This window comes from Mirounga leonina, unplaced genomic scaffold, assembly GCF_011800145.1.
Source record: "Mirounga leonina isolate KUSES-001 unplaced genomic scaffold, KU_Mleo_1.0 Mir_82, whole genome shotgun sequence".
NCBI lineage: Eukaryota > Metazoa > Chordata > Mammalia > Carnivora > Phocidae > Mirounga > Mirounga leonina.
Genome location: NW_023270825.1, coordinates 26,305,111 through 26,447,852, shown reverse-complemented (window position 1 = coordinate 26,447,852; position 142,742 = coordinate 26,305,111). Strand labels below are relative to the sequence as shown.

Here is a 142,742-nt window from a genome sequence, read left to right as displayed (position 1 = left end):
AGGAAAAAAAGACCCCAAAACAACAAAAACATAAGGCCTGCTTTCCAGGTAGTCACTGAAGGACTTCTCTGAGCACTTGTGGGAAGGTCGAGGAAAACGGCAACCAAAAGACCCATCCCCACCCCTCGACCTCACGACACTGTGTCCAGAGACTGCAGAGTTTAGGGAAGCAGCCAGTCGCTCAGCATCCCAGAACCGGCAGTGGGCCAAAGGCCTGGAGTCTTTGCTTGGTGCTCACCCCGAGGCAGAGAATCCCGGGGTGGGGGGAGAGGGGGCTTCTGTTTCTGTCAGGAATGACGCCGTCTCTGTTGTGGGTCGAAAGGCCAGGGGAGACAGTACAGACTAAACATCTCATAATTGGAACAGCGTGGATGTGGGTGAGGATCCCTATGAGGGCTTATATCTGTTCCATTTTAATGTCATCTCTGGGAGTGTTAGCCACTGGTCAAGCTGTCATTCTGTACTTCAGAGGGAGGGGGGCCGGCTGGTGAATCAGCAGGACTCAAGCTAACGATGGGGGAGGGGAGGGGTGGGACTGCATCTTCTGTAGGTTCTTTGTGCACTCAGCCCTACTCAGTGCCAGTCCCTGGGCTCAGCGCTGGGAACACCAAGATGGTGGCCTTTGAGGAGCCTCTGGTCCAGCAGGAAAGGCTTAATGTTGTCTTAAACAATACCAAATCTGGGCAAACAAAACCCTACAAGGCTTCTGCCACAGACTTACGATCACAGGCAGGTGAGCAGCTCTAAATCTCAGATGGCCTATCCTCTTGAGGACTTTCAGGCATGTGAAAGAGAATGTTCCAGAGAATTCCCAGGAGGTCTACAGAGGAGCAAGAAAGGCTTTGCATAGAGAAGGTAATGCTTATGCTGCGTCTTACAGGATGAATGGAAGTTTATCAGGAATCAAAGGGCCAAAGGATCATTGCAGTCAAGGGGAGTAGCTTGGAGAGGTATGGATTAGCTGAGGGACACTGAGGAATCTGGTGGGGCTCGACTGTGAGCAGGGGAGGAGGACTGTGTCTGGAGCTGAGCAAGATGTAGAAGGAAAGGCTGAAGTCAGATTGTGAAGTGCTTTGAAGGCAGTGTTGAGGGTTCATAGTTTATTCCAAGGGCTCCAGGGAGACATTGCAAGTTCTTGAGCAGGAGAGTGAAATGGCCAGATGTGTATTTTGTAGAAGCAACTCAGGGCAGGTGGAGGGTTCAGCCTGGAGTCAAGAAGACCGGATCTGTCATTATGACGGAACTGAGAGTGGTCTGAATCAGGTAGTGGCTGTGGGAGGCGATGGGAGGGGCCAATGCTATCCAGATATAAGCTCGTTTTCAGGCCTTCTTTAGAGCTGGCTATGGCCTGATGACTAAGTTCTGGCCAACTTTTGCCCCTTATGGCTTCTTAGGGCACTGGGGATAAGTGGAAGCGTTGGGTTTGACCCCTGGAAAGTCTTTTCAAAGAGAGAGGCATTTCTATCTGCCAAGTTTTTGCCTCGAACTTAAATATGATGTTAGCAGTTTGTGCAGTCATTTTGGAGTAGGAAGATGAGTTGGAAGGACACTGAGTCCCTAAAAATGTTCAGGATCACCATACAAGCCCTGGTGTGCTTATATTCAGAATGATTTTATGTGAAAGGTAAATAAACTTCTATTTCATTCACGTCACAGTTATTTCGGAGTTTTCTGTTAACATATGGACTGTTCCCATTTTGCCTCATAAAGGTGGAAAAATGAGTTCCACAGTTCTATGTGGGTTTTATAGAAAAAAGACTGCATTCTCCCATGGCTTATCCTGGGGAATATCACTGCTTCCTGGGGAGAATCGGGGCTCTCCCATTCCCCCACAGTTCAAAGCAGGAATGGGGAGGCCACTGTTAAGGATACAGATGTTGGGGCCCAGCTGAGCTGGACCCGCCTCTGCAGCCACATCCCTCCCTCCCCAGCACTCATCTTCTCCCAGAGAGCACAGGAAGGAAACTGTGTTGGGGGCAAGGGGTGCAGAGGGGAGCCAGATTAGTTCCTCTTATGGTTGGATTCCCAGGGGTGGAGGAGACAGAATGTCTAGCAGAGTCTTCAGCAGACAGACAGTGGACCTCCGGCTGGCCCTCCAGGCCCCAGGCTCTTCTCTGAGTCAAAGAACACTTGGCTGCTTCTCCAAAGATCCTTCTCTGCCTCCAGCTCCCCTCATCTCGGAGAAGAATAGGGGCCTTGAGTGTATAGCCCTGGAGGCCCTAAGGGGCAGCACTGGCTCCTGCCTAGGGTAAAATGGAAGGAGTGGGAGCAGGGGGGCAGTTGGGCTGCAAGGGACATCTGCAGCTGCACTCTCCGACTTTCAAGCTCTAGCTTTAGGTCAGGAAAGCTCTGGGGAGTCGATTTCTCCCCAAGTACTAATCGAATGCTCTAGATGACCTCAAATACTTTGAATCACTTCCCAATCTTTCTGCCAGGAACCTGCGGGAGTTCCCAGGAACGCACACTTACTGAGCACTTAGTATATGGCAGGTCTCACGTGCACAAGTCTGACCTCATCCCATCCTCCCAACAGCCCTGAGAGCTGGCATCGGCCCCAGATTAAGTAACTTGTCTCAGGTCACCCAGCCAATGAGTGGCTGAGCTGGCCCATGAACACTAGTCACGTGACTCCAAAGACCAGCTTTCTGTGCTGGACGTTGCTGGGGAGTCCTGGGGGGGGATGTGTGTGTGGGGGCTGCCTCTGCCTGAAGTCACAGAGGGCAGTTTCCAGGTCGTTCCAAACCTAGATCGGGTTGTGAAGGAGGGGCACGGTCCTGGGTGTCCTGATCTTCCCAGCTCCCTTGCATCCCACCCCATCTCACCACCCGCTCTTTCCCTCCCGCCATGTCTTCACTCAGTTTTTCAGTGACACTAGATTTGTAATTCGACCAATAATAACATTAATAATCCTTTATAGAGATTTGATGATTCCAAATTCCAGCATACTTAGTGCGCTGAAAGCACCCCTGTGAAGGCAGTCCAGTGAGGAGATGGAAGTGAGTTGTCTGGGGCCACACAGCTGGCAAGGGACGCAGACCAAACTCAGTTTCTCGGCCCTGACCTCTCACCTGAGGCCCTTCAGCACTTCTTGAATGACACATATACTGTCCCAGGCCCTGTGCTGGGTACTGTGGCCTAAGACACATTCTTGGCCACTGAGACACTCAAAACCAGCAGTACTAGGAAGAAAAGCTAAGGCATCACCCCTAAGACCCAGAGCTGATATAAATAGCAGTGGGGGGGGTTCCCTCAGAAGAGTCCATCAGAGGGACCACTCCCCAGCTCTCTCCAGGAACCACAAATCTTCCATAACATCACGCTACGTCCCTGATGCTTGCCATATCCAAATGTCACCCATGCTACTATTTATTGAGTTGTGTATATTGATTCATTTTAACTTTAAAAAACTAGTTTCAAAGGAAACATTAGAAAGGTAACTGTAAAAATCAACTAACTTATAGGTGGATGTTGCTGGTGACGACTCTGAGCCTGAGGCCTGCTCTCTTTTTGTTAAAAGGAAACAGAGCCTTCAGCTCAGGTCAGGATCCTGGAGTCCCAGGATCGAATCCCGCATCGGGCTCCCTGCTCGGCAGGGAGTCTGCTTCTCCCTCTGACCCTCCCCCTCTCATGCTCTCTGTCTCCCATTCTCTCTCTCAGATAAATAAATAAAATCTTTAAAAAAAAAAAAAAAAAGGAAACAGAGCAAGTGTTTATGAGGTATTAGAGACACACTGGCCCCTAGCTGGGGCTTTCTTCTAGACTTATTAGAAGGATGAAAAAGAGGATTGGAAGGGGGACAATTTTCTTCTCCATCATTTTTTTTTTTTAAGATTTTATTTATTTATTTGAGAGAGAGAGAGAGAGAGAGCAAGAGAGGGAACACAAGCAGGGGGAGAGGGAGAGGGAGAAGCAGGCTTCTTGCCGAGCAGGGAGCCTGATGCGGGGCTCCATCCCAGGACCCTGGGATCATGACCTGAGCCGAAGGCAGACGCTTAACCGACTAACCCATCCAGACGCCCCTTTCTCCATCATTTCAATGTTATTAAAGACTAGCCAAAATTATCCCAAACATGTCCCAAATCATCTCATATGTCCATACCTTAAGAACCAGTGGCATAGGAAAACAAACATTCTAGTGCCTGTGGTCAGGGCAGGTCTGATGTCTGCAGAATGGACCTCACAGGGGCAATATGGAAGGGTCATGTCATCTTCTCTTGCAAAAAGAACAAAAGGATAGCTGGGCTTCTCAGCTTAGGTATATCCTTTTACAACTTGCAAAGAGAATTTTTTTTTTTTTTTTTAAGTATTTGAAGCTCACAGCCTTGGGAGGCCCACAAGAAAGCTCAGTAGAGGTCACGGGGCCTACCCAAGCTCATGCAACAGGTTACTCCACAAAATACTGAGCAAATCCTTAATGGCCCTCTCTAGAGAACCCCTATCCTCACGGAGGTGAATATAGCATCCATTTTGGGCAGAAAACCCGTTCCCCATTGAAGAAAACCCAGACAGAGGGTTGGAGGTTGGTCCCAGCAGAAGAGCTTCTGAAGGAGCCATCTTGGAAGTCTGATCTCGACCCTTGAAACTGGGTTCACCTTCCCCTAGGGGTGTCTCTCTTCCTGACTCCCACTGCTCTCACCCTGTCGGTTCCAGTGGGTACTCAGATAAAGGAAGGACAAAGGGGATACACACACTGAGGGAATAGGAATGGGTCACTGTGAGAACCTGAGATGTCTGTGTCCCAGTGTCAAAGTCCTGGTGGGCTCGGTTCCCAGCCTGTGCCTGCCTCCCCGTGGATGGCTCATCTGCCAGCCCACCACCTGGGAACCCCCTAACTTTGTCCCCCTTCATGATCCAGGTCCAAAGAACCCCACTCCCAGGCTGCTTGGCTAGGCCTTTCCAGTTCAGGGCTGGTTCTTGCACCAAGGGACATTCTTTATAACTGATCTCAGCAATGCCTCCCCTTCCAATGAGACCCACCTCTCATATTCAGGGTGTGGCCTAGCAGGATATACACACTTTGTTTTCATTAAACAACATAAATCCATTGTAGAAAATATGAATTAGCATAAAGAATAAAATGAAACCCACCCAATCTCATCAGTCAGAGAAAACACCTATTAATATTTTGTTGGATACCCCTCTAAGTTTTTTCTATGCACGCATATCTTTTTTTCTTATAAAAATGGCATCTTATTGTTTTGTAGCATGCTTTTCTCCATTTTTATCATATTTTGGTGATGCCTTTTCATATCAGTAGTGAAAATTCTATGGAAAGAGCAGCACTGGCATTGCCTGGGAGCCTGCTAGAAATGTAGGATTTTAGGTCCGATATTAGACCTGTTGAACAAAAATCTTCATTTTAACAAGATCCCCAGGTAATGAGAGTGCTATTTGGTGTTTTTTGTTTTTTTTAAAAGATTTTATTTATTTATTTGACAGAGAAAGACAAAGCAAGAGAGGGAACACAAGCAGGGGAAGTGGGAGAGGGAGAAGCAGGCTTCCCGCGGAGCAGGGAGCCCGATGCGGGGCTCGATCCCAGGACCCCGGGATCACGACCTGAGCCGAAGGCAGACGCTTAACGACTGAGCCACCCAGGCACAATTTTTTTTAAAGATTGATTTATTTATTTTAGAGAGAGAGAGGACACATGAGTGGGGGGAGGGGCAGAAGGAGAGAGAGAACCTCAAGCAGACCCACTGCTGAGTGTGGAGCCTGATGCAAGGCTGGATCCCAGGACCCTGAGCCGAAACCAAGAGTCGCCCGCTTAACCAACTGAGCCACCCAGGTGCCCCTGGTGTCATTTTTAATGATCGTACTCCCAAGGGATACTTGCAACTGTGTGGCTAAGTTTTTCTTTTCAAATCTACCTATAACTGGGCATTTAGGTTATATCTAATGTTTCCTCTCTTATTAACATTATAATAAGCATCTTTATACCTATTTGTTGCTCGTGTCCTTTAACTTCCTAGGAGTAGAATTTCTGGGTCAAGGACTTTTGACGCTTATTGTGAAGTAGTCCTACAGAAAGACTGTTCCAGCTTACACTCCACCCTGCAATGTCCAAGAGCGATGAGATCCCTACACCCTGGCAACCTCATCATTCTTTGACATGTTTGTTATCATTCTTTGACATCTTTGCCATCATTGCTGTAAAAGGAGCATTTCAGGGTTGGCTCCGGATAGGTTTCCCTGTTACTAGGCTGTCAAGTTGAACATTTTTCCATATGAGTATTGGAAATACTCCATTTGCACCTCTGCTGGCTGTGTGTCTGCTGGGCTCTTTTACACCCTGGCTGAGAAAGCTCAGGGAGAGGTCGCAGGGCCTACGCAAGATCATCCGGCAGGTTACCCCCACTGAGACAGGGAGAGAGGTTGCCACTGAGGACTGCAGAGAGGGTGGCCTGACCCCAGTCCTGGTGTAGAGCCCCGCGCAGACTAGATGCTCATGTTGTTGCCTGCCTGAGAATACGGTCAGCCTGGGCCCAATTCACACCTAGCCTGGCTCTCTTGTGGGCCCCAGCCTCGTGTCGTGTCCAGACCCCAGAGCAAGTGCCAGTCACGTCCCTGCCTCCTGGCCTGTGGAGGCCTGGGTGCTGGCTGCCACCCAGGATGGTGGAGTCAGGTTCCAGCTGGGCACTCCATGGTTCCCCCGGCAGGCCGGCCGGCCGGCCAGATGTGCTGGGGAGCGCCGGTGGAGAGGACAATTCAGGGAAGTGACCCTGCCCGGTAGCCGAGCTCCTGCCCCAGCAAGCATTGTGAGCCGCCCACTGGCCACGGTTGCTGAAGCTGCTGACAGTGGCCGCAGGAAGCCGAGCTTACTCAGCCCCGGCTGCAGGGCTGCACGTGGCTGTGTTTGCTACCTCCCTCCACCCAGCCTTCCTCCCAGGCATAGCCTGCCCTGCCAGCAGCTGGGGGAAGCAGTGCGTGGGGAGGAAACAGGCGGGACCGCCCCCCACATCCCCTGCAAGGCTGCACCTGTGCTCCGCTGGCCCTGCCACCTGTCGCCTGACCTGGGGCCTGCCGGGAGCCTCGGCCACAGAGTGAGGCGTGGGGCTGGAACCCGGGGTGCATCCTGGCCTGGGGCAGGCAAGCTAGGACTGGGACCCTGCGTTGACACCTACTGAAAGCACCCCTCGGGGTGCCTGGGTGGCTCAGTCGTTAAGCGTCTGCCTTCGGCTCAGGTCATGATCCCAGGGTCCTGGGATGGAGCCCAGCATCGGGCTCCCCGCTCAGCGGGAAGCCTGCTTCTCCCTCTCCCACTCCCCCTGCTTGTGTTCCCTCTCTCGCTGTGTCTCTCTCTGCCAAATAAATAAATAAAATCTTTGAAAAAAAAAAAAAGCAAGCACCCCTCACTCCCCACCGCCACTGGGCTGTATGAACTATTATCTTCCTCTGGCAGAAAAGGAAATCAAAGCTCAGAAAATAAGAGTAATAAGAGCCTAACCTAGCGTTGGCTTATTAGGTGCCAGGAACTCTGCTGCACGCGTTGCCAATGTTTTAACTTATTCGTGTCTCACAAGAATAGCAGGTATTACACTAGGCCCGTTTTCCCTGATGAAACCCAAACTCAGAGAGGTGAAGGCACCTGCTCTAGATCACACAGCATGTAAGAGGCCACCCTTAACTCTCCCCCGACACAGCCGACAACCGGTCCCCACAGGAGCATCCAAGCCGGTTCCTCATGTGGCATTGCTCAGCAGGAGTCCCCCACCCCTAGGCCTCTGTCTCACCAACCCCTTCTGTGTCTCCACGCACCCCACCCCTCCAGGTGTCCTTGGAGACTGGCTCTCAGATGCTGTGTCCTCTGGCTGTCTCCATCCTGCCCTGACTCTGGGTTTCTCTGGCTCTTCTGGCAGGCAAAGGGGACAAAGAGGGAATTCGCATGGAATGTGGCAAACAAACTGTGGCACCCAGTTGCCACGGGCAGCAGAAGAGTGTCTCCCAGCTGGGAGATGAATGGGTAGAGAATAAAGCAGAGGGGAAGGGAGAGAGGAGCCAGTTCAGGGGCCGGGGGACCAGTGGAGCTGGTATCTGGAGGATGAGGGTGGATCAGGGAGAGGGCAGCACCCCTGGGCCCCCATGCACCTTTTGCCTTCAGCAGTGGCGGCAGCAACCCCAGGCCTCACTGGGACTGCGGTTGCCGTTGCAAGCTGTGGGCTGCCAAGGATGGGAGGGCAGGAAGAAGAAGGGAGTTGGTTTCAGAGTGAGGGTCTCTTCGTAAGCCTGTTGACAAGCTTTCAAGTCTGCGAGATGGGATGCTGGGTTCTCAACAGATTCACTGCTATCCTGAGTGGGGCTCAAAGCCAGGCCTCTGGGCCTTTGGCAATCAGGGTGCAATCCAACCACCAGCTGTCATGGCAACCTGTATCTCTAGAACTGCATAGAGAGGCCTAGAGTCTGCAGCCCAGGGGACCAGAGGCTCATTAGTACGTGGCAATGGGCAAGCTCATGGGTGTGCCAGGGGGAACCCTATAGGGTTGGGCCCAGAAAGGGGTCTGACTCTGGCCCAGCTACTTCCTTCTAGTCCTGGCCTCTTCCCGGCAGTGTCTCCAGGGTCTGGCCTAACTAAGTTGGGCTTCAGCCAAGCTGGCTGGCCTCCAGGTGGATTTGGGACAGACAGCTGGGATGTGGTGTTTCCCGCTCTGAAGAGACAGAGGCTGGAGATGGGGCCGTGGTGGGGCTGGAGTCTGAAGTGCTGGGCCCCTCAGCGACGGATCTCAGCAGGACGGTGGGGTCATGGGTGGGTGGAGGCTGGATGGACTGTCCTTAGTGAGGTTTCCCAGCAAGGGCATATGTCAAAGGATTAGGACCAGGTGGTCCCCATGCCTCCACCCTTTCCTTATCTGGATGCCTCTGGGACCTGAGCAGGTCCCTCTGGAAGTCCAGCCAGCTGGCTCTGAAACTCCCTTCTCTGTCCTCACCCCACGGCTCTCACTTTTTCAGAATAGTTTCCCTCCTCCCTGGGGTCAGGTCAGCCTGCCCCAGGGTAACATCTGACACTGTTCACTTGTCTCCTTTTGAACATCCTGGTAGACCTGGTCACAGCTGCTTGCACTCCTGATTCTGGTGTAGACACTGTGCTCAGTTCCTCAAGACAACCTTTGTTTGGGTCTACAGGGCATATGTGAATAATAACACCGTCCTCCCCACAGTCCCTAGCTGCCAGGTTCAGCTTTGGTCCTTTTTTCTGTCCTTCCTTGTCTAGACAATTCCTATCCATCCTTTGAGGCCTAGGTCGGATGTGAAGCTCCTGTTCTCCCCACGCCCCTCCCCCCCACGCCCCATCTTTTCAGGCAGAATCACTCATTTCCTGCTCTGTGCTTTATTAGCACAGAGCACTGAGTGAACGAAGCTCCCCAAAGAGAAAAAAAGCTGCTGGTCTTGACAGTCTCCTGCTCAAACATTTTCCATGGCTCCCCACTGTGAAAAAGCCTTTTGCCCTTTTGGGCTTCATCAATCCCCTACCCTGTGCCAGAGAGCCCTCCACTCCAGTCAAGTGGTCCCTTAGCCTTCCTCAAACTTGGTCTGAACCTTCCCCTCTAGACTCCCCTGCTCAGGCCATCCCCTCTTCCTAGAATACACACCATCACACTCACCTACTGAATCCTACCCACTCTTGCATTTTGTGGCCCTGGGAGGCTGGTGGCTCTCGAAAGGGCACAAGAGGAACTGCCCTTGGGGGACCCAGGGTTCTTCCTCCACCCCCTCTCTGATCTCTAGAGCCAATGACTTTTGATCAACCTGCATCATATACTCCATAATTTGAACCAAGCTGCAGCTGACAACCTCCCATTCATGTCCCATGTAAGCGCAAATGAGTGTGTCCCTGTGTGTGAATGAACACATGTATGTTCATGGGAAGATACAAGCAAACACGCACACAGGGAGCGCACAGGGTGTGTTCGGAAATGCGGAGGAATGAATGTCCTCTCCATGTGTGAAAGCAGGTGTGTCAGGCCTGTGTGAGCACGGGCGTGCGCGTGAGCCTGTATGCCACAGCATACGCGCACGTGTAAACCTACCTGGGTGCTTGTGTATGCTGAAGGTGTGTGCTTGCGTATGCAGGCAAATCCGTATGTGTGCATGGCTGTATGTGTCCTGCAACACCTGCTTCTGCCCAGCCCAGGGGCCCCGGGGAGGGCCAAGGCCAGTCAGTCTGCCTTCCACAAACCTCCCAGCCTCCGGGGGCATGAGGAGGCGCTGTACACGGCATCGTAACTTATGACAGAGATAAACGCAGCATTCTTGTGAGGCTGCTGGGCTGTGGTGATGAGCAGCTGTTGAGTGCCAGGGATCTGACCCTTTGGGGACCTGGCCCCTGGGCTCCAGCCCTCAGGATCCCCTGTCCCCCACTGAGCTGGTAATCAAGACGAGGAGGGCTCAGGAGGGGTCCAGCAAGAGATAATGGCTCTGTGCTGGGCCTCAGGCAACAAGACCCCACCCCAGGCCTGTGAGGCGCTGCCTATGCTGGGCCATGGCAGTGGGGACAGTGACAGGGCCAGAGTACCCAGAGAATGCCAGGTCTCTGGTCCTCCTTCCTCTGGGGACTGAACTTTGAAAAAATAAAGCACCCGGTTAATGCTGAGGGAGAGTACATTATGTGATTTCACTTTAGATGGAACAAGGATATATCGGTTTAAAGTGCAGCAAGGAAGCTTAGGCGAGACGTAACGAAGGAGTACCCTTCCTTGACAAAGGCCACAAAATCTATGCCTTCAAAGATCCCACAGGGCTGGTGGAGGGGGTCAGAGACAGGAGACTGGCCTGGGTGACCTTTAGAAGTGTGCCCTCCCACTGTCCTGGTTCTGTCGTCTGCAGCTCTGAGGGGGCCCACAGGGGCATCTGGGGCAAGAACTAGTCAGACGCACTTCCATGCACAGCTCCCAAGATCCGTCCCTCCTTCGGAACCTTCTTATCCCTCATTTCCTGCTTCTCTCCTCTCACCTCCAAGCGGCTGCCCCAGCCTTGGCCCCAAAGTGGCTTCCTCACTCCCTCCCTGCTGCTCCAGAATTCTCCCAGCAGACCACCCCCAAAGGCCCAGCCCAATCCTGCCTAGTCCCCCGGAGAGCAGCCCTGGGCCTCCCACCCAAGAGGAGAGGTGCTTAGAGGCTCAAACTGGGAGGGGCCCTGGGGTGGAGGCAGGGAGACAGCAGGCCCGGTGGGCAAGATCCCTCACCTGGGTGGTCCTCAGGGAGCTAAGGCCAACTGGATGTGAGTGTGTACCCTGGCTTGGGTCAGAGGAGCCCTTGGTGCTGGAGATCCCCCTTCTCGAGGGGTTTTGGGCTCCCCACCTTGCCTTTCCTGGTGGCTTCCTCTGGCTCCCCAGGGAGTGGCCATGGGAGAGGCTATGCAGAGGTGCTTGGGGAGGATGGGGAGGGAGGGTGAGTGGCCCCACACACCCTGGGCTCCTTTCCTCCTCCTCCTCCTCCTGGAGCTCCTATGCCTTCCCTGGGAGGTCTGACCCAGGCGAGCCCAGGGACGAGGGGAGGAGGTCATTAATCACCGTTATTTATTATTTCTTATGTAACCGGTGTTATGAAACATGGGACCTTGTACCAGGCACAACCGGGAATATGTGCAAGATGGCCCCTATAGTAAGAGCTTCCTGTGGGATGACCAGGTAGGCTCAGGAACCACAGGGCCACCTGTAGACCAGCCTGGAAGGAGGGGAGCAGGCTGGACCAGGCTCTGGCTGGAGGTAGGTCAGTCCTGCTGTGCTGCCTGCTATCTCAGGGAGCCCTAGGTAGGAAGGGAGCTGCGTTTGGGGCCCCCTGAACAACAATAGGCCTAGATCAGCTCTGGCTCTGGGGTGGCCTGGGTCACAGCTGGAGTTGTCAACATATTGACCCAGGAGGAGATAACATCCAAAGGGTTTGCAGTCCCAGTCAGACAAGGAGGGGAATGTCGCCGGAAAAGATCTCTGGCCCCTAGAGGGATCAAACTAAATGGGGCTTTAATAGGTCTCTTCCAGCTCAGATTTCATGGGTAATTGGAAGCAGGTCCTGAGCTGAGCAGAGTGGGCTGGCTCTAGAGGCCTGCGGGGCTGGGGACTCAGGAGAGGCAGGGGGATGCTGCCTCCATGCCGGGCCACACATCCCACTGTGGCCTCACTGGGGCTTCTGAATTCCCTTTACACTGCTTTGGAAGCGCTGCTCTTTTAACTCCTTCAGTGTAAGAAAATGGATAAGCAGGAAGGGAGAACCTGAGTCCCGGCTCAGAAGGGAAAAGAGAAGCATGTACTGGGCTAGATATGTACTAGGCCTTCATTCATTCATTCATCCACTCCACAAATCTACATTAACATTTAAAACTGGCAACAACCCTTTAAGATAGAGCCCTTACTTTTTTTTTTTTTTTCATTGCAAAAGAGGCACACACTTGCTGAAACAAGATTTAAGCAATATCAAGGTATATTAAGTAAAAGTGAAAATTCTCCTCTGCCACACCACTACTCGGTCCTTCCCTCACTACTCCCATACTCCAGGGATACCTTCTGTCTACAGTTTATTGGATCCAGGCCATCTTCAGTGCATTCTGTACTACATCCTGCCATTTTGATTCAACAATGCATCACTAATATCCTTCCAAGGCAGTAAGTAGTGTATGGCTATTCCTCACTCCCATTTTAAAGATGAGGAAAACTGAGGTTCAGAAAGGTTTAGTAGCTGTCCCAGACAGCACAGCCTGGCTTTGTTCTCACTCTGCCAGAGCTCCCAGGTTTTCCCTGCAGAGGGTGGATATGATAGAGCAGAGAGGCTGGAAACCCCCTGAGGGAGGGCTGGGATGGGAGAGAGGGACTAGCATTGAGAAGGAAGCAGTGGGCTAGGAGTGGGTACTAGGTCTGCTTGGATGCAGTGGCACCCCTCCTTCAGTGTCTCCCAGCATCCCGCAGTGTCCTCTGTGGCTCGGGAGCCCTAGAGGCCTGGGCTGAGCAGGGCTGGTTAGCTGGTAGTGGAGGAGTTTTCAAACCAAACCTGTCAAGAGCGAAGGAAGGATTGCATTTCCACCCCTAATGTACCTGGGACACACATATCCTCCCCTGGCCTCAAGGGGCATTTCCTAACACCATTGGTGGGTGCTGGCCACTGCTCCCGCCTGCTAATGCTGACTAGGTGGGCCTGTTTTCCCTCCAGGACCACCATCCTATATTCCTCTGTGGCCACCAGCTACCTGGCCTCCAGCATGTCCATCAGTGAGGGGAGGGAGGCACCCCTTACCCCAGCCCAGACCCTGAGCAGCCAGGACCATCTCCTACTCTGAGGGCTTAGGGCACCCCCTCAGAAGGTGACTGAGGGGACAGGCAGGTGGGAGGCCAGCCCAGCCTGTGCCTCAGCCTGAAATATAAACAAGACCAGCTCTGAAAAGGTCGTGACCCAGAAAGCCTCCCCACCAGACCCCTAGCCTTCCTCCTCCCTGCCTGGGACCTCCAAAGGAGGGAATCCGGGAAGACGAAAGAACACAGAGGATGGGTAAGGAAGAAAACATCCAGTGTTCCTTCTGGGCAGACATAGGTGCTCAGACCCAGGCACATGCATGCACCCTCATGTGCGTGCACACACACAAATGCCAAAAGCAGGAACTTGGCCAAAGTGGGGCACAGCTGCCCATCAGAGATGGCTTAGGGGATGCTGCCCTTAGAGGCAGGGGAATGGATCAGATGGCCTTGGGAGAGCTCTCCATTCCCAAGACTGTCTGCAAAGATGTTCTCACAAGGACCACCCAGACCTTGGAGGGGATCACAGAGATTCTCCCACAAGGCAGTCAGGCCAATTGGGGAAAACTGATCCACTTGCTGACCCACTCGTGTTGCCAATATCCTTGCCAAACCTGCTCTGTGCCAGGCCCCAGCTAAGCCTGGGGGAGCAGATGGCACCTGCGAGGCCCCACCGTACCAGGCGTCACCGAGAAAACGGGAGAGACGGTCCCTGACTGGCAAGAGAGCGGCTGATCAGTCACTGAGGGGCTGCAGACTGGTTCTCAGCAGAGCTCAGGTGGCAGCCAGGATGAAGACCCTCTGCACCCGTGCCAGCTGGTGCCCCGCTTTAAAGGAGTCCCGGGAAGGCCGAAGGCTCGCCTCTGCCCACCACCCCCACCACCCCCACAGTTCTGGCCCCGGCCGGCCGCGGAAAGGAAATGATTAAGGAGTGTCAATGCACCAGCTAACTGGATCAGCGCGAGCAGCTGCAGTACTCGCTGTTCCCGCCCAGGCTCCTCCACGGCCCGGGGCCCGGCTGGCAGGCCCGACCCCGCCCGACTGGGAGGCCCGTCTCAGCGGCCTGATCCCCCCGGTGGCCGGCGGCAGCGGCGTTAACAACTGTCTGCCCATCAGGCTCCTTCCTGGGGCTTGGCGGAGGGGCTGACCCCTTGCAGCTCTCCTCGGAGGAGCGTGAGCAGGAAACTGGATCCCAGCAACAACCCGGTGGCCGCCGTCCAGGGTAACGCCTGGCTCCTCGTGCTGCCTGCTGGCCTCCTGAGTGTTTGCCCGGCTCCTCCAGCCGCGCAGCCGCCGAGGGCCTGTGAGGACGGCCCGGGGACTGAGCATCCCCTGAGCACGGAGGCCACTGTTCCCTCCCCGCCGCCAGTGCTGCCCACGGGCCGAGCTGGGGAGGCAGTGCTCCTTGCCAGCCAGAGCAAATTAGGTGCCCGGACGTTGAGGTCTGCTTGGCATTTCCTGTGTTGGCTTTGGCCGATGAGGCCAGGCCAGTGGGCCGCCCTCTTGACCCCAGCCCAGTCCAACAAGCACGTCCCAGACTCTGCAGCCCACAGACTTCTGTTCTGTGCCCCACAGGGAATCCTGTTCCGGAAAAAAAGATCGCCCCTCCTGGCCTGGGTTCCCACTGAGCTGCCTTCCCTTGCCTTGTAGGGTGCTCTGACACAAGAGGCCTGGCCAGCCCCCAACCTGGCTCATCTCAGTGCATGTTCCTCTGGCTTGGGCATGGAGCCCACAGAATTTGTAGATCTCTGAGCCCCCCAGTGCTTCCTGGGTGTGGTGAGGCCACTCTGCATGCAGGCCCCCAAGGCCGAGGTTCCACAGGGGGCTCTGGTCTCCCCTGATCTCCTCTTGCCATCTGTCTGTGGAAAAATTTCCCCAGCCCAAGGCCTGTCCTTTGCCTGGACCCCAGGGAGCCTTGAGCAAGGAGGTTGCTCTGGACATTGGCACCCTGGTTCCAGCTTGGGAACCCACGGGAGCTCCCCTCCTCAGCACCGGAAGTGCGGGCTTCACCTGCAGGCTTCAGCATTGCTAGCCCCTATTCCTCAGTCCATGTTTTCTTTGGCTTGCCTCTCTGGACACCACATTGTCCCAAACAAGACAACTTCGTGATACTTATTTTCCCAAAGAGCAGAGTCTGTAACACAATCAGGCTCTTTGTGTGCAGTGCAGTCCCAGCCACCCCCTCCCCTTGGGGCATGAAGCACTCCTCATTCCCAGTGGCCAGGGGTCTCTGGCCTAGGATTTGGCAAGGCCCCGCAGAGAGAGCAGAGCCAAACCCCACCCCACAGACCATCCGTCACTGAGCTACAGCTCTTTCCTCTCTCCTCCCCGGCCTTGGGGTGCCAGCACAGCCCCTCTGCGAAGCAGGAAATCACATAGCCTAGAGCTAGAAGACGCTGGAGTACAAATCCCCAGCTCTACTACACGCAGCTGTGTGCCTTGAACAAGGTACCAAATGGCTATGGGACCCAGCGGCCCTGTCAGTAAAATGGTGACAACGGAGGAGCCTACAGAATAGGGTTTGTGAGAGGAACCTAGCCTTACTAGAACCTACCCGAGCCTTTGGGCCTAACCTATAGTAAACCCTCCATAAATGGCTACCATTTATATAGCTATCTATCTGCATGGGGCTGGCTGAGCAGTCACTAGAGTCTGCAGAGTTATCCTGGGCCACGCCTAGGCCACACACAGGATAGAGACTCTGCACCCCTACCCCACTAATTGCTTCTTTGCTCCCAGGCTGGTTCTGTACTGCCATCTCCCTGAGGAGGCTGCAGGCCTGGGATGGCTCTCTTCTGGGCCACTTTGCTCCACGGCCATGAAGAACTTGCCACCTCAACTGGACAGGCCAACCTGCCAGGGCAGAGCAGTGTCAGAAGGCATCTGAAGATGGTTGGGTACCTTGAAGCCCTGTTTGTGGAAGTCTTCACCTTTCTCCAAGAACAGAGAAGGCAGAGCACAGGCATCTGGCTCCTCAGTGTCAAGTACATGAGTGCTCAGAAATTTGCCAAATGTGTGGTGAAGGAAGGAAAAGGCTCTGGATTTCTTGCATTGTTTGTGGGAAGAGCAATAGGCATCATTTTCCTGGCAAGTTTGGGGTGATAGTTATCAAGACTGAGGAGTGTTTATTACCTCGGTGAGCAATTCCACTTCTGGTACTCTCCCTTGGGGACTAATCTGAAATGCCAGAAGGCAGACAGGGCTGCAAGGAGGGCCCATAAAAATGTCTGCAGAGATGTTCTTCTCGGTTTTGTTTATAAGAACAAACAAACAATGAAACAAACAAAGAAGATACTTCAGTAGCCAATGGCAGGAGACTAGCTAAGTCTATTACGCTATATCTATGCACATCAGGAATTAGCGTAAGCACTAAAGATTATGTTTAGGGAAAATTTTTAATGACATAGCAATATCTGAGTAAAAAAAATTAGGATATCTAACTGCTGACAAAGTATAATCTTAATTATGTGAAAATACGTTATGAGTACATAAACAAAATGTGATATATATATATGATTTATACATATATATAAAATGGTATATTAATCTGCCTTAAAAAGGAATGAAATCTGATTCTGACACATGCTACAACACGGACGAATCCTGAAGACATTTTACTAGGTGAAATATATCAGACAGAAAAGTACAAAGATTGTATGGTTCCACTTACCTGAGGTTCCTAGAAAAGAGTCAAAGTCATAGAGACTGGAGGTAGAAGGGTACTTGCTGGCCAGCACCCGGGGAGAATGGATAGTTATTTTTTAATGGGCACAAGGTTTCAGTTTGAGAAGATAAAAAGTTCTGGAGATGGTAATGGTTGCACAAGAATGTGAATGTACTTAACGCCACTGAACTGTACACTTAAAAATGATTAACATGGTAAATTTTATGTTATGTACATTTTATCACAATAAAAAAAAAGAGGTCATAGGGAAATACATCAAATGTTCTTAATGGGTATTTTTGAGTGAAGGGATTATGTGTGACCTTTATTCTTTTTAGTTTCTAACATTTGCCCCTAGTAAATGAGATATTTTGTTTTGTTTGTTGTTTGTTTTAAGGAAGCTTGCTTCAGCATCTCCCAGATGTGCGGGGGTGGGGTGGGGGAGAGGTTCGGTGCAGCTGCAGCTGGAAATGAAGGGGGAAGCACAGCCTGCTGGGGAGGGCTGGTTCAGAGAAGGCTTGGGGTTCCCCCAAGCTCTTGTCCCCCTCCTGGCTGGCCCCCCTCTCTCTCTGCCTTCCCCTGACACTCCAGCCATGCCTAGGGGCCTCTCCACAGGCACAGCAGTCACTAGCCTGAAGGGGCTGTCCCAGCTCTAGTGGGAATGCGGGCTCGGGGCTTTCTCAGACGGTCAGTACCCATGCCGCCTTCCCGCTGCCGCTCCGCCCCAGCCCAGCTGCAAAAACAACAGCCCATACCCCAAGCCCTGTTATTGCAGCCCTGAGTGGAGCCTCAGCATGCAGCGGAAGGAGTGGGGATGGGGCCTGCCAGTTCTAAACAGACCTAGGGGCAGGGGTACTCCCAGGAGGTTGGAGGGTCCCCTCCTGCTCTCTGGGGAAACCTGGCTCCCAGGTGTGTGGGGAAGGGGCTTGGGGAGGCCTGGGGACTGGGAGACTGACAGCCAACTCTGACAGTGGCCTCCCTGGCTCCCTGGAGACTGCAGGGTGGGGGGAGGTATAGGGGAGGAAGTCAAGCCACTTGGGAACCCGCTGAACCAAGCTGAGCCAAGCCGTGGGCAGGAGGCGGCACCACCGTGGCTCCCAGGCAGGCCAGGGCCAAGGCTTTCCCACGGGGTGCAACTGGCCACCGGGCTCTACAGAGCCATCCACCCCAGGCTAGGGCCTGTAAACCCTGGGAGTTTTCCATGCAGTCTTCCCTTCAGGGCACAGGGGCTGGCAGGCAGATCCAGCACCCAGCAGGGCTCTTCCCTGTCTAGCCCCCAGCACCCGCAGGTGCGTGCTGGGCATCCCAGCAAGGCTGGGGTACAGCTCTCAGAGGCCTGCTACTCAGTGCTCTCAGCACCCACTCCAGTCTCATCCACTGGCTCCTTACTCATGTGACAGAGTAGGGACACAGAGCTTCTATCCCTAAGAACCCAAAGGCCTCAAAGACTGTTGGAAGCCTGGCCCCTGTTTGACCCCTAAAGGCCACTCCTGCCACTTTAACAGAAAGGGTGTAGATAGTGTGGCATTAGGAGGCACTGGGAGGTCTCTGGAGACAGACAAACCCGGGCTAGAACCTAGGCTCTGCCCCACTAGCGATATGACTGGGCATGTCCCTTAACCCCTGCAAGCCTTGGCTTCCTCCACTGTAGAGTCTCAGAAGGTTTAGATGAAGTATATATAGTCTCTGGCACATGTGGATGCTTAATAAGGGGAAGACACTGTAATTCTTAATACACAAGCCCCAAGAAATGAGATTAGCTGAGACTGGAAAGAACTTTCTGATCTCAATGGTCAACTTAGTTCTTCCGACCCATGGCATTCTGCACAATGTAGACAGCACACTTAAGAAGTCCCCCCACCTTTTCTTTTTCCACTCTGGTTAGGAACTAGTTAATCAAACTACCCTCTGAAGCTAGACAACGACTGTCTGTTTTTAAAGATGTTGCTGGCCACAGACATCAAACCAGGGATAGAAACTACTTCAGGGAAGGAGGGGAGCCAGACGGGAGAGGGTAAGCCTCTGGCCTCTGAAAGCTACCAGCAGCCTCTGTCTGCAGGTTAGTCAGTGAGTGTCACTATGTACCAAGGGTGGCAGGAAGCTACTCGGGTGGAGGGCCCGGGCTTCCTGACTGGGATATAGCCTCATGCAAGGTCTGTTGCTGTTCTAAAATGCTCTTAGGTAGTTGCAATAACTCATTCATTCTTGAAAGAGAGGAGTTCTAGAAATAAAAGCTGGTGTTATTTTTATCTGGATTATTTGGTCTTTAATATACAACCAGACCGAAATACAAAATCAAAACCACAATGAGATACCACCTCACACTGGTGAGAATGGCTAAAATTAACAATGCAGGAAACAACAGACGTTGGTGAGAATGCAGAGAAAGGGGAACCCTCTTATTGTTGGTGGGAATGCAAACTTCCCAAACTGGTGCAGCCACTCTGGAAAACAGCATGGAGGATCCTCAAAAAGCTAAAAACAAAATGACTCTATGACCCAGCAATTGCATTACTAGGTATTTATCCAAAGGATACAAAAATGCTGATTTGAAGGGGCACCTGCACCCAAATGTTATAGCAACAATGTCCACAATAGCCAAACTATGGAAAAAGCCCAGATGTCCATTGACTGATGAATGGATAAAGATGTAGTGTGTGTACACACACACACACACACACACACAATGGAATATTACTCAGCCATCGAAAAGAATGAAATCTTTCCATTTGCAACATGGATGGAACTAGAGAGTATTATGCTAAGTGAAATAAGTCAGTCAAAGAAAGGTAAATACCATATGCTTTCTCACTCATATGTGGAATTTAAGAAACAAAACATAAACACAGGGGAAGGAAAGGAAAAATAAAATAAGATGTAAACAGAGAGGGAGGCAAACCATAAGAGACTCTTAACTCTAGGAAACAAACTGAGGGTTGCTGGAGGGGAGGTGGGGAGATGGGGTAATTGGGTGATGGGCATTAAGGAGGGCACTTGACGTAATGAGCACTGAGTGTTATATGCAACTGATGAATCACTAAATTCTACCCCTGAAACTAATAATACACTTAATATTAACTAAATTAAAATTAAATAAAAAAATTTTTTTTAAATATAACCAGACCTTTATTAAGTATATTAGAATATACTTTTGTGGAGATTTTTTTTTTTAATTCTCCAGATTAGGTAATGGGTATCCAGACCTACTACTTTAAAGATCACTAGTTGTAGGGACACCTGGGTGGCTCAGTCGGTTAAGTGTCTGCCTTCAGCTCAGGTTATGATCCCAGGGTCCTGGGATCAAGCCCTGCATCGGGCTCCCTGATCAGTGGGGAGCCTGCTTTCTCCCTCTGCCTGCTATTCCCCCTACTTGTGCTCTCTCTCTCTCTCTCTGACAAATAAATAAAATCTTTAAAAAAAATAAAGATCAGTAATAGTACAATGTCTCTAAATCTCTGAGGTCACTACCATTTATCAAATGTCACTGTTACTATCATTTCCACTGACAGACAAGATCACCCAGCTTGGGAGGGGCAGACCTATGATCTGAAATGAGATTCATCTGACTTCCAAGCCCAAACTTTAAACAGTATAACATAGCATGAGAGGATAACTGGCTGGTGGCCTTAGTCTCTACATTTTTCTTTTTTCAGAATCACAGACTATTTGTTTTGTCTACCTATGTACTTGGTACTATTCTCACTTACAACGAACCTATCAATTGTGGTATAACTGATCTCTTGATCAGAACCAGCTCACTGCTTAGGGCTCTTTAGAGACCAAAAGAGTTAAGGAATATGAAAATCTTTAACTAAAAGGCAAAATCCTCTAAGTTTAAAGGATGATGCTGTTTTATTATTGAGTTTCCCCTAGTACAGGGGCTCTTTTCCAATATGCAATATGGTGCTTGGTATGAAAAGATGCTCAACAAATATTTGTTATATACTGTATATGTTGATCTATGAAGACCAACTGTTACCAGGCAGTCCTAATAACAATAGGGTGTTTGTTTGTTTGTTTTCCTAATCACATGCCCTGGTACCATTACCTGTGTCTGCCATTAGAATTTCCCTCCAAATTCCTAGCAACTGACAAGGTCATGTGGCAGGGAATTCAAAACACAGCCAGGTATCACTAAAATATAAATCTATATTTAGACCAAGATCAGCTTCTGGTCTAGCAGAATCAATCAAATAATGGCTGAGAAGAGGGTTGGTCTCCCCGAAGAACAAAAGAAAAGCTTAGTCAAGCCTCTAGTAACTCAAAAAGCTAAGCCGAAGGGGGGATTTGTTGAGAAGTCCAAGGATGGCTCTACCTTCAAGCCTGGCTAGTTTTATAAGCCTACATCAGTTCATTTCAAGTCATCCCCTCATTTGCCCTTTCTCTCTCACTCCAAGACCTGCCTCTGTTCACTTCTACTTCTTTTGGAGCAGTTGCCTGACTTTCTCCTAAAGATAAGCTTCCTCCATGAAACTGGAAAGCCAGCCACCAAGACTCCCAAGCCGACCTCCTTATAGCAGATGATCTAAAGGCAAGCAACCTGCTTTCTTCTGGGGTCTGTATAGCAAATCACAGGGAAGGACTGAATGATTTTATACAAACAGTGTGGAATTGGGGTGACTGCCCAGACCTGGATGGTGTGTCATCCCTGTGGTTAGGAGGCTCTGAGATTGACAGTTCCACCTGAATGACATAAGGAGGGACAGTTCCCAGAGGAAAGGGGGTGCAGGGCAGACAAAAACAACAGGTGTCCATGACAATAGCACTTGTTCTCAGGTTGCGTAGAGACATGACTTATCCACCAAAACAATCAGAGAAGGATAAAAACAGTAGGGTATTCACATGCCACAGGGTTGAGTCAAAGCCTTTCAGGAAAAGGAAGTGATCTGATGGCATAAAAGAGATTCTTGGGAACAGAAGGAGAAAGACGCAAATATTTTGGTCAGCCTCCCTCCTTACAGTTGAGAATTATCATTGTAACCACCCTATCTCCAAATTAAGTTCAGAAACTGTGATCTGGTAACTTTGCAGGCAATTAGCCAGAATGTCTGAAATTGGGACACTGGGAAAATCTGGAAGATCTGGTCAACATAATCCTATTCCTGGTTGAGAGAACGGGCCTGATGGAAGGACTTATTTTTCTTACAAATAACTTTTTTCTGATTATAAATGGGATGTGTTTATTGTTAAAATTTTGGGAAATACAGAACACAAATGAACATATAAATCACTCTTGTATTTGTTAGGATTGAGTGTACTGCAAACGATGGAAACCTCAAGGTAAGAGTGGCTCAAATAAGACTGAAGCTTATTTTGCTTGCAGCTACATGAAGTTGAAAAGTCCAGGCTGGTATGATAGTTTTGCTCCACAGAAGCCTTAGGGTGCCCAGGCTCCTTCTAGCTCACTACTCTGCCATCCCTGCAGTGTGGCCTGAATCCTCATCATCCAGGCTGCAGAGCAGAAAGGCAGCCAGAAAGAGAAAGGGATAAAGAGGCCAAAGGACACATGCCAGTTACCTTCCAGGGAAGTTTCTCTGAAGCAGCAACACAACATTTCCACACCATCCCAACAGTAAGACCGTAGTCACGTGGCCACACCTACCTGCTGGGGAGACTAAGAAATGCAGTCTTTATTTTGCGTGCCTATTTGCCAAGCCAAAACTCTATCACTCTAGAAGAACGGCTTATGAGGCAATTAGGGGTCTCTGATAAACCCGTAATCATACCATCCAGAGAGAGCCACTGTTAACATCTTGGTATGCCATGTATACACACAGATATCCACACACACACCCATATATATATACCCACATATATATGATGTGTATACGTGTGTATAGACTTATATATGTGTGTGTGGGTGTGTATGTGTGTGAATATATATTTATATATAATACATGAGTATGTATAAATATATATTTTTTAAAGATCTATTTATTTATTTGACACAGAGAGAGAGAGACACACAGCAAGAGAGGGAACACAAGCAGGGGGAGTGGGAGAGGGAGAAGCAGGCTTCCCGCGGAGCAGGGAGCCCGACACGGGGCTCGATCCCAGGACCCTGGGATCATGACCTGAGCCGAAGGCGGACGCTTAATGACTGAGCCACCCAGGCGCCCCAATGTATAAATATTTTTAAGTGAAATTGAGATCGTACCAAATATACTATTTTTGCATCTTGCTTTTTTGAAAAATTGCACTTTAAACAGTCTCCTTTATTATCTATTTTAGCACTGAGTCATTTAACAATTAGAGTAATGTAATGTAATCCATTATAATTTTCTTTTAAAGATTTTATTTGTAAGCAATCTCTACACCCAACATAGGGCTCAAACTCACAACCCCGAGATCATGAGTCGCACGCTCCACCAACTGAGCCAGCCAGGCGTTCCTATAATTTTCTTTTAAATAGATGCTTTTATTATATAAATCTTGGTTTATGAAGTTTTTGTTCAACTATTTATTTCAAAATAATTGTAGATTCACAGGAGGTTGAAAGGAATGTATACCCAAGTCCCACGTGCCCTTCCCCCTGCCTCCTCTAATGGTAACAACTTATACAACTATGGTACTGTATCAAAACCAAAATATTGACATTGATATAATCCATAGTTTTAGATTTCATCAGTTACACATGCACTCGTGTGTGTAGCTCTATGAAATGTTATCATGTGTAGCCTTGCATAACCATCCCCACAACATCCAGAGACTCAACTGCACTATCCTTTGTGTCACTCCTTCATAACTACACCCATCTCATGCCCCCCACCCATCCCTAACCCCTGGCAATTACTAATCCATTCTTTATCTCTCTTTATATGTTACTCCATGAATGATACATTATTGGAATTATGCAGAAAATATAGTTTGAGATTGGCTTTTCTCATTCAGCGTAAGTTCCTTGAGGTTTATTTAAGTTGTTGCAGATATCAACAGTTTGGTCCTTTTTATTGCTGAGACATATCCCATGCTACAGATGTGCCACAGTTTGTTTAAATATCAACCAACTGAAGGATATTTGGGAAGTTTCCAGTTTTTGGCTATTATGAATAAAGCCGCTATGAACATTCATGTGGTTTGGACACAAGTGCTCATTTCTCTAGGATGAATGACCAGGAGTGCAATTGCTGGATTGTATTATAAATCCATTTTCAGTTTTTAAAGGAACTGCCAAACTGTTTTCCAGAGTGACTGCGTGCAACCTACTTTTTAAACTTAACAATATGTTGTCAACAATTCTTATCATTATTTCCTATGTCATTAAATATTCTTCTAAAACATGGATGGCAGTACATAATTTCCAAACCAATTTCCTAATTTTGAATACTTAGGAATATTTCTGATTTTTATATTATAAATAATAAAGTGAAAAATGTGATTTTGGATAAATCTTTGTGCCTATTTCTGATTATTTCCTTAGGATAAATTTCTATATTTAGACATACTGGCTTAAAGAGTATGAATGAACATTTTAAAGTCTCTTGCTACGTTTTTTTCAAATTGTCCTACTGAAAGGTGTTTCAATTTAAAATCCCACAGCAATATATGAGAATTGGGCAAAGTTTGTAAAACTACTAATATTGCAACACACATTGCAAATGATCAGTATCTTTAATATATAAATAGACCTTACATATCAACCAGAAGAAGATTAAATACCCAATATCAGGATGCTTTGGACTGCAAGTGATAGAAAACTCAAAATTCAAAATTTTATCAATAGAGAAATGTATCACTTTATATAATAAGAAGTCTAAAAGTAGGGCAACTTCTGGATTTGTTGATTTCACACAGCTTTAATAAAAGGCACCACAGTACCCAGACTAACAGTGCAGGCACTGAAGCTACACTGTTAGATTAACATCTCAACTCTTCCACTTACTAGGTGTGTATCATTAAGCAAATTACTTGACCTATTTATGCCTCAGGTTCCTATTTTGAAAACGGTTATATCAGTAGTATCTATTTCATAGGATTGCTGTAAGAATGAGGAGCGTTTATATATGTAAAATACCCATTAAGTGTCGATATCATCAAGAGCCTAGATTCTTTCTGTTTTTCTGTTCTGCCATCCTTGGCATGTTAACTTTATCCTCAGTCTTGAGACCTCATGGTCACAAGATAGCTGCAGTAATTCCAGGCATCATATCTCAGACAATCAGAGATAGAAGAAACAAAGTAGTCTTCTCTATTACTTAAGAACAAAGAAACTTTTCCAAACAGATCTCCCTCATATCCTGCTGGCTAGAAAATGGGTTATCCAACACCAATCTGTTAAAAAAATTTTTTTTAAAGGAGAATGGAATTGCCATAATTGGCTTAGACCAGTGAGGATTTACCCATAAGCTAAAACCCACTTTCCCTGTGGGTAGAAACCAAACAAAATCAATTCTTTTAACAGGGAAGAAGAAAGAAATGGATATTGGGTGGACAACCAGAATATCTGTCATGTATCATATTAGAAAAAAATGGGCAATGCACGTGCACCAGCAATTCATAAGAGAAGAAATGCAAAGGCAAATAAACATGAAAAAAATGTTCACCTTGATTAATGAACAAAGAAATGCGAATTAAGGGCGCCTGGGTGGCTCAGTTGGTTAAGCGACTGCCTTCGGCTCAGGTCATGATCCTGGAGTCCCGGGATCGAGTCCCGCATCGGGCTCCCTGCTCAGCAGGGAGTCTGCTTCTCCCTCTGACCTTCCTCCTTCTCATGCTCTCTGTCTCTCATTCTCTCTCTCGCAAATAAATAAATAAAATCTTAAAAAAAAGAAATGCGAATTAAAAGGAGTTTTTGTATTTTCTCTATCAATTTGGCAATGATGAAAAAGAATGATAATCATCTATAACAGCAATAAATATACAAGGTGCCTAGGAATAAATCTTACACAAGATGTGTAAGACCTATAGGGAGAAAATTATAAAATTTTACCAAACAACCTTAAAGAAGACCTAAATAAATGGAGATACATACCATGGCCATCGATAGGAAGACTCAGTATCCTAAAGATGTCAATTCTCCTCAAATTAATTTAGAGATTTAAAGTAATTCCAAGGAAAATCTGTAGGGTTTTTTTGTTTTTGTTTTGTTTTGTTTGTTTGTTTTGTTTTTAGGAATAGACAAATTATTTCTAAAATATATATGAAAGAGCAAAGGCCCCAAACTAGTTAAGACCCTCTTAAAGAAAGAAATATGGCAAGGGAATTTTTCTTACCAGATAACAAGACTTTTTATAAAATAAGACAAGAGTAAAACAGATAATGTGATATTGGGTAAGGGATAGGCAAATTTAGTGATGGAACAAAATAGTCCCCAAACAGACTCACACATTATAGACACGTGACATATTACAGTGGTAGAATTAAAAATCAATGGAGGGTGCCTCAGTCAGTTAAGCATCTGCCTTCAGCTCAGGTCATGATCCCAGGATCCTGGGTTGGAGTCCCACATGGGGCTTCCTGCTCAGCGGGGAGTCTGCTCCTCCCTCTCCCTCTGCCCCTCCCCCAGCTTGTGCTCTCTCTCACTCACTCTCTCTCTCAAATAAATAAAATCTTTAAAAAAAGAAAAAAGAAAATCAACAGAAAGAGAATGGAAAAAGAAAAGAAAATTGGATTCTCACCTTTCATCCTACACAGAAAGTAACTCAAAATTACTTGTAAATTTAAATTTTTTAATTATTTAGAAGAAAAAGATAGATTATCTTTAAGCCTTTATATTAGGGAAGGATCTTTTAAATAAAACATGAAAAGCATTAACTATACAAAGACAAGATGTCTTTGACATCTCAAAGTGAATAAAATGACAAGCCATGAACTGAGAGAAGATATTTATAGAACAAATAACTGAAAAAGATTAGTGTTCAGAATATATAAAGAATTCCTACAAGTGTATTTTAAAAAGGATTTTTACGAAAGTAGGCAAGAGGGGCACCTGGGTGGCTCGGTTGGTTAAGCGACTGCCTTCGCTCTGGTCATGATCCTGGAGTCCCGGGATCGAGTCCCGCATCGGGCTCCCTGCTCAGCAGGGGGTCTGCTTCTCCCTCTGACCCTCTTCCCTCTCGTGCTCTCTGTTTCTCATTCTCTCTCTCTCAAATAAATAAAATCTTAAAAAAAAAAAAAAAGAAAGTAGGCAAGAGACACACACAGGTATTTCACAAATGAGAAAAACACATGGCCAATAAACATACAAAAAAATTAACAGCCTCATCAGGAAACAAATTAAGATCATGATACATCCTTTATATCTATCTGATTCCCCCAAATAAAATAACTGATAATACCAAGTGTTGGTAATGAGGTAAATCAGTTGGAACTCTTTAAGTCCTACTGGAGAGAGCATTAATTAATTTAACCACTTTGGAAGACAAGCACTATTTGTAAAGCTGACTATTCATATAGACTATGCCCTAGCTGTTCCACTTGTACGTATGCCAAAATACACATAAGAATATTTATAGTTTATATTCTCCCACCCCCCCCCAAAAGATTGGAAACAACCCAAATATCTGTTGAAGAAAAATGAATACATAAATTGTGTTATGGTCACATGATGAAATATTATGCAGCAGTGCTAATGAGAGAACCACAGATACATGTAAGAACATAGATGAATTTTAGGAATGTCATATCAAGTGAATAAAGCAAATTGTAGAAAATTACATTATAATGTCATTTGTAAAAAAAAACCCCTCAAAACCAAGCAGAACTAAGCAATATGTTGTTTAGGGATTATAAATATATAATACATTTTTTTTATAAAACAAAGCAAAATCAATCAAAATTTAGTGGTTATCCTTGGGTATTCGAGAAGACAAGGAAATGGAATAGACAAACACACCCATCAATGAGATGGTTTTGGCAGTATTTCAGGGGTTTTTTTGGTATATGTCACATATTTTTTTTTAATTGTGGTAAAATACACAGAACATAAAATTTGCCATTTTAACCCTTAAGTGTGCAGTTCCGTGGCATTAATGTATGTCCATCATCCACCATCCATCTCTAGAACTCTTTTCATCTTGTAAAACTGAAACTCTGTACCCATTAAACAACTTATGCCTCCCTCCAGCCCCTGAAAACCACCATTCTACTTCCTATGTCTATGTATTTAAGAATCTTTGTTTTTAAGTTGAGAGATGGGTTCATGTATGTTCATTTTGTTGTCATGTTTCATAACTTGTATATATATATTATATATACACACAACATGTATTATTTTGTATATATAAAATAGTACATACCTTATTTTGTAATGGCTTGATGCCTGGAAAAATAAAGAACAATATCCAAAATTGGCCAGAACATGGTGTCAGCAAGCATGTAAATTAGTACAATTTTTAGGACAATTTAAACTTAACAGAAACAAAATTGACAAATATATTACAGCTTTTGGGAGGTATGGTGTTTTCAATTTTGGTTTCCAATTATTCATTGCTAGTATATAGAAATAAGATTGATTTTTGTGTGTTGAGCTTGTATCCTTGCTATATTCACTTACTAGTTCTAGGAGGTTTTTTGTCATTGTTATTGATTCTTCAGATTTTCTGGGTGGACAATGTCTTCTGTGAATAGGGAGTTTTCTCTCTTTCTAGTCTGTTTGTAAAATTTCTTTTTCTTTTCTTACTGTACTGTCTAGGACTTTTGAGTATAGTGTTAAATAGTAGTGGTGAGAGTGGACATCCTTGTCTTGTTCCTGATCTTAGAAAGAAGGCAGTCTTGGGTGCCTGGGTGGCTCAGTTGGTTAAGCGACTGCCTTCGGCTCAGGTCATGATCCTGGAGTCCCGGGATCGAGTCCCGCATCGGGCTCCCTGCTCGGCAGGGAGTCTGCTTCTCCCTCTGACCCTCCTCCCTCTCATGCTCTCTGTCTCTCATTCTCTCTGTCTCAAATAAATAAATAAAATCTTTAAAAAAAAAAAAAAAAGAAAAGAAAGAAGGCAGTCTTTCACCATAAAGTATTATGTTAAGTGCAGGCTCTTGGAGATGCTTTTTACTAAGTTAAAGAAGTTCCCTTCTATTCCTAGTTCTCTGAGTTTTGTTTTGTTTTGTTTTTTTAATTCAGTGGCTGTTGAATTTTGTCCAATCCTTCTTGCATCGATATGATCAAGTGGTTTCACTTTTTATATTGTTAATATGGCTTGTTAAATTGATTAATTTTTAAATATTAAAAGAGCTTTTCATTCTGGGTTTGAATTCTATTTGGTAATGATGTCTTAATCTTTTTTATATATTGCTGGATTTGATTTGCTAATTTGTTACAGGTTTTGCATCTGTATTCGTGAGGGATACTGGTCTGTAGCTTTCTTTTCTTGTACTAGCTTTGTCTGATTTTGGTACTGATGTATCTTTTTGGAGGGCAATTGGTCAATAGTAACAAATGTCTTTAAAATGTGTGTGTCCAAAGATTCTAAGAACTTAAAGAAATAGGGATTCTCATTACACACAGACTGCATTCAGATAGAGATTTAAATACGAATGCATCCCCTTACCAACTGCTTAAATTTTGTGGCTGTTTTCTAACCTGTAAAATGAGGATAAGAGGACCTACCTCATAAATTGCAATAGATGAGATCATTCACACACAGCGCTCAACACCTAGTGAACTTTAAGTCAATAGTAGCTCTTGGTATTGTTATGCTTCCCAGCCTCTGTAGTCTGTCCAAATAGAAGGACATCATCTTCGCTCCCACGTAAGCTCCCCCTTTGAATCTCCTTACTGGGGAGTATTCGGTCTCCTCATCCGATTCCTGTCTTACATTAGGTGTGTGAGGCGTTGGGAATGCAAAGGCAAAAAAGGTTTGGTCCCCGCCCTCAGGGAGCTGAATCTATCAGAAACACAAAGGCGCAAACGAACCAGTTCCATGCAGTAAAAGAGCATTATGACGCGTCTGCCCAAAGTGCAGCGGGTCCTGGACCCGCAATCTGAGCGTCTCGGTCAGGAGAGCGGGTGTTCGCTTGGGGACCAGGACCAGGGCGGCAACTTGTGCAGCGCAGCCCCGGGTCTTGGGGGGTAGGGGGATGCCGAGACTGGTTGTTTCTACAGCAACGAGACAAGCCACCCTCATGGGGCCTCACTCCTCACCTCTATTCAGCGTCTGAAGAACCACTAAAGGCCACTTCCGGTCCTCCCGCCTCCGAGACTCGTGGTCGCTCTGCTGTAACTCAGTAACTCGAGCTCCTAGCCTCTGATTGGCTCAGGCAGATGGAGGAGGCGGGATGTGGCACCGAGGGGGCGTGGCCTGTGGACCCTCAAACTGGAGTTTTCCTCTCGGAGCGGAAGTCGACTTCACCCGCCCCGGAAGTGCAAGGATTGAGGTCGTACAGGTGGGGATTCCGCCGGCGAGGCGGCTTTTTTCGAGATGCCAGGAGCCGCGGCTAAGGGCTCGGAGTTGTACGAGAGCATCGAGAGTTTCGTGGAGGCCCTGAAGCGGGACGGCGGGCGGCGCAGCTCCGAGGACATGGCTCGGGAGACCCTGGGGCTGCTGCGCCGGATCATCACGGACCACCGCTGGAGCAACGCAGGTAAGGCAGGTCTGGTTCTGTCGCGTCCCTAGCCACTGTCCGACCCCGATCCTCAGGCGGAGAGTCGCCCAGCCTCATCGCGCTCGTGCCCTCTCTCTCTCCCTCGACTGCAGAGAAACTGATGGAACTGATCCGCCGAGAGGGCCAGAGGATGACGGCTGCGCAGCCCTCAGAGACCACAGTGGGCAACATGGTGCGGAGAGTGCTCAGGATCATCCGGGAGGAGTATGGCAGGTCAGGATGTGGGCCTTTTTGCACAAGCCCCTCTCCCTGCTTGAAGTCTTTAGTGGAGCTGAGCAGCTCCTCTTACTTAAATTACTACACCTCCGCCCCCTCCCTGTTTGCGTCTTGTTGCCTCCCTAGACTCCACGGGCGCAGCGATGAGAGCGATCAGCAGGAGTCCTTGCACAAACTCTTGACATCCGAAGGCCTGAGCGAGGATTTCAGCTTCCCTTATGCCCAACTCCAGTCCAACATCATTGAGGCAATTAATGAGCTTCTTGTGGAACTGGGTAAGAGTCCTGATCCCTGATGGACAGGCAGATGAGGGAAAAGAAGACCCTGGAAGTTGTTCATCAGTAGAGATAGGAGATAACCAGTCTCGTGGTTCTCTGAGCTTTGTGCTCCATCCTGATTAAGAGAAAGGGTTGGAACGGGTGGCAGGACTAAGATAGCCCTCTCTACATGTCCTTACAGACCAGCCCTTGATAGATTGCAGATCCACTGCTGCAGAGACTGTTAGGACAGCTTTATTTTCATGTTAAAGATGAACTCCCCAAAACCACAGATGGTAGACTCTTCTCCCCTAAATTTCCTCTTGAATTTTATACACACAGATGCACCACCTCCTTTCCCCTTGTCTTTGTGACCCAGGAGACCTGCATGTATTCATTACAATCAGAGTTCCCCAAGGGAGGAAGAAGCTGGGTCTGTGTGTCTGTAGCTGCTGCTTCCAAATTCCTCCCGTTTTTCTTCTGTGGCCTCCTTTTCAGGTGGGGGTGTTGCGGCCACCTTTTAGAGTTCTTTTAGGGGGAAACTCTGTTTACTCCACTCTCAGCACCTTACGGTTTCTCAAATTGGACCATTTTTTTGCCTGAATTCATTGTCTTCAAAATGAATTCTAAGGAGCTGGTATCGTGTGGGGCAGAGTTGGGGGTAAGTGGATGAGTAGGGGTTCTGCTGGGAAAGAAGGTAGGCTGAGAACTTGGGAAGTAGAAGATCCCAGAGGAGCGTGGCTTTTAAGAAAAGGTGACCTTCACTTTAAGTCCCTTCACCGTGTGTTACCACTAGGTCTGCTAGGTGGGCTGTCTGTGTGAAGGGCACCTGTCTCTTTCCATGTTCTGTCACGATTGTCTCGTGTTGCGGCATATGGCAGTTTCACATTTTCCTTGCCAAACCGGCTGTTCTTGCAGAAGGGACTACAGAGAACATTGCGGCCCAGGCTCTGGAGCACATCCACTCCAATGAGGTGATCATGACCATTGGCTTCTCCCGGACAGTAGAAGCCTTCCTCAAAGAGGCTGCCCAAAAGAGGAAATTCCATGTCATTGTGGCAGAGTGTGCTCCTTTCTGTCAGGTAGGGGGACTGCTGGAGCTGCTAAGAAAAATGAAAAATGAGGAGGGAATAAAGAAGAGATAGATGGGCTCCATGCCAACTTTGACTTGATAAGTAAGACATTGAGAACACAAAACCGTGAAGGGAATTTTCGAGTTGTTCATCCTGTCAACATTCTTTTTTTTTTTTTTTAAGATTTTATTTATTTATTTATTTGACACAGAGAGAGAGAGAGCACATACAAGCAGAGGGAGGGGCAGAGGGAGAAGCAGACTCCCTGCTGAGCAGAGAGCCCGACGTAGGGCTCGATCCCGGGACCCTGGGATCATGACCTGAGCCAAAGGCAGACACTTAACGACTGAGCCCTCATCCTGTCAACATTCTTAAACATTGGTTTAGGAAAGTTAGAGGAAATGCTGAGTCCAAGAAAAGAAATCTATTGGTTCTTTTAGGAATCAAAATAGGGTAAATTACTCAATCCCTACGTAAATAATAGGTCTCTAGAAATAGGTCTCTAGAAAGGAAATATGTAAGGATGCAGGAGGTCATAAAAGAATGAGCCAGGAGCTGTGCTGTCAGCGCTCCCTAATTACACAAGCAAGCAGTATTTCCAGTTTTCTGGCTGCGCTAGTGCTCCTGTGGAAAATTCAGCATTTATTGGCTTCTCCTGGGCTTCTCTGCAGTGTACCAGAGAATACCTACCATGAGTAGAAAAAGGAATTACCTGTTGGCAGGTGTGTGTCGGCTGTGCCCAGTATCACAGAATTCTCCAGATCCAGTTCCACTGGAGATGCCTTCCACCCTGTCTCACCCTCTCTCCTAACATCAGGCCTTTTTCTCCTATTGTAGGGTCATGAAATGGCAGTCAATTTATCCAAAGCAGGTATTGAGACAACTGTCATGACTGATGCTGCCATTTTTGCTGTTATGTCAAGAGTCAACAAGGTGGGTGTATTTGGAGTTATACTGAATTCATGAAGATTATACTTCTAAAATACTCATTTTTTTTTTCTCCCTCCTATAATATACATGAGAAGAGAAGAAAAGTTCTAGCGCCTTTTAAAACTACATGCTGGGCCTTTTTAATATATTAACCTGATTTCTTTTCCCTTTATATCATTGTTCCTCACTTAGAGTAGCTTCTTTTTGTTTTTGTTTTAAAGATTTTATTTTTAAGCAGTCTCTACACCCAACATGGGGCTCGGACTCACAACTCTTGAGATCAAGAGTCCATGCTGTACTGACTGGGCCAGCCAGGCGCCCCAGGGTAGCTGCTTTTTGGTGAAAGCATTGAAGAGAATGAAATAAGGCTAAGTGTGGCAGCTGCTAGGGCTTGGGTAGAGGGTCCCTGCCTTCTGCTCAGAGAGCTTGACAGTGATGGATGGTGAATAGAAAGGCTCTTAGCTTTCTCAGGAGGTGTGGCAAATAGCTTCCAGAAAAGGCAGGGCTAAGAGCAGGAGATAGTGAAGCTTCCTGTCACATACAATATTCATTCTTTCTTTGGGAAGCCACTCTTGAGCTAGAACTCTTGGTCTTCACCATAGAATCCCTTTTCCCTGACTAGCGTGTGACGCTCACAATGTCGAGACTGAGGCCTGAGCATTTAGCCTGTGGTGCCCAATGGCCCATTTAAGGCTCCATCCCTAGGATGACTCACATTTTGCTTCCTGTTCCAAAGGTGATCATTGGCACAAAGACCATCCTGGCCAACGGTGCCCTGCGAGCTGTGACAGGAACTCACACTCTAGCACTGGCAGCAAAACACCACTCCACGCCGCTCATCGTGTGTGCTCCCATGTTCAAGCTTTCCCCACAGGTATGTCTGTCTGTAGCCAGCAGAGAGAAGGAAGCCGAGGAGTAGGCTTGAACTCTGGGGCTTCTCTTTATCTGCGTTTACTAAATGGATTAGACCCCATAGAGGCCAGAAAAAGCCACAGAAGTCTTGAACCAGGAAAAAAAAAAAATTGATAGTTATAACTTGTCAGTTTTGAGAAATCAAAATTGTAAGGTCAGGATAGTACATAGCTGGGGAAGGCCCTTTGTTGACATTGCCACCATTGCCCATCACGCTGATCATTTCTGAAAATGCCGAACAAGTTGAAACCCAGAACACAGAATCGGTTTTATTTATTTATTTTTTTTAATTTTTTAAAAATTTTTTAAGATTTTATTTATTTATTTGAGACAGAGAGAATGAGAGACAGAGAGCATGAGAGGGAGGAGGATCAGAGGGAGAAGCAGACTCCCTGCCGAGCAGGGAGCCCGATGCGGGACTCGATCCCGGGACTCCAGGATCATGACCTGAGCTGAAGGCAGTCGCTTAACCAACTGAGCCACCCAGGCGCCCCGGTTTTATTTTTCATCGTTGGAGGGACTGTCCCCTATAGCCTAATACAAGCAGTATTACAAAGTGAAGAGCCACTTCGTTAGCAATAGAAGCTGTTTGCTTTGAAATACCAACCTATTTGCAGTTCCCTTTTTTAAATTGAGGTGAAAGTCACATAACATACAATTAACCATTTTAAATGTACAGTTCAGGGGCACTTATTACATTCACAGCATTGTGCAACTACCACTCTCTGGTTTCAAACCTTCATCATCCTAGAAAAAACCCCGTACCCATTATGTAATCACTCCCTATTGCCCCCTCTGCCCACCTCCTAGGAATCGCTAATCTGCTTTCTGTCTCTGTGGCTTTGCCTGTTTGGGATATTTCATATAAAAGGAATCATAATATGTGCCTTTTGTTTCTGACTTCTTTCACTTAGCATGTTGTCAAGGTTCCTAGCTGTAGCACAGCACTTGGTTTCTTTCTGTGGCTGAATAATACGCTGTTGCAGGGACCTACCACAATTTATTTATCCATTCACCTGTTGGTGGGCAGTTGGACTGTTCAGCCCTTTGGCTTTTGTGAATGCTGCTGCTGTAAGCACTGGTGTACCAGTTTCTGCGTGGACATACCTTTTTTATTTCCCTTGGGTGTATACTTAAAACTGGAATTTGCTGGGTCTCTTTCACTCTTTTTTTTTTTTTAATTTTTTTCTTGTCTAGTTCCCCAATGAAGAAGATTCATTTCACAAGTTTGTGGCTCCTGAAGAAGTCCTGCCTTTCACAGAAGGTACAGAAGGGTGTGTTGTGTGTGTGTGTGTGGGCGTGTGCGCGTGCATGTGCACGTGTACGTGTTTTGGTCTCTTTGCTTTTGTTTTAGTAGTCAGTGGGGATTGAATGCTGCCCGGTTGTGGTTTTTATCGTAATTCTCGTGGGGACTTCTCTTTAGCATCTTAGAGTGTGGGGGCACCTCATCTAGTCCATGTTCATTTTGTTCTGAGACTAATATATTTCACTGAGTACTGGGCTATGGTGGGTTGGACCATTCAGCATTGATGGGGTCTGGCTTTGCACATTGCTTGACACACACGCAGCAGCCCAATGGGAAAATGTACTCATTCTCATTTGCTGTAGGGAGTCATTTTGGTGACATGGCTGCCAAAGGAAGCATGCTCTAAAATGTTCCTAATATAAAACTTGCCTGTAACCTGGATACCTTCATGTGTTGGGGTCCTTTTCTCTGACTTCTGAAGGCAGCAGCTGTGCTCAGTGAGCCTGCCACCTCATCAACATAAGATGGCCTTAAACGCCCTCTGGGAGGCACCATACTTGGGGTGTTAATTCTTAGAAGTTGAATAACTTCATCCATTTATTCACACATGCATTTTTTCAAGGATTCTTTGTATCTTTTGAGTACCCACTATGTATACAGCACTATTCTAGGTACTAAGGATGTAACAATGAACAACACAGGCCCTGCTCCCACGGAGCTTATGTTCTGTTGCAGAGGACAGACACGAATATGTCAGGTCATGGGATGTTTTGGGAAGAAAACAAATAAGGATGATGGGATGGAAAGTGGTAGGAGACTATGTTAGTGGGGGAAGGGTCTAAATGAGAGGACATTTCAGCTGAGTGCAGAATGAATAGAGCCCCACCATGTAAAGATCAAGGAGAGTCTCCCCCCAGACGTTGGTGCAAAAGGCCTGAGTTAGGTCCAGGCTTAGCCAGTTGGAACAAGATGGCCATATGGCTGGAGAGTAATGAGCACGAGGGAGAGTGGGATAAATTATAATTAGTGTAGCACAGTGGGGAGGGGCCAGATCTTGAGGGCGACTCTCCCAAGATGGAATTATTCCTAGGGCTATGGAAAGGCATTGGAGAGTTTGAAGCAGGAGTGCCGTGACGTGAAGTCATCTCTTCTGGTTTGTACTTTGCTGCAGCTTCCCTTTCTTGGGGTAGCAAGTATGCCTGCGTTATTGAGCCTAGAATTTGTGTGCGCTTAGTTATTAGAGCAGCACCTCGGTTTTATCTTTAGCACGTGTGATTGCCTTTCAGGGGACATTCTGGAGAAGGTCAGCGTTCACTGCCCTGTGTTTGACTACGTCCCCCCAGAGCTCATTACCCTCTTTATCTCCAACATTGGTGGGAATGCACCTTCCTACATCTACCGCCTGATGAGTGAACTCTACCATCCTGATGATCATGTCCTATGACCACCACCTGTCCTAAGCAGAAGCTGCTTAGCCAAATACAGAATGCAGAGGGACTTCAGTGTGACTGCTGAAAACATCGTCCTTGTAATGGGGAGTGACCCGGAGTCAATCTAAAAAAACTTAATACTGTTTCCTGCTCTTTTAGTCATCCCATGACAAGGATGCACATTCAGGACTGTCTCTTGCCTTTCTGATCTTAACAGAAGCAGCAGGGCTTGACCTATAAATTTTGGAAGTCTTTTGGGGCACCTGGCTGGTTCAGTTGGTAGAGCATGTGACTCTCGATCTCAGGGTCGTGAGTTTGAGCCCCACATCGGGCACAGAGTTTACTTAAAATTTTTTTTGGTGGGGGTACCTCTTAACCGCTTAGTGACCTGGGGAGTCTGGAACTTAAGTTTCAGGAACTTAAACTTTCTGGTTCAGTGGGGTGTTAAACTTAACACTGAAGACCTTGCTGGGATACAGGTTTTTGCTCAGAAATGGCTACCACACCTTTTCCTGGGCTGTGCCAATAAAAGCTTCTTAAAGATTCCTGAGTTGGTTTATTTATTGTTCTGCTGTGATTGAACTGCCTGAAACAGTGGTGGCAGGGCCCTTTTTGTGCTTTCATGGAGTGCTGTAATTAGAGGGAGCCAGCTAAAACAAATGCAAATGAAAGTATTTACAGTTTCCTTCCTAATTCACTGGCAGTGGTCCCAAACAACTTGTTAGTAATCTAAGACAGTGGTTCCAAAACCTCTCTGATCATCAGAATCATCTGGGAACTTAAAAAAATGAACCATCTTGGGTTCTATCCCAGACGTACTTCATCTGATCTTTGGGATGGCACCTGGAATCTGCTTAAAGCAAGTAAGACATACTGTGGAACATTATGTATACACTGCAGTAGAGGTTTCAAAAGGGTGGCTTAAGGGCAGTGTTTGGATTAAAGACGTTTTTGGCTGGTTCACGCTGTATTTAATTTGAATTAGTTACCAATATTTAAAAATGAAAAAAAAATGTGGAGCTTGCACATTAAACAAATTCAGATTTGCTTCTCTTGAAAACAGAAGCTTTGGCAATTCTGGGCCCAGTTTCCCAAATGGCAGCAGCTGACTGTAGCTGGGCAGCTTCTGACTCCATTAAATGGAAAAACCTTTTCTGCAGTCCCTCCCATTTAACTCATTTAGGTTACCTGCTTAACCCCCCTCCCATTTAACTCATTTACATTACCTGCTTAACCCCTGTAGGCACTTGCTTTGTGAGCCTCGTGTTAAAAAGAATGGGACAGATAGAACAAGCTAGGAAAAAGTCAAGCTGCAGAGCACTATGCATAATATGACCTCTACTTCATTAAAACAAAACATTATGTTCCTGCAGTAGGATAAAAGTCTGGAAGAAGGGGCACCCAGGTGGCTCAGCTGGTTGAGCGTCCAACTCTTGGTTTAGGCTCAGGTCGTGATCTGGTCCTGGGATTGAGCCCAGCATCAGCTTCCTGCTTAGCTCTCTCCCTCTGCCCTTCCCCACTGCTCATTCTCCCTCTCTCTCTAATAAATACAATCTTTAAAAAAAGAAAAAGAAAGTCTCCCCAGGTAATCCAGACGATCTGTCATTTTTGGGAACCACTGGTCCAGAGGTCCAAGGCAGACTTGGTGTGCTGAGAACCCCTGGGATGCTGGTCAGAGGCCAGCTTCCTGTCTCCTGCGGCATTGTCTATGGGGTGGAGGGACGGAGCACCAGGAGTCTGCATGTTTGACAAGCACGCCAAGGGATTTTAACAGGTGATTTGATAACCACACTTTGGTAAACAATGGCCAGAGGTAGGCTATGAGGGAAAGGCCTCTACTCTTAGACATTAACTTGAGGTGTATCTTTGCCTTAGGGTCCTTGTCTTCCCTGAAAGAGGGAGAAAACAAGATTGAAGAGGTCAGTCGGAAAGATGGACCTAAAAGCTCTATGACTCAGAAGAGCCTGACTCACTCAGGCCTCAGTCTGTCAATTATTTCTTAAAGCATCTAAGACCCCGTGCTTTCTCAGTGAAGTGGCTTCTAGCTACCAATTATGAGCAATTGTCTCTGAAGGCACCAATTCTTCCAGCAATTCCCTTGGGTACAACTGTGTGGTCTGGAGTAAAAGCAGCAGTGAGTCAAGGAACTTAAATCTGTTTCTGGCTCCAAAAATGCTTTATGATACTTGTCCTTTGTGCATCTTAGTCTCTGCGTCTAAAATTAGCACCCACATTCTTCCCAGGCATAAGTGAGATGGACAAAGGTTACAAGGGTAGAGGCTCTGTCTCGTTCTGGTCAACTCTTGAAGTTCCTGGGACAGAAGAACTGCACCAATGTGTATTCTTTAGGCTCCTTAGGACCTCAATTAAGCAAATCCCACAAAGCTATTTACAGGCCTCAGTTTTGTATTTCCCTCTCTCCCTTTTCCTGTTTGAGGAAGAGTAAATACTGGAACCGGAGAGCCTGATCTGAACAGGGAGAGACAGCGGCTCCATGTTAACTTCCTATACCTATTGGCCTTTGTGCCTGTCTCCCGCCCCTGCTTTCGCAGGCGAGACCCGGAAACGAAGGACAAAAACTTGTAGCTTTAGCTTGAAGAGAATTAATAGAAAGAGGATTCCGTGGATGTGAAAGGCTTCCTGGATATGCTAAATAAACCAAGTTAGAGAATTACTCAATACAGTGTGTAAAGACACTTTTCCCACGGTTTATATCTTCCAATTTGGGCGGAGGGCAGGAAAGGCACAATTCTTGGAACTCAAATAAGGAACAGAAATTCCTAATTTAGCCTCAGAAGAGAAGTCTCTGAAAAATACTCCACCAAGGAAAACTTCAGCGTAAAGTGATACCTCCAAGAAATACATGCCGGTACCCGTTAAGATCATACATTTCACAGATGTGCTTCGAAAATCATTTCTCAAAGCAATCCGTCGTCCCAGTCTTGGGCGTAATGAAGGCTGCCAGGCCCGCGGTTCCATCATCGAGCTACGTGACTCTGTAACCCCACATATGTAGAACTCAGTACATCCGAGCTGGCCATAAAGATAGTACCAGACGGTGATGTAATTATTGTAAAGGCCCCATACTATCCACCTGTCCTCGCAAAACTCCTTCTGCAGACATGCACCTCGCTGACACAAAGGAGCTCTTCTGAAATGTGGTTTGGAAGGGTTTTATATCTGGCCTACTTCGCTTTGAATTATTCTTTCATTCACCAAACAGCTGTTCCAGGTTATTGTGCAATGGCTAAGCAATTATTATTAATAAAGAGCTTATAGTCTAAGCTTTCAGTCTGTTGCACGATGGAGGGCCGCCTTTGAGCCTAAACCACACAACTCTGACTGCCTGATGTTTATATTAAATACTGAGCTGAAGAGAAGAAGCCTTTCGGGAGTGTTTTTTCAGGCATGTTACATTTAGAATTAAGACCTGCCTCGAGAAGAAGGAAGCTACTCGAAAACGTGACAAGATTCCTAAAATTCATAATGTGTATGTAAAATTCTGCCGTTTACCGTAAGAGCACGACGAAGGGGCGCCTGGGTGGCTCAGTCGTTAAGCGTCTGCCTTCGGCTCAGGTCATGATCCCAGGGTCCTGGAATCGAGCCCCGCATCGGGCTCCCTGCTCTGCAGGAAGCCTGCTTCTCCCTCTCCCACTCCCCCTGCTTGTGTTCCCTCTCTCGCTGTGTCTGTCAAATAAATAAATAAAATCTTTAAAAAGAGGCACGACCAAGTACCTTGAATAAATGATACACTAACAGTAGTAGTGAACTCCGACTCTGAACCACCTTTTTTTCCCTTTTGTGGGGGCGGGGGCGGGGGCGTGGATAGGCCACCACCACTGCATACTCCTTGCTTTTGCAGTAAATAAGATTAAGTTGTTTAGTCGGGCAAGTTGTAAGGGGAAAGTCAGGCCAAACCTAGCTCCTTCATACGGCTGCTGCAGTCCCACTAGCTTGCGGGCGCCACCGACACTCAGATCCCCCAGCCCGGGATCCGGTTACCTGCACTTTATCAGATGTTTCTGAGCACAGAGTGCTCTATGACAAACGCGGATGGGGTGAAAATGATCCAAGGGTCTGAAAAATCCTAAGCCAGGGGAAAGCCTCTTTTTTTCTTTATATCTCCACAAATCCTGATACATTTAGAAGGGACTCATACACTTAATTACTGAATGATGAATAAGTGGAGAAAGAGAAGGAAGGGTTTAATTGGTACCGATTATCTAGATTTTCGGTTTCCCAGACTTCCTCCTTCTGAGTCCACCTTGTTGCTATCTTCTTGTCGCTAAGCAGCTTCAGCTGAGAAAGGGTGAAAGGGCATGACAGATAATGGCAAACCCAGCGGTCAGTTCGCTAGCCTGCTTGTGTGAAGGTTTTCCTGGAATGGGGTGGCACTTCAGGTAGAAAACAGGTAGGAGGAGTCTGGCTCTTTGTTCCAGAAACGGCTCGTCCCGCTTCCTTCGGACATGCCGCCGGATACGCAACTGCGGGCGCCCACTCGAGGCTCCAGCCGAGTACGGCTGTCAGTGCGTTCTAGGAACTTAGAGGCTGCGTCTGTTCTGCTCACCGGGCATGGCTTCCTCGGCCCCCTACACATCGCTAGAACTTGGTCTTGGGCCCCCTCCTGCTCCGCCCGTTTTGGCTGCTTTGTTTTTTTCTGTACTGTTAGGTTCAGATCCCATCTGTTCATTTGTGTCTGACCTTTTCTTTGCCTTGCTCTGATGTGTGATTGCTAGAACCTGTCCATTCTCAACTGCTCATGGAGTTACAGATCCCCAGCTAGGCTCTGGATCTTTCCCTAGCCTTCTCCTCAGTCTCTCCCCTCCCTTCTATACTCTAAGCTTTGCCTTAAGCTTTTTTTTAAAGATTTTATTTATTTATTTATTTACTTTTAAAGATTTCATTTATTTGACAGAGAGATAGAGAGCACAAGTAGGCAGAGAGGCAGGCAGAGGGAGAGGGAGAAGCAGGCTTCCCGCCAAGCAGGGAGCCCGATGCGGGATTCGATTCCAGGACCCTGGGATCACGACCCGAGCCGAAGGCAGCCGCTTAACCAACTGAGCCACCCAGGCGCCCCTGCCTTAAGCTTTTCTGATACTAGTTCCTATTACCATCTATAGCCTTACTTTCTGACAGAACTGTTATTTCCCCTTATCCCAGTAAAAGCTACATAGCTGGAACTGAGTGACCCCTAAACCTAGAGGAAGTTATCGCATTCAATCATCAGTTTCCTTGTCCTCTCCCTGACTAAAGTTAAGCTTCTTGCAGGCATGCACCCTTATTGCTCAATAAAATTGTGATGAATATTCCCAAAAAAGGAACCCTGGAGGGTGCCTTCATTGCACATTGCATCTGTCAAGTTTTACTCTGAAATTAATGAAGTCTCCACCAGCCAGACTCTAATAAGTTGAACTGAGTTGACAAACTGGTAAGTCCCTCGCAAATTAGAAATATATGGGCAGCATGGGTTAACAATGGGAAGCCACGTGAAGGAGAGTGCCACGTGAAGCCACATGGACCTGGGTCTGAATTCTGACTCTCTTAACGGAAGGGGAAACTACTCTGAGGCTCAGCGGTCTCACTGTAAAAGAGACACTAGCTTGCTAACAGAACTGTTGTAAGGACTAGAAATAACGTACACAAAGCGTTGGGTGTATTTATTCTTGTTATTGAAGCCAGAAAACTTATTTACCATTCTCAGCTTTACTACTTACACTTAGTACCTATGTGATCTTAGACAAATCACTTAATATATTTCAGCCTTTGTAAAATGGGGAGCATAACATCATCTTATCTCACGGGTTGCCAAGAAATTCAAATAACATATGCAAAAATTATTTTATAAACCTTAAGGCACCATAAAGGTGTTAATGATTACTATCATGTGTTAGAAAACTAAATATATCTTTGCTCTATGGCAGGTAAGGGTGGCTCAGTCGTTAAGCGTCTGCCTTCGGCTCAGGTCATGATCCCAGGGTCCTGGGATCAAGCCCCACATCGGGCTTCCTGCTCCGCAGGAAGCCTGCTTCTCCCTCTCCCACTCCCCCTGCTTGTGTCCCTTCTCTCGCTGTGTCTCTCTCTGTCAAAAAAAAAAAAAAAAAAAATTAAAAACAAAACAACAAAACAAAATCCTAATAGGCAACAAAAGCAATGTCAGATATTTTTGGTTAATAGGTTGGTTTTATGCTGATGTATGCAACTGAGTTTATAAATTATTAAAATAGGATAATTATCTCTTCCATTACTTGAGTCAGGCTAGCCAGGAAGATTGGTTACATAATTTATGGAGAACTTTTTCTAATCCTCTGCTATTAAAAAAAGAAACAAAAAAACACGGTGATTTGGGATTATAGCAAAACTCTTTGAAACTGTACCCCATCATCCTACTATAAGAGGTATCATAACACTTTTTTTAATCCCACAAATTGGTCTAACCTAAAAAAATTTTTAAACTCCCAGGACAGCTGGCCTCCGTATAGCTCTGGTGAGTGAAGACAGAGGTCCAGAGGCCACAGCACCCCACTGGGCCTGGAGGCAGAGTCCCTGAGAGCCTTGCAAATCCCCTGAAAACACCCTCCTTTTCGAAGGTCATGTCTCTCAGTCTATGAAACCGTTTATATGTATTTAGAAGAATAAAGGCCATTTTTAGACAGTGGTGCCTATTCTTCAGGATTCCAATTACGTAATTCTACAAGGATCCCCTTGAAAACCAGTGAAGGCTTTTCCTGAACCTTCTCTGAGACACACACTAATGAATGCAATACTTCATTGCTCCTGTAAGATTCACTGCAGGGCTACTGGCAAACAAACTTTTCTTCCATGAGCACAAATTTGTTTCCTGTATTAAAAATGAGAAAAATCGTTCCATTGATACAAAGGCCAATTTGAGCCGGCTGCAAAATACAACAGTGGAAATTCTCACTGCAACGTCTTTCTCATTGTACAGTATCCCAATTGCAGTAAACACTGCCAGCTGGTTTTTTGCTTTTCTTTTTGTACTTCTATAAAACTTTAGTCTATTGAGTCTTACTAACCAGAAATCAAACCTTCTAAAAAGGTAGAGGAAATACAGCTTAAGGATGGCATAACAAGCAAAGATCAGTTCTGGTCCCAAATGAAATTATGAGGTCATTAGATAGGCATAGTAATAAAACCAAGATAGGATTTGGAAGGGACCAAAAGAACCATTGTCTCCTGAAAAAATGTAGAGAACATATCTGGTTAGGTTGAAAGAATAAATGCTGCATTTTGATATGAAAATTGCTTTCACATAGATTTTTAAAGTACCCCCCCAAAATTGTATTTTAAAAAACAAGTTCATAGGGGCGCCTGGGTGGCTCACTCGTTAAGCGTCTGCCTTCGGCTCAGGTCATGATCCCGGGGTCCTGGGATCGGCCCTGCATCGGGCTCCCTGCTCGGTGGGGAACCTGCTTCTCCCTCTCCCCCTCCCCCTGGCTTGTGTTCCCTCTCTCACTATATCTCTCTCTGTCAAATAAATAAATAAAATCTTTAAAAAAAAAAAAAAACCAAGTTTGTAGTACTTTCACCATTTTACCAATTGGGATATGAACAGTATCAGATTCTGAATGAGATTTTAAAAAGAGGCAATAAGACAACCAGGACAGGACTTCAAATTTTCTCTATTCTATCCTTGTCCTTGTTTCTCTTTACTAATAGTTTTTATCCCTAAAATAATCTAACTATAGGCCTGATGGAAGACTGCAGGGGACGTTTTTATTGGGTGTAGAGAAACTAAGTCTGAGATTTAGAATGTACAGCAGCAGGAGCAGGAAGTGAAGGAGACTGGGGGGAAGGAGGGGACCAATGCAGCGCGGCTTTGGGCTGTGCAGGAAGGCAGATAGCATCCTGGGGAGTTCAGTGTCAGGCAAATCACATCAATGCCAACTATAAGGCTGGAAAAAAATTGCAAAACCAAACCAAACCACTTCCACCCCCCCCCAAAAAAACTCCACAAATGAACCAATTAATCATTAAATTTTATCTCTAAATAAGTTATAAAAAGTAGATATTATAGGGCAACCTCCTGTGTCCAGGGCTGCAGATGAATGAACTAGCTTTAGCTTGAAGGGATCATCTGCTCAAGACTGACCGGTCACGTTGCCTGGGGGCACAGGCCAACTCAAGACTCTGCTGGTACCTGCGGCTCATGATCTCTGCAGAGGCATATAGGTAGCATCCCTTTGGTTCCTTACAGATCAGTAAATCTGTTCTCATGGTGGCTCACAAGGAGGCACGGATGCCTCCAGGCTTTGCCTTGTGTCACATCTTTCTGCTTTTCCAAAGAGATGCCAGGCCTGGGCCATTTTGCGAAGTTTAGCCAGATTGGGTTTAATCTGTGGGAAGAAAGAGAATAACTCCCGTATGCAGCATGAAAAGCCAAGGAGCATATAAAAATTTCCTAATTATGGCTATTCCAATCTGTTCAGATTTCTAATTTCTGGCTTCAGAAAAGGTGAGAGATTTCCTTAGGATAAGTGGGGACTGTAAACTGTAAGTCTACATTTCCATTTCTTCAGGAATGAGGACAAAACTTTTTTTCACTATCATGTGAAACAGTAAGTCTTTAATGGAGTAAAGTCTACTGGATGCATCAGAAAACAAAAGTACCAGAAAACTCCATGCAAGGAAAGACTTTCTAGCCCTTACAAGGAGAGGCAAGCAAAAGAAAAGATTTTGGAAAGCAGCAAGAGGGACATTCCTATGATGCTCTCATGTTCTGTTTCATTTAAGATTATAACAAGAACAGAAAATGTTCTTTAATTTAAACCACTCTGGGCCTTTATTGCATTATCCACATCATTGTTCCTGAGCTGCTGAGTAATCAAGGCCAAACCATAATGTGAAAATCTAAGCTTGGTTTCCTGCCTGATGATCCCCAAATCATAACTCTAGAGATCCTTGGAGATGGCTACCATTCCCAGCAAGGGCACCACTTCCAGCAAGTAAAAGTACCGCCAAGCACACGGCTGCTGAGACTGTATTTGCGAGCAGTGGATTTGCTGTGTTTCTACCCACTGTCTGGAGCCCCACAGAGAACTTCTACATCTTATTGAACCGACAGCCAGGAGGCAACAGATGTTCAGGGTATGTCAGTCTGTCCATGTGTTAAGCTTATAAAATACAAAGGCATCCTGCGTGTAATCTGACAGTGCAGCCTAAGCTCCGTGCTGAATTTGAGAGAGAAGATGAAATGGTGAGGTTTTATATAAATAAACTTTCAATGCATACTCTTCAAAACTCTCGTACTTTGGAGAGGATTAGGGTAGACTGCATTTGGCAAACAGGAGCTGGACCGGAAAGAGGAGATAAGCCTTGCCTCCTCCTCTCCTGTCGGCCGTCACTGTACCTGTCCTTCCTGCCCCAAGTGCTCCGTGTCGGCCAGTGGCAGCATCGAGGGCCTCCCATGAGCACACTGGAATGGTAGCTGGCACCGGGACAGGCCCTCAATAAGGCGGCGGCTCTCCTCTGGGCTCAGCCCATCATTAAACTTAATGGCCCCTAAAAGAAAGACAGAAACAAGAAGGTTATGGTGTGTATAGTGGGAAACCAATCCTGACCCTGGGCCAGAGCCAAATATCTGGGAAAAGTAAAAGGTTTCTTAGGCTTCTTCATGTGACTTTAACACTGCTTGAAATTGGCACTTACTGACCATGGATGAAACTAAGGCTTCAGGACCGACCTGTCTCTCAGCTTTTCCTTATGGAGTCATTGTCTTTCTAATCCCTCGAGGAGGCATTCCTTAACTTGTTAGGAGTTTGCTTTCAGAGTTTTTCTCAAGAGGCAGGGGCAATCTTTTCCTACTTTTTACAGGCTGTGAAATCAAGGTCATCTTTTAGCCAATCTATCACCAAGATCTCTGATTGTGCCCTACAATGTCCATTTTATTTGCTTTTTTCTATTTCCATAATAATCTTCCTGATCTAAACTCTCATGTGGTCAGAACCTGCCTTTATGCATGCATTAATTCTCTCGGTCAACAAATATTTGTAAGTATAGACTTCCTAGCAGGAGCTATGCCAGGCAGTGAATGAGACAAATGGTCTCTGCCCTCACGGGCTTATGATCTAATAGGTCTAATAGGTGAGAGACAAACATTAAACAAGTAATTATACGATAATTATAAATTTTTGTTGTAGGCTTCTGATTTTTCTTACCAGCCTAATTTCTTGGTATCCTTGGTATTCTTTGCTGCTCCTCATATAAGTAATTTGTTTCTGCCTTTGAGTCTGTGCACAGGCTTTTTTACCTCTTGTGGTAAACTTTCCCTTCTATCCTGTGAATCCATGTCCCTCAGCTCATTCAAAGCTTGACTCAAAATGCATCTCCTCCATGAGTGACTCCTCCACTCATATATGTCAGTCAGAATTATGGTCAAACGTACGTGTTGGTATTTTGCTTTGTAAAAGCAATTTTTAGTGTTCACTTTTGGTGTGTCCAACTTCTTGATCCAAATTGTACCCTCCAAGAAGTGAGTAGTAAATGTGCCTTCTACTTCTTTCATAACTGTTACACCCCTGCCAGTGCTTAGCATTTGGAAACACTTACTAGCTGGTGGGTTGAGTCTTACCATGGCAGGCCTGGGATGCCAACACCTTCTGGACAGTCAGTGGCAAAGTCCCTTGGATGGCTCCTGTGGTCTGAAGTAGCTAATGCATAAACACATTCTTCATTAATGGGACAAGGAAATGGGACCACAGAGCCTTTTGAGTGTGGCGCCTCTGTGTGAAACCCCCAAATAAAAGAAAGGCTTACCTCCACTTGTTCTCGAATAAATTCCTACAAAGCAGAAAGCAAAACAGGCTTTACTCTACTGTTATAATTGTCCTTTTATATCCTTTTATAGTTTAAAAATACACCTCCTAAAGAAGAAAGTTCCAGCGATATAGCACTTAGGTGCAAATAACTTATTTGTTGAGAGGCACTCTGAGTATGAAAATACCAAGACAATTTAATAGAACTCCTACTGAATAGGAGAATATATTTAGCTACTGAAACCTCCTCCAGAGATCACTCATAACTCATGAGGTTATGTAACTGCTGAGAGTAGCCTTGATGATTCAACTGAGTCTAAATATCAGGGAGGCTTCTCGCTAAGAGGCTGTTTGTATTTATGATCTTAGCCAGTATGAGTATAATATTATACACAAACAGAATAAATACATAACGATCATCAACACGACTGGGCACTGAGTCTGACACTCACTTAGATATATCATAAACATAAACAGTCACTTCAGTTCCCACAGGTTTTTTTTTTTTTTTTTTTTTTTGACAATTCCCTTCAGGTCAAAAAGCTTATTTTCTGAGGCATTTTGTTCAGAAGTTTCTCCTCACTAGCATCTCTGTCCCTCGGGTAGCCTTTTCAATAGTTATCCCTGCAGATGTTAATATTTACAAAAGGACTTCAAAGAAATTTAAAGCAGACGCTATTTTTCATGCTACCAATCTGTTTAACCTCTGGAGATGAAAAACTGTTTTGAGATAAGGCACATTTAATACTTTCTTCATAAGAAAACACAAGATTTTTTTACTCCTAGAACTGGTGATGTATAAATCACCTTCCTAAGAGTACAACATGATAGATCTTCTTTTTAAACCAGACTCAGAAAATTCTCCCCCTTTCCTCACATACATTCTAGTTCACCATGCTCGTAAATGAGCACAGTTACTAAGAGCTAGGGGATAGATACCATGTATTTTTCAAAAGCCATGTACTTTTCCAAACAAATCTACACAGAAAGATGTCTCATAATACCTGACCTACTAACAGAGCTCAATGTGGACAGTGATCAAACCTAACCTCTTTGCCATTTTCTCTTGTGCTTGTTCATCTGGGACATGTGAAATACCGTTTTTTAAGCCTGGCGAGGGGGAGATAGATCATATTCTCTGTTCATTTCACATTTTAATGGTTCAATTAATGCTAGATAATTTAAATAATATTAAAAAGGCGTGTTCATCAGGCTAGAGGACAGAACTTTATAGAAAATATTCATGAGCTTTCAACTGTTAAGATCCAAGTAGCTACCTCCTTTTTTAAGACACCAAAACTTCCAGCTTCTTCCAGAATCAACAAAATCTTTCCTGATCAGTGTGACTTAACATAGTCAAGATTTTCTGAAGCCATAAGTTTTATTTCAATTTGAAGTAAACTCCTTACCAGTAGTCTTTGAAGTCACTTTGAGAAAAGTTTTTATTATAATTTTCTGGTTAAATACTTAGGGATTGAATTACAATAAAAGATTCTAACAGATCCTATCTTTTGGATTTAAGACAGTTTGGAGGAAGAGCCTTGGAGAACAAGGCTGTGTTGGGAAAAAGAGCACTGCAGAAAGCAAAGCAAAGATTGTCTGATCAAAGGGCAATTTTGGAAGGGCTAAACTCTTGGTAATCCAAAAGCTGGCACTATTAACTGCCTCTTCCTCTCGAATGTCTTCTCACCCTTAGCCTACAGACATGCTTAAGTCTCTCCCATCTGAAAACAATCAAAAATCTTTCCTCAACCCTGTGTCCTGCCCCACTCTTCAGACTACCCCTAACCTTTAGCTATCACCCTCTCTCTCTTCTTCTGAATGCAGCCAAAGATCTTGAAAGAGCAACACCTAGCTCCATCTCCTCTCCCTCCACTCCCTCCTGGACCCATAGCAATCTGTCTTCTGCACCCCCACTCCCCGGAACAGATTCCACCATGGCACCACTGTTCTCATGATTGCCAAATCCAACTTTTCAAGCTTTATGGCTATTGTAGACCATTTCCTTCTTGCTTAAAACTTCCACTGGCTTTAGCGATATTACTTTTTCCTGATTTTCTTCCTTTCTCTCTGACCAAATATTTTCAATCATCCTTTCCAGTCTCTTCTTTTCAGCAGTAACTTTCCAGACCTATGCCAAAACATATGCACCCTGAATGCTGGTGTTCCATCAACTCCACCCTTTGCTCTCCTCTTTTTATTCTTCATATTCTCCCTAGATACTCTCACTTCCTCTAGACCCTTCTCCAGCTTCTGATATCATCAAAATATATACACTGTTAACTCCCAGATAGGTACATACAGCCCAGGCTTCTTTCCCAAGCACTAGATCTGTAAGTCTGCCTAACCATTAGCAAATCCCCATTTGAAGGCACATTCACTGCGTCTAAACCCAGGCTCATAATCTAACTCCCCAGCAGGTGTACTCCTCCTCCTCTACTTCCTTCTTCTGGCAATGGCACCACCATCCTTCCAGTCATCCAAGCTAGAACCTTCAGAATCCTATCTTATCTTTTCTCCTTTATCCCCTTTATACTTTCTATTGCTCAGGTCCTCTTGATTCTACCTTCCATCTTATGTTTCAGATATCCCTCCTCTCCATTCCCAATGCTATTTTTTTTTTAAAGATTTTATTTATTTATTTGAGAGAGAGAGAATGAGAGACAGAGAGCATGAGAGGGAGGAGGGTCAGAGGGAGAAGCAGACTCCCTGCTGAGCAGGGAGCCCGATGCGGGACTCGATCCCGGGACTCCAGGATCATGACCTGAGCCGAAGGCAGTCGCTTAACCAACTGAGCCACCCAGGCGCCCCTCCATTCCCAATGCTATTGACTTAGGCCCTCATCCTCTCCTATTTGAACCAGTGCAATAGCCTCTCACCTACTCTCCCTGCCTCAAACCTTTCCCGTATCAATCTATCACATAATTTATCCAAATTGATCTTCTAATTTTTTTATTTTTAGATATGACTAAAGCAATTCCGATTTCTGGAAAAATGGTAGACTGAGTTCATGTGGATTTGCCTGTGCTCCAAACAGAAAGAGTTAGAAATAAATAAGGAGTAGAAACCACAGCGAATTAAACAGGACACTATGAAAAAAGAACAGAGAGATCTGAGAAAGAACCTAATCATAATTCTGGAAGTAAAAAAATACAGTCACTGAAATAAACTCAGTGGATCAGTTAAACATCTGATTAAACAGCAGGTGAAGAGAGAATTTAGTTCACTAGAAGATAAATGAGGGCATTTCCCAGAATGTATCACAAAGAGGTAAGACAATGGGAAATATGACAGAGAAGTTAAAAAGGTAAGGTCCAGTAGACATCTGACAGGATTTCAGGAGATGAGAGAGAATGGCGGAAGAAGTAGTGCTTGAAGTGATAATAATTGTATGTTTTCCAAATGGAAGAAGCATGATGAATTCTCAAGAAGGAAATGGAAACAAGATAAATCATGGGGAAATTGCAGAACACCAAAGGCAAAGAGAAAATCTTAAAATCCACCAGAGAGAAAATCAGATTACCTACAAGATAATGATAACTAGGTTGACAATGGACTCCAATGGCATATAGAATGTCAAAGTAATGGAATGTTCTCAAAATGCTGAGGGATGACTGACAATGTGGAATTCTGTTTTTAGCTAGACAATCATGCAAGTGTGAAGGCAAAAATAAAGACATTTTCAAAGACAGTTTATCATTTATGGACTCTTTTTTTTTTTTTTAAAGATTTTATTTATTTATTTGACAGAGAGAGACACAGTAAGAGAGGGAACACAAGCAGGGGGAGTGGGAGAGGGAGAAGCAGGCTTCCCACTGAGCAGGGAGCCCGATGCAGGGCTCGATCCCAGGACCCTGGGATCATGACCTGAGCCGAAGGCAGATGCCCAATGACTGAACCACCCAGGTGCCCCATTTATGGACTCTTAAAAGAACTTTTAAAAGATTTTGGTAAAAAGAAAGCCGAACACGGAATGAATAGTGGGATTCAAGGACCAACAGTGAACAAAGACTCTGGTGAATATTTTGGTTAATCTAAATAAACATTGGCTAGCCAAATGCAGAAGAATGAAGCTGGACCATTTTCTTACACCATACACAAAAATAGATTCAAAATGGATGAAAGACTTAAATGTGAGACAGGAATCCATCAAAATCCTAGAGGACAACACAAGCAGCAACCTCCGTGACCTCAGTCGCAGCAACTTCTTGCTAGACACGTCTCCAAAGGCAAGGGAAGCAAGGGCAAAAATGAACTATGGGACTTCATCAAGATAAAAGCTTTTGCACAGCAAAGGAAACAGCTGACAAAACCAAAAGACAACTGACAGAATGGGAGAAGATATTTGCAAATGACATATCAGATAAGGGGCTAGTATCCAAAATCTATAAAGAACTTATCAAACTCAACACCCAAAGAACAAATAATCCAATCAGGCTATGGGCAGAAGACACGAACAGACATTTCTCCAAAGAAGACATACAAATGGCCAACAGACACATGAAAAAATGCTCAAAATCATCTGGCATCAGGGAAATACAAATCAAAACCTCAATGAGATACCACCTCACCCCAGTCAGAATAGCTAGAATTAACAACTCAGGAGACAACAGATGTTGGCAAGGATGCGGAGAAAGGGGAACCCTCCTACATTGCTGGTGGGAATGCAAGCTGGTGCAGCCACTCTGGAAAACAGTATGGAGATTCCTCAAAAAGTTAAAAATACAGCTACCTTACGATCCAGCCATTGCATTTACCCCAAAGATACAAACGTAGTGATCCAAAGAGGCATCTGCACCCCAATGTTTATAGCAGCAATGTCCACAATAGCCAAAGTAGGGAAAGAGCCCAGATGTCCATTGACAGATGAATGAATAAAGAAGATGTGATATATATATATATATATATATATATACACACACACACACACACACACACAATGGAATATTACTCAGCCATCAAAAAAAGAAAGAAATCTTGCCACTGGCAATGATGTGGATGGACCTAAAGGGCAGTATTATGCTAAGTGAAATAAGTCAATCAGAGAAAGACAGTTATATGATTTCACTCATATGTGAAATTTAAGAAACAAAACGGAGAAGCATAGGGGAAGGGAGGGAAAAATAAAACAAGATGAAATCAGAGAGGGAGACAAACCATAAGAGACTCTTAACCGTAGGGAACAAACTGAGGGTTGCTGGAGGGGAGGAAGGTGGAGGGATGGGGTAACTAGGTGATAAACATTAAGGAGGGCACGTGATGTAATGAACACTGGGTGTTATATAAGACTGATGCATCAGGCGCCTGGGTGGCTCAGTTGGTTAAGCGACTGCCTTCGGCTCAGGTCATGATCCTGGAGTCCCGGGATCGAGTCCCACATCGGGCTCCCTGCTCAGCGGGGGGTCTGCTTCTCCCTCTGACCCTCTTCCCTCTTGTGCTGTCTCTCATTCTCTCTCTCAAATAAATAAATAAAATCTTTAAAAAAAAAAAGACTGATGAATCACTGAACTCTACCTCTGAAACTAATAATACACTATATGTTAATTGAATTTAAATTTAAAAAATAAAATAAACATTGACTATAAAATTAATGACTGCTAAGGAGATTAAAAACAAGGTGGAGTTAAAATACTGAGCAACAGCATGGAAGATGGGAGGGGAGTGCTGGAAGATAAAGGGTTGTAAGGTTTTTGTACAGTTCAGGGAGAAGAGAGAAACAAATTACCTGAAAGTTTGTTAAGGCTGAAATTCAAGGCTAATCTAAATGAATACAATGGAATATGTAACTTCTAAACTAGCAGAGGGAAAAAAAAGGAGAAATAAAGAACACTCTAATAGAAAACCATAAAGGAGGAAAGAAAAGGCAACAAAGACAAAATAAATTGTCTGTTGTAAAAAATAAAGTGTAGGGCGCCTGGGTGGCTCAGTCCATTAAGCATCTGACTCTTGATCTCAGCTCAAGTCTTGGATCTCAGGGTCATGAGTTCAAGCCCCACAGAGGGCTCCACACTGGGCATGGAGCTTATGTTAAAAAAAAATAAAAGTGAAACACATAAAGTAAGAAGTATGGTTCTCTTCAACACCTCCAATGCTACATCCCAGCAGCAGCTTTCCAGACCTTTACCAAAACATATATGTAGAGGATGAAATGCAAACTACTTAGCAGAATATGCTGAATCCCTTTATGACTTGGGCTTTTTTTTTTTTTTTAAGATTTTATTTATTTTTTTGACAGAGAGAGACATAGCGAGAGCAGGAACACAAGCAGGGGGAATGGGAGAGGGGGAAGCAGGCTTCCCGCAGAGCAGGGAGCCCGATGTGGGACTCGATCCCAGGACCCTGGGATCATGACCTGAGCCGAAGGCAGACGCTTAATGACTGAGCCACCCAGGCGTCCTATGACTTGGTCTTGATGACCTATCTAGCCTCATCTAGTCCACCACCACATATATATCTTCATTCAAGCCATATATACAGGTAGTTCTCTAAACACAGGATCTGCTCCGTGTTTCTGATATCGGTTGTTCTGTCTAGAATGTCCTTCTCCACTGTTCTGTACTTGGCAGGCTCCTACTGTTCTACAAGATTTTTCCTAAGGAAAAAAAATAGCTTTTCTGTGATAGTTTCCTTGGCCTCCATCCCCCTGGGCATGGTAATCATTCTGTATTTCCATAGCACTTTTGAACATACCTCTACTTGGCCAAATTTCATTATATTTATAATTACTTAAATGTCCTTCCTCTTCCCCTTGAGTTAATTCATCACTGAATCTCTAGCACCTGGCACACAGCAGGGATCTCATAGATGCTTGTTGGATAAAAGATGAATATAGAGAATTTCTAAAGAAAACAGGAGGTTACCTTCACTCAGCAATTTCCTCAACATCTGAAGCTCTGTCTTACCTCCACGATACTCTTGGTCACAGGAGATCTTCCTCTTCGAAGTTCATTGGCTTCTCTTTCTACAAAACAGAGTGGTACTTTTCCTACAAGGACCAGAGAATCACTGGTGTCTGGAAATATAATTTCAAGGCCCAGATCTTCCAGATTTTTGTGGTAACACCTAGAGAGATAACCTCAATTACAAAAGTATTACTTCATTTGCATTTCAGTACTAGTTCCAAACACTGAATAGTTTCTCAAAAGCAGCCACAAGTTTTACACTTGATCTTAGCCAAAAGGCCGAGAAGCGAGCCACAAGTTTTAAAAATTGTACTGTTCTTCTCATACTTATGGTCATTTGTTTAGGATTTTATTATCAAATTTCCTTTTTTGAGTTATAGTAACTTTTTTTTTTTCTCTTTTCCATTGAGAGAATCAATTTGTTTCTAAGTCCTGTTCCTAAGTTTTTATTCTTCACTGAGGAATTGCTAACTTCTCATTGCTGGCACTTCAAGGAGTTTGGCACAAATAAAAGGGCTGAGAATGTTTTGAATCAGCATTGAAGCAGGGAGGTAATTAACAGCCCTAGGAACTGAGAAGTCCTGAATAACGGCATGTAAATAAATGGATCTGCCTCTATTATGCCCCAGGGAAAAAGATTTATTGGCAGTAGCATATTCCCAAACCTGACATAAATTCAGAGACAATTCTTTCTTATTTCCAATAATCTGTGCTGCTCAAAAGTGGGAAAATGCCCTATCTTGTGACTCACCATATGATTTACCCCTTCCTTGCGGCCCAGTGTTTTACTTTCTTCCCAGTATGATTATGGTAATGAAAACTAAGAATCTAGAATGCACCAAGGCAAAGCACAATGGAAGCAATTACTGCAGTAATGTTGCTTTCAGAAACAGCACAGCATAAACATGGACTTTTCCAAGAAATTCTAAGCCAACTGCTGGAAAAAATTATCAAGGAAACTCTATCCTATACTCAACAGCTGTGATATAGTGGAAAGAAGAGCATTTGGAGTCAGAAGATCTGCATCTAGAAGCCTGCTCCACCACTCAAGAGCTGTTATAACCTTGACCAAGTTACGTAACCTCCCTTTGGTCTCAGGTGCCTCATCTGAAAAAAGGAACAATAATTATACCTCACAGAATTACTGTGAGAGCTTATAAGCATCACATCCTCATGGTGGTACTAACCGTAAGAGTCTCCTGTGTTCCTCTGTCACTCTTATCTCTAGTGGAGGACTTACAATGGAAGACAGTAATTTTTTCCGACCAGAGCCCTGTGGCTGTTGCTTCTCATAGGAATCTTTTGGAAAAAAAGATGAATGGGTTAGAGTAGGAAGTGAAGTCTTCCAGAATCAGATTAAAATAAGGCACGGTAAGGTACAGCCATGTTAATTATTATTATGCTTAATGATATCTGCAATGTTCAGTCATAGGCTTTGAATTTCCATTATTAAAGTCAAACTAGTAAATATCCAGTCCATTTATTCATTTCACCAGTATTTTCCAAAATAAGAAATGTAAGACTTAAGTCTTACATTGAAATGAACAATGCAGTGTTCCTGTAGTCAATAAATGTGGTTTTAATAATAGGGGGTGGGGGAATAATGTTGATTACTGAGGAAATAACATTGGTTTACTATAAAATCCTATGGCTCAAGAAGATTTCCCCACTCCTTCAAAAGGGTTTCCCAGTCTCTGAAGACAATTGGTCAGTACTGTTCTCAAATGGTCCTGAGCCTATAGCAAGTTTTCCTAATGCTAATTTTACTGTATCTTTCCTAGCAATGAGGTCTTCATCTCATAAGGAAAAGTGAACGGAGTAATATCATTGCCATTCTAGTCCATGAACTATCTCCCTAGGTCCTCCCCTAACTTTTTGACATTAGTTTTCCATTACTTGACCACAGGAGTAAAGGTCTTCCTGGGATTTTACCATTTGGAGAACATCCTACCTCATGATGAGAAAAGAGGGTAGCAGAGATTAAAAAGCACATACTAACTTTGGAAAAATATGTAACAAGTTAGTGATATTGGTTGTCTCTGGGGAGAGAAACTAGGTGGGATGAGGAACAAGGGTAAAAAGGAGACTTTATTATATTATTACCTTTTATACCTGTCAGACTTGAACCTATTTGATTATACCACCTATTCAAAACAAATTTTATAATAAAAATAATATATTGGGTCTTCTGAGCTGGTGGTAGTCTCTGCCTGATGAACTGTGAAGAAGAGATATATACCAAGATCATATGGGCATACAGAGGAGCATATCTTTATGCTGGATGTCATGATACAGTAGCCTAATTCTTAGGTACTCAACCCTCAGGGTCAATGATAAATGTATGGCAAATATATCTTTGACCATGTAATGCCACCAAGTTTGAATCAGTAAAGTGAATCACTACATTCTTTCAGTTATAAGAGAAGCCAAACCAGAAGACTTCAGCTTAATTTTTTAAACATACAACAGTCACAGTTAGAAAAACTCCTTCAGTATACAAATTCAAGTTCTGCAGGGGAGTCTCAAATCTTTTCTATTTCTAAACAGATCCTTACCAGTAATCAGCTGCTCTAAACGGACACGCTCATGGGCAGCATGCTGATCCACTAAGACTAGCAGATTTCCACCTAGAAGATGAGCAAGGATTACTGGAGTTTCAAATTCTCAGATCTAGATTAAAATAATCATGTCGTGTGGAGGGGTAAAAAAAAAGGTTAATTCAAACTATTTAACACCATAAGCATAAGGGAACCATACATACTTAGTAGTAACAACTGTATCTTTCATTTTGTAAAAAATTGAAATTATGGGGAAAACTACAACAAATTTATCCCTGATGAAAAACTCTTCAGTTCATGGTATTTCATTTCTAAAACAAGGTTAAAGCCCTATATTCCTAATGTTTAAATACTGATCCTGCTTTATTAATTCAAACTGATACAATGAAGGACCTTAAACACATTATCATAATCAGCTGACTTTGATTTGCAAGCTACTCTGGAGCCTACGAAGAATGTAATTCTAGTACACTTTTTTTTTTCCCCCAGAGAGTACACTTTTAATAAATGACAGATGTGATTTGCTTTAAGAAGCATTATAATCAGACATATAAATTCAGTTTGTTGGTTTAAATTATATAATAATTATATATTTTAAATTTAAGTGTAATTAGAATTTTTTTAAAAAACAGGCTTCTTCTGGACAATTTAAACTTTTCTCACAAACCATTTACATATTAAAAAGGTGGCCGCCAGATCTAGTACACTTTATTTTTTAAAGATTTTATTTATTTATTTGACACAGAGAGAGCATAAGTGGGGGAGTAGCCGGCAGAGGGAGAGGGAGAAGCAGGCTTCCCGCTAAACAAGAAGCCCGACGCGGGGCTCGATCCCAGGACCCCGGGATCATGACCTGAGCCGAAGGCAGACGCTTAACCGACTGAGCCACCCAGGCATCCCTCTAGTACACTTTATTTTTTTATTTTTTTAAAGATTTTATTTATTTATTTGACACAGAGAGAGATAGCGAGAGCAGGAACACAAGCAGGGGGAGTGGGAGAGGGAGAAGCAGGCTTCCTGCCGAGCAGGGAGCCCGATGTGGGACTCGATCCCAGGACCCTGGGATCATGACCTGAGCCAAAGGCAGACGCTTAACGACTGAGCCACCCAGGCACCCTCTAGTACACTTTAGAGCAGAGGTCAGCAAATTTTTTCTGTGAAGGGCCAGGTAGTAAATATTTTAGGCTTTTTAGGACACATGGCTTCTGTCACAACTACTCAACTGTTCCTTTTGAACCAAAGCAGTCATAGACAATATGTTAACACTGTAGCTTGTGTTCCAATAAAACTTTTATTTGTGGATACTGAAACATTAATTTCATATCATTTTAACGTGTCAAGAAATATTATTCTTTTGCTTTTTTCAACCACTTAAAAATATAAAAACCATTCTTATCTCCCTGGGTGCACAAAAGCAGGCGATGACTGGATTTGGCCCTCAGCCATAGTTGGCCTTGCATTAGACTCAGGCTTCTCAAACTTTGGTCCAAACCTGTGGATCTTATTAAAATGCAGATTCTGATTCAGCAGATTAGAGATGAGACAAAGGATTCTACAATTTTTTTTTTTTAAGATTTTATTTATTTATTTGAGAGAGAGAGAGCGAGCATGAGCTTGGGGGGAGAGGGAGAAGCAGACGCCCCGCTGAGGAGGGAGCCAGATATGGGCTCCATCCCAGGAGCGTGAGATCACAACCTGAGCCAAAGGCAGACACTTAACCAACTGAGCCACCCAGGCGCCCTGAGATTCTACAATTGTAACAAACTCCCAAGTGATGCTATTTACAGACCATGCTTTTGAGTAGCAAGGCTTTTGACTTTCAAGTGCAAGAGAGAAGGCAGAATGTCCTGACCCTAAAAGCCAAGCCTACAGGAAAATCCCTTTCTCATTGACAGGAGGACTGACTCTCAATTATGTTAATACATCTTTTTATCTTGTAATTTTATTACTTTGGGCCAAAGGGTTGAGGTCTATTGCTATTGGCTATATTGAAATAAAAGTTCTCCTCTTGAATTTGATCAAAATAGATAATTCCTGTTTTTCCTATTTCTACTAAAGAATCTAATGTTTCTATGACACCATCAAATTCATGGCATGAGAGCTTAAGACTTAAGGGGAAAAGGGAAATAATTTTTCTGACAGCATGTTCAACCACGGGAATAGGCCCTAAAATGTTGAATTTTAAATTCCTTTGAGGATAGGAGGAGTTGCAGCTGGTTGTGATAAATAAGGAACATCCTGCATTGGCAAAACAATGGAATAAATAAATAATTGTGAGGGAGTAACCTCAAACTTAAAACTGGAGGCACCTAGTGAATTACCAAGAGTCAGGGACCCTAGGAAATCAATTTTGTACCTGATGGTGGCAGACTGATTTATAGTCTACATAGGGTTCACAACATTTTCCATTCCTTGAATAAAGCAGAATATATGAAGGTAATTTAATCTGACATGTCAGAAGCTGTATTTTTGATATTCTAACACAACAGAATAGCAGTTTCATAAGGGCAAGGAATTTTATCTGTTATACTCCCAGCATGTATAATAGTACCATTTATTGAATGTACAGAATATTTACAGAATAAATGAATGAACCCTTATTCTTTCAGGTATCATAACTGAACAACTCTATTTTATCACAGGTGGAAATATGCAATATAAAATGCCAATTTATGATTATATGGCATTAATTTCACTATAATTTAAAACAATATATTTGTTGATTACAAAAATATGTGCAAATATTAAAATAAGTCAATTGTAGGAATAAATTGCTTTTAGTATTCATGAGTGACAGTAAAAACACATTTTGATTTAAAAAAATGTATTTATCTAAGAGTACTCTTTGGTGGTATCTAACTAAAGTCGACCATTGAACAACATGGATTTGAACTGTATGGGTCCACCTATGTGCAGATTTTTTTCAATAAATATAGTACTGTAAATGTATTTTCTCTTCTTTATGATTTTGTTAGTAACAATTTCTATAGCTTACTTTATTGTAAGAATACAGCATATAATATATATAACATACAAAATAGGTGTTTATGTCATTGGTAAGGCTTTGGTCAACAATAGGCTATTAGTAGTTAGGTTTTGGGGGAGTCGGAAGTTATACATGGATTTTGATTGCGTGGGGGTTTGGGGCACCTCTGCATTGTTCCAATGGTCAACTATAATCCAATGATAATACAGAAGCTCAAGAGAAATTTAAATAGGTCCCTTTTGCTTCTCTGAACATCTCAGATTTTGTGGCTACACTCATCTCAGGTGCCATTAGTAGAGATTTTGGTATTAAACAACAAAGAGGGGCACCTGGGTGGCTCAGTCAGTTAAACGTCCGACTCATGATTTTAGCTCAGGGCTGTGGGATCGAGCCCTGCACTGGCTCCATGCTCAGTGTGTGCAGAGTCTGCTTGAGATTCTGCTTGGGATTCCCTCTGCCCCTCCCCCTGCTCATTCTCTTTCTCTCTCAGATAAATAAATAAATAAATAAATAAATAAATAAATAAATAAATAAATAAAATCTTTAAACAACAAAGAAATCAAAACCTTGGAAAAAATCTATTTATTTTCCCAAAACAGTAAAACTAACTAGAATTTGACTTTCACTTATATTTATAACAATTCTGACAGAACTTTTAATTTGCCTTTGATCTATGATGACATTTATGAAATAAATCTACAATGTAAGCAATGTAAAGGGATTACTTTGAAATACACAGAGAATAAACTGCTTCCAAACTTCCAAAGCACTCCCCTGCAGGTCTACCTGTCTGGACCCAAACCCTCCACTGGTGCTCAGGCCTCTCAGCCACCCGCAATACCAAGCATTCCTTGTAAATGTGTCCAAGAGTCTTCTAGGTAAAAACAAACAAAAAAAACCAAGCCTTTCACCCCCACCCTCCTTCAGTCCCTCTCTTCCATGTCACAGATTTCTGAGCCTCTCCTGGGGATCTCTGTCACCTGGTCCTGCAAAGTCATCCATTCAGTTCTGGAGGTCAGAAAACGAGGAGTCATCTCTGATGTCCCTGGCATACCCAATGCATCACCAAACCCTGCTGACTTTATCTCCTACATACCTTTCCGATGCACTCATTTCTCTCCAGTCCACCCTGGTCTTTGTCAACTATCATTTTTAGATATTGCAATATCCTCCTACAGTCTCTCTGCAGTTACTGGGACTCTACCCCATCCCCAACCCATTCTCCATACTGCAACCAGAGCAATATTTTCAAAGTACAAATGTGATGTGACATGTGCCACTGCAAAAACAAACGATAAAAAAAGAAAACAAAAACTTTCCATTGTTTCCAATTGGTGTTGAGACCAAATACAAAGCTTGTAACTGGCACTTAAGATCTGGCTGCGACCTACTTCTCTGGCCTCATCTCCATGCTCTCACTCCAGCTGCCCTTGTCCTGCTTCCTCTCACGAGAGGAGAGGAAATCACATGTATGTCATTTATCACTCCTCAGCCTAGAATACTCTTCCCTCCCTTCTTTACCTAGTTAGCTCACACTCATACTTCAGATCCCACTTTACCAAGGAAACTTTCCCAGGCTTCCCTGACTAAATCAAATCTCTCAGTACAGTTTCTTACAGCATCTTGTTTCTCAGGGCGCCTGGGTGGCTCAGTCGGTTAAGCGTCTGCCTTCGGCTCAGGTCATGATCCTGGGGTCCTGGGATCAAGTCCCGCATTGGGCTCCCTGCTCAGCGGGGAGTCTGCTTCTCCCTCTGACCCTCCCCCACATCGTGCTCTCTCTCTCTTGCTCTCTTAAAAAAAAAAAAAAAAACAAGCATCTTGTTTCTCTCTTCTGTAACGTTAGCTAGAATTAAAATTTTAATTTTTAGGGCGCCTGGGTGGCTCAGATGGTTAAGCGTCTGCCTTCGGCTCAGGTCATGATCTCAGGGTCCTGGGATCGAGTCCCGCATGGGGTTCCCTGCTCAGTGCAGAGCCTGCTTCTCCCTCTCTCTCTGCCACTCCCTCTGCTTGTGCTCTTCTGTCTATCTCTCTGTCAAATAAATAAATAAAATCTTTAAAAAAAAAATTTTTAATGTTTATGTACTTATCTGTTTCTCTTACATGTGCATTTTCCCCCACCATTGTAGTTCTAGGGCCTAGTACAGTCCCTTTCATGCAATAGGCACTCAATCAATATTTGTTCAATGAGTTAATGTTATTGTTTACAAACTATTATTGTTTTATTAAGGCAGGTCACCAAGATATTGTATGTAACTCTTGATAAACCTAGCAGAGTTCATTATATAAACTTTCTATTATTATAAAGGGAATACATGAAAACATCATAAAAAAGTCAAACAGTATAAAACATTTTAGAGAGTAAAAGATGAAATTTCCCCTTTCCCACTCTCATTGTCACTACTATTAATAGCTTAAAATGTATCTTATATATGTGTGTCTCTATATATGTATACAAAGCTAACGTACTTTAAAACTGTTCTTTCATAATATTAATTTAGATTGGTTTTCCCAATTGGTTTTAATCTGTCCAAATCATTGCAACTGTATTGTATATAAAAAATACCTTAAAAGGAGGCTATCAGAAGACCAGGTGCTTATTAATCAAGGCTAAACTCCAGTCTTTTTTTTTTAAGATTTTATTTATTTATTTGAAAGAGAGAGTGAGCAAGAGAGAGCACAGGAGCAGGTGCAGAGGGAGAGAGAGAAGCAGACCCCCCTGCTGAGCAGGAAGCCCAATGCGGGGCTTGATCCCAGGACCCCAGGATCACGACCCGTGTGGAAGGCAGCTGCTCAACCAACTGAGCCACCCACGCACCCCCTAAACTCCAATCTTACCTGCCTCACCATTCTCTTCAGTCTTGGTGCTCATTAAACAGGCAATAAACTTGTTATCCACTTGTTGGAGAACCTGCCATACATTAAAAGAAGTGGTACAACACTAAAAAAAAAAAACTAATGAAGTCTTATCTGCATATAAAGAGATAAAAGTGTACTTAAATAAGAGTCATTTGCATTATAACATTCATATCTAAGACTATGGTAAAGTGCTGATGAACCTGAGGGAGTCATTAGGAAGAATTTAAAAATGGGCAAGTAGAATGATCAGAACACATAAAGGAAGGAGACTACAGGCTAAAGATTCTAAAAGGGACATGCTAACAAACCTTAGAGTAGACCTGAAATGTTCCCAATAGAATGACTCTTATTAATAGGTAATATGACCAGAGAATTATTAATATGACCAAAGACTGCTAACAAATGGGGCTGAAATAAATTTTGAAAATCTATGCAAAGGCAAGGAAAACCATTTTGGAGGAGCTAGTCCCTTAAAGCAGTAAGTTAAAAGCCACCAGGGGCTTGAAGCCTTGGTGGTTCCTCTCTGTCCAGGTACAGACAAGGTTCTCCCCGTACTTCCCTGCCCCACTCCCCTAATTCTGGATCAAGAGCTTACTTTGCTCTGGCACCAGGTCAGTGCCAGTTTAGGAGTTTACCTATATCTGTCTAACTTCCTAATTTGTTTCCATACTGAAAATAAAGAGATGAAGACAGCCTGAGTGGTATAGGGAGAGGGCAAACTACCAAAGCAGATGAGACAAGGGGTCCCTTCTGTTAACAGAGGTCCTCAATCTGGAGTCTCCTAAGCCATGTCATTTATAGCCTCACACCATAGAAGGTCGTTTACAAAGGGGCACTGTCTTAAGGACAGTTTGGATTAAATGTGTAAGGACACTTAAGGACAATGTCTCTACAGCATTTACTTGATTTATTAATTATTGTCAAAATATAAAGTCAATATATATAATCCTTGAAACTGTGAGCCTCAATCCATAATTCATCCCTCCAAACCTGCTCACACTACTAAAGACATTTTTTCTTTGTAATTAAAATTAGTACTTTGCTTTTTCTTCCGATAATAAAAGTTCCAGTAAGATTTTAAAGAACACATGTGCCTTGACCAGGGTGGTCTAGATCATCAAATAAATCCAGTTTCACAAGAGTTAGTCCAGCTTAGGTCTTACATATATTTTTATGAGATTTCAAAGTCAATTTTTTTACCTGCATCGAATGAATCATTTCTTTGGTGAAACGATAAGGATACAAGACATTGTGAATTTTAACCACCAGGCTTTTGGCCTGGCCACTGCTTACATCAACAGCAACCTAGAAAGACCCAGCATAAACATCATTTAAATTTTAATTCTTTATATCTGCAGAACTGTTTTACTAAAGGTCTCAAAGTGCTTTAAAACATTCATTTTCATAGAACCTATTAGAGGTGGGTTGAATTCAGGGAACTTACAGAAATTCCAAAAGCTCTGTGAATTATTAGTCTTAAATAATAATTTTTGGTTATAAATGAAATTACTAACCAAAACAATATTGTTCCAGAATAACAATTTGTTTATGAGCCACGATCAAGTCCTTAAATACATCTTATCTGAAAAGTCAGTAAATAAATGCTTATTTATTCTATATCTTCATTGCAACACATGAAGTACATTCTGTGATAACCCACTGAGAGAACATAAATTCACATCCGACAACGAACTGTCCTGCCAGTAGAAAACTCACTACTTTATATAATGATTTAACGTGTTGTTGGTTTTTTTTAATTATCACCCCCCTAAATACTTTGCCAAAGCTGCAAGTCAGGTTTTCTAAGAGTGGCAAACACATTCACTATTCACACACTGATTACACATTACACGTTTAATCCAAAATGTGTGAGCTCCCAAAATGCTATGAATTCTGATTCCTCTTCTCTACATTAAATAGTATGTCCAATAAATCATTTGGAAACATGCCCACTATCCGTTTGTAATTAAAAATTAGTACAGTCACTCATGCCCATAACTAACTTAAATGAAATTCAAATTTTAAAATAATAAGCAAAGAAAAATTGCTGCAGACCCACCTCTGGATAACGGGCAAATACTGGATTTTCCCATTCTGAGAACAAAGACTGAAGTGATTCTCTACCAACAGTATCATCCACAGTATCTAAGGCAAAAGGGGACACGTATAGTTGGCATCAAGAGCTCAGAAAACAAAAGTAAATGGCATCTCATATATGGTGTGTGCAACTTCAAGACCAAAGATCAGACATACTGTTCCAATAGTCTACAAATGTTCAGTGTTTGCTGGATCTCTAAATTGTTTTGATCTGTTACTTTTTAAACTAGAGTTGATGACTGTATCTTCTGGCATTATAGTTTTTCTCCAAAGTATTTTCAAGATATATTTCAGAATACAAGTCGAGAAGAAACTGGCTCAAATTAGTAGTCTTGCTTTCTTTAGATGAAAACATACCTTATGTATTTTTAGAAACAAAGAACAAACAATGTCTGTAGCTTTTTTTGAAAATAGGAATTTTGCTTACATAAAACTACTACAATATGGAGCACAACTCCAATCTTTAAAAATCAGAGGTATTTTCTCAATCACAAGACACCACAGACTGTGCATAATCACCAGTCTTGACTTCAAGTCTGGAAAAGTAATTTCTGATCTAAATGCATGCACTGAATTACTTAGTTCTGCTGTTAAATAGGACCGTGGGGAATGCCTGGTTCCACAGCTGGCGCTGATCAAGCTTAATAATACAACCTGCTTTTTTAAAAAAAATGTTTTGAGTTAGGTGCTACAGAACATACCAGGTGTCCCAGCAATCTCTGTTACTGCCCCTACCTCTGTTCTTCTGTCTCATCATAGTCCTCTCTTCCCGAGCTCTTGGAAGGAAAGGAAGAACGAGGTCGCTTCTAAAAGGATGACACCTGTACTGAGATCCTAAATGTAAAAAGGAAACCTACACATTTGAACTCAAAATATAAATTATTAAAAAATCAAGTTGCATAAAAAAATCTTTCGGCACAAACCAAATTAAGATATAAGGCAGACTACTAAACACTAGATTGACAGAGTTCTTTAATGAAGTTATGCTGCTCACTTAGGAACCTACATTAATGCTTCGTCCCATTATCCATCTATACCACACAATGAGCACCGAAAATAGATCACCGATTCTCAACGGGCACAATTTTGTATGCGGGACATTTGGCAACATTTGGTTGCCACAGCTTGGGTGAGGGGTGCTACTGGTATCTATCAGATAGAGGCTAGGGATGCTGCCAAATATCCTACAATGTATAGGACAAAGAAATATCTAGTCTAAAATGACCAGTGTCATGGTTGAGATAGCCAATATTAAATATATAGTGGTACTTGATTGTTATCCTTCACCACTTGGTGCAAACTTCACAAGTCCCCAATTTATAGGTCTCTTATACGCAAAATATGTTTCTATTATAACATTTATCCTCACCATATTATGTTTAGATAGCTGTCTTCCCTAATAGATTGTGAACTCCTAAAAGGCAAGTCAGTGAATCTGCAACCTAGCACAGTATGAACAGTCAATAAATGAATGAATACATGAATAGATAAGAGAATGAAAAGTTCTCAATATAAACTCCAAAGTCCAGTAAGATCCGGCCCAAATTCTTCCCTCTCTCTGAACGATGATTTTGAGTTTTAGAAATAATGCCTGAATTTGACAGTTTTTGAATAGGGGCAAAACATGATGAAACTATTATTTCAAAAAGATAAATCTGTTGAGCAAGGATTGGAGAGATTCATTCAGAATGATAAAATTAAAGGATAAGGAGAAATAAGGTTGTGTCACCATAATAGAAAGGACAGAATTAAAGGCATTTTAAAGAAAAAAACTGCCAGGGCTTGCAAACTTGACATTACTCCTTAAAATTACCTTTGTAGATCTTCTCTTCTGTACAGTTTAATTTACCTCTTAACAATTCCTCTTAGGTAGCATTTTACGTATGGTTCAACAATGTTCCAATGTCCTACCATACATCAATCCTCTCCAGACAGGTAACATTCCATGTGAATAGAGGGCGCTTAGGGGCCATCTTTCCATGGAACTTGTTTCTATACCCAACACACTTTATTTTTCCTTATGAAATTGAGTTAACATGATCCTTCAAAGTTCACTGCAAGACTTGTGAATCCAGAAAGTTAAGTAGGTTGAAGTGTTTTAAACATCTAGATTGATTTCACAGGAGCAGATGTTTATGTTGAATATGGCAGCAGAGATTCCCCCTTTGTTTTAGCAACAACCGCCTCAGTTTAATGTAATCAAGTTCTTTTTTGTCACCATTTTAGAAGCAGTTGCATTTCAGGAAGATGAGGTGCCAATGCCTTAGGCTTACCTCTGATAAGCATTCAGTACAAATCAGGACATTAAGTTACACAGATTGAAAAATACATGTCTTTAGGAGCAACCTGAGAGTCTCAGGAGCAGTACTGAAAGACAAGGGTTTTCTCCTACTTAATACTTTGTAAGTTACTACAGTATTTATTTTTTCACAAGGAAAAAACTGGAAACCACTGAAAAATAAAGGTTTTATTTAACCTTAGATAAATCGAGCCTCCTGCTAGAGATATTCATCCTAGGGAGAATTACAAATTAATTTGCAATTACATTCATACAATTTACATTCTTTTGCAATATTCAAGACTTTTAATATGGATGCACATTTAATGTTTATCCTCCTGATGCCAAACCAAGATTATAGCCAGATGGAAATCAGCTTTACCATCTCCCAACATCTGGCTCTCAACACACTGCCGAAACCATGTCACTTTTAATGTTGACTGGGACCTGAGAACTCAAGAGTCCCAATGTAGGCTCTGATGGAGCCTGTGGTACGATTTAAAAAGCTACATTGTCTTCCTGAATAACAGCTACTTATAGCATAAACAGATCAAATGGGTTAGCATATGTATTATAATAAACTATATTTGAAAAGTATAGTTAGGAAAGTACATACTTTATCTACATTCCAAAAAATTTATGGTCAAGTCCTTTTTTCTAAAAACACAAATTCATCAATATATAGTACTGTACTGAGCCATAGATTATCTGGGAAACCTAGGATGATAACAGGATCATCCTGGCCCTTTACCTGGGAGCTGCAGAGAGCAACAACTTCCAGTAAAATACCATGCTGACATTGCAGGAATTTTATATTTAAGAGAGAGAAGAAAGTGGGGTAGGGAAGCACTGTGGATCTTCTCATCTATTAATAGTATCATTTTCATTAAAAACGGTCTCATCCTCCTACACGTCCACACACCCATAGACACATATACATACACTTCCATTCTACTATCAGTCGTTCATTGTATTTCTAGATATAAATAGTATTGGACCTAGAAAATCTTCATATACCATAAAACACATTTTATAATTAAACTTCAAAATGTTCCGTCAGCTGAGATAATCTCTTTGGGCAATGATTATCTCACCCCTTGCCCATTATTTCCACCTTTAAAAGCATTTCGTGCCAGTGAATACTACATGCTTACCGTTCTCATGTATGACATCCACAGCTATGGTTGTCAGGTCTTTAGTACAAGCAGCCCGAACATCCTCAGTAGGAGCAGTGAATGTGCTGAGTCCAGTTATTTTGTTGATGTAAACCATTCTTCCCAGGGCTACATCAAAATGCTGCTGCCAGTCTGAAGAGCATGTGCTTGACTCCTCATCTCCAGAACAAGTTCTTGCTATAGATTCTTCACTCTGAAAACATGTTCCATTTTGGTCAGAGGTGGAATCCTCTATGTGACTCACTGACATTCTACGGGGAGAGTCAGGACCTCCTCCCTGTGGTTCCAGAGCTACAAGAACATCTGAATCCTTACTGACAACTTTAGAATGATTACAGAGTAACACCAAAGGAGTTTCTGGTATCACAGAATTCCCTGTTGTATTGTTGTTAGAGTATGTTTCACTATCTTTATGGAAGGAATTATCCTGTGTGACAGGGTCCAACACTGGAATGATGCCACACTCTGTTTCTTCATACTCATTTGGAAATAACTTACAAGAATCTAGGGTTAACCCACTGCACAAGTCATGGTCTTTGCTCCTGTAATCTGATAGTGGAAGTTCATCAAAATGACTCATCATTTCCATTGCTTGAGTCTCTCTTTCCGAACCTTTCATTCTGGATAATTTAGAGGCTAAAGATTTAGGAGACTGCTTGACACACAAAGGTTTTCTGTTAAAATGAGGTAACTCCCTTAGAGTTATAGGACTTTCTCTTAAGCAAGGCATCTGTTGTTCCAAACAATCTTCTTCATTGGAGAATGGAAACTTCTTTGAGTAAAGGATGTGACTTACTGATTGACAACTATTATTTGAGCCATTATGTTTCATAGTAGTGACTTTACAAATGTCTGAATTGTCTAAGTGATTCTGGTCTGTCTGTGGAATGTCAGGTTCAACTTGAGGACTGAGACTAGTAGAGATTTCAAAATTATTATTTTCTTCCACTTCTATATTCAGAGGATTTTTAACCTTCCCATATTGCCTCTTAAACTTCTCTAAAGATCCTAGTTGTGAACTTAAGCTTAGCTTCTTATGGGCTATGGGTTTGGAGGAACCAACCAATTCATCTATTTTCTTACTACAATTTGAAAGATGTGTACCCCACAGGGAAGAAGAGGATGTGTCAGGTAATAAGCAACCTGCGTGTGGTTTTTTACTACTTGCCTGAGAAATAGAAAAATTTTTATAAGTTGCTTTTGGTTTGTTCTCTAGCCCCAAATTTATATTTGTTCTGCACAATATTTTGTTAGACAGTTGGGCAAATTCTTTACTTAAAGTGCTGGTTCTATCTTTGATGTTTGGAGTCTCAACTGAATGGCATGCTCTATTTACAAATGTTTCTCTGGCACTCGCAGAACCAGGTTGAACACAGTTTTTAAGTAAATGTTCTCCTTCAGTTGATTTAGTTTGCTCATTTTGTACCACATGTGTTATAAAGCCAGTGGAACATAATTTAACTTGTCCATAACTAAAAATGTTTATTCCTCCACAATCACTAGGTTGTTTTTTTCTTTTCTCTTCCTCTCTCTGGGCACCATGTACTCTCAATAACGTTGTCGCAAAAGGCAGAGGCTGGCATCCCATTTCAGTAGCACCTTTAAATCTCTCTAGTTGATTCCGAGTTCCATTATTTGTCAGGATACTGGTAGCCATGCCATTAACAACAGTACTTGCATTCTGGATTTCTAGATCATCTCCACTCTTCTCAAAGCTGTATGATGTCTGAAAAGGGCTTGCCAACATTTCTGAACTGGTTCCACAGGGATTTTCTAAACAGTTAAGTTCTAAGCAAAATTTTTTATGTTTTTCATTTTCTCCTGATTCTGATACTTCAGCTGTCTGTTGTTCCAAGATCCTTGATTCTGAGCAAGAGCTATCTTTGATTTGTAAAGATGACTCCGTCACTTTACTATGGCCTGGGGCATCTGATTCATAAATGCGCAAAAATGAATCATTTGTCTTTTTTCTGATACCTTCCGAATCTCTAGAATTCTGTGTGTTTCTTCTGTTTTCTTCAGTAGCTTTTCTTTTCACAGCTTTTGATTGAAAATTAAACATTTCATAGGAATCCAAAATACTATTACATGCCTCTTGGAAACTGACCTGGTCACCCTTCTCATCAGACGACACATGCTTCTGAAGAGTAGCACTAAATAAACTAAAATCATTATCTTCACTAAATTCTTTAATGTCCTCACCTGATAATTCCACAAATAATTTTTCTTTCTTTAAAAACATTTTCATTCCTTCCTGAATGCAAACCAAAACAGTATCCCAGTTCTGAAATTCAATGAGCGTTTTTGCCGGCTCCATGCATACATCATATTCACAGGACGGGCCTTGCACATTGATTACATATATCCCGTGGAACTCTGGGTGAGACCGATGCCGAGGACTTGAATTCATTTGTCTGGCAGCAGAGCCATTCTTTGGCTTGCATATAATACTTTCTTTCCTCAGTAAAAAGTCAATGAATTTATGAAGCTTTGTCCTTAAAATTAGTCTTTTGTTCACAAACAAAAATTGCATATTCTTATTATAATGCGCTGCAGAGCTGACATAGCCACTAAGCTCAAATTCCTTATATTTAAATTTTATTTCTCTTAATTTTTGGGACTTACCCAGGCCATAAATTTGACAAAATCGGGAACATACGTCTTTGGTTTTGGGGAGCTGAAGAACCATGGAACCAGAAATATCATTTCTCAAAGAGAATGAAATGGAAGGGTGCATGAGTGAGAGAGCTTCTATTCTCTGCCTAACCTTCTCAAACTCCAGTCTAGGATCCATGCATTTCCTTCTTACAGGTAACTGATAAAATAGGTTATATATTGTTACTGTTGTCCCGGCACTTGGTCTAGTCAAGTCAGCTTCACAAGCTTTCAGGGCTTTTCCATTCTGAAACAGTTTCACAAAAGTTTTCCCTGTCCTGTTTTTCTTGGATGAAATTTCCACAGCACTGGCCATGTCAGCTATGCTTGCCAAGGCCTCCCCTCGGAAACCATAAAACCTAGGACTCTCCAAGTCCTGTACAGAGCTGCATTTACTAGTGAAATAACGATTTCCCACCTTGTCCATATCATCACTCCCCATCCCGAACCCATTGTCTATCACTTGAACTTGGAAGGTTTCCATATTCACCCTGACAGCCACACATTTCGCTTCAGCATCAATACTGTTGAGGGCAAGCTCCTCAACACACTGGCCTAAGGAGCATATAGCCAAACCAGAACGCAATCTGGCTTGTACTTCAACTGACAAGCACTTGATCATGGCAGGTAGAAAGCTGGTAAGAATGCCAGGCACTGGTTTCCTTCCCTCACTGGAAATAATTGCCTATGGGAGAAAAAAAAAAAAAGCACGCACACTATCAAAGCCTCAGAGTTACACAGCATTATCCATTTCTCTCAAGCATTACAAAGAAATACCATTTGAGGTAAATTAAATCTCTTATTAAACGTCACTGTAAAAAACAAAACAAAATAAATTACAGCTTTGATCTCTAGGCAGATCATACAGCTCATGTTTGGTGCAATGGATTTAATATCCAAAGCAGCATTTACAATTTCATAATTTTCACTGCTCCCTTCTAAATCCCACATGCCCTAAAGTGAAATCATAATCACAACTGAAGTTGACCCGTAAGGCAGTGTTCAAAATTCTAATCACTTCACCAAAAACAGATGTCTAAATTAAATTCAGCTAGAAATTCACAAAAAAAATGTCCAAGCTAGTTTCATAATATACATTACACAATAACCATGACTTTTAGTAAAAACTCATCATGAAGTGTTAAGACAGAGGAAATTTAAAAAATCAAGCTGTGTATCAAGAAGAAATGGGCATTAAGAGATTATTATTCATTATTATTATTGGTTAAATGTTGCCTCAGAGGAAGGAGACTGGGAATGGAAAAGGGTAAAGCAGGACTTGCCTTTTCGTTATCAACTTTCCTGTATCAGTTGATTTTTACATCTTGTTCACACATTACTTTGATAAAAAGTTTTCAGAAGGTCCCTGTATTAACAGTCTTTTGGTATTTACAGATGGCTACACACTACCTTCACAATAGTGATGGTCTGGGGCTGCCTGAACTTGACTTTACCTTTTCCTGTCAGGTATACAATATTAAGATTATAGTGCCACTAAGGGTCTCCCCCCTTCTTCGTAAGTGAGACAGCAGCAGGAGGTGCCCCTCTCGCAGGTGGTAGGGCTAGTTTTCCAAACCCGGGAACACCAGAGCTATAATCGCAGATCTGATGTTTTTTAAGGTAGGGAACTTTGCAGCCGGCAGCAACTGAGAGGTAAACACTTAACTGGTATTCCGACTGTTACCCAACTTAACGACTTCTTGATGACATCCCAGTCTTTCCCGGGCCACAGTCAAAGGGGACGATTCGGTCCGGGCCTCCAGCGGCGAAAGCTCCGCGGGGGCAGGACCATCCCCCAGGCTCAGGCTCAGGCTCCACCCCGTCCCCTCCCCCCGACTCCCAGGCCGAGCCCGGCCGCCCTAACGCAGGAGGCCTCCGGCAGCCCCTGCGCAGCTGGGTCCCAAACACGCCCGCGGCGGGCGTCAGGGCCTTTCCGCCGTTAGAAGGGCTCCCGGAACCGTCCCTTCGACGCGTGCTTTCCCCCAAGTCACCTCGAACACAGCTTCACCAACTCCCGGTTACCAATCGCCTCGGACGCGGGGCGCGGGCACGTTGGCTCGCGAGGCTCATGCACGCGCCACGAGCATGCGCTTCCGAGGCGCCTCGCGGGGAACGCGCGTTTGTCGGTGACACCCAAGTGCGCATGCGCACCAGCTGTTCTTTGATTGGGAAGCTAGGTGGGTGTGTGTATGTGGGGGGGGTCTCTTCACATGGGTACCCGAATTCTCAATAGTTTTACCCCTTTAGCATGGTGTGAAAAGCTGTTTCCAGCAATTTTCACTTTTGCTTTTCTTGTGTTCCTTTCCCCCTTCCGCCTTCGTACTACCTACCATTTAATTCAATATGTTATTTTGTGTTTTGTAGGTCTTCTCTCACTAGAATGTAAACTATTTGAAGGTAGGGATTTTATCCATTTTGTTTACTTTACAGTGCCTGTCCTGTTAGGCATTCAGTGGATGAATCACAGCCTTCCATCTTATACAGTTGTAGCATTTCAGAGGTGGAAAAGACTGAGAAACTAGCTCGACCCTCTTAACTTACAGGTAAAGACACCAAGACTCATCTACTTTTTTGATATGTTCCTAATGCCACCGCAGCTCCTTTTCTGACTGAATGAGAACTGTAAGAACATTGCGAGAATAGGTGTTTGGGAAATTATTAACCAATCCTCAGTTTTTGCTTTCTGTCTCATTTTCATCGAAACCTATTATTTTCAAAAATTGTAATTTATGACAAACTTGTTAAATCCAGTAATCATTTCCTATATACCTGTTTAATGGCTGACCAAGCCAAACTGGGAAACATGAAGGGCTGATGAAGCAAAATCCTGATTATTGCTTGTAGGGCTGCCCTAACAAAATACCAGGCTGAGTGGCTTAAACAATAGAAATTTATTTTGTCACAGTTCTGGAGGCTAGAAGTCTGAGGTCAAGGTGTTGACAAGTTGATTTCTTCTGAGACCTCTCTTCATGGCTCACAGATGGCTGTCTTCTCCCTATCTTCACATGTTCTTTCCTCTCTGCACATACATGTCTGTGGCCAATTTCCTCTTTTTTTAAGGACACTGGGGCATACTGCATTGGGGCCTTCTCTAATGACCTCGTTTAACCTTAGTTACCTCTTTAAAGGCTCTATCTCCAGATTGGCACATTCTGAGGTACTGAGTGTTAAGACTTCAACATATGAATTTGGGGTGGGCTGGGGGTGTGTGATGTAATTTAAGCCCATAACATAGCTTTATATGAAATCCTTGCCCAGAGGAAAGGAATGACAGCAGAAACTCCAGAAAAGTAAAAGTAATTAGACCAAAATGTCATTTGAACACCTAACAAATTGCAATTGTGGTATTTGTTATTATTAGGTGTGCAAGTTCCTGAAGAAAACTTCATGGAAACCATTTTAAAAAGTGATTCAAGGGTGCCTGGGTGGCTCAGTCAGTGTCTGCCTTCAGCTCAGGTCATGATCCCAGGATCCTGGGATCGAGCCCCACATTGGGCTCCTTGCTCAGGTGGGGAGCCTGCTTCTCCCTCTCCCTCTGCCACTCCCCCCACTTGTCCTCTGTCAAATAAATAAAATCTTAAAAAAAAAAAAGGTGATTCAAAGTAACTGTTTTCTCTTTCAGCTCTCTTTAAATTACATCAAAATTCTCTTCCCACAGATGTTTACTGAATAAATACCTCTTATTTTGCCCCAAATGAAGTTCAGCAAAGATAAAGACAGTACCCTATGCAGAAGGTTCTAATGTATTTTTATTTAGAATTGTGTAGAGTCTGTCATCTTTCTATCATACATATAATATACAGTAATATTCAAATATCTGATACTAACATAACTTACTGACCAATTCTAATACTGAACACAGACTGTTCTATAGTAACAATAAAAACAAAACCAGTGAGTTTATCTTAGAAAATTTAAATTCAGGTCATTATTTCACAATCTGGAAATCTGAGTAATCCAACTTTACGATGACTTTCTCATTCCTGAAGTTTGCTCTGTCGATGTGTGATTTGGGACTTCCTCTTGTCTCAAGCCATTCCTGCATATGACGCACTTTAGAGATGGGACCTTGCAATTGTCCTTGCACTGTGCCCTCGTCAGTGTTCTGGACCCAGCCAACCAATCCCAGCTTTTTACCCTCAGCCTAAGGGAAAGAAAAATACGAGAGAAGAATCCAGTGAGATTGAACAAAACAGTGGGACTACAATGTGTTGTCAGAATCTTGGCCTAGAATCAAGCCACTGAAACTAATTTGATGTTGTCCAGAACAGTCACAAGAGAACTACAGCAAGGAGAATCTCACTGACCTTAACATGAAGTGTTGGCCATTTGACTCCATTTCCTTTTACCCTATAAAACCTAGGCACTAGAAATTTTCACTACGTAGTCAATTTGGTTAAGTACTAAAGACTTAAGTACTAAAGTAAATCAGATGCTTTTAAAATGATTCCCTAAGGCTGATTGTTGTTAGGATCCTGGGCTGTATCTTGCTCATTTTCCCTTCTCCTAATCAAGAATCTAGTGGGTATATTAAATAGAAAAAGCATGAAGTTATCTGATCCTTCTCTTTGTCTTCAGCCAGGACCACACCTAAACAAATCCAGATGAATGAGTGTCCATTGTATCTTTAAAGATCATTATTTCCTGGGCAACTCATTCCTTTGTTCTCACTTTAGAAAAATTGTCTAACCCAAGGTCTTTATGATGCATCCAAAGCCCACGTTCCGTCCTCCTCCTACAGAAGGAAAAAGCATGTAGTGATCAGCCTCTGAACATCAAAGTTTCATGAGACTACATAACTATTAGGTTTTTACTTGGCTTTCTTCTCTTCTGTCTAAATAATCACACCTTTAAAGTTGAATTTATGAAGACCATCTAATCATTGTAGTTGCTTTTCTCTTAGCCTTTCCAATGTTCTTTCCTTTAAGTCATGAAACTGTGGAATGACTGAAAACTGGGAAAGGTAGCAATGTTTAGAGGTAATTTTTTTTTAGTTTGCAAGCAGAAATATTAGAAAAGTTATCATTTAAGTAACCTATCTAAATGGAAGGAATTGGATTACAAAAGAAAATGGGAGTTACCATGACTGCATGCCCAAATGCCAGAGGAGTGACCTAGTAAATATGGGAAATTGCTGCAGTTGGCCAAAGAAAATGTTATGCACAGCAAAACCATGTTTGATGAGAAACTAAAGTACCTATCAAATCAGTTATGTTCAAAACAAAGACATGCTTGTATAATGAACAAAAGAGACTGCAGTCAAATAACAATTTAAGGAATACAGAGAAAATTAAGGAAGGAAGAAAAATAGAAGATACCTATAGCACGCATTAAGTGCCAAAGATGAGGGCATAAAAAAGGATGCAGAGAATGGATTTTAAGGAAGACTACATCCAATTTACTTTGTATAACAATTGCTCTCTTCTGCTTCAAATTAACTTAGGACAGTCAGCTATCCCCAGCTCTTCAAAGTTACCTTATATGGTAACTAGCTTATAATAATGATTGTATTGAGTTTTGAGCAGGAGTTTACAAAGTCAAATAAGTTTTTAAATTGCAATGTGATTTATCTGAACTCCTAAGAGTGAAAAAAACACTCCCAAATTTGATTAGTGTTGAGAATGGGAATTTCCTGTAGGTTTTATTTGTGCATTTGATTCTGTTTTTATTTTTAAATACCATAATGTTGCTGACTCATGTTCCATTTTGAGTATCTATCTAAAGAAGCAAATAGTGTTTGTTCCTAAGAAAATTCAGAAAGCTAATTCTTCCTCATAACCATATTCTGGAAACATTATTTTAAGTAATATAATCACCAACTCCAGTTTCAATCTAAAAAGAAAGTCCCTTCAGATCAATAACCTAGACTTCCAACTTAGGAAACTAGAAAAAGAAGATCAAGCCAAACTCAAAACAAGCAGAAAGGGGGCGCCTGGGTGGCTCAGTCATTAAGCGTCTGCCTTCGGCTCGGGTCATGATCTCAGGGTCCTGGGATCGGGCTCCCTGGTCCGCGGGAAGCCTGCTTCTCTTCCTCCCACTCTCCCTGCTTGTGTTCCCTCTCTCGCTATGTCTCTCTCTGTCAAATAAACAAAATCTTTGAAAGAGAAGAAAAAGAAAAAAAAAAAAAAGCAGAAAGATAAAAATAGTAAAGATTAGAAAGATCAACTAAGGGCGCCTGGGTGGCTCAGTTGGTTAAGCGACTGCCTTCGGCTCAGGTCATGATCCTGAAGTCCCTGGATCGAGTCCCGCATCGGGCTCCCTGCTCGGCAGGGAGTCTGCTTCTCCCTCTGACCCTCCCCCCTCTCATGCTCTCTCTATCTCATTGTCTCTCTCAAATAAATAAATAAAATCTTTAAAAAAAAAAAAAAAAGAAAGATCAACTAAATTGCCAAACCTCTAGCTAGACGAATAAAGAAAAAAAGAGAGAAGGCTCAAATTACTAAAATCAGTAATTAAAGAGGGGACAGTACCACCAACCTTACAAAAATAAAAAGGATTATAAGGGAATACTATAAACAACTGTGTGCCAACATATTAGAGAACTTAGATGAAAAGGGAAGATTCCTAAAAAGACTCAAACTACTAAAACTGACTCAAGAAGAAACAGGCAATCTGAATAGGCCTACGACAAGTAAAGAGATTGAGTTAGTAATTTAAAACTTCCTACAAAGAAAAGCCCAGGACTAGATGGCTTCACAGGTGAATTATACCAAATGTTTAAATCAGACTCTTTCACCAATCCTTCACAAACTCTTCCAAAAAAACAGAAGAAAACTCTTCCCAAATAATTCTATTAAGCCAGTATTACCTTCATATCAAAACCAGGCAAAGACATCACAAGAAAACTATAAACTAGTATCACTTGTGAATATTGACGCAAAACTCAACAAAATATGAGCAAATCAAATCCAGCAACATATAAAAAGGATGGCCCACCATGAAAAACTGGGATGTATCCTAGGAATGCAAGGTTGGTTCAACATAGAAAAATCAATACACTGCAGTTTAAAAATCATATTAACTAAAACACAGTATTAATAAAATATAACAAACCATATAATAAATAAAACAGAAACCAGATGAAAACAGATGATCAACTCATTGATGAAAAGAAATTTTGACAAAATCCAACACTCAAACTAGGAATAGAAGGAAACACACTCAACTTGATAAAAAGGCATCTGTGAGGGCACCTGGGTGGCTCAGTTGGTTAAGCAACTGCCTTCGGCTCAGGTCATGATCCTGGAGTCCCCAGATCAAGTCCCGCATCGGGCTCCCTGCTCGGCAGGGAGCCTGCTTCTCCCTCTGACCACCCCCCAAGTGCTCTTTCTCATTCTCTCTCTCTCTCAAATAAATAAATAAAATCTTAAAAAAAAAAAAAAAGAAAGTAAAAAGAAAACCCACAGAAGAAATATATGCAAATCTTTTAAGTAACAAGGGACTAGTATCCTGAATATACAAAAATTCTTACAATTCAACAATAAGAAGACATAGCTCACAGCAAAGGATTTAAATAGACATTTCTCCAAAAATGATATATTTTCTTTCATGTGCCAATAAACACACAAAAAGATGCTTAACATCATTAACTATTAGGAGAAGGCAAACAAAATCACATACATACACCAAGTATCTCACATACACCAGAATATTATTCAGCCTTGAAAAAGAAGGAAAATCAGATACATGCTAGTGAAATAAACCAGTCACAAAAGGACAAATACTGTATGATTTCACTTACATGAGGTACCTAGAGTAGTAATTCATAGAAACAGAAATTGTGATTACCAGGAGCTAGGTAGGGAAAGGGGGAATTAGGAGTTATTGTTTAATGGATACAGAGTTTCAGTTTTGCAAGATGAAAGAGTTCTGTGGATGGATGGTAGTGATGGGTTGCACAATGATGTGAATGTACTTAAGGTCACTGAACTGTACACTTAAAAATGGTTAAAATTATAAATTTTACATTATGTATATTTTACCACAATTTTTTTTTTTTTTTTTGAGACAGAGAATGAGAGAGAGAGAGCACATGAGAGGGGGGAGGGTTCAGAGGCAGAAGCAGGCTCCCTGCCGAGCAGGGAGCCCGATGCGGGACTCAATCCAGGGACTCCAGGATCATGACCTGAGCCGAAGGCAGTCGCTTAACCAACTGAGCCACCCAGGCGCCCTATTTTACCACAATTTTTTAAGAAAGTGTTTTGCACAGTTTCCAGGTATTTGAGATTTTCTAGTTTTCTTTCTGTTATTGATTTGTAGTTTAGTTCCATTGTGGATGGAGAACACGCTTTGTATGACTTCAATCTTTTAAAATTCATTAATACCTTAAAATGAAATAAAACAACAAAAAATCACAATGACATACCACTTCATACTCACTAGAATGGCTCTAATAATAAAGATAGACAATAATTATTGACAAGGATCTGGAGAAATTGAAATTCTCATACATTATTAGTGGGAATATAAATGGTACAGCTGTTTTGAAAAATAGTTTGGCAGTTCCTCAAAAAGTTATACCTAAACTTACCAGGTGACCCAGCAATCTGCTCTTAGGTATATATGCCAAAGGGAATTGAAAACAATGTTTACATAAAAACAAATACATAAATGTTCACAGAATCATTATTCATAATAGCCTAAAAGTGGGAACAACCTAGATGTCCATCAGTTGGTGAATGGATATATAAACTGTGGTATAGCCATACAGTGACATATTATTCAGCCATAAAAAGGAATGAAGTAGGGGCGCCTGGGTGGCTCAGTTGGTTGGGCGACTGCCTTCGGCTCAGGTCATGATCCCAGGGTCCTGGGATCGAGCCCCGCATCGGGCTCCCTGCTCGGCAGGAAGCCTGCTTCTCCCTCTCCCACTTCGCTTGCTTGTGTTCCCTCTCATGCTGTCTCTCTCTCTCTCTCTCTCTCTGTGTCAATTAAATAAATAAATAAAATCTTTAAAAAAAAAAAGGAATGAAGTACAGTAGTCCCTCTCCATCCGTGGTTTAACTTTCCATGGTTTCAGATACCCTCAGTCAACCACAGTTCAGAAGATGATCATCCCTCTGAGTGTCATTAGAAGGTCAGCAGTAGCCTAATGCTACATCAAAATGCCCACATCATTCATCTCAATTCATTTCATCATATAGGCATTTTATCATCTCACATCATCACAAGAAGGATGAGTATAGTAAAATATTTTGAGAGAGAGAGAAAGACTACATTTACATAACTTTTATTATAATATATTGTAATTTTTCTATTATTTTCTATTATTAGTATTGTATTTCTATTATTTTCTATTATTAGTATTAACCTCTTACTGTACCTAATTTATAAATTAAATTTTATCATTGGTAGCTCCATATAGGAAAAAGCATAGTATATATAGGGTTTGGTACTAACCACAGTTTCAGGCATCCACTGGGGGGCTTGGAATGTATTACCTGCAGATAAGGGGGACTACTACACTGATACATGCTATGATATGGATAAACCTGGAAGACACTGTTAAGTGAAAGAAGCCAAATACAAAAGACCACATATTGCATGATTCCATTTACATTAAATGTCCAGAATAGGCAAGTCCATAGAGACAGAAATGAAGTTAGTAGGGGCTGGGGGGGAATGGGATTTCTTTTTGTTCTGGAATTAGTGCACAACTTTGTGAATACACTAAACACCACTAAATTACACACTTTTATTTAAAAGCGTGAATTTTATGGGATGTCTATTATATTCCAACTTTTAAAAAAGTTCCTTGAGTACTCTCATCATTCATTCCAGGAATGAGTGATTGATGGGATTGAATTCAGAGGCCGGATGATATCAACATATAGACTGTCATGAAAGAAAACTGTTAAAATGAACGCATGGTTAAATGACCGTAAGCGGTAAAGAATAAGCTACAAGTCTAATTAAGAAGAAAAAGAGAGGGGCGCCTGGGTGGCTCAGTCGGTTAAGCAACTGCCTTCGGCTCAGGTCATGATCCTGGAGTCCTGGGATCGAGTCCCGCATCGGGCTCCCTGCTCGGCAGGGAGTCTGCTTCTCCCTCTCCCGCTCCCCCCTCTTGTGCTCTGTCTCTAAAATAAATAAATAAAATCTTTAAAAAAAAAAAAAAAAAGAAGAAGAAAAAGAGATGGCATTTTCTTTTTTTTTTTTTCTTTTTTTAAGATTTTACTTATTTATTTGACAGAGAAAGAACACAAGCAAGGGGAGCAGCAAGCAGAGGGAAAGAGACAAGTAGACTCCCCGCTGAGCAGGGAGCCCAATGTGGGGCTCAATCCCAGGACCCTGGGATCATGACCTGAGCCGAAGGAAGATGCTCAACCGACTGAGCCACACAGGAGCCCAGAGATGGCATTTTCCTTGTAGTTTTCCAAATCAGTATTTGTTGTCTGTTTCTTTTATTGTCTCTCTGAACTGGGGGGTATGGGGACAGTAGAGAAAGAGATGGGCTATACTACTGTCTGGTCCTTTTCCCTCAACAACTTTAATCTCTGAAGCTGTCACCCCCATTTACTAAGTCACAGGAATTTACCCTGCATAATTGGTACCAAAGCTAAGTGCAACATAGCTCTTGCTATGATTTTTCAGCAATTCTCTTTCAACAAGCACTTCATATATGAGTATGAAACAGGAGGAAATGATTTGCAAGTGATTGGAAAAAAGAGATAATGACATGTAACATTCATTTTTCAAAGATTTCAGGATTGAATTTTATGTACCACAGTAAGGAATGTGACACTTGGAAAGTTCCGCAGTCTTAACTCATTATTTTTGGGATTGGCCATACATTGGGAAGGCAATAGCCTGATATCCCCTTAACAGAGACAGAAGGGAAATTGAGATTGCAACTGCATGTGCATGTTGTGGGAAGATTAGTGACATTAAGGCAGAGGTACAGGCTGTCCATGGTTTGTTCATCCCCACAGTTACTCCATATTACTCTAATAGGAACACTAGACTCCATGTTCAGTGTTAACCATTACTTACCCTGGAGTAAATCAACTATTTTCATGAGAAAAGCTTTAGCTTAAAGAGGTAACTCTTCTTTCAGAGCCATAATGAATAGAAAGGAATCAAGTGGGGGAATGGAGAAGGTTGAAGAAATGAAAGAGGTCTGAAGAAAATGCAGCAGCTACAGAGGAAGCAATTACGTAAATTTCATAACTATCATGAGTTCACCTAAACGCCATCTGATTGGGACACCTGAGTGGTTCAGTCGGTTAAGCGTCTGCTGTCGGCTCAGGTCATGGTGCCGGGAGCCTGGGATGGCGCCCAAAATCAGGCTCCCTGCTCAGCGGGGAGTTAGCTTCTCCCTCTCTCTCTGCCCCTCTCCCTCACTCATGCTCTCTCTCTTAAGTAAATAAATAAAATCTTTAAATGCCATCTGATCAACATTAGCCCTCCTACAAGAACTGTGATCTGGTTTGATGAGGCCACAACAGGGAGAACTGGGGAATCCCTTAATTCCCCTTGGGAAGAGAGAAGCTCATTAATATGTGTCTAGGTACCCTGGTACCACTGTCAGAAAAGAACGATAATAACAGCACATGATTCTGCCATTTACATTGTCTTTCATCCACTGCAAGGCATTTTCATTCCCATTGCTCTACAAACCACCATGCAGCTACCAAAAAGCGGGCTTCTCCCAAGGCACATTTATTCGTCAGGAACATGGTCTCTTGTTCCCCTACACGTAACCTAGGTATGTCCCCAAAGCCTGTAGGCCACATACCTGAGTGTACTTGCGGAAAAACACCCCTTGGACCTTCCCAAAAATTTCATAATCCACTGATATCAGGGTGTCCCCTTCTGCCATGTTCATGCCTACACCTGTCAGAGACCAGAAAAGTAAAGGGCTCATTATCCTATTCCAGGACCCCAAATCCCGAGGAAGAAAGGGCCAGACCCACACTTCTCCATCTGTAACCACTGCGACCTCACCCTGACATTATGGTCCTCCAACGCCAGAGCACGCAAGCGGACACGTGCAAGCCCGGGTGTGCGAAGTAACAGGAAGACACCTGGGCCAAGGAGCTTTGGGTCTCAAGTGCCCCCCAAGAGGCCCCCTTTGGGGCAATGACCTGCTTATCCAATTGCCTCCCCACACCCGTCCCCCGTCGGGCTTCCTCTCCATCCCTTCCTCTTCCCAGGGACCCAGCTTCCATTGGCCACCAGAATCCCCTTCTACTAACATTTTAGGGGTATCAAACTATGGACACGCTACGGGGCCCTATCTCAGGCTCACCCTCCTCGTCCTCCTCTCGGGCGCCCGTGATTACACCGGCGACCAGCACGCCAACGGTTCCCACAGCCGGGTAACCTCGGCGCCCGGAAGCCTAGAGAGCGGCTCCTCCTTCGCGGTCTCACGCCCATCACCTCCAGCAACCAATCAGAAATGGCGCGCTCAGCCCAGAGCCCGCCCAGAGGGTGGGATTTCCAAATGCTCTAGTCTGAAAGAAGTAGCAAGCCTCAGGTTGGGGATCTGTCCAGAGTCTTAGCTCCGATTCTACAGACCCAGGTCTCACCCCACCTCTGTCACTAAGCACATTTTTTCTCATTTTTTTCGTGGGGAGAAAGGCGTAGATGAAGAAGGACTTGAAATAAATTCAATCACTCAATAAATATTTACTGAAAGCCTTCTGTATGCCAGACACAGTTCTAGGTGGTTGACCTACATTAGTGGACAAAAAGGATCACTGGCCTGGAGGAACTTAAATTCTGGAGGTGGGAGATGGAAAATAAACATTAAATACATAAATAAATTGAATAGGACACATACAGGCATACCTTACCTTACTGCACGTCACAGATACTACGTTTTTTACAAACTGAAGGTTGGTAACCCTGCATTGATTAAGTCCAACACACCATTTTTTCCAACCACATTTGCTCATTTTGTGTCTCTGAGTTGCACTTTGGTAATTCTCACAGTATTTCAAAATTTTCATCATTATTATATTTGTTATGGTGATGTATGATCACATTACAACTCACTGAAAGCTCAGATGATGGTTAGCATTTTTTAGCAATTTTTTTAAATTAAGGTATGTACATTTATAAAAAAAGTATGTACTTTTTTTAGATATAATGCAAATGCATACTTAATAGATTACAATATAGTGCATGGGGAAACCAGTGCATATAAAAGCTATATTTCTGGGGCACTTGGGTGGCTCAGTTGGTTAAGTGTCTGCCTTCAGTTCAGGTCATGATCCCAGAGTCCTGGGATGGAGCCCCATATAGGGCTCCTTGCTCAGCGGGGAGCCTGCTTCTCCCTTTCCTTCTACCACTCCCCCTGCTTATACTCTCACTCTCTCTGTCAAATAAATAAATAAAAATCTTTTTTAAAAAGTTTTATTTCTATTTGACTCACTTTATTGCAGTGATTGGAACAGAGCCCACAATTTGTCTGAGGTATGCCTGTACCTTTCTGCCCTGACTTCTTTCAGTTCTCCTCAAATTTGGGGCCATGCCCCAGTCTGGAATTGGTAGCAAGGGAGATATGTGAATAGGAAGGCCCAGAGGAGGTTATTCCTCCTCCTGTGTTTCTGGAAGCTGCTCTACCTTACTAAGAAAAATCTAAATAATGCTTCTCTAAATCAATCAATCACAAGCACATGCAAAATAACCCATGGCTCCAGAATCACCATTGAATCAATTGAAGCCAAATGACCAAAATGCATGAATTTCTTTTGAGAAAACGGAATTGTCAAGGGAATTGTGGCTGATGATTATTAAAGGTACAGTTACCTTGCAGGCATTTGAATCTAGCTACCCTTATGATTAAGAATGTATGCAGGAAAACTGTAGTATTTATTTTTCTTCTTTGAATTGCTTGTATACATTACATCCCTTCATAACATAAGGCTCCATATGTGAATATTCCAGGTGGGCAGACTTGGTGAAGTGAGATGGATTTGCAACGGAAGCCATAAAGATTAATCATTTCACTTGTTCCCCCACTGAAAAGTGAGGATCCAGAGCCCGAATAACCATATAACCTCAGTGCCAGAGTGGGGGTGGGGTGGGAAGCTGGACTGAATGTTATTCGTGGCAATATTTGAAAATAATGGCTAAACAGAGTGCCTGGCTGATGTTATTTCTTTCTCTAAAATTCACTTTTATTTTTATCTTTTTTATTTATTTATTTATTTTTAGAGGGGGAGGTGGGCAGAGGGCTAGGGGAAGAGAGAATCTTAAGCAGGCTCCACATCCTGTACAGAGCCCAATTCAGGGCCTGATCTCACAACCCTGAGCTGAAATCAAGAGTCCCTTATCTTTATTTTTTAAAGATTTATTTATTTTAGAGAGAGAGCACTAGCAGGAGGGGCAGAGGGAGAGGGAGAATCTCAAGCAGGCTCAATCTCTCATGACCCTGAGATCACGACCTGAGCTGAAACCAAGGTCAGACACCCATCTGACTGCGCCATCCATGTGCCCCTAAAATTCATTTTGAAAAAACAAGTTTCTTGATAGAATTAAAAAAACTATTGTCTACTACATATGAGACACTGTAGGCTATACAAAGATGAATGATATAATCTTCGTCTTCAAAGAGTTTTTTATTTAGTATAAGGGACAAATATGCATGCACATAATGACAATAAAGTACACAACATGCTAGTCAATCCCATGAACATCCATTGAGAGCTCATCATGACTCAGCCCTCTGCTACAATAAGAACAGAAAATACTTGAGAGTACAAAGGAGCAAAAAGATTCATTCTGACTGAGAAGATTGGGAAAGTGTTCTTGGAGGAAGCAGCACATTATCCAGGTTACACAACCACAACCAGTAAGTGATGGAGCTGGGATTTATTTCCAGGCAGTCTGAGTACAGAATGCACTCCCATAAATGTTATGCTCTACCACCTCCCAGTGCATGGAGCTTGGGTCAAGGTAATACCACTGAGAAGTAAGGAAGGAAGGGAGGAAGGGAGGAAGGAAGGGAGGAAGGAAGGATGGAAGGAAGGATGGATGGAGGAAGGAAGAAAGGAGGAAGGGAGGAGGAAGGGAGGAAGGGAAGAAAAAGAAAGGAAGGAAGGAAGGAAGAAAGAGAGAAAGAGAGAAAGAAGAAAGAAAGAAAGAAAGAAAGAAAGAAAGAAAGAAAGAAAGAAAGAAAGAAAGGGAAAAGAAAAGAGAGAGAGAAAAAGAAAGGGAGAGGAAGTGCAAGCAGTCAGGTGTGGCTAGACCAGGGGTTCTCAACCCCGGCTGCACATTAGAACACTGGGGGAAGCTTTTAAAAATACCAATACCCAGGTCTCACCCCCAGAAGTTGCTTTCCAGGGAGTCCTAAAGCTCAGCTAGGGTTGATATCCACTGGACTAGACTCTGGGGAGGCAGGGCTGGAAAGGTAGGCTGGACCTAATCTGGCAGATTGAAATACCATGTTAAATTATGTGTTTCAGGGGTGCCTGGGTGGCTCAGTCGGTTGGGCGGCTGCCTTCGGCTCGGGTCGTGATCCCAGGGTCCTGGGATCGAGCCCCGCATCGGGCTCCCTGCTCAGCAGCGAGCCTGCTTCTCCCTTTCCCTCTGCCTGCCGCTCTGCCTACTTGTGCTAACTCTCTGTCAAATAAATAAATTTAAAAAAAAATTATGTGTTTCAGCTTGAAAGGTAAAAGTAAAGAAGGTATAGGCAAAGAAGAAGCCACTGAGTAGGAGAATGATGGGCTCAGAGGTATTTAAGATAATTACCCTGGCAGCAGCATAAAAAATGAGCTTGGGAGCAGATGTTGAAGGCAAGAATAGCAGTTAGTAGAGTGATGCTGTCCCAAAAGAAAAGTGAGGAAGAACTCACCTAGGGCAGTAGAAATGCAAAGGAACAGTCATATATGAGACATTGCAAAGTACATTAAACAGAGCCTGCTGACTAATTGGACAGAAGGGGTGACAAAGAGAGGGAGGAGTGCAAGATGACTGATGCTTTCAGCACAAAAAAGAACACCGGACAAGGGGCACCTGGGTGGCTCAGTTGGTTGGGCGTCTGCCTTTGGCTCAGGTCATGATTACAGGGTCCTGGGATTAAGCCCTGGGCCCCACATCGGGCTCCCTGCTCAGCGGGGAGTCTGTTTCTCCCTCTGCCTTTGCCCCTCCACCCACTTGTGCTCTCTCTCTCAAATAAATAAATATCTTTTTTTTTTTTTTTTAAACGGGAACACTGGACATGTAGATGGGGAAATGGGGAGATGATCATGAGTTTGTTTTCTGTCATATTGAGTTTGAGGTTCCTGAGGAACATTCATGTGGAGGTGCTAAATGGGCAGCTAGAAATTTGAGTCTGTAACTAAGGAGAGAGCTCTGAGTATCATTTAAACATAGGAGAGACCTGAAATTTCAGCATTTGGTTGAAATCATTAAGGAAGAGAATGTCTGGGACTGTGTGTATATGAGAAATAAGAGGGCTTTGGAGAACACCTAAATTTGGTGGGCAGGTGAGGAAAAGACATAAATGCCCGAGACCTGGAAGAAGATGGAGCAAAAACGTAAAGAAGAAACCAAGAAGGCACAGGAGCAAGTGAGAAGAGAGTTCTGAGGGAGTGAAAAATCAGTGATGGCAAATGAGTAGGCTAAAGAAATAGCAGCTTTTGTCTTTGGCCATTGGGAAGTCATCAACAGCCTGGCAGTTAAATAAAATGGAAAAGGTGGGAGCCAGACCACAGTGACTGGACACTGAGGAGCAGAGGAGGGAATGGGGACCCCAAATGCACAGTTGTCTATTAAGAAGGCTTGTGGAGAAGAGGAGAAATAAATGGGACCTTAAGATGAGAGGCAGCAGGTCACAGGAAATAAGTTTGTTTTGCAGGGGAAAGTTAAACATTTTAAAACAAAGAGAAGGGGTGTGTGGATAGATACAACTTGAAGTGAACAAGAGGGAGGGATAAAGTGATGGAGTCAATTCCTGGAGGGTAAGGGAAGGGACTAATTCAACAGAACTCACGGAAAGAGGAAGATTCTTTTTCCTCGGATACAAGAGGGAAGGAATTCAAGATGCAGGGAGGCATTCTGGGGAATTCAGCCAGATTGGAGGGGAGCTGCAGGAGTTGATGACAGGCAGGCCAGATGCTGAGATAATTAGGACCTTGAGAGTGGGGGAAATGTCTGAAACTGCGTATACAGAGAAGGCGACAGAGTCAGCTAGGAAAGAAAACAAGGACTGCCCTGGAGGGCCCACCAAGGAATTTCTCTGGAACATGTAAAACTGTAATAATGACATGTTGAAGCATTAACACTGACTACTGCTGTCCACTTTATTTCCCATGTGCCTGAAGCTTCTAAGTAGTTACAGGAAAAAAGTAAACTGCCTGTTCCAAACAGCTTACACAAACGAACTAAACCATGAAGACAAACGCTCTTCTAATGTTAACAAGTTATAGAATATTATTTAGCGTTGAAAACCAGGTTATACAGATTTTCAATCTGGTAGTTAACTTTATTATCATTACACTTGGCTGAGTCACTCTCGGGCCCCACGAAGAGACGGCCAGAGTTACCACGTGAGAGTAAAACATTGTATCAAAATAATTAGATTGGCTATAATAACTACCTCGGAAAGATACTGAGTAGCAAAACCTAGCCAAGCTGCTAAAATTTGACCGCAAGCTCCAGACTGTTGGCTAGGAAAAGCACGGAGGGACAGCCATACCTGGGGCCCGTACCAAGCAGCCGAGCGTGCTAAGAAAGGCTAGCAGGCCCACTCCCGCTAAGTGGGCGGACACCGGAATCCTGCGGCAGGACGACTCCAAGGCACATCTAGGGGCGCCGTCTTTTGCCAGAGAAGGGCACACCCCACGGTCTGCGAGCATCGTTCTCAGAAAAATACAAGCTCTTTGATGGAGCCCCAGAAAGCCTCTCCCACCCCCTCTCCCGTTCCCCAAGGGCAGGGCGGGACCGAGCTGCAGAGTTAGCGGGACACCGGGTCAAGCGACGCTCAAACTGACCACACCCCCCTCGCGGGCGGCTCCGGACCGCGTGCGGGCTGCGCCTGCGCGCGCTTCCGGGCGGCGTTCGCGGCTACAGAAGGGGCTGGGCGCGCACGCGCTCCGTCTCCAGGCAACGAGGAAAACAGAGGCCCGCAGAGAACGCCTGGGCGGCGATCGGTTGAGGTGGGGGGAGGTCTGGTCTGGAAAACTGAGTCCTGGGGTTTTCCCTGAGCAGGAACCGTCCGCCAGAGCCTCAGGTACGCGGAAGGGGGGGGCAGACATGGGGTCAGCACCTCGACTTCCCAAGGGCCCCATGGACAGAAGAGCGAGGGCTTGTTCCCAAAGCGGAGTCCCCAGTGGGGGCGCCCCGGCTGACCCTGTGGGACAGTGCGTGACTTCAGCGTTCCGGATCTAAAAGCTGCGGCGGCCAGGTCAGGTGGCCTCCACCTCTCAGGTTACAGACCTTTCGCTGTCCGCGCCGCGGGGACTTCTTGGGTGAGGGTTTCACAGCCAGGCACCTGCTGCAGGCCACGAGCGGCCTTTGTGTTCTTTGGAGTCAAGCACGGTTCCAGCAGGAGGGAAGCTGGAGAGCTCTTTGTGCCAGTCACTTACCTCTAGGCCGCAGTTTGCTCACCTGTGAACCGATAGGGCTGGACTCAGAGTCCTAAGGTTCCTAATTGCCAGTCATGTAACTCAGCGAAACTTCAGTTTACGGGTGAAGAAACCAGCCAGGAAGGGAAAGTTGCTTGTCCTGTGTCACAGGCCTAAAACCTGACTTTCGATCCAGTAAATCTTTCCCCCAACTAGGGAGTCTGCTGTGTATGGCAGGAATATCACTGCGTATGGCAGAGACTGGTACTGGAATAAAGCTAGGTGGCAGGAACACCCGTGTCACACTCGTTTTTCTATCCTCAGGACATAATAAGCACCCACAGGAAATAATGAGCATTCACCAAATGCTTATTGAAGGAAAGCTCTGGCAGACCCAGCACCACTGTCCCTAAAAAGTTCAAGAGAATATGTAGGTAGGACAAATGTAGAAACAGTTTTACTTTAGCAGTGGGGGGGGAAACCTCAGACAAACTCCTCACATATATCTGGTTTAAATCTCCTCCAGGCTTCAGTCCAGTCCCTGAATGGCTGGCCTCCAGTTGGCACCACCTCTGCCTGTGGGCGTTATGCTTCCTTATAATAAAACAGAAGCTCCAGGGCTCCTCTCAGCTAAACAAAAGCCCTATGAAAAAGGTGACTCTCCTCAGCGGTCCTCCATGGGGCATCTGAGGAACAATTCCCGGCAGAAGCTTTTGAGCAACAAAGAGCTGACACTGGATAATCTCTACACTCACTCCAAGTGGAACACCTGCACAAAAGCCCGGAACTACTCCTATCCCCACTGTGTTGGAATCAGCCAGCAAGATTCAAGAAGCAATCCCCAGGGCCAAGCAAAGGGTTTGTTTTACTCATCAAGTCCTCAGTCCCGGTATTCCAAAGCAAATAATCAGGAATTCATCCCCTTCACAAAGAAGCAAGTTGGGGTAGACCGGGCATACCCCCTGAAACCCGTGTTCCATACGAAGTCTCATAGTACACGTGAGGCTGGCATTGATGGGGACCAGAATGTCTCTCCAAGACCCCCTGAACCAAGAGAGTTTCCATACAGCAGTTTTGATTCAAGGAACTGGGTGAATCCAGCTGTGGCTCGTGCTGTTGTTGCAAACCCCAACAGGACTGAGTGGGTGCAGATCCAAAGACTAGAAGCTGCAGGGGAGAGCTTACAGGAGGAAATCCGAAGAAAAGAGACCCTTCTAAGGGAAAAGCTGAAGAAGACAGAGGAGGAACTCAGAAGGATCCAGAAAGAAAAGAAACAGGCTAAGGAAAATGAAAAAAGAGAGCTACAGAGAATGACACTCCCCAGGAGGAGAGGTAAAGGTAATAGCAACACCACATACAAACCTACCTTCTCCCCAGAATTCGGGTCTGAGGAGGTCTTCAGTAGAGACAGGGGGGAGGATGAAACTTGGGGACGGTCTCGAGAAAATTCTAGTCCGTTTCAGCTCTCTGATTATGGAATACAGAAGCTCAAAAGGGAAAGACTGGTGGCAAGCAATTACAAAATCCGAGACCTAGTCTCAGAGCCATCAGAGGAGTGTCCTCAGTCTTCAGAAGGGCCTGGCCACGCTTTGCGGGGAGCCACCAGCAATCCTAGTTTGTCTAAGGTACCAGACTCCTCGGTTTCCAGCTGTTCCACTGAAGAGCCCGAACTTGGCGAATGTAGCCACTGTGGACGCAAGTTTCTGTTGCTCAGGCTGGAGAGACACTCCAACGTCTGCTGCAGGATGCAGGGTTCCAAGAGGAAAGTGTTTGACTCCTCCAGGGCCCGGGCCAAGGGCACAGAACTAGAGCAGTACTTGAACTGGAAGGGACCAGCCTCAGTCAAGGTAACAAGGCAAGGGCCTTATGGATTTGACTTTGAGTGGGGATCATTGTAAAGGGGATGTTGTATCAGTTTTCTTTAGAACAAATTCATGTGTCATATAGGGAGAAAGTGAGAATTAACATTTATTGATTACAGCTGTGTGCCAGTCACTGTGATGGGAGCTTTTCATAAGATCTTCACCACAACCCTGTTAGGGCTTCGTTGTCTCTTATTCAATCCATTCAAAAATCAAGTCGCAGAGAGTTTAACTTGCTTAAGATCACAAACAGCTTTAAATGGCAGAGTCGGCACATATGGGGAGCCTGGCTGGCTCAGTCAGTTAAGTGTCGGTTAAGCATCTGACTCTTGATGTTGGCTCAGGTCATGATCTTAGGGTCCTGGGATTGAGCCCCACGAACCCCACATTGGGCTCCCGCATCAGGCCCCAGCCCTACATCAGGCTCTGTGCTCAGTGGGGAATTTGTTGGAGGATTCTCTTTCTCCCTCTGCCCCTCACTCCGCTTGTGTACTCTCTCTGAAATAAGTAAGTAAATCTTTTTTTTAAAAATATTTTATTTTATTTTTTTATTCTTATGTTAATCCCCATACATTACATCATTAGTTTTAGATGAAGTGTTCCTTGATTCATTGTTTGTGCATAACACCCAGTGCTCCATGCAGAATGTGCCCTCCTCAATACCCACCACCAGGCTAACTCATTCTCCCACCCCCTCCCCTCTAGAACCCTGTTTGTTTTTCAGAGTCCATCGTCTCTCATGGTTCGTCTACCCCTCCGATTTCCCCCGCTTCATTCTTCCCCTCCCGCTACCTTCTTCTTCTTCTTTTTTTTTTTTCTTAACATATATTGCATTATTTGTTTCAGAGGTACAGATCTGAGATTCAACAGTCTTGCACAATTCACAGCGCTTACCAGAGCACATACCCTCCCCAGTGTCTATCACCCAGTCACCCCAACCCTCCCATCCCACCCCCCACTCCAACAACACTCAGTTTGTTTCCTGCGATTAAGAATTCCTCATATCAGTGAGATCATATGATACATGTAGTAAGTAAATCTTTAAAAAAATAATAATAAATGGCAGAGTCAGCATATAAATCTGGGTCAGAATGACTGCAAAATCTAGACTTAAAAAATATATGTCCTATTGATTATAAAAGTAATAAATGTTTACTGTAGAAAATTAAAAAGGTTTGAAAAATATAAAGAAAAAAATGATGCAGCACTTCACCCCTGGGAGAGAGTTCCTTGCTCTTTGCAATATACTCTGCCACCTCCCAAGATCAGGATTTGTTACAACTCCTATAACTGTATCTACCTTTTCAAGATTAGCTCAATTCTGATATACCTTCTTAGTAAATACATGAAACACAATTAAGTTTGCAACCCTTTTTCTCCCCATTTAGAGTGTAAACACCTTAAAGGTAAAGGATACTATTTTTGGTTAACATTCCAGCTGCAGAAAAACTAGGTTGTAAAGACTGTGAGACACTTGCATGGTAAGTTTAGGGGTACTTCACAGGCATATTTGGACAGTCAGATCTGGAGATTGTCTCATGAATAAGTCTACCACCCTGTCAACGTTATGCCCCTTGGCTTGTAAATGAGTGTTTCTCAAAGTGCAGTTTGCTGGCAAACATTTTTTATTTTAGTAGTTTTAGTGTGTATTCGAAAAATGTAACAAGATATGAAGCCCCATGGTTTTTAGGAATCATGAACTTAAAGAAAAATATTAAGTAATTTATGGTTAGGGGGATAAAGTGAAAGTGGTATGCAAATGACCAAAGTTTGGGAAAGCCTAGAACACATGATCTCAAAGTCCCATCCAACTCTAATTTTTTTTTTAAAGATTTTATTTATTTATTTGAGACAGAGAGAATGAGAGAGACAGAGAGCACATGAGAGGGGGGAGGGTCAGAGGGAGAAGCAGGCTCCCTGCCGAGCAGGGAGCCCGATGCGGGACTCGATCCCGGGACTCCAGGATCATGACCTGAGCTGAAGGCAGTCGCTTAACCAACTGAGCCACCCAGGCGCCCTCTGTTTTCATTTCTTTCCAATCGTCCCTATGCTGCACTAGCACCTTTTGTCCGCTAAGCACTTTACAGTTTATGGGCTACAGTACTTGCTGGGGCCTTTAAAAACCCAAATTTATGTGGTGGCTGTTAGGAGAAGTTTATTGTGGTTATTTCTTTCAGTACAGTTTGGAAGATAAACACAAAAACGTCCCTTCTGTGTTCAGAGATGATCTACCTGAAGTCCAGTTTCCAACAAGAATTTAACATTCTGCTCTTGCAGATAATGATATAATCACTGGTTCCTGTTCTTTCCTGTTTGCTTTCTGGTCAACCCAATAATCCACCGGGGTCTTCTCTGTCCTACTATAGTGTGTTTCTGGCAGGCCCCTGAAAGAATCTTGTGTTTCTTAAATTCCTAAATGCAGTAACGGTGAAGCAAAGGAATTGGATTTCTGAGATCAGACGCCTGAGCTTTGTGGAAACTAGTTTTGCGGGGGAATATGATGCATTGAGGACACCGAAGCAGAAAGGATCTGGATTGAGATGCACTCCCCTCCTTGGAATGTTCTAAGTCTTATTCCAAAGCTTTGTGCCTTTGGAAGCCAAGTGGTTGTGTCTCCCTGTTATTCCTCTAGTGTATTCACAAGAACAGGTGACTTTCCTTCTGTCCTTTAATTTTCACATAGCTTCCAGCAGACTCCTAGCTCTGGTCTCATTTGAGCACAGAGACCACATCTTTGTGCTTTGTGATTATAAGTGTTAATTGAATAAGATTTCAATATGATGAATTAATAGTTCATTCAATATGATGAACTATCATATACCTTTTTTTAAAGATAAGTTGGATTTTTTCTTTCTTTTTTTTTTTAAAGATTTTATTTATTTGACAGAGAGAGACACAGCGAGAGAGGGAACACAAGCAGGGGGAGTGGGAGAGGGAGAAGCAGGCTTCCCACAGAGCAGGGAGCCAGATGCGGGGCTCGATCCCAGGACCCTGGGATCAGGACCTGAGCCGAAGGCAGATGCTTAACAAATGAGCCACCCAGGCGCCCCAACTATCATATACTTGAGGAATTTCCCCTAATTCTTTTAAAAAATTCTTGGATACCGTCTCTAACACACAAATTCTCTTGCCTTCTTGTCTATTTCAGTAACACTCTCTCCTGAAGGATCCTTTTGCTTTGATAATATCTCTTCCTGTCATTCATCATGAATGATATCAGATCACCAAACAGCTACTTGCCTTCTTTCTTTTTTCTTTTTAAAATTCATTTTATATTAATTTAAATAATATTTGAATACATTTTAAAAATCATGTACTAAGTGACTTACAAGGGCAACGAGTAGGATCCTGCCTCACCCTTTTCCAGCCTAATCGGGCCCCCAGTGGCAGTCTTCAGTTCCTGATAGATGACTCTTCTGGTATGCGTTTCCATATTTCTCAGTAATATGCTTATTTTCTTGATTAATCAGTTTTGCACATTATCTGTTGACTTCCTCCTATGAATGCTTCGGGTTAAGCTCTCTTTCACATCTCCTCTCCTTTTACTTTTCTCCTTCCTTCTCCTTCCATTGTAGTGGAATCACAATTTTGGGTTAAACCAGTAGTCAGCTTTTACATTATAATAACCATGTAAATTTTGTTCACCGATGAGTGAACACATGTACCTGGAATTAACAGCTGACTCATGTTTTCATTTGCTTGGTTTCCTACATACCTGTCTTTAATTTTTTTTTAAATAATTTTTTTATTATGTTTTAATTTTTTTTTTTCCTAAATGATCCATCTGATGTCAGGCACCTATTAGTGTTTTTGTAAATGCTCAAACACCTAATCCATTGGTTTGATTTTTTTTTTTCTTGTTCTGGAAACTTCCCTCCCATCACTCCTTTCTCCTCCTGCACCAGTCTGGACTGGTTATTCTGTAGGCCTGGTGCAGACCTATTGTTTCGGGACTTCTCTTTGCTTCTTTTCTGTCTTGGGTCCTGTTTCCAGCTTCTTAGGTCTTCCTTTTTCTTGTTTTAATCCTTGCTCTGCTGAAGCTTTCAAGAAACGTGCATGGGGGGGCGCCTGGGTGGCTCAGTTGGTTGAGCGACTGCCTTCGGCTCAGATCATGATCCTGGAGTCCTGGGATCAAGTCCCGCATCGGGCTCCCCGCTCAGCGGGGGGCCTGCTTCTCCGTCTGACCCTCTTCCCTCTTGTGCTGTCTCTCATTCTCTCTCTCAAATAAATAAATAAAATCTTTAAAAAAAAAAAAGAAAAGAAAATGCATGGGAAGCATTTTTTTTTTTTTTTTTTTTTTTGGTCTCAGAATGAATGAAAATATCTATACAATAGCTTTATATTTGATGGATGATTTGACCAGGTATAGAATTCTAGGTAGAAAATTATTTTCTGTTAGAACTTTTAAGGGGTTTTCCCACTAGTTTTTAGCATCCAGTGTTACTGTTGAGAAATCTGATGCCATATTGCTTCCTGCTCCACTGTATGAAACCTCTTTCAGTGTTTCTCTTTTTCTGAAAGCTTACAGGCTTCTCTCTCTATTCTGAAATTCTGAAATTTTACAATGATTGTGTTGGATACTTGGTAGACTATTTCAATTTCAAGAGCAGTGAACTTAATTCTAGGAATGTTTATTGTATTATTTATTTAATAATTTCTTCTGTGTGCTTTTTAAATTCTTTTTGGAACTCCTTTTGGTCAGGTGTTGGACTTCCTGGATCGGCTTTCTAATTTCCTAATCTTTTCTACTTTCCATCTTGATCTTTTTCCCATTCTGAGTAATTTTCTTGACATTTTACATTTCTATTTTTATTTTTAGCTATCACTGTTTTTTTTTAATGGTCTTTTTTTAAAATAAAGATTTTCATTTATTTATTTGAGAGAGAAAGAGCGAGAACAAGTGATCAGGGGGAGGAGCAGAGGGAGAGGGACAAGCACACTCCGCACTGAGCATGGAGCCCGACATGGGGCTCGATCCCATGACCCCGAGATCATGACTTGAGCTGAAATCAAGAGTCAGATGCTCAACCGACTGAGCCACCCAGGCACCCCTTAGCTATCACAGTTTTAATTTATAATAGTTCTTTCTGGTTCTCTGGTTTTAAGTTTTCTTTTACCTGTCTTATCCCTGTTTCCTGAGAGAGAGCGAGAGAGAATTCATGTACCTGTTTTGGTTTCTCTCTTGTTAGAGCTTTACTCAAATATCTGATGATCCCAGGTTGTCCATTCATATTTAAGCTTAAGTGGGGCATGTTGACTAAAGGCCTTCATATTAGGGTTATCAAATAGTGAGCCTTTTCACTGGAGTCACTCAAGGTCAGCATCTAATGGCTTTTCTCTCGACTCCTTGGTGCATTCAGAGAACTCCTATCTCCTATGAGGGTGCCAGTGTGTTTGATATCCTGGGAGCTGAGTGGGAGAAGGAGGCCAACAGTTCCATAATTCATCACGTATACTTGCACTTAATCCCAACTTTCAGCCTCAATATTACCCTGTTCTCCACTATGCCTGGACTCCCTGAGTCTGAAACCTGTCTGGTTCAGTTTCTCCAGAGAATACACCCCCGTTCTCCTGTGAGAGTGTGGGAAGTGACAGACACTTGGATGTGCAAGATGGGAGAGGGGCCCCAGGGATCCAATTTATTCTCAGCCCTGCACCTCTTCCCTCTCCACTGCCTGTACCTGTAAGCACCAAGCAGGCCCTTAGCTTAAGTGCCTCCACTCTGGCAAGTCAGCTCTGTTGCTCCCTTCCTGTTCTCTTTGATCTTATGGATGAACACCCTTTCCTTTTCCTTACTGTCATTCTGAGGAAGACTCAGGAGATGCGGTAAACACCAAGTTGAATGATCAGTCTTCCTCACACTTACAGGCTGAACCTCCTCAGAAGAGCAACTGGAGACAGAAGCATGAGTCTTTCATCCGTACTCTCCGTCACGCTCGAGAGGTCCAGCAGGTCATTGCCAAAGGTGGAAACCCCTCAGACTTGCCTCCCATCCTGCCTGCAGAAAATCCAGATTATATTCAGTGTCCTCACTGTAGCCGACACTTTGCTCCCAAGGTGGCCGAGCGGCACATTCCCAAGTGTAAGACCATTAAGAACCGGCCTCCACCTCCAAGGAAGCATTACAGTTGAGTGGACAATGGTTGGAAGCCTCAGAAGGCTCTGCTTCTCTTCAGCAAGAAATGGGAGTAGAATAATTTGATGCAAAACAGAACTAAAACTTTTACATCTCCCACATCTGCCTGCAGAGCTTAAATCAGTGAGGAGAGACCCATTGCTAAGCAGCGGGAGGCAAAAGGAAGCCTCAGCTTCCCACGAAATCACCACCTCAGGCTGGTGTGCCTTGTTAGTGCCCTAAGAACCGATGGGCGAAGACTCAGGAGTAGTGAGCAGGCTACATTAAAGCTCTCTTCTCGCAAGGCTGACCTGTGGTTTGTGCTAAGTGCCTGTGTTTGCTGTGCCTTCCTGCCCGGCTCTGCATGTATGTGTGGTTCCTGTTCACTCTTCTTGCTCTTGCAAGACGTCGGTTCATGAGACTGAGTTGGTGTCAGAGGATCATGATTACCCAGGTGGTATCTCATAAAAGATAATATGATTTTGCTGTAAGGCAAATGGAAATTCATCCTTGACCTCCGTGATGTATGGTCCTGGCCAAAAGCCAATACCAGTATGTAAAGTTAGGGCGCCAGTATATCCTGAACCCTCCTTGCGTGTACTGTGCCATAAAGGGAACCTCATCTTTATGTGCTTTACATGGTAGGGCTGGGAGAGAGCATCCTGCATGCCTCAGTAGTTGCACTTGGCTAAAGGATTTCATATGTTCCCTCCCACCACCCCACAAAAAAAAAGGAAGGAAGGAAGGAAGAAACTTCAGTTTCAGCTATTGCTGGCATTCTGCTTTGAAATCAGGTTGGGTGTATGGCTTTTTAAATGCGGCAGTAAAATCTACCATCAAAGCAAGCTGGGACATTGCCACGTCACATGTCCCTGCCCATTATACCACAGTGAACTTCTCTTTTATTTTTTATTTTTTAAAAGATTTTATTTATTTATTTGACAGAGAGAGACAGCGAGAACAGGAACACAAGCAGGGGGGAGTGGGAGGGAGAAGCAGGCCTCCCGCTGAGCAGGGAGCCCGATGTGGGACTCGATCCCAGGACCCTGGGATCATGACCTGAGCCGAAGGCAGACGCTTAACAACTGAGCCACCCAGGCGCCCCTGAACTTCTCTTTTAGAAAGTAAACTCTGATGAAAAAAATACCGGATCTTTTAAATTTTTTCTGTGCAGAATTGTGCATACTGCAGGTACTCTTCACAATTAGACCTTCAATCAATGGGTTTGGGGATTTAAAATTAACTAATAAAATGAGTAAGTCCTAGATTGGTCAGATGGGAGAAATGATAAGGTAATGCCTGTCGGCAGTAGTATCAGTTGAGATAGGATGAAGATAGAACAACAGATCTGAAATAACAGTAGGATTATTGTCCTGAGAGCATCACTCAAATTGTTAGTTTAAGGGGCGCCTGGGTGGCTCAGTTGTTAAGCGTCTGCCTTTGGCTTGGGTCATGATCCCAGGGTCCTGGGATTGAGCCCTGCATCGGGCTCCCTGCTGGGCTGGAATCCTGCTTCTCCCTCTCCCACTCCCCCTGCTCGTGTTCCTGCTCTCGCTGTGTCTCTCTCTGTCAAATAAATAAAAAAAAAATCTTAAAAAAAAAATTGTTAGTTTAAAATACTGGAGAAGGGGCGCCTGGGTGGCTCAGTCGTTAAGCGTATGCCTTTGGCTCAGGTCGTGATCCCAGGGTCCTGGGATCGAGCCCTACATCGGGCTCCCTGTTCTGCTGGAAGCCTGCTTCTCCCTCTCCCACTCCCCCTGCTTGTGTTCCCTCTCTCACTGTGTCTCTCTGTCAAATAAATAAATAAATAATCTTAAAAAAAAAATTAAATACTGGAGAAAAAACACCCAACCTGATGTGGGCCAAGGTGACTAAGCAGACAATAAAACCATGTTCTACTAACAACAAATGACCACTCACTCTTGTTCCATTTCCTCTGCAGCTTCTGCTGAATGGTTGGGCTAATAGATCAGACCAATTTGAAATGTGAATTTAAGGCTTTAGCTGTGAAGCTACAGGGCTCTAGGCTGAAAAAAAAAATGTACATACTTAAAAAACAGTACCTATTGAATTGCTTTATGCTCTTCTTAACTGTTGCAAAGAAAAAGAGGGATCACATAGTGGGGCCTTAGGTTGGCCACTTGAAGAAACCTCACATGCACACTGCATATTTAACCCAGTATATACACTCCCCAGGCAAGTCTAGTGAAGTACAAACTGTTAGGTTTCACACTTGATGGTAAAAGCAGTAGATGGCAAGAATGAGCTGTGGCCAAGGCCGCAAAGTGGTAGCCTATGGACTGCTTTGTCCTACAATTTGACATAGATCTGACATTTAAAAACTGGGATATGGACAATCTCTTGAAAAGCCGGAAGTTCTGGAAATACCAGGCCAGCAACCCTGCATAGCCCCAACCGCGTGCTCCTTCAGACGGGCTGAGCCGATCACCACAGCCCCACCTGGCCCGCTGCACTTACTCACCTTTCCTGCCTGGCCCCACAGGCACTTGGGTTTGGGATCCTGGATGATGTGATTAAGTTCACAGGTCAGGGCCCTCTGGGGAGAACAAATATATGTGTGGGGAATGCCTTCTGTAGACACAGGAAGCAGTTACTCATTCTTATATTGCTGGAGAAGTAACGCAATAATCAATGCCTCAGTGTTCCCTCCAATCTTAATAATGCATAGGCCTTGATAAGATTAGGAATATTTATTAGTCTTTTGAATTTAGCTTGATCCGGTCTTTGGGAAGAGGTCAGAACCCTTTTTCTATCTAAGTTCCTTCCTGGATAGCAGAGGATGACAGTGGATAATGATGCTTGGTACTGTCCATGTGTGATACTTTATCCAAGAACCTTCAGTACAAGCAAAAGTTATAAATTTTAAAGTTCAAAAGATTAAGCAATGGGAAGAAAATCTCATGGTGAAACTCACTTCATATAAAAGTACATGCAGATGTGGTGAAATAGTACTTCTTAACAGCAGGGTATTTAATGCAGCATGGTACCTTTTGGCCAACATTTGCTTTTGGTCATTAATTTATCATTCTTCACGACTATAAAGGAAGTAGCAGAGATGTGATACAGTGTTTTTCTCTCTAATGTTCCTGAGTCTGTGAGGTTTAGTGATCAGCATGTTTATTTCCATAGTTAATCATTGAAGTAATAAATGATTTTTGGTTTTGTGGCAGGAAGGAATATGTTTTGTAGTCCTGACGACGGCTAGCCCAGTCTGCAGGACACTAATGAATAATACTTCTTTGGAGGCCCAGGGATACTCATTTGAAAGAATTTATTTATAATACATCCTTGCTCCAGAGTTGTTCTTTCTATTATGGATGTTTCCAAATATATGGCAAATCAAATGAAATGTGACTTTAAGGCCGCTTTTACTTTACACTTTAGTGAAATGCTCAGCCAAGAGAAGTGATAACTTGGCTGTGCTATGCCAGGGAGACCAAATACAGTTCACCCTCTTTGAGGGAAAAGAGTTTTGTAAACACAGATACACATTATCACTTGAAAAAGCCCACTGTGATTGAGGAGGGGAGTACAAGAAATGCTCCTTCCTCTTTCAGTGGCTCATTTTTTTCCTCCCTCTGCACTTTAAGCACTGTATTTGAGAAGTTTGGGGGGAAAAAAGTTATAGCAGCACAAATGATTGTTAGCAAGAAAAAGAAACTGGAAAAAAAAGCAAAGATTATCTGTGCACATGTCCCTTGTGTTGTTTCTGTTACAAGGTCTTTTATTTATTTAGATAAAGACTCATTGAATCAAAGATTCACGAAGGCCTAGTATCTGGGTGTTTCATCCCCAGTAACTAAGGTCCATGCGCAGGCATAGCACTGATTGAGAGTTTAAATGTTTATTTAAAACAGAAATGCCAAACCACTCCACCCTCAACCTTTCAAACATCTGGCTAACAATGAGCTAGTTCTTCAGCAACAATGTCAGAGCAGAGGAGTAACTCAGGTTATACTATAACTCAAAAGCAATACTACTGGGAAACTGAAAACACCTAGCACTGCAGAAAGAAAAGCAGGACAAACTTCAAGAGAATTAGTTACAGAAAACCATTCAAAGGCATTTCTGCTGCCTTTCATTTTTATCTAATGCATGGCTGCCACCTTTGAACTGGTTTCTGTTTGCATAGCTATTTGGTGGGAAAAATCATATGGCTGTCCCAGGCACAATTGGGAAAGTGCAAATTGTCTCTAAGGCACAGAACTCAGATTCTCAGCCAGATTAACAGCAAACTAGACTTCCCGAGGGAACATGCTAGAGAAAATGAGCAGTGTTCCCCTGCTAGAGAATGGCTCCCCTCCAGAACAAGAGCAGTGCTCTCTCCTCCCTTCCATGCTCACTTCCATCCCTGTCTCAGCAACATGCCCCTGTTCCTCAGTTCCACAGCAGAAGCAATACTCAGGATTAACACCCAAACTGAGCCTGCCTCTCAGGCCTGCTGAGATGGTATAAGGGATACAGGAACGTGAAAAGCCAGTCAGTCCTTAAAAAAATCAAAGGTGCATTTACATGATGAACCAAAACCCACTGCTGGGGTTTACAGCAAACCCCCAAGTCCCCAGAACTTGTAACTTTAATCTGGGGTTGGCCCCTTCCCTTATTTTAAGAAAAGGCTTTAGTGATTACGTTAGTACCATTGTACTAGGCTTCCCAGAATTGAGAAAACAATGGGAACATCAAACCAAAGAAAATCCCATTGAACAGAGTTGCCCATCCCCAGCCATGGGGTTTTCCCCAAGCATCAGCCTTTATCCCACCAGTTTTAGGGCAATGGCAAAATTTCCATTGCACAGGTCCTTCCAAAATATTAAAGAGATATCAAACATTCATTTTTTGGTTTGGGGAAAATGAAACAAAAATTAATTCAGTGGTTTCTAAGGAGGGAGAATGTGAGACTCATCAAGGCAACTCCTACGGCCCAAAATACTAAAGGAACATTTCATAAGGTTAGGTGAAAACACAAAGCTCACATTCTTAAGTAAAAACCATCAAAAGCTTTGAGGACACTCTCTCTTTGGGAAAGCTAGCTTGCTCCTTGTCTATAAGGACATAATAATGACTATGGGATTAGAATGGAGCTCTCAGCCAAATTCCTTTCACTTGGCAGCTTCTACCTGTTCTGTGAGGCTTCAGGGACTACCAGGTTTTGGTGCTGGCTTTGGGCCACTCAAGTAGGAAAGATGATACAGATTCACTGATATAGCTTCATAAAACACCAAAAGGGGACAAATACTGACTAGACATACAGAAAGGGAGTGGTTGGGGCTGCTGAAGTCAAAGTTAGAACCCTAAGAGCCACGAAGGCAGAGGCATTCTAGACCTTCCTAAGATACCAAGTAGAGGCAGCTAAAGGAGGACCTCTCTCCCTCATGGTTTTCTCTTAAGGCCATTCCTATTGCCCCACTGATTCAATTTTCTAAGAGACAGCTCACCTTTTTGAGGTACCTTACAAAGTCAGGAAATCCTACCTGCATCGGCCACAGACGGCAACCCCAGCTGTGTGACGAGCAGGGACCCTAGCCTTCTTTCTCTCCTCCTCACTGAAGACATTTTAATTGACCCTCAGAGGAAAAGCAATCTAAGCCCACTTTTCCTCCTAAAGCATTTAGCTGCGCAAAGTAACTGAACTTTCTGAAAACAAGCCCTAGATCGACTCCACCAGACATATTTTCCCAGACTCAGGGCTCCAGAGAAGGCTTTACCACTTTACCACTCTCCAGATGACCCTGCCTGGGCCCCACCTGGTTCCAGCCCACTCGAGTTTCACACTTTTCTCTCCACCCAGAGGTGCAATGCCTGGTGCTGAATTCCCAAGGCAGCTTCCAAGTAATGGTGAAATGATAAATGGGATATAAGCTGCTACCAGCAAAATTAAGGTGAGCATTGTGTCTCCTCTTCGAAGGTGGGATCACCAGATGAGGTACAGAGCTGCTGTTGCTATGGCAGTCACTGAGGACAAAGCCAGGGCCACAGGGCCCTTCCATTCTCCAAAACAAAACCACTCCTAGATCCTATCTAATAGGCAATGCCACTCTCCAAGTGTACACGGAAAGTGCTTCAGAGCCTCCGCCTTGCACTCCTTGTCTGCAAGTGAACAAAGCCAGGAAAGCGCTCTCTGCATTCAGTAAGTGTGCTGTGAAGTTCTTTGGATCCCAGTTTCCTGGAGGCCATACAGGCTCAGGAGACTAGAGGCTGGGTCGACAGGAGTCTGTTCCCAGGAGGCACCAGGAATCTGAATCTAAGTCAGGCTTTGGATCCATTTCCATCTCTTCCTTTGCCGTCTGAGTTCCTCTGGAATGCATCCCCACCTGTCCACACAAAAAACAATACTGTCACCAGTCACAGAGATTCAGGACTAGGTTTCCAATGCTGACCTCTAAGGATCTGTAGCCACAGTTCTGTGACAAGCTCCTAATACTACTTTAGATAATACTTTAATACTACTACTTTAAATAAAATCCACACCTTTACACTTGCTGCAGGTAGGATGACCAACTGTTTGCTCAGGACTGTAGGATTTTCTGGAATGTAAACTCTCAATTTTATTTTGTTTTCTTAAAGATTTTATTTATTTATTTATTTATTCATTTGAGAGAGAGAGAGAGAGAGAGAGAGATCATGAGCAGGGGGCAAGGGTAGAGGGAGAAGCAGACTCCCCACTGAGCAGGGAACCTGATGCGGATTCACGCGACTCATGCCCTGAGCCAAAGGCAGACGCTTACCCGACTGAGCCACCCAAGCGGCCCAGAACTCTCAATTTTAAAACTAAGACAGCCCCAAGCCGAACAATCGTGTGTGCTATAGCTGCCGATCACCCCATGCTTACCTCAAGTGAGTGTATTACTTTCCAAAGGACTTTCATAGACATGATTTCATTTAATCCTCAAAACAACCATTCAAGGTAGATGGTGTTATTTTCCTCTTTCAGGTGAGAAAACAGGACTCATAGAAACCAAGTAATTTGTCCAGACACATAAAACTAGGAACTGGCAAAGCCAAGGGCTGAACCTTATTTCCCTTTCCTGGTTCACTCTAAACAGGGCAATATACTATGGCAATACTTTTAAAAACGATGCAAACGGAACGCCTGCGTGGCTCAGTCGGTTAAGCGTCCGACTCTTGATTTTGGCTTAGGTCATGATCTCAGGGTTGTGGGATCGAGCACAGCATCGGGCTCTGCACTCAGCACGGAGTCTGCTTGAGATTCTCTCTCTCGGTCTCCCTCTGCCCCTTCCCCTTTGCTTGTGCTCGCTCTCTCTAAAACAACAATGCAAACAGCAACACCTGTGAAATGTTTTTACAAAAAATGCTTAATTCAAATATAATCAAGCCTTAAGTCTAACTTCCAGTTTATAGAAATGACAGGGTGACAAAAGAACAAGTTAGATAATGTCTGATAAAGAAAACAGAGGACAAATCCAGAATGTGGCCCATTTTGTTAAACAACTGACCCTGCTTCTTTAGCTAGTCAGTGCCATGAAAATTAAAAAAAAAAAAAAAAAAAAAAGGTGATCGTAGTAGAGGGGAGTATTCTAGATAAAAAGAAACGAGACATAACAATGTAGTATAGAGACCTTAATTGGATTCTGATCTGATAAAAACAGTCATAAAGGACATTTTTGTGGGAAAACTTGGAAAATTCTGGATACTGGATGAAAACTGAGGTAATATTAGCATAAACTGTGTTATGTATGATAATAGTATGGTGGTTATCTGGGAGAATAAATGTATTTTTGGGTGTGTGTAAAAACTATTTAGGGGGCCTATGTCATGACTTTTATAATTTATTTGAAAATGGTTTAGCAAAAGAGTAACACACACACACACACATATACCCAGATATATTTTAAATACAGATATATATCCTCATATATTTTAAACACACATACACACACATTTAAAACAAGCAACATGTTAACAACTGATGAACCCAGATGGTGGTATGAGTGTTCACTGAACTGTAATGCTTAGTTTTTCATAATAAAAAGTAAAAGAAAAACTAGAGTAACAAAAAACCATGGAAGTCAGGTGATAAAGATAATTTAACGCAGGCACCTGAACAAGGCCCAGGGCTGCTGGGATTAATTACAAAAGTTACATCATCAAAATATAAGTACTTGCAAAGGAGTAAGTCTGTTTTAGTGTCTATTGGTGTTCTGTTTCTGTGATTTTTCAAAACAGAATTAGAGATTGAATTATTCTTTTAATGCTCTCACCTGCTGCCCTCCTTCTAATTTCTTGTTCAGCTTCTGTAGTTGAGTAAAAATCTGGAGGTTTTCTTGCTGTAGCTTCTGTTGTTCAGCCAGACACTTTACCACCAACCCCTGCAATCTCTCAACCTCCCCCTGCAGAGTGCTGCACGCACAGGTAGGAGTTAATGGCGCTGCCTTCCCAGCACATGTCTCTGCAGAATTCAGCCGAGGTGGCTAAGGAGAGGAGGAAGAGGTCATAGGCGGTTCTGCCTGGATGCCACAGCTCCCCAACCCAACCTCCCTCTAAATGCTATCAGATTTTACTTTTAAAGTAACATGATAAACCATACAGAAACACAAAGTAAATGCAACAGGAGCAGAAAACGCTGGGATTACAACAGCACTTCGCTCTAACCTAACAGGGCAAGAGAACTCTCAGTGCCTCAGGCTCTGTTAGGCTAAGGTAAAAGAACAATCCTCTGTTTTGGAGAACTTCTGCAAACAAATTTAAAGTGCACTGATATCATCCCATTGAAAATGCTGAAGTGGGGGAAGGCATGATTTGGCTTGGAACGAGTCTTTCTGATCACAGTTGAGAACACTGTGATCCAAAGGGTCAATATCCATGAAATGTAGTGGATCACACTTTAGAAGACATTTGAGAGGTGTTCAGTAAATAGTACTGCCAAAATAATTCAAGAAAGCTAATTGACAGAGGAATTAAAACATTCATCTTGAAGTTTCAAAGGTTTTATTACATCTTTTCTAGTCTGGATTTCTCTCCCTTCTACTGTACTTTGTTTATAGGAAGGGTCAGCAAATAATAGCCCCTGGCCAAATCCAGCCTACTGCTGCCTGTTTTTGTAAATGAAGTTTTATTGGAACACAATCATGCTCATTCATTACGTATTATCTATGGCTGCTTTTGTACAACAATGTCAAAGTTGAGTAGTTGCAGAAGGGACTGTATGGTCCATAAAGCCTAAAATAATTACTCTGTAGCCCTTTATAGAAAAAGCTTGATGACCCCTGGGGTTTGCATTTGATTGAGGCATTTACCACAATTTGATTTCTACCAAGGTTAAGGCACACAATTGTGCCTCCCTCACTAGACTACAAGCATTATTTCTTACTCATATTGAGAGCCTCCAACCCACACTAGCAGTGTCAAAAAAACTGGATTTGAATTTTGGAACTTTAATTTTGGTACTCCTGAGGCAGAGAGAAAAGACAGACAGTCCTCTGGTGTAGAAAGCTGTTAGCCCATCAGGAATCTGAAAGGGTCAATACTTTTTTCCAAGGCAGACTCAGGTAAGCCTAGGGCTTTAAGCACTACCGAACGGACAGTATAATGAGTTGATATAGGGCAGTGAGAGACCGAGGAAGCTAGGGGAAATGGCGAGGCCAGAAGAAGTGTGGAGAGCTCTCTGCCTACTTAGTTGTGACTTAAAGGCAAAAAGTTCAGTTACCCAGGCTCCTACTGGGGGCTTGTGTTCCACAGGAGCTTCAGAGGCCACTTTGAGTCCTTGTAGCTCTTCATAGGGCAGGGTATCTTTCTCAGATTCTGAAAAAGCTGCACTAAGGGGAGATGGGCTGTCAGGCATGGGGATGAATTCTGCATTTTCCAGCTCCTATGTATAAGAGAAAGAATCTCATCAGTTCTGTTTGAGCGGTTTATTTTCTTTCTCCCCAATTCCCATCTTGCTCCAGCTTTCCCTCTGTTGTGACATCAGCACCCTCTAGTGGGGCATGACAGTTGTGGGTTCAACGCAGCTCACTGTACCTGTCAAGAGCAGGCAATCCCTTCCTCAGATGAGTAACAGCGATTCGAATTCAAACTCAAATTCAAGAACACAGTTTGGAGCTCCCCAACACACTTATTCTACACGGCCTATTCAGTGATCTGGGGAGCTCGAAGGTGATGACAGTGAGGCCAGTGGCCAGGCTGCTCAAGGCTGAGACTGAAACTTCCTCCATTCCTACTCCTACGTGGCTATCGAGTTTAGTTGTCTTATAAGGGCAGCTTTAAATCTCTAGGTTCTTTTTTTTTTTTGGTAAAAATTTAAAATTTCACAAACTACAAATGCTCAATGTAGAAAATGAGAAAATACAGATGGGCAAAAGGACTAGCAATTCCATCACTCATGGATAAACACTGTTAAAATGAGGAATACTGCTTTCAGTCTTCATAGCAGACATTCTTCTATGCATTTATATTTTCTAAGAGAATGGGGTCCTGAGGCTAAGGTGTTCCAACTTTTTCTGCCCAGTCATATGTTGTAACCAACTTTCCATCCAAATAAATATACTCTAACATTTTTACTGTCTGCAATTCAACTCTCATAACCCATCTCTCTACTATAAAACATTCTGACTGCCCCAATATTCCACTTCTACAAACCACAGTACAAAATCTCTAGGCTTAACCTTTGCATACATGCATTACAAAAACTGCCTTCAAGGAAGGTTTCCTTAATTTACTTACATTCATGTAAGTACTACAGGTATGAGAACATTTTGTGCCTCTCCTTGTCAGGAAGAAAAAAGGATTAGAGATTTGGTAATTTTGTTCCAGGTGGAAATCAGAAGACTCAATGCCTGCTGTAGAATACTTGAATGGGGCACGGGACACAGAAAGATGCCGACAGCTCCTTTCTAGTTGCTGCAAAGGGCCTAATGTTTTATCGAAGATACCTCTGCCAAAGGAATTACCTTTCGAAGCCAGCCAGGGCAGGAGCTGCTGGCCCCACTACTGATCCCCATGGCCTCCGTGGGACTGACTAAACCTTCCATTCCTCGGTCTGCTTCCATTGTTCCTCGGAAGCCTCCGCTCGGATCAGGAGTTTCAGATTCCTGCTGACTGTCCTCCTCTTCTCCCCCACCGCCGCCGCCTCCTGGGCTAGAGCTCTGAACCACTGACAGATACACAGCACAGAAAGAGAGAGCCTTGCTATGCAGCAAGAAAGATTTACGATCTTACAGCCCTGCTGACCCCTGGGGAGCTTCCTAGAGTCGCATGAAGTAATAGCAACAGTGTAAGTCAGATATTTGGGACTCAATTTTTAGCTTTTACACAACGTATTGAGTATCAGTATCTTCATAATGATAATTTATTTCTACATCCCAAACTTACTTATCTCTATGTTCACAGCAGATTATCAGTGTTCTAAAGCATTGCTGGACAATCACCCCAACCACAGCTAACTGAATCTACCACGCATACTTTGATACATCCAGACTTCGGCATTGTCCACCAAGGCTCAGCGAGGTTTCATATAAACACAAAGCTCTTTCACATTTGAGCCGAACACCTTTTAAAGCTGCCAGATAAACTCACCACTACCTTCCTTTCTGGAGAAGTCTTCAACCATTAAATTCATTAAGTTCTTTGATACCTACTTGTAAGAATTTTTAAACATGGCTGGTTCTTTCGCATCATGCCGCACATTCCAAGTAACTGTCACGAAATGAAGACTAGCTGATGTGTAGTCAGAAATGAAACTGAATTTTAGTATGGGCCAAAAATATATATATTTAAGAAAGTAGATTTGCCAAAGCTAAAAAAATAATTGTATGGTATATTCTAAAGTTAAACGTAAAGGACCGTCATGATCACTGGCTCCAGCAGCTTACAGACGGACTGCCACACTGATCCCACTGAAGCGGCAGAACCACAGATGCCAACAAAAGCTCTGAAGCTTGTTTTGTTTTAAATGGCTTTTAAAAATTAGGATACATTTGAAATATACATAAGACTACTTTTAACATACGTGTAAGTTTTGCTACCTAACAAAATAAACAAAAACATAAACCTACCACTAGAAGAACTAGAATTGTACTTTCCAATATGGTAGTCACTGGCCATATATGGCAATTTAAATTTAAAGAAAATAAAAAGTTCAGTTCCTTCAGTAGCTACTTTTCAAGTGTTGGATAGCACAGACATAAAACACTTCCACTGTTGTGGAAAGATTTATGGGACAGTGCTGAACTAAAACATTACCTGTATCGCATCTGCCTTGTGAACTCCTTCCTTCTCTGGCCTCCTACCTAAACGTAACTACTGATTTAATTCTGTATTTATCATTTCTTCTTTAAAAAAAAAGTCATCACATATTCATGTATCCTTAAGCAATATATTAATTTGGCTTGTTTTTTGACTTTATATAAAAAGGCACAGAGTCTGCTGCAACTTGCTTTTTACATTTCACATTAGGGAACTATTTGTAGATGTTCATTTCTACTCTTCTGTAATATTCCATTGGATGATTAGAACACACTCAACCAACAAATATATACTGAGCATTCACCATTTGCCGGGCACTCTTCTAGGCAATGTGGATAAAACTAATGAATTAAAAAAGACAAAAACCCCTGCCTTTATGGAGTTTACATTTTCCAGCCAATAGATATGTGCCTTTAATCTTATTTTTTCCATTAAATACTGTTCCACCAAAACAAAGCTGTAAGAGAACAGCTGTGTTTAGCAAAAAGATTGTCATTTGTGACAGATATTAACATGCACAGATAAATGCTGAGCAAGAGATTACTAAAGGAAACTAATAAAAGGTATGATGTATGTGTGTGTAACTAGAGTACAAGTCCAGATCAGATATTTACCTTTCTTTTTTGAGGATTAAACTGCTTTTATTCTGGGTCTTTATCTGCTTTGATTCTACAAACTATCAGAATCCAGGTTCTGAGATACCAAAGAGTAAAGGTACTTTAGAGCAAATGGAAAACCAAAAAGGAACACAGATTTAGTTTCCTGGCATAGTCCCAAATAACAGAGAACCATGCAGAAAGCAGCCAAAGGAAAACTATCAGAGAGCTCTGGGCTGATTTTTCTAACCACACTGAAAGTTTAGCCAACTTTTAATTCCAAGGGCCTGTTTTGAAGGACTATTTCTATAGACTGGAATAACCCTGTGAATATGGTGGAAGTAAAGAGCAGACAGAACTCATAGCCCCTAGCATGGTAAGGAAAGGAACAATACACAAGCCACATTACAATATTGGGCAAGCCACTTAATTACTTCCATATGCTTGGTTGGCAAAGATGTACTCTCCCTCTGACCACAATGTAATAAAAGTCATAACTTATTGTGAAATCCACCAAAATATGATCCTCTCTCTTGATCACCGTATTCCTCATTTCCCAAAGATATTTCCTATTTCCCTTTTTTGGAGACTACATGGAATCCAACCCAAAGACCCAAAGTGCGAAAAACCACTGGTACCTGAGATATTGCTACTTACCAGTTCTGATGGATAAGCCGCTGCTATTGGAACGGATGGTCTTAGAATTCAATACTTTCTCTGAGGAAAAATATTCAGTAGGTAAGCATTGTAAACAGCTATAGGCAGGAAAAGTGAGAAGACTAGAATAGGGGGTTAATCTACAAGATAACAGCTATCCCTCACTCCAGGTAACTTTATAATTACTTACTATTCTAGCTTTTAAAGCACCACTATATTCACTATGTAGTGTAGCAATTCTCCACTTTAACTATTCTTTGGAATTACCTGAGAAGCTTTAAATAGTAACAACACCTAGGTCCCACCCCAGAGATTCTGATTTAATTGGTCAGGACAGTGGATTTCTAAAAGCTCCGTGGGTGATTCTAATGTGCAGCTAAGGTTGTGAACCACTGATCTAAAAGAATGGACTTGGAAACCCTCACACAGGCTTTTATTTTTATTTTTTTAAAGACTTTATTTATTTATTTGACAGAGAGAGACACAGCGAGAGAGGAAACACAAGCAGGGGGAGTGGGAGAGGAAGAAGCAGGCTTCCCGTTGAGCAGGGAGCCCGATGCAGGGCTTGATTCCAGGACCCTGGGATCATGACCTGAGCCGAAGGCAGACACTTAACAACTGAGCCACCCAGGCGCCCTTCACACAGGCTTTTATAATTCAGTTCATAACAGAGTAATCTTTATGCAGAAAACAGTTATGATTTAGTTTCTTTTCAAAGGTATCCTGAATGTTTCTCACAAAAGTATGAATACAGACAACCAATTAATTAGTGGACAACTAGAGATAACAATTCTATAGCAAAGGAGGCAGAGCCCAAAGTTATCATGTTAAAAAATGGTCAGAAGGTGGCAAACAACAACGCTCAGGAAATGACAGTGTTCTGTCCCACCACTAGGTAAGGTCACCATTACTACACTTATAGGAACAGCCTCTTTTCTTCAGGACACTTCTGTTTCTAAGAACGTGACCATCAGAATCTTAGGTGTGAGTCTACCCTCTGTCAAATCCACCCCAACCCTCACGTATGAAACCCTTACCAACAATGAGAATGGTGTGCCAACCACGGCAAGATAGGTCCGGGACGTGATGCAAAGATCCAAAAATAGGCCGAGGCCATGAAGTACAGATATCAGAGCCATGTGGTCTCTCTGTGGGGGTCATTGCCAGGCGACCATTACCACCATTGCCCCAGGCAAAAATGTGATTATCTAGGAAAAAAATCAAACAGTTTAATAGAAAACTAATTCCCCTACTCTTTGGGTTCCCCATCTTTATGTCCTAGAGTTAGAAAGATTTTCCACTATGTACAAAACAAGGAAAAGCTATTTATTTCCCTAAATAAAACCTAAACAATTCCTGATGCCAACCTGGTAAAAACGACCACTTCTCCTATGTACTGCCATCCATCCACCCATCCACTCACTCAACAACTTTTTTTGGTCATTCACTCAGATATAAGTAAATATCTGGGCATCTACTTCATGACGTGCACTGCTGGAGGTGTAGGAATAAAGCAGTGAACAAAACAAAGTCACTACCCTTGTGGAACTTACATTCTAGTTGGAGGAGACTGGTCAATCAACCATCTAATACTTCTGGTAGTCATAAATGTTATGAAGGAAGATAAATGGTAAAGAAAAGTGGAAATAAAGAATAACAGTGGGGTATCATTATTTTAGATAGAGTAGTCAGAGAAGTACTTGTTGACACTTGAGCAGAGACCTGCTTGAAGTGAGAAAGAGCGATGTGGATAGCTAGGGGATGAGTTTTCCAGGCAGAGAGAACAACAGCAAGTGCAAAGGTCCTATGTGGGTAACATGAGTATCATGAACAAGGAATATGAAGGCCCCTGCAGCTGGAGCAAAATAAAGGAGAAGACAGTGGTCAGAGAAGAGGTCAGGAGACAGATGCGGTCCTGGTCATGTAGGGCCATGCAGCCCATTGTAATGACTTTGGTTTTTACTGACTGAGATAGGAATCCATTAGAAGTTCTGAGGAGTAGGGGTGCCTGGGTGGCTCAGTCGTTAAGCGCCTGCCTTCAGCTCAGGTCATGATCCCAGTGTTCTGGGATCGAGCCCCGCATCGGGCTCCCCGCTTGGCGGGAAGCCTGCCTCTCCCCCCTCCACTCCCCTTGCCTGTGCTCCTCTCTCACTGTGTCTCTCTCTGTCAAATAAATAAATAAAATCTTTAAAAAAAAAAAAAAAAGAAGTTCTGAGGAGTAGGGGCACCTGGGTGGCTCAGTCGGTTAACCAACTCTTGGTTTCGGATCATAAGATCATGCCCTGTGTCAGGCTGTGCACTTAGCATGGAGCATGCTTGAGATTCTCTACCTCTCCCTCTGCCCCTCCCCCGCTTATGCATACCTCTCTTGCGCATGCACACTCTCTAATAAATAAATACAATAAAAAAAAAAGAAATTCTGAGGAGTAGTATTTAGGTATTTAAAAGGATCCATCAGCCTACCATGAGGAGAATCAATTGCAGGGGACCAAGGGTGGTAGCAGGAGACCAGTTCTAATAGTGAAGATGGTGGGAAGTGGGTCAGATATACTATGAAGATAATCAATAGGATATGCTGATGGATGGGATGTAGGGTATAGAATGAAGCTGCCATTTAGTGACATAGGAAAGCTGTAGGAGGAACAGATTTGGGCAGAAAATCAAAAGTCTGATTTTGACTATAGTAAGTTTGTCTGAGATGCCTATAACATCTTATGCAAATCAGAACACTTTTTAATGAAAAGGGGTACTATTAATGATTAAGCCTGGACAATAGGCATGAATGAGGACTGACTTGGGAAAATTGAGCTCTAAAGCCACCCTACCTTTAGACATCTAAGTCCAGGGGCTGATGAATAACCGAACCTGGAGTTCAGGGGTGGTGATATAAGGCTCTATCAGTGAATAGGGGAAATTTAAGGTAATACTCACTTAATGGAGACAAGGCAAGAAAGAAGGATTGAGTACTGGGCATTCCAGGGTTTGGAGGGGTCAGATACTGCTATCAATGGCACCCGATGTATCTGCCTGTGCTAGATTGTTTATATGACTGTCTCCCCTACCCTAGACTGTGAACTCCTTAAGGACAGGGGCTTTCTGAGACCCTCTTTTATATTCCCAGAGCCTAAAAGAGGACCTGGAGTACAACAGGTACTCAGTTTATGTTGGTTGTGTGAATAGGATGATAAGAGTACAGTTCAGAGATGTACAGAAACATTTATTAGGAGGTAATATGCCCAACCATGGAATTCAATTCTACATTCCTCATTCTGAAGTTAACCTTGTGAAGGACACAGATGTACTGAAAAAACATCACCTCCTCGAGGCCCTGTCAGGAAGTGCTACTGGACTTGCAGCACTTATTTAATCCTCAGTGACATTCTCACTCTGTCTTTGTAGGTAACATTTCCATTTATCTCCATTAAATTTATTTCCATTTTAGTCTGACCTTAACAGCTTGTCCCTAAAATCCCTCATTTTGGGACCAGTGGGGAAGGTTAACATGCCACCCCAAAAGCTGGTTCACTTAAATAAATATGGTAATAGATCACTTATCTGACACTGTCCCTGGATCCCTCATGTGTATACAACAGGCACACACCAAAAGGAAACAAAGACACCTTAGATCATGAGCAACAAAAAGAGCTGAAATGAGTCAAAAGATGAAATGTGATTTGTTGTTCACCAGTCACAAGAAAGAAGTGGCTACAACAATCAAAAAAGTTCAGAAGGGGGGCGCGGGCGCCCAGGTGGCTCAGTTGGTTAAGCATCTGCCTTTGGCTCAGGTCATGATCCCAGGGTCCTGGGATCGAGCGTGCTTCTCCCTCTCCCTCTGCCGCTCCCCCTGCTTGTCAAATAAATAAAAAAAATCCTAAAAAAAAAAAGTTCAGAAGGTGATACAGGAAAGAGAGAAAAGAAAAAAAGAAAGCAGGAGAGAGGGAAGGGAATAAAGACTTGCTCAAGTGGTAGTAAAGAAGAAGTGTGGTAAAAGGAGCAAGAAGATGCTGTGAGATGCAAGAAAGAGCAATGAGAGGAAAGAGAAGAAAATTTAGTTATGCCAATTCCAATTCTGGAAGCCAAGAGACACACAGTATTCAGCCCTTCAAGCCTTAGCAGTCCCTGAGGACATCACTGCAGTGTGGCTGACCCCGGCCAAGGAGCAAGGTTACATTATGTCATTCTCTCCAGTCACCCAGCCAACATTTATTGAAACCAACATGGTGCGGGGCCAGGTATATATAGAAATATTTAATAATTCTTAAAACATTTAACCAAAAAAGTTAAAGTAAAAAAAGTAGAGACTTAGAATATTAACTTTGCCATTATCTAGAAATGTTTTTTTGTAAAAGCAATCACTACGTTGAACACATGAGAAGTTAATGAAAGCTCCATCTGCATAACAATTGGACACCAATTTAGCGTAAATAAAAAGTAAACGTACGATGCAGCTATATAAATAACCAGTCCACCTCCTTCCCAGGCAAACACTAAAATACAGCTATCGTCCAGAAAGCTTGGAATGGTGTGTACAGACTCACCATCTGTGGCAGCGATGGTAAACTCATCACCGCAGGAAACCCTGATCACTTGCTTCCCACCTAGGGGTCCTCCCAACAGGTTGATTCCTAGACGCTTCTTGTAATTCCCAACGCCCAGCTGTCCACACTTGTTGCAGCCAAAGGTCAGCAGCCGGCCTCGCTCTAAGAGAGAATAAAAACAAATAACCAGGCACAAATGGGGCATGGAACAGAGGGAAAATGCAGCCAAAGTAAAGTTCCATGGACTAGCTTCTGGTTGTTAAGAGCATACAAATAGAAAGCTAGCCACACAATCTTGCACTTAGGGCAGCTAGGGTATCTAAATCAATGACCAATTTGACTCAGGAAGTGACTCAATATCATATTTTCTCTCTACTACTGTATTTCATTTTTATTTTATTTACTTAAGATTTTATTTATTTGTCAGAGAGGGAGAGAACAAGCAGGGGGTACAGCAGGCAGAGGGAGAAGCAGGCTCCCTGCTGAGCAGGGAGCCCAATGTGGGACTTGATCCCAGAACCCTGGGATCATGACCTGAGCCCAAGGCAGACGCTTACCAACTGAGCCACCCCGGCATCCCTCTAATACTGTATTTTAAATGTGGAAAATGGGTACTACCTAACTTAGTAAACTCATAAGTGGTACTAATTAAAAGCAGTAGTTGTCTGGAATTATGGGCATGGCATTCTCATTAAGGGATGTAGTGACCGTGCATTTATAATGATTACCAAAAAAAACATTTACTTGAATGCCTAATTTGTTAATGAGATAATACTGGATGCCGGGGGAAAACAGGAGAATGTACATATTGTTAAGAAGAGCTAATACTTGCGGCACCTGGCTAGTTCAGTCAGTGGACCATGCAACTCTTGAACTTAGGGTTGTGGGTTCAAGCCCCACATTGGGTACGGAGATTACTTAAAAATAAAATCTTAAGAAAAAAAAAAAAAAGGAAGAGCTAACACTTGAGAGAATAAAAAGCATGAGCTACTGAGGCCTGTGTATAAAGTTGTAAATCAACTCACCATCAATAGCAGCTGTGTGAGTCTTGCCTGGGGCAATTGTACGGATCTTATAAAAGGACAGTTGTTTGGCCAAGGTAAAGGAGGTTATGTAGGGAACTTCATGGTATGCCTGGAACAAGGTAAAACACAAAGCAAAGACTCATGAGGTAAAAATGAAGGGGTAGTAGGCTGACAATGTTGTCATGGTGACCAAAAGGGCTTTTAAGCTAATTTGTTATTAAGAAGGAGGTGCCAGCTAGCTTTACATCCAGTAGAATACAAGATGAAATAAGCTCAGTACGTAGAGAATTTAATTAGTGTATGAGGCAGGACTTTCTGACAACAAAAGTTTTAGATACCTAATCTAAGAGTATACAAAACGTGAACTCTGTATCGCAGAAAGTATCTACGTGAGGATAGAGCCATTTACATTCGTCTTGGTTATAGATACTGCAAACCTAACAAAGGCAGGGCAAAGAACTAAAATCTTGAGGACTCTCCAGCCCATAACGCAACCAGTTTACTATGATCTAATTTTATCTACAAGGCAATGTTCTCAACATATTAAAACCCATGTTCCCTTTAGATTAGCATTAAAAAATTCCTCTCATGTACGTTTAAAATTTCACAACAAACCCAATGTTATAATAAAAACCCAAATCAAGTAATGGTAATTCTAAATATGCCTTTTCAAACTATGTAGACACCCTTCCCAGGCTTGCTCCAAATTGGTATTCTCCCAGTTGAGAATCATTACTTTAGAGATGGCTTAAAAATTCTTTTTTTTAAAAGATTTTATTTATTTACGAGAGAAAGATAGAGAGAGACAGGAGACAGACAGACAGCCAGACAGAGTGGGAGAAGGAGCAGAGGGAGAGGGACAAGCCCAACTCGGTGCTCCATCTCAGAACCCTGAGGATCATGACCTAAACCGAAACCAATAGATGCTTAACGACTGAGCCACCCAAGCGCCCCGCTTGAAAATTCTTATTCACTGAGTCAGGAAACTTTTGTTTCTCTTTTTATTTTAAGTAGGCAAAATGCCCAATGTGGGGCTTGAACTCATGACCCTGAGATTAAGAGTCGCATGCTCCACCAGTTGAGCCAGCTAGGCGCCGTTGGAAACTTTTGTCTCTTAATTTGATTCTTTAGAACATAACAAAACTCATCATATTAACACAAAGAGGAAACGAAGACTTAATATCAGCAGTGAATTTCATGACATCCTTGAAGGAAGTGAATGGTAATTACATTCACTAAGCCTGTATAGGATCAGTGATTTGGGAGCAATAAATCTAAAAAAACTCTTCAAGGAGGTGATGCATGAAAACATTTCTTTTAATGTTAATTTTCTTGTACCTACTTCAATGATAGGGTAGAACCTGAATTCCATCACTTGGTTCTTTGTAATCAATTTATTTATTGAGGCATAATACATTATAAAATATTGTATAGCTTGAAAATTTTTCTGTATGCTTATAAGTGTAAAACCACCACCCAGATCAAAATAGAGACCATTTCTATGATCCTAAGATCCCTTCTGTTAATACCCATACCCCTTTTCCCAGAAGGAACCACTACTTTGACTTCTGCCATAAAAAACTCCACATAATTGGAATCACATAGTGTGTACTCTTACATGGCTGGCTTCTTTTGCTGAACATAATAATGTCTGTAAAATCTTTACTCTTAGGTCAAATTCCATGATCACTAACCAACGGCATTCCCAAAGAAATTCTAACCTAAGAGATGTTCTCACAGTGTGGTTAGGGCACCAAAGAGGGTACTTACTTCATGGTTGATGATTCCAGACATGCACTGATTCAGACCCAGCTTGTTGAACTCATTGAGTCCACAGGCCAGCACTTTGCCTGACTGAGTCAGCAGAAATGTCCCATCACAGCCACACTGAACTGCAACAATAATCAAGGCCTTGGGAACATCCACCTGCGTGAAAAAAAATCAGAAAAAAATAAAAATCCCCAAACATAACTTGCATTAGGAAAAAAACCTTAAATTCTTTCAAAAGTGATGTCCTGCATTTAGGAGAACTGCCCACAGTAAAGACTGCTATATCCTCTTCAGATTTTTCCAGCAGCTTAAAGACTATGGTTTTCAACAAGAAGCTCAGGTTTGATAATAAAATAAAAGAAGGCAATGCCAGGTTGGCTAAACAGACAGCCCTGTCAAAGTTTGTTTTAGAGCAGGTCCTACTTAGAAAGACTTCTCAGAAAACACTGGGAAAGGAGAGGCTTCAACCCATCGCTGATTTTGTCCTCTGAGATGGTAGGCCCCACGACAGCTATAGAAGGAACTCAGTAGCCCTAAAGGGTCTTAGTCTGGTCATATTACAAGTGAGGTGACAGAGTACTGAGATAGCAGCCAGGACTTCCAACTGCTCACATCCCTCTAAGCTAACTAAACAGGGCTGGGAATGGTACAAGGACAGGATGAAAGTCTGTGAAACCTGAAATCTCAAACCTCAGTGTTTCTACTACAGCCATCCCCCACAAATAATACAAGTTAACTTTTTAAACGTAAACAAACAGAGTTAACAGTGAATGGTATAGCTGATTACAGTCAACCTTCCCGTGGGCAGGAGAGCCAGATGACCACGCTCTCCTGCAGCTGCTTTCAGCTCCCGAGCTAGCTCCTGCAGGGCTCAGAGTAATTAGATATTCTGTTTCATACAACATGACCCCTAAATACAAACAAACACATATTTCATCTGGTGTTCAACTGTGGAAATCAGAAGGGAAAATGGCTGCATTGGGTAAAGAGATAATATATTGCTTTCCAGTGTCTTCCCAAGGAATTTTCTGGGGTGTATTTAGCTGATGTGACTTTTTCATGGTACATGCCGATTTCAGCTCTCATTCCTGAGGAAAATGTGACTCCAGAGTGTCCACAATGGCTGTATCCTCTCTCTCGACTACTTATGATTTAGTCAGATGACAAGGCCACATAGTGCTAAATCAGGAATTCTGGATTGTCAGTCTCCCAGATAGAAAATATTTCAGAAATAAACACCTTGACATGAGAAGTCAGAGAAAGAGGAGTCTGTGTTATTACTGAAGTCTGTGTGACCTAGTTTAGGAAGAAGCTGCTTCTGAGTTTACCTTTTGGGGTGTATAATAATCCTCTTCTGAATCCAAACCCAGTCGTCCTGAGACACACATAAGAAAGAAAACCATTAAAATGAGGTCCTCCTTCCCAATGAAAATGTTCTGTAACATTCTTTCTTACTGAATCAACACCTCTCAAGTACAGGCTAGCTACAGGATGTGTTTAGAGACATAGAAGCTTGAAGTCAAGTTGGCTCCTGGGAATAAACGGACAGAGACAAGGCTATACCTACCATACTCGCCACAGCCCCAAGAATAGACTTCTTTGTTTCGTGTCAAAACCACCACATGATTATCTCCACAGGAGGCCTGCTCCACTGGATTGTTCAGGAAGAAGTTCAGCTGCATGGGTTCTAATACTTCAGGCCCAGCAACCTTGTCTACCCCCATGCAGCCATAATAATCAGAGCCAAAGGCATAGAGCTGACCCTCATCTGCAAAAGGAAGGAAGGCATAACCCATCAAAAGAATGACTTTGTCCAATCAGAAAGCTGGGCAGGGATAGAATGAGACTATCCCAGCCAGGGATCTCATATCAAATGATTACATCAGAGAAATCCAAAGGACACACTGTGCAAGTCTAGAGTTGTTTTTATTTAGGGGGTCACGGGTACTATTATAACAATTTTTAAAAAGTGGTAGTCATGTTGAAATTTTACTGTGGCCATCTCTATTTTCTAGAGAAAAGGAAAAGTAAGTAAGGGCAAGACGAAAACTAAACTTTAGCACTGGGTATGTATGGAAGTGATGAATCACTGAATTCTACTCCTGAAACCAACACTGCACTGTATAGTAACTAACTAGAATTTAAATAAAAATTTGAGAAAATTTTGAGGAAAAAAATGTAAACGGCTTAAAAAAAACTAAACTTTAGCTCTTTTTTTTTTTTTTTTAAAGATTTTATTTATCTGACAGCTCACAAGCAGGGGGAGCAGCAGGGAGAGGGAGAGAGAGAGAGAGAGAGAAAGCAGACTCCCCACCAAGCAGGGAGCCCAATGCAGGACTCAATCCCAGGACCCTGGGATCATGACCTGAGTCAAAGGCAGGCGCTTAACCAACTGAGCCACACAGGCACCCAAACTTTAGCTCTTGATTCCTGATTTGGTGTTATCCATATCTGAGGAGGTGGTAACATTACGTTCCCCCCCACTGGAACATACAACGTATTTCTCCTGATCCCACCTCTTCTCTGTTATCCACGTGCCTTTCCTTGCTTATCACCCACCCTAATACTACAGCAAATTGGGGATGTTGTTATTAATGTGTATATCTGCTGTCTTTGGTTCTTCAAATACTATCTTTTGCTATAAAATCCCAACTGAAACTGCACAGCATTAAGTACAAAACCCCATTTAATTGCACTGGGACGCTTTCTGTTGATGGCTTACCTGTCACACAGACAGTGAAATCATCACCACATGACACCTGACGGATAGCTTTGCCTTGCAACTTTTCCACATGCTTTGGCTGTCGGTAGGAGGCTTTGTCTCCATGGCCCAGCTGACCATGGAGTTTAGTACCCCCTTGCATGTTCTGTGAAATAAAGAGGTCTTGTGAAGCTTTAACTTTTCATGTCAAAAGCTAATCTTCAATATAACTTCTTATCAAAAAACCATAGGAAAAAATCAGCTGGAAATTTAGAAATGAAAAAAAATCAGTAAGGAAATTCAACCTTTTAATGATAGGTAGTTTATACTACCCCTGCCAACAGGTAAAGATTTAAAAAGCATCCAAATTGATATCCCTCAAGACTTAAAAGAACACATTCTCAATTCTGTCTTTCTCCTTCAAGTCTAAGGTGAACTTTTATATTTAATTATGGGTGTTGGTGAAAAAAAATTCTTTATGTAGTCTGATTTGACTGTTTTCTATAGCCTCTTGGAAATCCTTACTAGAAGTTTTTCAAATTTTGGTCATAGTTTCCCTGAAATATGGAACCATTATAAAGAATCTGGCTGCATCAAAGAGGCTGCTGTATAGCACCGAGAATAGGTCTAAATGATGTTTCAACAGTTTTATAGAGAAAAGTAATTCTCTTCAACTGTAAGTCCTTATATAAATGTTTTTTAAGGGACAATAATTTCATTCCATCTGTGGCAGCCCCCCAGGGGCTAGTTGTGTAAGGGACAGGGTTTTAAGGAAGTAACAGTTAATGTTCTATAACAGAGGTCAAATCCTTCATTCATTCTTTCAATCTATCAATAACTGAGCATCTACTCTGTCACACACTGGGGACAAAGCCTGTCCTTGTGGAGACGTTATCTGAGACTACTGGAAAAAACGAGCTCTCTCAGGAAGAAAAGGAAGAGTGAGAAGAACTGAGAGCCTAACACAAGGCCGGGTAAAGGAAAAGCACCAAGTGAGAAGGCACAAAGAGACAGGAGAAAAGCCAAGAGAAGATGCTCTCGTTGGGACCCAAAGGTTCAAGGAGGGAGAGATCAACTACGTCAAATGCCGCCAGGAGGTCAAGAAAGCAAGAACAACATAGTATCTGTGTTTTAAAAAATATTTTATTTATTTGAGAGAGAGAGAGAGTGCACAAGCGGGGGGCGGGGGGCGGGGAGCAGAGGGAGAGGGGAAAAGCAGATTCCCCACAGGGAGCCCGACATGGGGCTTGATCCCAGGACCCTGCGATCATGACCTGAGCTGAAGACAGACGCTTAATCGACTGAGCCACCCAGGTGCCCCCAAAGTATCTGTTTTATGTTTACAATTTATAGGTCATTTTATTAAGAGTAGTTTCAATCAAGTGGCAGGGATGGAAGCTGCATTGTAGGTGAATGAGGAGTGAGTGGGAGATAAGAAAAGAGATAGCAAATACAGGCAATTTGTTCCAGAAGCTGAGAGACAGGGTGAAATCTAGAAGGGAACAAAGGAAAATTCTATTGAAGATATGCTTAGCTATCCTCAATCACTGATACAGGTCTTAGAATTTTCCTATGTGGTACACTGCTTCATTTGTTTATAAAATTATTTCACAGATACTAGTTGCTCTGAAACTCACGGTAATAGAACAGAGTAATTAAGTGACTTTCCGAAATCACCCAGCTGTAAATTAGAGTCCAGTCTCCCGAGTCCAAACCTCGGGCTCTTTTCATTCTTTCTTTCCTTCTTTCTCTCTTTCATTCATTCATTCAAAAAACATTTACAAAAGACCTAATATGTACCAGGTACTGGGGAAAGATACTCAGTGAACTAAACAGACAAAATCCCTGCTCTCATAAGAGCTTACATTCCCTCACCCCATGCTGCCATTACCGCAGCACACGTTCAACTAACAAAATACTTCAACAGCCTCGGCCCAGTAAACAATTAGGCTTCTATCACTGTTCTAAGGTACTTAGCTTTCACTTACCACCCAGGTGTACAGTTCCTTCTCCACTGTGACCACAGCAAAGTGAGTATTCCCTGCACACACCTGCCGGGCACTACAGCCACTCTTGATGACATCCAGTTTCTGGGGAGTGGATTTTCCACCACCCCAAACATAGACTTCACTGGTTCGTGATGTTACCACAGCAATGGGTGCTTCAGTCACAGTGCTTGACCTGTCAACAACCCCCAGAACAAAGGCACATTTAACATAAAAAACTATATCAAAGAAAAATGCTTCCAGTCTGTTCCCAGAGAAGAACTGCCAATTATGGTATGAGAAAGTATGTTCTTTCTCGACAACTTATTTCAACCCTCTATCATAGAGGCCTTGCAATTCCTGCCTCCAGGCTTCATCACAGCTCAGCCAGATCAGATTCCAGTCTGGTCCATAACACCTACACTTTTCAACTTCTCAACATTCATCATGGTAATGATGTTCACTTCAGCATGAGGATGAAATTATAGCCTTCTGTTTTCTCAGAAATGATTATCTGACATTTATGAAGATGTTGGCTTCTCAAAGGATGCCAAAGGCTACTTACTGGGATCAAACAATGCATGGACCAAAGAAAGAAAGACCCCCTAATGGTAATTTAAGAGATATCACTTTTTATCAGTCTCCTAGGCATTACCTTGGTCTTTTTGTAGGTGCATTAAGCAGTGTGACTTTTTCCTCCATCTCTCTACCAAAAGAAAAGCAAAGATACATGAGTGAAGGAATAGGTTCCTACATTGTACCAGTGTCTCTTTAATACAATTCACAGATTTAATCCTCTATAAACCATATGCCTCCTCAAACATGACAATACTTTTGGAAAAGTAACTCAATACTATTCAAACAGTTATACGGGCCTGGCTTTGGACAAATCATTAGATATGACGGGGCCAGCAGTTTGGGGCCATTTGTTTTCTTTCGCCAAGAAACATTCCAAGCCGGAACAGAGAACCTAGAGAACTTCTGTTGCACATTTTAAATACCTGCTGATCTCTCCATCCAGGCTGCCCACTGACTTCCCAACTCACCATCTCTAAACCTCAGCTCATTCTCTTTCTCCCATACAGCTTTTCTTTCTGACTCTCCTATTTCTGCAACTGGCACTTCCCATTCTCCCAGTGGACTAAGCTTAAAACCTCAGTCACCTTTGACTCAGCTGTCTCCCTCTCTTCAATATTTGAGTCCTACAGATTCTACCTATACAACGCCCTTTACATTCACCTCTCCTCTCCAGGCTTGCCACGTTAGCTCTGGGCAGCTCTGCTTCCCACCTAGACTGCAGTAGCACCGCCTAATAGGTCTGACTCACCACACTGCCAATCCACTTTACCAGTCCTATACTGATTTAACACTGAGATTAGTTTGCTAAATGAGTCTTCCTTAGGCATGCCCCTTATCACATGAACTGCCCTCTCATAAACATCCACTACTGTACTATAGCTTGAATTAAGCACAGACCCCTTTGTCTAGCATTCAAGATTCCTACCTATCTTTCCAGCCTTCTTTCCTTCTACTTACTCCCCATATTCTAGCCCAGGGTTCTCGTTCTGTCTAAAACACTTATAGCTGAATTCCTGGGGTGGTACTTAGGCATCAGTAGTTTTTGAAAGCTCTTGAGGTGTTGCTATCGAGAGCCCCAGGTCTAGAACCACTAATCTAGTGAAGTAGGACTTAGTGTTTCCTGAATATTTTCCACAGTTTGCTATGTCTGTGTTTTATCTAGAAAGCTCTGTCTTATGTTTTTTCATCAAGTACAAAGTTCTAATGAAATACTGTGTATAAATCTATAATTATCTCGATAAAAATTGCAATTAAAAATTATCAATGGAAATATTTGAAAAGAAATTAAAATAGTGATTATACTGTTGGGAAATAAGCCAGATAAAGTTGAATATGTTTAACCAGTAGCAAAGGGCGATACTGCTGGAATATGTGCCGAACATAAGTGGAAGGTCACGGTGCTGTTTCTGGAGTATTACATGTAATTCTAGACATTAAAACATTGGCTAGACCTTAACTGGAGGAGAACCAGAAAAGATTAATTAAATGACACAACAAAATAAAGGTACTGACCAAATGACAAAGATTATGGAATTAAATATATACTTAATGTATCTAAGGGCAAGACTTGAAAAAAGAGCAGAGCAAGTTTTGACTACTGGGAAGATACAGAAACAAAGAACTGGTAGGGGAGGTAGAAGGACAGTAAGACAAAAACAGTATAACAGGATGAGAATAATAAAGGGGTGCCTGGCTGGCTCAGTCAGACGAGAATGCCACTCTTGATCGCAGGGTCATGAGTTCGAACCCCATAATGCGTGTAGAGATTACTTTAAAAAAAGAATAACAAAGAATACATCTTCCTTTAAGTTTGGGTTTGAAGCCTCCTATAGGACGTGAGGGATAAAGGACCTCCCTCCTATCTCTAGAGACCTCTAACACAGAAAAAATCTCAGGAAGTAACATGTCAACAATCATGCAACCTTGATTTCTGAAGTAGACTCCTCCAACTGCAACATACCATCTAAACGAATGCACTGAAACAAAGGCCCACTTTAAATCCATACTACTATCTGATAATTCTTGTGCCAAGCCCTGGGCTGAGCACTTTATATGCATTCCCTCCTTTAATCCTTACCCTACCTGACTTTATAGAGGAGAAAACTAAAGACCAGAGATGTTGAATAACTTGACAAAGAAAATACTAGAACTCATACAAACCTAAGGATGTCTGAGTCCAGAGCCCTCCTCTCTTAATTACTACACTCTAATGCCCTAACTCAGATTAAAACTCACAGACGAGGGGAGTGCAGAGCTCTAGGCTCTCATCAGTATAAATTCAGAACAAAACAGCACAGGCTAAGGAGATGAGAGTCAGGAGCTCCTCCCCAGCAGCAAAAGCAGAGATGCTGGTAGAAAATGGTACCAGAGCAGCCAAGTCAGGAAACACTGCCCTCTCTTGTGGTCCTCTCATCAGGCCTTTAACAGTCAACCAACCATAGAAAGACAAAGAATGGACTTCTCTGTACTTTACCTCCTGCGTTTCTTGAGAAGGGGGCGATCCAAAAGTTCATCTGCTGTGGGTCTCTGCTCAGGATCCTAAAAAGTACAAACTGGGTTAGTTTTAATTTAAAGGAAAAGGGCAAAATGGGGTCTAAAGAGGCATTTTACTTCCTCTTAAAAGGCTGTATGCTAATTACTCAAAGATCACTGTATATTATCCTTTTGTTTCAAAAAACAATTTCTTATGTCACATTCCATGTTTGATGCATATCATCTCACTGTCAACAACACGTGTACATGAATGACAATGCACCTTCCTTATTTGCTCAGTTACGGCACTGCTTCTCAAACTGCAATATATATGGCACAAAAGAATCTCTCAGAGTGCTTGTTATAAAGATTTCTGGGCTTTATCTACAGAGATTCTAATCCAGTTGGTCCGGGGTGGGACTCAGGAATCTTCATTTTTTATTTGTAAAACTCTTCCAACCCCTAGCATTTCTAATACCTATGGTTCAAGAACCATATTTTGAATAATACCAATCTAGAGCTACACAGAATATATATACAGAACTATATATATTCTGCACACTAGGAACTCTAAATTATCTCTGACTATAATTTTGTAAAATCAATCTACGAAAATTAATCTTGATCATAAAAAATGGAGCACAATTTAGAAGGTAAAATCATTTCACAAATTGATAAAGTAAGAATAAAGCAGAATAAAGCTTAAGGATTTGTTGCCTGAAACATATAACTATCATTAATTGCCAATGCCTATTCTTCTAGGTATAGCCAGCCACAAATATATCCTACCCTGGGGAAGTGAATGTGGCTTTGTGCAGGTTCATCTATGCATACCATACTCCAAACACTATGGTGAGAAGGGAAAACCCTAAACTGAAATCAACATGTAAGTCACACTTACCTGGTCAAGACACGCGTGGACCATTTGAATCAGTTCCAAAGAGTACTGGCTAGAATCAACTTCCATGGCCCGGATTCCTTGTACAATCTTCACACACAAGTTGAGTGGATTCTATGACAAAATGATTATTCTTGGTTATATAAAGATTACAACCTACTAGTAGGGGCTCTGAAATGTCTATTTTTTTTAAAGAAATGGCAATAGTTCTGCATTAGGTCTGATTTCTTTTATAACTATTAGTATGCATCAGCAAGAAATGGCTAGGGATACACTGTTGCTATCAGAAGGAATGAAGCCAAATGGCCAACAAGGAGATATGACTATGGAGCCAATAGTATAATACTCAGAGTACATTATAATCTGATCCTTCAACTGAATCTCCCCAAAAAAGGCAAGCAAGATTAGCCATGCTTCCTGGCTTTAAGTACCTCCTTTGCCAAGTAATCTGCCTCCTAATTTATATACCCTAAAAATGGTTATTCAGGGGATACTCTGCTGCAACAGATAAGGCAGTAAATAATAAGATGACAATGTCAATAATATTATAATAATAATACCATTAACTCCTTTATTGAGAGACCACAGTGTGCTAGGTAGGCACCCTTGCAAACCCCCTGTAAGGAGGTTATTATGATTACCAATTCAGAGATGTAAAGTAACTTGCCCAAGCTACACAGATAGTAAAAAATGGCGTCATAACTCCAACCAAAGTCTGTCTTGACTCTAAAACTCATTTTCCTTCCACTATATTACTTAGAACAGTTAGATGATATACCAGAATAAACTTTAGAATTAGGAAAATAAATAGGTCTCATGAAAGGCCAATGAATTTGCATTATCTTACATTTGCATTTTTCATATACATTATCACAGCATCTCTATGAGAAAGATATATATTTTTTCCTTGTTATAGATAATGAAATAGAGGACCAAAGAAATTCTGAAACGATTTGCTTAAGTTCTCACACATGGTTTGTAGAGGACATTGGATGTGAATCCACTTTTGCTACTCAGATTGGTCCATGGACTAGCAGCACCAGTATCATGTGGGAGCTTGTTAGAAATGCAGAATATTGGGACCCACTCCGGACTTACTAAAAAAAAAGAGTCTGCATTTTAACAAGGTGCCCAGGTGACTTCGTATGTGTATGAAAGTTGGAGAAGCACTGCTTTACACTGGGCTTTACTTAGGAAGAAAAGAAAAAACACTAAAAGGATTTGGTGTCCATTACAATAACAACCTCTAATATAAGAGTCAGTGTATAATTTTTTATAAAAAGATCAAAACACTTTAATGAGTATTACATAATTTGCCTTAGCTTTAAAAAAAAAAAAATGATGTAGCCTAAGCATAAGAAATGAAATGGCTTATCCAAACAGCAGCGTCACATAGTGGATCCTAGAGTCAATTTCAAAATTATAGTCAACAAACTCAAGTACAATGCTCAAAGCACTTGAGTAAGATTATTTCAGTGGGGAACTGAAGTTAAAGATAAATCTGGTATACACCATTTTAATAATATGCTATACCAAGCCACTGCCTGAATACTTTGTTTTTTTTGCCTACAGCTGATTTCTGATGAAGAAATCAGAAACTCAGGGATAAAGGAATTTGATTTTCTCAACCAAGTTATACCATTTGCAAGGACAAGGTGGGGATAATACAACTTACTGTAGCATCAAATGTTCTCTTTAATGTAAGCAGTTCAAAAATGACACAGCCTACTGCCCAGATATCAGACTTGAAATTGTATTTTACTCCTTGGCAGAGCTCTGGAGACATGTAATATGGAGTTCCCACAAGCTGAACAACAAAGAAAACAAAGAATAACTTCATTTCTGAGGTAACTCTATTAATATTTCAACAACTGAAGTAAATTTCTCACAAACTAGTGATAACAACTATAAAATATTCATCAGCATATCCCAAAAGCTTTTTATGAGATGATGGGGAGAAATCTTTTATCTTATCAAATTTCTTGGATGAATTATAAAGGGTAAAGGCACTGTGGTAATTTGGAGAGGCACAACAGTGATTCCTAGATCACAAAGGCTTTAGGCCCACTGAAGACTTCATACAGATAAAGACATACTTAGTAAAAGTTCACCAATGGAAAAAACAAAAACAAAAACAAAAAAACTGGCAGGGAGGAGATGATAAGTAAATAAAGGGGTCAAAAGTTCTAACCGAAGTGCATAGTACTGAAACTCTGTAAATTGCTGTTTGACCTCTGTAATAGTAACACAACTAGGGAAATTTCTTTCAAATTTGAAAAAGATCTTCTGCCTTGAGGAATGAGTTTGGAAATCAAAATGTCCTGAATGGAGGTTGTGTCTCTCCCCGGATGAAATGATGAGTACCCCAGAAGTTCTAATAAAACTGATAGCCATGGGCGCCTGGGTGGCTAGTTGGTTAAGCGACTGCCTTCGGCTCAGGTCATGATCCTGGAGTCCCTGGATCGAGTCCCGCATCGGGCTCCCTGCTAGGCAGGGAGTCTGCTTTGCCCTCTGACCCTATCCCCTCTCATGTGTTCTCTCTCATTCTCTCTCTCTCAAATAAATAAATAAAATCTTAAAAAAAAAACAAAAAACAAAAAAACTGATAGCCATCTTTAACCAGCAAAGCAAAGCAATTTTTAGATGGATTGTATGGCATTTATAAATCTTCGTATCATTCCTTCTTTACATTTAACTGGCTAAAAAAAGTCAAGTCTTGGTTTTACCAGATTATACTTGATGAGAAAAATCCATATAAGGACATGATTGCTTCCTCAGAAGCTCAATATGGCACCATCATACAAGCAGACTGAGTTCCTGAAGCAGACTCCCAACCCTGGCTATTAGCATGTCCCTAAATTGCTTACAGGCATATCTTGACATTATCAAAAAATACCAACGGGGGGCGCCTGGGTGGCTCAGATGGTTAAGCGTCTGCCTTCGGCTCAGGTCATGATCCCAGGGTCCTGGGATCGAGCCCCACATCAGGCCCCTGGCTCAACGGGGAGCCTGCTTCTCCCTCTCCCTCTGCCTTTCTCCCTGCTCATGCTCTCTCGCTCTCTCTCTCCCTCTCTGTATCTCTGTGTCTCAAGTGAATAAATAAAATATTAAAAAAAAAAAATACCAACGGGACAAAATTAATTTTATTAACTTACATTTTCAAGTTCTTTCAAGGACAGAGCACTGTGAAACCAGAAGAGTAATAATTGGGTTTTATAATTCCTAAAAGGATGAAATCACTATCCTTAAAGATCAACTTATGTCTACTCTTTACCAATGGTCTTTCTTAGGATCAGGTGAGAAGGGAGCCCTGCAGTTGGGATGGCGTATGATATTAACACCAGATTGTTCTCTGCGCATCAGCCTTTATTTGTAGTACAGGGCTTCTGAACCAGAAAAATTCAGAGGAAACACAAAAAGAGATGTCCAACATCCTAAGCTCAAACACTAAATAAGAGATAAATTGAAATCTACTAAAGATCCTAGGCCAGTTTTTATTTTTTTAATTATTTTTTTATTAAAGATTTTTATTTATTTATTTGAGGGAGACTGAGAGTGAGAGAGAGAGCAAGAGAGCGAGAGAGAACATGCAGGGAGGAGGGGCAGAGGGAGAGAGAGAAGCAGACTCCCAATGAGCAGGGAGCCCAATGTGGGACTCGGTCCCAGACCAGGACCCGATCTGAAGGCAGACACCCAACTGACTGAGTCACCCAGGCGCCCCCTTTTCCTGTTTTTAGAAAGTGTTGGAAAGGGCTGTGAGGTCAGAGCTGTGATGTGGACAATGACTCCTGAAAGAACATCTGAGCATGTAAATGCCTATTAGTAAGCACAGGAAAAAGACTCCTGAAGACTTGCTTAAGTATGGAGAACTTGCAAGGACTACTGAGAAAAGTGTGTGAGATGTGGAGTGGTGTACGGTTATATCTCACAGTACTGGGAAAGAAAAGAAAAAAAAATTAACACAAGGCCAACACATACTTACCGTCTCAGCCATGGAATACTCAGAATTAAGTTTCTTGGCTAGGCCATAATCTCCAAGTTTTATTAGGTTTGCCTTGGTCAGAAAAATATTTAATGTCTTTATATCTCTGGAAAAAAAGATACTGTGTATTAAACTCCTATAGACAATTGTTTTGTTTCATCCCCAACTCCGCCCAGAATTAGTACAGAATAAAATGAGTGGTTACCACTGCTCACAGTTATGGGATCCCAAACAGTGGTCACCACTTTCCCATGTACTTTAACACTGAAAAGGGGATTTGGGGGAGTGGAGGCAGAGAATTAACTTCGTTCTCCAGGGCTTCATAGCACAAGGATGTCTCCTGTACCACTGAGGATGTTAGGAAAAATTGAGAGGGCCAGATGGAAAACACAGCCCCACGTAATCCTGTAATTCCTGTAAGGTGCAATGCCTCTTCAATTACCATTTATGCCTTGAATTGGTTGGTGTTAAAGCTTCAAATCTGTTAAGGCAAGGGAAGGGGCTGCACATCCCAGCAGCAGCATGACTAGGCTGTGTAGCTCACCTAAATAAACCACTAGCTATTTTTCTAAAGATGAGCTGGTCCTATATAACAAATAAGCTGTGCCTGGTTCACACTCTGGCGTCCTTAAGATGTGAAAAAAACAGAATACTCTTTGTAACTTTTGAAAAGAAAATAATATGCAACTGTAGTAGCCATTCAATAGCTATTGAGAAGCACATGTTAACTGAATAAACAAACCAACAAAAAAAGAAATACTGGTGAATCAACATTAATCTCTAGCAATTATCAATGACTCACTTAAGAAGGGTATAATGTGGAAATGTTCTAATAGCTCTTTCCTATACTAGAAATGAACAGAAAGCTGTTTTTCCCCAAAGATCTGGTAAAACTGTACAAAATAGCTTTTTATCTAAATCAAGACTCAATTATAAAATTAAAAATACTTGCCAATTATTATTGCTCATAGAAAACATTTACCATGAATTGCAACCAATCTAATACCACTTCTCTTAGTGGCTTCTAGAGTTTACTGATGAATTAATGAATTGAACTCTTAAAATATCTCTCAAAGAAGTAACTGAGCAGTACTTGGTTACTGAGACTCTTCCTAGATCACAAACATAATTTAACTTCAGGAAGTGAAGGTAACACCCCTCATTACTCACTCTTTCCTTCCTAAATTATATTAACGGAAAAGCCTCGACTGCTTAACCAAAAAAATAGTAGTGCTGATGGGAGGTACCCAAGGCGGGGTTTAGATTTGTGGGGAGGAATCCATCCTGTTTATTTTTTTTAAGTAGGCCCCACACATACCCAGTGTGGAGCCCAACGCGGGGCTTGAACTCATGACCCTGAGATCAAGACCTGAGCTGAAATCAAGAGTTGGACTCTTAACAGACTGAGCCACCCAGGTGCCCCTCCATCCCATATTCTTTCACTCATTACCTATGAAGGATTCCAGCTTTATGGATACAGCTCACTGCTGAAACAATCTGAAATAGGTACCACACCACCATCTACAGAAAAAAAAAATTATATTTGGACTGGAAACAAAAAAATTCCACTTAAATAAAGACACACACTAAAACAAACAAAACAAAGGAAGCTGCAACCAGAGGTTATGATTCAACATGACCTGACATCTCTTGCTTGGAGGTTGAGTAGGCAAAGAAAAGTGGTAGGGGTAAAAATAAAAAGCAGATCATCATAAAACAGTTCCAATGCCATTATAAAATATAATATGGTGAAGCAGAGTTGTGGAAAGAAATCCAAGAATGCAAAGGTATAGAAAACTGGGCATACCAGTCTGCAGTAATAGAACTGGGAAAGAAAGCCCATAGAGAATCATGATGTGGAGATAAAGCGTTTAGGAAGCAGCTATAGACAGCTTCCTTGTTAGAGGTTTCCTTTCTCAGGAATAGCAACCAGAACCTGGAAGGAGTCTGAACAAAAGGAAAAAAACACTCTTCATTGTTGGAAGAGTAAATACAGGCCTAGAATGCAAGAATCACAATACAATTCTAGCTTCCTTCCACAGAAGCATGAATTACCTCTTCCTCAAACAACTTGTCCTTCTGACGAAGGATTTTGTCATACAGGTTCCCTCCTGCAATTAAACAAGAGACAGGTGTGAACTGCTTCATAAAGATCAAAGCTTGGCACCTGTGGCTACTAGGGTTTTAACAGGTTTTAACTGCTTCTTCCCCAAAGGAATCCCCTTCTTCTCTCTTGGCTATTTATAAAACTCTCTCCATCCTTCGAGGACTGTATCCAAAGTCGGCTTCAAAGATTCCCCTCCTAACAAATGAGGCTCAATGCAAAAATGGGAAGTATGACATTTTTAGAAAAGAGAAGAATAAAGGCCATTCCTGTATTATACCAATTAGCAAAATACCTTGAATGTCTTCATAATCAGAAGATTTTCTTTTCTAGAACTCCTTTTAAAGGAATCTGCAATATTTTTGTAACAACTCTCTGGTGTGACTATTAGAACATTTGGGCTATACCTATGATGCAATGTTTTGTACGTACAGGGGTATCTCATCGACAACTTCCTTTCTTTACTACTTCACACTGAAAAGGTTTCCCATAATTTAGGGGACACCCTAGACTGTTTCCAATCATTACTCCTTTTACTAACTCCTTTCTGCAGAATAAGTCTGAACGTGCTTCTCCCTTTCCTTTATCAAGTAACAGACTGCAAATGATCACCATTCATTTTACTTTTTTTTTTTTTTAAGATTTTATTTATTTATTCATGAGAGACAGAGAGAGAGAGGCAGAGGGAGAAGCAGGCTCCCAAGGAGCAGAGAGCCCGATGCGGGACTCGATCCCAGGACCCTGGGATCATGACCTGAGCCAAAGGCAGATGCTCAACCATCTGAGCCACCCAGGCGCCCCATTCATTTTACTTCTTACCTAAAACTATAACTCACACCTTAGTTCTGGCTCAGTTTCACAGCTTCTTTTCCTCTGCAATTTAGTAACTCAGTGTTTCAACAAATTTACCATTTGTTCTAGTCCCTCCTAACCACAAAGGAAGTTAACTGCTTGAAGCTTCTGCTACTTTAGAAATCTCTAATATAATCTTGTACATTTAGGGTTGATCAGAACCAACAATCATGGTACACAAGAGACAAGACAAAAAGAAGTCTAACAGCTTTCTCTTAGAGATTTAAGTGAAGTATATGCTGGGACTTCTTTAGCATGTAGCTTAAGAAAGGGCTTTGAGGGTTCTCCTATGTAATAAGGATAACAGCTAGTATAGTATGTATTAAAGATTTGCTACATACCAAGTACTATGCTAGGGGGTTTACATATTCATTTAATACAACAGGAGACAAGTACTGTTATTAATAAACCCATATTAAGATGAGGAAGCTGAGGCACAGAGGTTTCTTGTGCAAAGTTACAGAGTTAAGAAGTAGTAGAGCTTGGGATATGGGTTTAGAATATATTCCTAGCAACTGAGCTAATACTGCTATCTTACAAGCAAAATGGTCCAAAGAAATCAGAGACCAGATAAATTAAGGCCATGCTTTACTATGTGTCATTTTCATTCAACTATGAATGAAAATTGAACCACTTTTTTGAACCACTTTTCAATTGGATAGTTTTGGCTGAGTCAATATAAGTATCACTTGTAAGATTTCATTAAATATTACATCAAGCAGTGCCAAGCCACACTGTCTCTAGCACCTAATTAGATGTCTAACATTAATGCCTAACTAAAGTCAATTCATGTGAAAAAACTTTGAAAAGTGAATGTAGGGCGCCTGGGTGGCTCAGTTGGTTAAGCGACTGCCTTCGGCTCAGGTCATAATCCTGGAGTCCCGGGATCGAGTCCCGCATCGGGCTCCCTGCTCGGCAGGGAGTCTGCTTCTCCCTCTGACCCTCCTCCCTCTCATGCTCTCTGTCTCTCATTCTCTCTCTCTCAAATAAATAAATAAAATCTTAAAAAAAAAAAAAAAGTGAATGTAAAATTCAACTGAAAAAATAATTTGAAGATGGAACTGTAAGCATTAAGAGAAAATTTGAGTATGCAGGGGAAAATCCCTCCCCTTATTTTGTAAATCACTTCAAAATTCTCCAAGAACTATTCTCTTAAACTATATGAGCTATTTCTCTTAAACTCTAGAAATCCATTTAAAGTTTTTAATCAACGTATATGCCTCTTATTTTCTTCTCCCCTTCAAGGTAAGTATAAGCACAACAATGTCTTGCCAGAGGAGGTCCCACTGAATTCTACCTTACCATTACAATATTCCAGCTCAATCAGCAGAGTGGTATTGTCCATGAAGTGATTGTAGTAGGCAATAATATTGTCATGCTGCAGCAGAGCCAGAATAACAATCTCATTCAAGGCATCACGACGTTCCTTCTCCGACAGTCGGGTCAAATCAACTTCCTTCCACACAACCAGTGAGTCATCCTACAACACAGTAACAGAGGTATTGTGCTTTCCTCTAGCCTGGCAGAGAATGAATCCACACCTTGATCTGTAAGCCTAGAAAGAAAACTTCCTAGATGGGCAGAGACTGACTTCTTTTATTTTTTCCTTTAAAGAAAATGGGAACAGAATTTAAAGGTTCTTCATACAATTGAGCATTATAATTTACTACAGGACTGGGGAAAGTGAAGCACTAAGATCCTGTTACATTGTTGCTACAGTTAATTTACATGATGTCAATTCCAGATAAAAATAGGAGCTAGAGGAGCTCTCAAAAGATTCTATTGACAGACATCATGACAAAGGGCTAGTCATGATAAACACTGTAGTAGGGCTAGAATACTGGAGAACTGGAGAGAGTAGTTATCTAGAGCTGACCATAGTTTCTTGTAAAATGGAAATATTAAACCTACCTCTAATTTTATAAATTTAGATTTCTCTAGTAATTTCTGTTTACACTTTCTAGATAGGAATAAGTCATGCCTAAGGGCTTAGAGTTCACTTCCCTCACCTGCCCTATTTTGCAACTCTGTATCTCCTGTAACTTTTACATGTCACGTGTTTTCCTCTATCCCAGACAATTTATCTGCAGCTCCCAATATTCACTCTCTTTTGTAACACCCAAATTCTTTACTGATACTGCTCTCCATCCAGGCCAGGAGCATCCCCACCTAAATCACTCTCCCTATCCTTTAGAATGATTCTCCCAGGACTTTTAAAAACTTGTTTGGGGGATATCCTGATAAACCTTCTACTGTGCATTTATTCAGTGCAACCATTCCTTCGTTTTCAGAACTCATACACTGATATGATATTTGTGCATCCTTTTTCATTTATATACACATACAACTTAAATGCTATTTTCTTACCAAGAAGGTTAACTTGTCTTCCCAGTGAAATATAACCTTCTGGAGGGAAAGGGCTGCTTCTAATCAAACCTTTGTTAATTCACAAACCTAATAAACATTTGGTGATATGGATAATGCTATGCCAATTTTGGGAAGTGTAATCAAATTTAACATAAACCAACCTCAGTAATCAAGTTCAACATGATGGAAAGGCATGGGCGAGGAGATGTGAAACTCTGTTCTAGCCCAAGATTTACTTCTAATTTAAGTGTCAAGTGATTTAAATATACTGTCTTAGTTTCTTTAATTATAAAACAGAAATAGCAATGCTCATCTCCTCTTTTTCATACTGAGTACAAGTAAGAAAAACAGATACTAACAATAACCCTAAAATCATACATTAATGTTGCCTTAAGATAAACACTTGAAGATTTTTTCTTGCAACCCCCCCTCCTCCATCTTTTAGCCTTAGAAATATGCTGACTTGGAACACACCCCAGAACTGCAGATGGATCACTTATGGATGAATCATCATCATCCAAAGTCTTCAAGTTTAAGACATTAGGGATCAAATCCAACTGATGGTTAGTTTTTGGAAGTAGAGTCACCACTACAGGGTTTCAGATCAGTATATGTTCTGAACTTGGGGGTCAGTGATCCACGAATCTCTCCAAAGGATCTGTATATATGCAATAGGGGATGGGGGAGGGAGGGATTACGTTTACATCAGGTTTTCAAAGGAGTCCTTCCTTGCCTCCCGCCAACCCAAGTTAAGAAACAGTGGCTTAGAATATATCAAAAAGGTATTTCCCATGCATAAACACTGCCGGATAAACACTGATGAAGAAAGCAACGACGACCCAATGATCTTCTAGAAAAATCTCCAATTAAGTAAGTGTTCATACCTGAATTTAAAGATAACGGCAAAGACTGCGGAGTTGCCACTGACGTGGGAATTTTGAAGCTATGCCCCTCCTCTCCACCCCGACCTTGGAGAGTTATACACGAGAGGAAGGAAGTTTTGACAACACTTCACATTCGTATGCCACTTTAATTTACAGTTTGCAAAGTACCTTCGTTCGAGTCTCAAAATGAAACTTAAAAAATAAAGATTACTTTTAGGGTAATTATCATTAACCCCAATTTACAGATGGGGAGCCTAAAGCTCCGAGAAGGCTCAATGCCTTGCTCAGTTCCCCGGGTTCGACAGAAACGACCAGTCAGTAAAACCAGTGATCTAACAATTCCCAGTGCAGGTGAGCTGGAAGAATGGAGTAGACCCTGAGACATACACCCTGCGGCCACGCAAACCTAAGTGAGGACGAGGCGCAAGCCGCAGGCAAAGCCGGGACCGGGTCGGGTCTGGGAAGCGGGGCGGCGAAGGAGGGCTGGGGCGGCCGGAGCCAGGGGCCGCTACCTCTGTGCGGCGGTACAGCGTGGCCTCCCCGAAGGCGCCGCGGCCCAGGATGCGGATGGGGATGTAGTGCAGCTCCTCCTGCTCCGCCGCGCCGCCGCCGGCTCGCTGCCCCGGGCCGGCGCTGGGCCCCGGGCCCGAGTCCCCGCCACCCCCGGACTCGCTCCCAAAGTCCGAGTTGATGGAATCGCAGTGTCGCTCGTACTCGCCCAGCACCGACATGATGGCGGCTGCGGGACCGGCCTGCGTGTGCCCAGCGGCGCTGGCCGCACTACGACTCTCTCGCTTCAGACGCCGGCCCGCGGCTCCGACAGCTCCGCAACCCAGCGAGGCTCCATGGTGGCTCCTTCCCCCTGACCCGGAAACAGTTCCTGGTGCTTCCGGCCCGGCGGGCTTTCCTCCGCCTTCGCTGGCCCCTTGCTTGGTCTCGCGGCCCCGGCTTCCCTCCCTCCGGGCGGGCGGCGCTTCACGGTCGCTGGGGTGCACGGCATGGAACCGAAGGCCTCTGGCCGCGGCAAGGGAGTCGCCGACCGGTCTGTAGACCCCATCCGCAATCCCTGGCCAGGTTCCAAACAGCTTCGAGGTCCAGAAGTCGCGCGGTCGCATCTTGGCGCCAGGCCTATCTAAAGGGCAGTGGTTCCACGTTGGACACTGCTCTTTGTTTAGTGAGATACTGAAGGTACTATAGTAAGCAGAAATATTTGCCTCCTGTCATCTTAGTCAGTGGGCCCAGTTATTGCTCCCAGAACCACCCTAGGTCCCTCTTCTATACAACTCCAAAACCAAAATATTTTAAGTCAATTCTCCTGACACTCTTTTTCCGGATTTGACATTTTCCTTTCATGTATCTTTCCAAATCTTTGATCGTCTCATCTCAGGCAACATTCTTTGAGTACAAGTGCCAGTGTATTTGAGGGTGGGAAAGCGACAATAAGACTCTCCTTACCAGCAAGTCACTAAGAGAATTGTAATACAGTGAAAAAACATGTTCCATCAGCTACTGACCTTGGGCAACTTTACATCTCCAAGCTTCTTTTTAAATCTGTAAAGCTGTAGGAATATGACCAACATCACAGAGATTAACAGCTAACTTTTATTAAGTGTTATGTTCCTGACACTATGCTAAAGGTTTTCTTTCCTTGAGTCATCCCACTTAATCCTCCTATTATTCTCATTCTACAGAAGGAACTGAGATAACCCAGGTTAAGTAACCTGCTCAATGTTACACAGCTACTAAGGGGAGCTGGGAGTCAAGCCCAGTAATCTGGATCCACATCATTCAGAGAGCATGTTTTGGGACTAAGAGAAAGTCATGTAGCTGAAGGCCAGGGTGTATGTGGGGTAGAAGCAAGAGAAGACAGGGCCTCAACTGTTGTGTTTGGCTTTCCTGTGGGGGAAAAAAAAAAAAAAAAAAATTATTCAAGATTTTTAAGCAGGCGAGTATATTATTAGTGACTGCATGACCTAATTTGCTGGGGAAGTCCCAGTTCATGCCTTTCCCCCAGGCATAACTAACAGAGCTTTATTTTGCTCAAGTCCAGGTCAGACAATAAACAACACAGTCACTTTACATAAGACCAAAGTTATATTTTACAAAGAACTCTGATAACAATGTGGAGGACAAAGACCAGAGGCAGGGAAACCACTTAAGAGGCAATTTATATTCTAAGAAGAGAAGAGGCACTGAAGTATTTATCAGTGTGAGTAGAAAGGAAGTCCAGATTTGAGAAATCCATCTGAAGAACATTTTTTTTTTTAACTTTTTAAAAAGATTTTATTTATGGGGCGCCTGGGTGGCTCAGTCATTCAGCATCTGCCTTCGGCTCGGGTCCTGATCCCGGGGTCCTGAGATCTAGCCCCACATCAGGCTCCCTGCTTGGCGGGAGGCCTTCTCCCTCTCCCGCGCCCCCTTGCTTGTGTTCCTGCTCTATCTCTCTGTGTCAAATAAATAAATAAAATCTTAAAAAAAAAAGTTTTATTTACCTGAAAGAGACAGGGGGAGAAAGCACGAGTGGGGTAGAGGGGAGAGTGAGAAGCAGTCTCCCTGCTGAGTAAGGAGCCTGATGCAGGGCTTGATTCCAGGACCCCAGGATCATGACCTGAGCCCAAGGCAGACGCTTAACGGACTGAGCCACCCAGGCACCCCCCATCTGAGGAACATTTAGAACTTTGTGATCAGCTGGGATGTGGTTGATGAGGTAAATGTGAGTCCAGGAGATTCACTCTGTGATTTTTAATGAGGTGGATAGTGATAGCAAGGAGAGGATAAAGACACCTGGTAGAATGGGTTAGGGGAGTTGTGAAGGATGAATTCACACTCCTATGACCTCTCTACAGCTTGACCCTTGTAAAGTATGATATCCTACACTCTGCATAACATTCCACATTGGCTCTGAATAGGAGAGCACACGGGGACTTCTGTCTCCCTCGATCTGTATCTAATACTTCTATTAGTATACTAGCCTTTATAATGATGGTCTGCTTATACCATACTTGTACTTTATGAAGCCTCTTTTCCACATCCAAAGCAATCCAAAGTAACGCAGCTCTCCCACTAGATCACATCACTTCTTTGCAATGCTTATCTGTAAAATACTGATGTCTTGTTATGTTCTTTATTGACTATCTCCATTCATTAGAATGTAAACGTCACAAGAGCCTGGATTTTGTACTCATTTACAACTATGCATCAGTGCCTAGAAAAATACTCGATATTATAGGCTTAAAAATTATTTGATGAATAAACATCAGGTTATTATCACCTACATATAGAACACTGTTAAAACCTAAATGCAAGGGGCGCCTGGGTGGCTCAGTCGTTAAGCGTCTGCCTTCGGCTCAGGTCATGATCCCAGGGTCCTGGGATCGAGTCCCACATCAGGCTCCCTGCTCCGCGGGAGGCCTGCTTCTCCCTCTCCCACTCCCCCTGCTTGTGTTCCTGCTCTCGCTATGTCTCTCTCTGTTAAATAAATAAAATCTTTAAAAAAATAATAAAAAAAATAAAAAATAAAACCTAAATGCAAGCCCGATTGATAACTCCTATCATATTTTATTTTGTTGGTTTCATTCCAGTATGCCAGATTATACAGATATTTTTACATTTTTCAATTAATTCATTCAACAAACAGTGCCAACTTGTGCCAGGTGCTGAGTTACAGCAGAAAACAAAATAACATGGTTCCTACTCTCATGGAGCTTACAGTCCATATAACAAATCAGTGCTATAGTAAGTATAAGCTTCTAGAAAGGTATTTAGGAGGGTCATCTTTCCAAGCCAACTTGCTGGGTTGGTGAAGTCTTCCTGGAGAAATAAGCAAAATGTTAAGTCAGTGATGGCTAACCAAAGTAGGAAGATCATTCTGGATAGAGGCCATTTCATCTACCTCCGCCTATTCATTACAAGGCACTTTGAGGATAGGTATTGCTTCTTATTTATCTGAGTCTTCTCCAGAGTTTAGCTCAGCATATTAAAAAGAATGTATGTTCAATAAATGTGGGGTTTTTTCAGTTAAAAGAATGGAAAAAATAATTACTTAAATTCAAAAGTAAATAGGTTTCAGCCACAGCTTATTTTTTCTGGCATCTTTGCCATGAGGAATGATAGTTTTCTGTAGCTTGGTTAGCCTGGTATTATAAATTGTTTTAGTTATAATGCATAGATACAAGCTTAACAGACAAATGTCCTGTTCTCTCAGAGAATACAGAACAGAAACACTCATGCTCAGTTCTTCATTATACTGGATATATATGAAACATCTGGCCTTTGAATATTCAAGTCCACAAATACTGAACATTCTAAAGGTATAACTGATTTCAAAATGCCTTTGGACAAAAATGGGTATTTCCATGTTATATTTTAACAAGGAAATAGGATGCTATATAGCAGAAGTTCCCAGTTATGAATGGCAGATCCCTGGGTCCATAGAGTCACTGTAAAGATTAAAAAATCTACCAAAGTACCAAGCAAAGTCTGTAGCTTCACTTTCCAATATGGTAGCCTCTAGCTACATGCAGCTATTAAACACTTGAATTGTGGCTAGTCTGAATGGAGATGTGTTGTAGCTGTAAAATGCACACTGGACTTCGAAGACTTTATATGGGGGTAAAAAAGTAAAATATTCGTGGGGTGCCTGGGTGGCTCAGTCGGTTGGGTGTCTGACTTCAGCTGGGGTCATAGTCTCGGGGCCTGCTTCTCCCTCTGACCCTCCCACTGCTCATGCTCTCTCTCGCTCTCTCTCTCATAAATAAAATCTTAAAAAAAAGTAAAATAGTCATTAATCATTTTTATATTGACTACATGTTGAAATGCTATTTTGGATATGTAAGGCTCTATTATTAAAACTAATTTTGCCTGTTTCTTTTTACTTTATTGTGGTACTAGAAAATTTAAAACTACACATGGGGTTTATGTTATGTGGGATACCACTACAGCAGACTGAATATGCAGAACACATACTACCATTTAACAAGTATATGATACTGTTGAGACTATTAAGTTCATTTAAAAGTTTTGCTGAATTCATTCATTGTTTATGTTCTCTAAAAGTAAATCATCAGTGAGAATTAAGACAATTAAAAAAAAATTTTTTTTAAAGATTTTATTTGACAGAGACACAGCGAGAGAGAGAACACAAGAAGGGGGAGTGGGAAAGGGAGAAGCAGGCTTCCTGCAGAGCAGGGAGCCCGATGCGGGGCTCGATCCCAGGACCCCGGGATCATGACCTGAGCCAAAGGCAGATGCCTAATGACTGAGCCACCCAGGCGCCCCAAGACATTTTTGATATTAAATAGTTATACTCAATTTGTGAATCCCTACTTTATAGACTTTTTAGATTCACCAACAAATTTTGTTTTTTGGGGGAATGGGGGTTGAGGATAAATAAGATGCCAGCCTGTGAATGTGCAAAGCACTTCAGGTTGACTCTTGGAAAGGAGCTTTATGAAAAATATTCAACTGTAAGTAAAAGGAAGGAGAAAATGGCCCTAACCTGCTGGGTTGGGTTTTAAAGATTTTATTTATTTTTCAACAGAGAGAGAGAGACAGTGAGAGAGGGAACACAAGCAGGGGGAGTGGGAGAGGGAGAAGCAGGCTTCCCGCTGAGCAGGGAGCCCGATGTGGGACTTGAACCCAGGACTCTGGGATCATGACCTAAGCTGAAGGCAAACGCTTAACGACTGAGCCACCCAGGCGCCCATGGGTTGGGTTTTATATAGATGTGATGGGCAAAAAAACAAGTCCTGAGAGGTTCTGAATTGGGAGGGGAATTTTAAGAATGGAGGGTAAGGGAGAGGACACTCTAGGACTAATTCCAATAGCAGTTTCCAAAAGAAGCTACAGAAAATGCTTGGCTTACAT

At 42.8% G+C, this 142,742-nt stretch overlaps 5 protein-coding genes and 1 long non-coding RNA gene across 14 annotated transcripts; 2 read left to right on the top strand and 4 right to left on the bottom strand.

Annotated features, from left to right (window-relative positions):
* Nucleotides 1-26,941: 26,941 nt before the first annotated feature.
* LOC118002029 lies at nt 26,942-30,184 on the bottom strand. The gene is made up of 3 exons (XR_004676922.1): nt 29,419-30,184; nt 28,115-28,137; nt 26,942-26,977 (listed from the first exon to the last, which is right to left on the bottom strand). It is a non-coding gene; the product is annotated as an uncharacterized LOC118002029 (long non-coding RNA).
* Nucleotides 30,140-37,020, top strand: EIF2B2 (eukaryotic translation initiation factor 2B subunit beta). The gene is made up of 8 exons (XM_034992253.1): nt 30,140-30,392; nt 30,506-30,626; nt 30,756-30,904; nt 31,805-31,968; nt 32,797-32,892; nt 33,626-33,763; nt 34,999-35,065; nt 36,334-37,020. Exons 1-8 carry the CDS (start codon nt 30,230-30,232, stop codon nt 36,489-36,491), a joined length of 1,056 nt encoding a protein of 351 aa, XP_034848144.1. The 5' UTR covers nt 30,140-30,229; the 3' UTR covers nt 36,492-37,020.
* Nucleotides 37,021-44,458: 7,438 nt separating this feature from the next.
* On the bottom strand, nt 44,459-72,875 carry MLH3 (mutL homolog 3). 6 transcript variants are annotated; one of them, XM_034992236.1, is made up of 13 exons: nt 72,748-72,875; nt 68,081-71,441; nt 65,384-65,482; nt 64,611-64,696; nt 63,752-63,856; nt 62,531-62,603; nt 56,707-56,778; nt 55,339-55,450; nt 54,152-54,311; nt 47,251-47,274; nt 47,066-47,144; nt 45,845-45,996; nt 44,459-44,831 (listed from the first exon to the last, which is right to left on the bottom strand). In XM_034992236.1, exons 2-13 carry the CDS (start codon nt 71,376-71,378, stop codon nt 44,709-44,711), a joined length of 4,383 nt encoding a protein of 1,460 aa, XP_034848127.1. In that variant the 5' UTR covers nt 71,379-71,441; nt 72,748-72,875; the 3' UTR covers nt 44,459-44,708. The 6 variants fall into 6 exon arrangements, with proteins under 6 accessions (XP_034848127.1, XP_034848131.1, XP_034848128.1 ...); XM_034992240.1 differs by having other exon boundaries at nt 68,081-68,294; nt 72,748-72,871; XM_034992237.1 differs by lacking the exon at nt 72,748-72,875 and adding an exon at nt 72,423-72,559.
* A 1,612-nt stretch (nt 72,876-74,487) lies between these two features.
* Nucleotides 74,488-88,678, bottom strand: ACYP1 (acylphosphatase 1). Of its 2 annotated transcripts, none has more exons than XM_034992351.1 (3): nt 88,401-88,678; nt 82,491-82,588; nt 74,488-74,900 (listed from the first exon to the last, which is right to left on the bottom strand). In XM_034992351.1, exons 1-3 carry the CDS (start codon nt 88,558-88,560, stop codon nt 74,685-74,687), a joined length of 474 nt encoding a protein of 157 aa, XP_034848242.1. In that variant the 5' UTR covers nt 88,561-88,678; the 3' UTR covers nt 74,488-74,684. The 2 variants fall into 2 exon arrangements, with proteins under 2 accessions (XP_034848242.1, XP_034848243.1); XM_034992352.1 differs by lacking the exon at nt 88,401-88,678 and adding an exon at nt 83,004-83,238.
* Nucleotides 88,679-88,815: 137 nt separating this feature from the next.
* On the top strand, nt 88,816-98,190 carry ZC2HC1C (zinc finger C2HC-type containing 1C). Of its 3 annotated transcripts, none has more exons than XM_034992347.1 (3): nt 88,816-88,934; nt 89,795-91,115; nt 96,999-98,190. In XM_034992347.1, exons 2-3 carry the CDS (start codon nt 89,814-89,816, stop codon nt 97,260-97,262), a joined length of 1,566 nt encoding a protein of 521 aa, XP_034848238.1. In that variant the 5' UTR covers nt 88,816-88,934; nt 89,795-89,813; the 3' UTR covers nt 97,263-98,190. The 3 variants fall into 3 exon arrangements, with proteins under 3 accessions (XP_034848238.1, XP_034848240.1, XP_034848239.1); XM_034992349.1 differs by having other exon boundaries at nt 88,888-89,698; XM_034992348.1 differs by having other exon boundaries at nt 88,888-89,702.
* Nucleotides 98,191-100,520: 2,330 nt separating this feature from the next.
* NEK9 (NIMA related kinase 9) lies at nt 100,521-137,741 on the bottom strand. Its single transcript, XM_034993145.1, has 22 exons — nt 137,390-137,741; nt 134,929-135,106; nt 132,726-132,781; nt 132,121-132,191; nt 130,671-130,776; nt 128,364-128,495; nt 126,692-126,802; nt 125,792-125,856; nt 123,395-123,445; nt 122,743-122,935; nt 120,776-120,920; nt 119,621-119,821; nt 119,382-119,428; nt 118,054-118,209; nt 116,284-116,392; nt 115,259-115,420; nt 111,758-111,928; nt 110,721-110,780; nt 108,174-108,376; nt 106,931-107,092; nt 105,486-105,695; nt 100,521-103,577 (listed from the first exon to the last, which is right to left on the bottom strand). Exons 1-22 carry the CDS (start codon nt 137,606-137,608, stop codon nt 103,455-103,457), a joined length of 2,931 nt encoding a protein of 976 aa, XP_034849036.1. The 5' UTR covers nt 137,609-137,741; the 3' UTR covers nt 100,521-103,454.
* Between the last annotated feature and the right edge of the window lie 5,001 nt (nt 137,742-142,742).

What these genes read in the sequence shown, in the direction of transcription:
- EIF2B2 (XM_034992253.1), top strand. Translation starts at nt 30,230, where the DNA reads ATGCCAGGAGCCGCGGCTAAGGGCTCGGAGTTGTACGAGAGCATCGAG. An exon ending in AGTGTGCTCCTTTCTGTCAG is followed by an intron (nt 31,969 to 32,796) that starts GTAGGGGGACTG and finishes CTCCTATTGTAG; the next exon opens with GGTCATGAAATGGCAGTCAA. An exon ending in TTATGTCAAGAGTCAACAAG is followed by an intron (nt 32,893 to 33,625) that starts GTGGGTGTATTT and finishes CCTGTTCCAAAG; the next exon opens with GTGATCATTGGCACAAAGAC.
- MLH3 (XM_034992236.1), bottom strand. Translation starts at nt 71,378, where the DNA reads ATGATCAAGTGCTTGTCAGTTGAAGTACAAGCCAGATTGCGTTCTGGT. An exon ending in TATTTGCCCGTTATCCAGAG is followed by an intron (nt 63,857 to 64,610) that starts GTGGGTCTGCAG and finishes GGGTCTTTCTAG; the next exon opens with GTTGCTGTTGATGTAAGCAG. An exon ending in TGAAGAGAATGGTGAGGCAG is followed by an intron (nt 56,779 to 62,530) that starts GTAAGATTGGAG and finishes CTCATCTTCTAG; the next exon opens with GTGGAAATCTGCTAGTCTTA.
- ACYP1 (XM_034992351.1), bottom strand. Translation starts at nt 88,560, where the DNA reads ATGCTCGCAGACCGTGGGGTGTGCCCTTCTCTGGCAAAAGACGGCGCC. An exon ending in CTGCTTGGTACGGGCCCCAG is followed by an intron (nt 82,589 to 88,400) that starts GTATGGCTGTCC and finishes GGTCTCTGACAG; the next exon opens with GTGTAGGCATGAACATGGCA. An exon ending in TTTTCCGCAAGTACACTCAG is followed by an intron (nt 74,901 to 82,490) that starts GTATGTGGCCTA and finishes TCTTTCCCTTAG; the next exon opens with GCTGAGGGTAAAAAGCTGGG.
- ZC2HC1C (XM_034992347.1), top strand. Translation starts at nt 89,814, where the DNA reads ATGGCTGGCCTCCAGTTGGCACCACCTCTGCCTGTGGGCGTTATGCTT. An exon ending in AGGGACCAGCCTCAGTCAAG is followed by an intron (nt 91,116 to 96,998) that starts GTAACAAGGCAA and finishes TCACACTTACAG; the next exon opens with GCTGAACCTCCTCAGAAGAG.
- NEK9 (XM_034993145.1), bottom strand. Translation starts at nt 137,608, where the DNA reads ATGTCGGTGCTGGGCGAGTACGAGCGACACTGCGATTCCATCAACTCG. An exon ending in TTGGGGCTGTGGCGAGTATG is followed by an intron (nt 119,429 to 119,620) that starts GTAGGTATAGCC and finishes TGTGTGTCTCAG; the next exon opens with GACGACTGGGTTTGGATTCA. An exon ending in TACCATCGCTGCCACAGATG is followed by an intron (nt 111,929 to 115,258) that starts GTGAGTCTGTAC and finishes TTTTTTTCCTAG; the next exon opens with ATAATCACATTTTTGCCTGG.